Below are 144,179 nucleotides of genomic sequence, written 5' to 3' on the forward strand. Positions count from 1 at the left end.
AATAAATTAATAACAACCAAACAATGTGTCGCGGAGAGGCGGATTCGATTACTAAGTTTATTTACAGGGAAAATCTCATGAAGGCCATTGACCACCGTTAAACAGCGCGGGATGAAACGATGACAAGAGCCCCGATAAGAATTTAATTCCATCTCATTTCAGACGATTTTATGAATCAAATTCTTGAACACTGGCAAGAGATTTAATGATCGCATCTTAGCGAAATCTTATTTCAGAAGCGGTCGATGGCATTTCTCTGCGTTAATGTCGACTTAGAGGTTGGAGTAATTTAGTAATTGATTCCTTGCCTGGCTCTCGCTCGTGCCAAGGCCGCGTTAGAGGGTAATATGTTTCCTAATCTTATCCCCCGGAATAAGATTTTTATGTTAATCCGCTGGCTGGTCTCTTGGTCACTCGGGAAGCGCAGATAAAGGCTCGGAGGGGCCGATGAGGCCAGGAGAGACGAGCCGGGCTCTCCAGGAACTGGCTGCAACATCTGGAAGACAGTGGCACGCATTACTGCAGAATAAAAGAACATTATTACACACGATAGACATCTAAAGGCAGGGCAACTTCAATTGACAAGCAAGTGTTTTTCAGGGGAAAAGGAACAGATGCACAGACTTGCACATAGAGACAATAAATAAATAAAGTAAATGTGATGTTTAGGAATCAGATAAAAAGACAGAGACAGTGAAAACAAAACTAAAACATATAGCCTACATATATAATTCACTAAGATTAAAAATTATTTTAATCAACCAATAAATTTGTTTTTGATCGGAAATGAAACAGGTATTTTTCAAAGGACAGCGAAGTGACGTATTTGCTGACATTACATCAGTCATCTAAGCAGTATTTTACATGTTTTCATTGATATTTAATTATTTAACTTTGGTGATGAGCTTCAAGCCTTGGAGGTTGGGAGGCCTAATCTTTAGCTTCCTCCACAGAGTTTCTGTTTGATTCAACTCAGAAATCTGGATGAGCTGCTCCAGAAAAATTGTATATTACCGAAGAAACATGATTGTCAAATTAAAAGATTACTTTAAATCTAAATCCACCATGCATATTATTAATTCTAGTTATAACTGGAGCTAAAACATGATAAATATGAATGAGCAAAAAATAAAATTTGGCCCTAATGGAAAAAAAAAACTATGAATGACCAAGGATATGATTTTAAATCTGGCGGAATAGGATCTAAAGTCCTGGTGTTGGTCAGAACTCTTTCAGGAGAACTGCAGCTGCCTGATTCATTTCATTTAAAGAGAACAAAAAACACCTTTACTGTAATCTGTGAAACATTACCAAAATAAATTGCATTCTAACTATGACAGATAAATACATTATGGTAGTTTTTAATATGGAGTAGGGTGATTTAGAAATAGGCTTTTTGTGAATATTGGTTTGAGTCCAAAGTTTCTGTTATCTTAAATGTAGATCCTCAAACTTGCATCTTTGGGGCTAAAAACAATTATGTTTGTCTTTTTTGCTTTAGGTTTGATAACATTCTGATAAATCTGCTGACTGTGTGAACATCACTTAATGACTTCATGGGATTTGTGTAAATCTGTGTGTCATCAGCATGTAAGGTAGAAAACGCAGTCCTCCATGAGCTGAACTAGAATTGCAACTTTTGCTCAGGATTATCAACATTCCTGTAAAGGTAATATCTTGATGGGATCGGGTGAACTCCCTTAGATATATGAAGTTTATATTAATTTGTTTTATAAACTTAATTTGACTGTATCGTTGTAACACTGGAAATTTCAATCATTGCATTGAGTGGTGCTGATTTTAAAATATAATATGTCTGTCTGGAAAAATGACTTGATATAACATTTGCTATATATATATATATATATATATATATATATATATATACATGTTTAATTTAAATATATAAAGAGAATTCAAATGAATTGAAAAAGAGTGATCTGGGAATGGAGCCTTGAGGAACCTCGCACTTGATTGCCATTTACTCAAAATTATAACTGCAGAATGACACAGTCTGAATAGTTTAAGCACAGTAACAGTCAAGCCCACCCATCTTTCCAGTCTGACAACCAGCATGTTATGATCTTTGTCAAGCGCATGGAGATTCAATAATATCGACATCGAAGATTTTCATCCATCCCTGCTGAGACGCGTCATTAAAACACTTAAAATTAAACTGTGATTTGAAACCACAAATTTAAATGTTCTCAGAGAGAAGAGAAAAACATTTCTTTGCAGAACAGGTGAATATTATCTCTGCGTTTCTATTTGACGCAATCAGAGCAACAATTTAAGTCAGAAAGAATATGCAACAGATAAAAATGCGCGAAAAATACAGAACAAATGTGACAGAGGCTGCACCATGCAAAGCAAACCCCTCTCTTTCTTTGTGCTGCACATTTTCTTTTTTCCTCTCCAGACACTGGTGGAAGACACCAGTTCCTAATTTAATTTCGTCTCTTCTCCAGATGTCACTTTCCATCTGTGCGGTTGGAAACGCGAAGCGCCTTTTACGCACCAGCCTGGAACACGCTAGTGTCTTCTATTCATATCAGAAAATGCGTCAATCGACAAAAATTTAATCCGAAAAATATATAACTGCGGTGAAGGAATGCTTTAACTTTTCCGGATGGAACTTATTGAAATGGAATAATCTGCGAGGATCTTATGGCACCTCTGATTTTTCTTTTATGCCGGATACTTTTTCTGCTCCGTCGAATTGAGACATCAGACTAAATCGCCATGAGAGTGTCCCCAAAATGATTTTTTTATTTGCCCCAGAGCCCCTCCCCTGCAACACGCGGCCTTATTAATAACTGCTTTGATAAGCCCGGCATTTCCTCGGGCGACGGAGTGAGACGTTGTAGGTGAAATGTGACAGCAGGACCCTCCCATCTTTCTCCCTCTCTTTATCCTCTTCTGTTCCTTTGCCTTTTCAGGGGAGTGGATCCATCCAATCCATCCGCAGACAATGGCATTTTGTTCCTCTTTTTGTTCCTCCTGTCGACCCGCATTCCTATATTGCTGAGCAACGATAGTGCGCACTAAATGGAGAGGAGTTCCTCCTGCATCCCGGCTATTGTTCGGCACTTGCCAAGGGAACTTAGGGTCTTGCACACATCCCATTTTCTTGATTTATTTAGGTAAAGCTATATAGTTAAATCCAGATAATTACACTTTAATTACCGCTTTACTTGACTTAAAGTGCTATTATGTTACTGTAAATCACTACAAGCAACGCTCCAATGCGCATCTGGATAAAGCCACCTATGGCATTTTGCAAAACGACTTGAAATCATGTAAAGAAACTCAGACTCCAGCGTGCCAGATTTCGAATTCAATATTCCGACATAAGAATGGAGTCTGCGGCCTTTCGTCTCACCAGAACTAGTTGATAGAATTAAAAGATGTTGAAACTATAAAAGAAGGGGCGTTTCAATAGCGGGTGGACTCTGGTGGAGGGGACCGGGCTATAGAGCGCAGGAATAAAGAGCGGCCTCAGTGAAAGAAACCGATGGCTAAAAGCTATAATTGTATTTGCCTCGGCGAAATATCAGAAAAGACTTCTCGTTTCTTTGAGCGTTATTAGATTAATTCCCAGAGATGGTTTCTTTTCTCGCTGCCAGACGCGTGGAGGGAGGACGGTGAACCATTTGGCTCTTTGGTTTCAATAATCAAATTAACCATTTGGTACAACTTTTGGGTCCCAGCTCGTGTGCAGAGCGAATAAAGAAGATAAAAAAGGCATTTACATAATAGGGACGGGGTTGTGTCAGTAAAGAATAAATAGGAGACAGAAACACACTGCAAGGTGTCAGCAGTTGGAGAGACACAAATAACTGATGGAAAAGGCATGCATTATGGAAGCAAAATAAGTGTTTATATGGAAGCAAGTCCGATCTAATTATATTCTAATAAAAGTTTAACATTCCAGGAAACTAAAATTCTAAAATTTGTAATGTGTGTGTCATTTTTTAGATGCTAAAATGTAGAATTTAACCACAGACTCGTTCAAATTTAAATTTTACCTGCAAACCACCAACGTTTTTAATAACAGCAACACATTTCTTTTGGTGACAAAACACAATCAATACTGCGATAAAGTCGGGTAAAATAAAGACTGAGGCGCTTCAGAAAGAAAAATAATCTATAATAATCCTGTAAAACTGAACAGGCAGTGAGACAAACGCGTTTAATATCCACTGTCCAGACTGACACCAAACTCACCTGCTGTAAAATGCATGCTCTCAATCCCCCTAGGATTATTATAACAATATTATAGTCATATTCCAATCAACACACACCAACAGATGAACGCGTTTAGGCACCAAATAACCATTTGCAAAATTAGATTGATGTGCCATAATTACTGTTGCGCCTTTTTTTTGTGTGTACAGATGATTTGGAGGGAAAACATGGAGCCTCGACAAGAAGGACTTGAACTCGATCCAATGAATAAAAATAGGAGGAAAAAGAAGAAGAAGAAACACAGTGTGTGTAAGCGCCATACAAAGCGGTTCACCTTATTACACAAACCGAATTAACCACTCAGCCAATATTGGGAGCCTGAGAGGTCCGATGACTGCCGCGCCAGTTCGTTACTTTCATTACAAAGATGTTATTTGCCAAATAAACGGAATAATGAAAGTAATAAAGAGCATTATAAAGTCATTTGAAACATAGAAAACACACCCGGCACGATTTGATGCTGCAGCAGAGACGGGAGGAGGCCTACGTTAGCAAAAATGGCAAGTTATTAAATATAATGTAAATGTGTTCATTTTTCATGTTTTATGCCTTTAAATTTACTTCATGAAATTTACGCGATTTAAACAGATAAAAATGGGTTGGAAATCTTTTGTTTTTTATTTTCGTCATAAAATATTTTTTTTATTTGAAGAATTTGACAAGGTACGAGTCACTTAACTGCACCTTCAGAGTTAAAGCCAGATTCTCAAGCAGAGCAAAATAAAAGAAAAATGTCAATATGAAAAAAAATCACTAGTGCATATTTGCTTGTTACATCCTCTTCTTTTGCGCAATGATTGCATTATTATCAAGTGCACTTGAAACGGATCCTTGTGCGTAAAAATAGGTCATTTTACTGGATAAAAATTGACATGTTTTACCGCTTCAGTGCAGAAGATCAGAGGCAGAAACAGCAGGGAAAAAAATGTCGGAGCATACGGACAGAAAGAAGAGGCAGAGTGGGAATACTCTGTGAAATCCTGCCCAAGGTATACGGTCGCTTAAAAGGCTTAAAAGCTTGGAGAAAATTGGATCAGGGAGAATCGTCACCCAACTTTCATTATTTCCAAGTGGTGTGATTGAATTAAAGGGCAAGATGTTGGTTGGAGAGGAGTGGGGTGGATGGGTGGAGGAGGTGGGCGGCGGCGGCGGCGGTGGTGGAGGGCTGCGTAATGGCGTGGTATTAAATTCTAATTAGAGATGCAGGGGATCAATGATAGGGAGGTTGGACAGCCCGGGCCCCCAGTGCCAGCCCAATAGACTGATGAGTTATTGTCATGTAAAAAAGCGCTAGCAATAAGACCAAACGCTTTGCTATTGTCCAAGCGGAAAGAGCCAAGTTTATTATGAGGACTATATGCTCTAGAGACCTCGGGCTAGGCGGCTCTTAGGGGGCTTTTCATAAAACAGGGCTAGGTTCGTATAAAGGAGGCCAGTTTTGGAGCAGGCGCTGAGCAGTGAACATCTACTCACCGTCCAGCCTTCTTCTAAGCAGTCCAAACCAAACAAGTCATCAAACTCAGACCGCGCGTCTTCCTCATTTTGATTTTTTTTATTTGTTTTTTTCATTTCAGACCCATTTTTGGGTGCTTCTGTTTGACTTTTTTTTCCCAGGGAAGTGCAGCTTTCAATCTCAACCGAGCCTTCTCAAATGTATAAAATGGAGTATTCTTACCTAAATTCCTCTGCCTACGAGTCATGTATGGCCGGGATGGACACGTCGAGCTTGGCATCGGCCTACGCGGACTTCAGTTCGTGCAGTCAGACGAGCGGCTTCCAGTACAATCCCATCAGGACCACTTTCGGGGCTACCTCCGGCTGTCCTTCCCTAACGCCGGGGTCCTGCAGTCTGGGGACCCTGCGGGATCACCAGAGCAGCCCGTATGCCGCAGGTAAGCAGCAGCGAGCTCCGCAGCCTCAACCTGGTGTATTATAGGACGCCTTGATTGCATTTGAAAATGGAAATGTGTTTAGTATTTACCAAACGAAATTTGCTTACACAAATGAAAGAATTTATCACGTTAGAAGCGATTGCAGGCAAGAGGTAATTCGGTTATGGGGTTATACTATCCCAGTCACACCCAAAACCGCCAACAGAATTATCTTAAGCTGCCAAAATGTTAGGCATAATTTATTTACTTTGCGATGAGACATAAAGCTTCGAAAATAATTAGATAACCAAAGACTAAAGCTCATTATTGACACCAAATTGGAGTTACAGTAGCAACAAGCGAGGCGGACGGCAACATTATGACAAGTTTTCAAACAGGAGCCTCAATCTGAGGAGCAACAATTAATTTTACAATTAGCCGCTTCACAGGTCAGCAGTGTTATCAATTCTGATCTAATTCAAAGGTAATCAAATACACGATTTAACTGGAAGCTCCAACTCAGCGTGCGTAACCGGATTTTACACAAAATAACCAAATTTCAATTTACTTCCATTTGACAGCATCACACTTAAACAATCACATTCCCTTTTTACTGAGCGGATAAAACACGTCAACCTTGACATTTCCTTTTGGTTTACAGTTCCCTACAAACTATTCACCGATCATGGTGGGCTGAACGAAAAGAGGAAGCAGAGGCGCATCCGGACTACGTTCACCAGCGCGCAGCTAAAGGAGCTGGAGCGGGTTTTTGCAGAGACTCACTACCCGGACATCTACACCAGAGAGGAGCTGGCACTCAAGATCGATCTGACTGAAGCCAGAGTGCAGGTACAAAACCCCCGCAGTTCAACGGGCGCCCACCGCTGGCGGCTGCCTTTACGTACGATTCATCTAATCATTTTCAAGTAAATAATTAGATAAAAAGCTCGCATCTTTTATTTTACTAATATTGACGCAAACAGCCGCAAGATTATCCAACTCAAATTTTCATATTGCTTGTATCACAACTATTGATAAATTAAATATAAATATAATTTAAATGTTGTGTATGTGGTATAAACTTTTTGAACGTTTTTCCAGGTGTGGTTCCAAAATCGTCGCGCGAAATTCCGCAAGCAGGAGCGCGCAGCTGCAGCGGCCGCAGCGGCTGCCAAGTCCAGTTCCGGGAAGAAGTCCGACTCCAGAGACGAAGACAGTAAAGACACCAAAACCACCGACCCAGACAGCACGGGAGGACCGGGGCCGAACCCGGTTCCCACTTCCAACTGCGGCGGACCGAGCCCCACCGCAGGCCAGGTCAACACCACCGGGAACGGACAGGTGGACCAAGTGAAGACCTCCGTATCCACTGGCATGGGAGTGACGGCACCGAGCCAAGGCTGGGCCGCCGCACCCGGGACCATCACATCCATCCCGGACTCGTTGGGCGGGCCCTTCGCCAGCGTACTGTCGTCTTTGCAAAGACAGAACGGAGCTAAAGCGACACTAGTAAAGACCAGCATGTTCTAATGAAGCTTAGAAAACCCGAGCAGAGTTCTCTGGAGACTGAAAAGCAATCGCCCAACACAGACTGGAGGACAATAAAAAGCAGATAGAAAAAAAACAACAAAACAAAACAGATGAATATGGTTATTTTATTTTTACCTCGCGCTTTTCCTTGTGGTCAACAATTTTCCTGTAAAATATCCATCTTGACAAGTCACACTTTCACATTGAGACTAAAGCAAGTTTGGTGAACTGCTACCACCTTCTAGTCAAGTCTCAGAGCTATTTACATACGAAACAGCGAAATGGGCAATTTACTCTCACTTAAAATATAGAACGGCGTCATACCTCACTTTAATTTAGTTTTAGAAAAAAAAGATGTTGGAGTAAATGACTTGATCAGATGTTTATTTTTGTTCTCACTGTGGGGAAAAAACGAAAGTTGGCACACTGGAAACGCGCAGTGCCATCAGAAAGCAAAGGAGCCTCGTTAAATCCCATTCAGTCAGAGTTCAAAAGCTGCTTTTGTTGGGTACAGAGGCGCCTGATAGCCATGACTGAGGACACAACCATCCACCGACGCGCTTTTTTCCTTCCCTCTATACACAGCCAGCTGTGTGGAAACTGCGGTATTTTTTTTTCTTAGGGCTGCAGAGAGTTTAGTTTCTTTAAATTGTCGCTACAAACACACTTATTTCCTCGATATTAAAAAAGGCACAAACTACTGCAATGTTCACCTCAGACAGGAAATCTGTATGTTTTGTGTGTCTTTCTACGGCAGTGTTTTGTGGCTCAAACTGTATAGTGTTATTACGTATTCTTGTCTCTTATAGTTGAACCATAGGCCATATTCCCTCGTAGATCGACCATACAAGTCTTTTTGATGTTTTACTAAAATTCCCTCGGAAGAATTTATTTTGGGTATTAAAAAGGGGGGATGGATGCAGACATTGTATTTATTTCTATATAATTTGCATGTTGTCTTTTTGTCTGGTTTCAAATGATTTTTCTCCCATTTTGTGAGCATTATGTAACATGTTTTTGTCCAGGATCTGAAAGTTATTTATATGTAGGTAATGAATGCTTATATTTAAGAAGGAAATATTTCTACATGTGCACATAGTTTTCAAGGTGTACCATTGAAATGATTGTTGATGATAAAAAAAATAATAGTTCAAACTTGCTTTTGTCATTTCTTAAAGAAGTTCAAGAAGCAACCATTATTCTTCACGTCCATACAGATTAACTGGGATTGTAAATCTCATCGCGGTGGTTTAAAAAGGCCGCCGATTTCAGCACCACGGACAGTTCCGGCGCGGTTTATAACTCATTTAGGCCCCATAGATTCTTTAATAATAACCAAACAACCACATCTTTACTCCCCCAAAACAAACTAAACAAAATATGGTTTTCACTTGACAAAACATTGCAGCGGTTCTGTTTCATCAGCTTTGAAGTTTTAACACATCAAAGAGTAGGTCAATTTAAAAAACATAAATAAAACAAAGCATACTGGCAATGTTCTTTTTTAGACGAATTATTATTAGTAATTGTTAAGAAAAATAACAGAAGCAAGACAAAGACAAAGAAAACATAAAACAAATAGTTTATGAAAATCAAAATACGACCAAATAACCAGATAAATAAAAATAGGCAAAATAAAATAATGTAACCTTAAAAAAAAAAAACAAGATTTATTTAGTTGGATAAAAATGATATTGTTTACCAAAATCTTTTAACACAGTAAATAATAAGTGAATAAATTACCAAAAGCCACACGCTCCCCATCATTTTTTTCTAGATAGAATTTTTAAGGGAATTGATACAAAGTAATAAAAATTGTCATTTTAAAATCATCTATATTAAATTGAGAACAAATATTATTGTTGAATCATCCCCAAGCATTAACCACATTTTCTGCAGAATCATTCTACATTTACCTCATAACTAACTGCATGCATTTTGTTTAGATGGTCATTAGGTTTTTGCACAATTTATAATAACGCCATATATATATGGAAAGAGGTGATGTGGAAGGATTTGTAGTTTCAACACTGATGCTGCAAAAAGCAAAAAAAAAAAAAAAAGAAAAATATCAGACTTTAATTTTCCAGCAAATATGAGGAACGACATTCTTACATTTCCAGGACTTTCCAAATGTATATCAGCCACTTGTTTTGCAATAAAAAAGAAAGAAAAATATATTTGATTTATAATATTTATTTATAAACATACAGTAATGTAATAATAAATGCCATTGCATTTAAACATCAAATGAAACTATATTCTGAATAGTGTTCAAGGTGAATATTATACAATAAATACAGTACAGATGCAAAAAGGTTTCCATTCCCCTACTGTTCTGTTAAAACCCTCTGGGAGAGGAGCTCCGACTCAGAGATCCTGCTATAAAAGACTCGTCTTTGATTTACTCATCAGCTAAATGAGGATTAAAAAATAAAAATACAACAGTTGGAAAATAATCCTAAAATACTGCAGATCAGAAAAAGTGAGAGATGACCCCGGAGGTGAAGCCTGTTCAGCACAAGGAAGTTTAGGCTGCTTTACTTTCATACAGCAAATCATTTGGTTTTACGCTTAAACATGCATTTTTTTCCAACACACCCACAACATATAACCAAGCTCTTAGCAAGAGTCCTAAATGTGCAGCTGGCAGGACAGGTCTTTAGTTTTAAACCAACCAAACATTGCACAGGTGCAGCTGCTGCTGGTATGTCTTCATATTACCTCTGCTGATGATGGATGTTTCAGATACAACAGATGTTTATGTTTATGCTTTTTCAGGCGCAAAAATGAACTATACAGCTGAGAAATGACCAAAATAAGCCTGATTCTTACACATCAAATATCACAAACATTCAAAATGAAACCCATATTTGCCCTGCGGTACGGAGAACACACAGCATATTGTGTAACAAAGGTTTTTTCCTTTGTCATTCGCCATTACAGCTTAAAGGGCAATCAGAGGGAGATGATGAAATTGAATATGTTTGTATGAAAATAAACAGCAGTGATTAAGCGGCTAACGGAGGGATGGAGTTTGCTTTTCTGCACTTTCCCACTTTAAATTTGACCAAATCACTTGTCACGAAATGAAAATAGTGCAGAAATAAGACACCATACATCTGGTGCTTTGCTTCCTGCATCATTTCCCGTTCCTAAGGCACATTAAACTGTTGGCTTTACAACCAGACAGACTGCATAAGGAACAATCTGCTGCAACCAAATAGCTCACAACTCGCACTATTGCCTTTAAAATGAGCCCAAATTGCTCTACAGCTTTATATTAGAACTTAATCACATTCTTTACGGAAACAACAGCTCTCATATGACAGTCAAGGGTGAAAAAATATTTACTTTTGTATATTTTATGTGTTTCTAAAGGTTTGTTCATAGCTTCATTGTAATTTTGAAATTTACCATGTAAATTCAAATATTATTTACCTGAAGGGAAAAATAGTGTTTATACCTTCAGAAAATTCAGAATGAACCTGATCTCATTTTCTGCCCTCCGACTTAGATTATTATCCCTTGGAACAACATCAATCTTTAATCTGAAACAGATTGCATCATATTTTTGTGATTTTTTTCCAGTATGAAAAGCGGTCACATTTTTCTCAGTGTGTTCAATGTGGGTTCTTTCCAATATGGCTGCCGCCTTAAAACAAACTCGCTGCATGATGAAGCATGTTTTACGGAAAGACGAGGACAAATTGAATCCAGAATTCACTCATGTAGCAGATGACATGAACACAGAGAATATATGTTCTTGTTTTAAACATTCAACAGTTGCCAGATGTCTATTTGGCCCATATGATGCATCTTCGGTGGTCACAGAGCTGCAGAGGAAGCATACATCCCAACAGGCCGCGCAGGACGTGATTGGAGGATAATCAGGTTAAAATGAGAATGAGGCTTTCTTCTGTAAACCTTGTGCTTTTCACCCGAGCGTCACAACGTGGTCGGCTGTCCGGCCGCTTCAGAGAAAAGACAAAGGAAAAGAAACCAACAATTTTAACGAGCAGAAGTTTTTATAAAAGGAATAAAAATGTTAATTTTCCAACAAAAGGTTTTGATTTAATTTTGTCATCTCCTTTCAGGCTTTCTTCTGATGCTTCACCGAGTCTGACTTGCGTTTATTAAAGGGATAGAGGAGATTTTTTTAATAAAACACTCGTGTCTCACCAGGTTCACAGCATTTAAGTTTTAGAGAATGTCCTGATTTAAAAGTTTTAGAGAGAAACAGAATCAGTTTCCTTTAAAATACTAAATTTATGAACCAGAATTAACATATACACACCAGTTCACAGTGTGTATCCTTTTGTTAAAGTTTAACAGAACCTTTACTTTGGGAACCCATATAAGGGCCATAGGCCATGAAGACGGTTAATTTGAATAATATTTTAGGTGGATAAGTAGAAACTGCAGAGTTAAAGGAAAAAAAAAAAAAACAAGAGAAGGAGATAGAAAGAATGTTTGGAAACTTACAGCGGGAACGAATGTAACATTGGTTGCAGTTGAGGAGTCCGTTTCTGATCCGGACGTCTGTCCCCGTGGTTGTGTCACCGAGCTGTCCTTTACACACCCCACACTAACAAAGAGACAGGCGAGGAGAAGACAACAAATATAGTTTATTCATTTATTAATACATTACGATAAAAAACTCCATCTCAGTTCTGGAAAACATTAAACTTTTATCCACTGTAGCTCTGGCTGCACCTTGTCCTGCTGGAAGGTGAACCTCCAACACAGTTTCAAGTCTTTTCCAGCTTCTGACAGGTTTTCCTAAAACAACTCTTTACCGTTCAACCCAGATATTTACATTTCTTCACAAAATGGCTGCACTTATACTGAGATTCAAGTCAAATCTGTTTACTACTTAAATGACTCAATTCCATTGACTGCAAAAGCTCGCCACACTATTAGGAAGGTACTGGTTGTCTCATTAAAAGTACACTAATGTTTGAAGTAGAAATGTGACAAAATGTGAAAAAGTTTAGAGTATATGAATAATTTTGTAAGACACTGCGCAGAAACCGTATCTAAATCAACTTCTTTAACTCTATTCATTTGATATTCAGGCTTTTGCTAGTAGAAAACAGAGGTCTGAATCTGTTACAGTGAATAAACCTTGTGGAGATGAAGAGCAGCTTGTGGACCAACCAACCTTAAAGCAGTGGATGTGGAAGTAGAGGCTGAGAGTCTCTATGATCATGGCTGCTCCCTTCCCCAGAGGCTGACTACAGCTGGAGCACAGCTTCTTCCCACTGACAGACCTACAAAAGGCAGAAGAGACGCAGTTAAGATTTTCTTCAAACCAGCATCCAGAAAAAGAGTCAGTTTGTTCTATTCACTGCCCAAATCCTTTACCTGTGATTAAATTACCACCATTATCCTTCCTTTTCCTAATCTGTGTGCATTTTTTCAATTGAAACCTCATTAAAGCCTAGAAATTCAAACAGATTTGAAAGCTAGAATTTCTCCTGCTATGTTTACGAATCTCCTCAAAATAAACAAAATATTACAGTCATTTTCTTGACATTATTGTTTCAAGTGGGGGAAGAAAAAAAAAAAAAAAACTTCTCCTGGACTCAACTGTTCACTGTCTATTTAAAATTCCAGGCAGACTGCAGGGTTGCTGCTGCAGTGCTACATGGCATGAGATGGGTGGAGGAAAGTAAAGGTGGGGTGGGGAGGAAAGCAGAAAATGACAATGCAGAATCGAGCCCATCCTCCTGGTCTTGGTGGGCTTTCTGTGCTGCAGTACCTGTTGGGCGGTGGGGGAAATGTGTCTGGTGCTGATGAACATGCTGCCAGGGGCTTTGATGAGCTTCTTACATTATTATCAGTGGGGCTGCACCTGGAAATGGACAGCAACATGCAACATGATGATGGCTCCCAGAAACAGCAACATGATTGGACGACACAGACGGACCACAACCAATCCAAACCACAGAAACAAGAAACAGCTTTGGAAGATTCAACGGCACATTTTCGTTTAAATACAACATTTTTTATGTTTTTATAAAACTTGACTTGTCTAAAAATGTTTTCTAAACACTTTCATGACATGCAATGAGTTATTTGTGTGAAGGAGATTCATGGAGTGAAATACAGGCAACAGATGCCACCTGCTGGCCGTTTTTGGTTGCCTCCTTTAAATCAAAAAGGAGGCAATTTAAAACGGAAACAATGTTTATGAAAAATGGAAATGAATGATTAATAAAACTGAATCAAGCTCTTTATTTCTTCTCTCTCTCAAACATTTACACACCTTCGTTCTCCTGGAGGCCGGCTGGTTCTGGTGCTGTCAGGTCCTGTTTGCTTCTTGGGTGGAGTTGAACATTTGGGGGATGTAGGAGGAAGCTTTTGGCCGTTGTGAACACTGTGAGCAAGTCTCTCTGCCTGACTGCTGTTCTGGCTCACCAAGCTGACAGAGGAAGAAAAAAAACAGAAACTTTGATCAAAGAGCCTCATCTCTATTTATGTTCAAAGCCCAAAATAATGTCAAAATCTGGACTTTATGACACAAATAGAATGAATTGGCTCCTAATATTTAGGAAAAAATCTTGAATGTTTTGACTTAAACATGTTTTGAATACAAAGAAAATTCAGATTAAAACGCATTAATCTTCTTGCTAATAAAAATAAAAGCATCTCCATATAAATAAATTCATGGAAAACCTTTAAGACTTAGGAATGCATGAGTGAAGTAAATAACGACAAATTAACATCAAAGGTCAATTGGAGCAACTCGCTGAGCAAAACCATCAAATTATGACCAGACAGCCGTCTGAGCCACACTGTTGGCTACTTTGAGTCTCGGCTCACCAACCTTCTGCCAGTCTTCATGCTGTCGTCAGCAGTGCTGATGTCACTGGTTCTGTCATTTTCTTTCCTTTTCCACTCTGCACTCTCTGTGCTTCCTCTCTGAATCATAAAACAGCGGATATTTGACCAGGTAAAGTAACTTCTGAGAGTTTATTTCCATACATTTCAATCACTAAACTAGAATAGTTTTAATAGTTTTAGCTCTGGTGCTTAATGTACCATTTTAACTATCTGCAGCATAATCTTGCATTCTTTATCACAAACCAAGACAAAGAAATACATAATTATATAATAGAAGGAAAATGATACATGGTTCTCAAATCTCAAAAGTGTGGCATGCATTTTTATTCAGCGCCTTTGAGTCAATCTGTTGTAGAACCACTTTGTCCTACAATGACATCTGCAAGTCCACTGAGGTAAATCACCTCTTCCTTTTATTTCAGTCATGTGCTACTTTGTGTTAAGTCTGTAACAAATTCATAATAAAATACTTTAAGTTTTGCAGTTTTAACTGAAAGAAATAAAAAGTATGTGTACAGATCACATCACAACATGGGACAAACAAAACAGAAAATCCATAAAACATAATGAATAAGTCCCTCACAGACTGCCTCTCCAGTAGCTCCTGTTTTCGTTCCCAATCTGCCAGCGAACGCACAATCGTGTCCTGTGGCTCGGAGGTGGAGGAGAGCCCCCCTCGGCTGGGGGAGGGCAGGGCTGAGGAGCGGGGCGTCAGAGGCATCACAGTCTCCTCCAGTATCCGACGCTCCTGTTGGGAAGGAGAAAATCCCAAACCAAACATTGACATAAACAGAGTAGGTTGGTTTATAGATCTGAAATGGCCACAGAAACATACAGTTTGCATGCTGTAACATGTGTAACAGCTAATGCATGTGTAAGCACACAAACACACATGTATGCACACACACCTCCTCATGATACTTCCTCTCCTCCTCTGCCACCTCCCTCTGTGCTTTTTCCCACTCCTCCTTCAGTTTCTCCTGCTCACGCTGGTACTTCTCCTGTCACCATGGCAACAGACACATGACATACAGCAGAGAGCCAAGGTATAGTGAAAAACTGAACTTTGCGCAGGTGGATGTTTGGGCCGAAAAACAGAAAAGATGTGCACAGCTGGCTGGCACAGCCTTCACTTTTAAAAATGTTTCATTTTTAGTTTTCTAAAACTACTGATTGTCTAACCATAAAATAAGGAAATGAATACGACAAAAAAAAAAGCTTTAAGCCTGCATTTTTATTTTCTTCACGTAGACATGTGGCTGTTAAGCATCAAATGAAAGATCAGAAAGCAGCAAAAGCCCAGCAGAAAACAGACAATACCAAAGCATGCAGAAGCTGATAAGAACAGAGTTCCTTCACAATTGTCTTTTGAAAACTTGCTTTCTATTTTTCATAATTTTAGACAAAATTGCCAGAAAAGACAAATCATTTTCCTGTTATGCAAATGTGTGCAGGAACCCCAGAGAGTTAGAGGAATTATCGACATTTATAATGGAGTAAGACTGGAGCACAAAGACGAAACAGTGAGGAGGTGGGGAGCAAACTGATGTGTCCTCACAAACAACCAGAAAGGAGTGTAATCTGTTTTTAAGACACAGGTGAACACTGTCAGTAACAGACCTCACTCCTTTAAATGTCTAAACATGTGCAGACTACAGATGCCCATTGGCTGAGGAGGGAGAGAGGGACCGGGGCAGCAACAACAGCAGCCACGTTGGACAAACACTCCGCCTTTGTGTTTGCATGAGATGGAGACGGTGATGGAAGACGACCAAAGCACTTCTTCCACTGTGCAAGCTCGCCATCTAGTGGTTCAAGTGAGCATAGGAGCATTGAGATTTGCTTAATAACAAAAATATGTCAGGGAGGAAAAAGCAATGAAGTGCAGTTAGTCCTTCTGTGACTGTGCATTAGATGAGTACTGTGATAAATAAACCATCCCAGACAAAAAGATGCTCTAAACAACTGGTTAAATGACTTCTGAGTGGATTCTGTGGGTTTGCCCAAACAAAGTCTGATGAAACTTTGTTTCATCAGACTTTGTTGGTCTGATTCCAGTTATCTAAATTTAATAACTGGGAGAGTTAGATCTAATATTCTCTCATTTACTTTGTATTTGCTTATTTTTCTGCTTTTCTTACTCAAACTGTAAGATACTGAAACTCTACACGTTTCCAGACGGGACAGAAAACCTGAGATAAACACTTCCTGCACCTCAGACTCACTGTTGGTGCTATGCTCTGTCTACCAAACTCCATGACAAACAAAGTCTGGCCTTGCACACTCATGCGCCATGCTTTTCCCTGCGTGTTTGCCATGTACCTGCAGCATGCGCTCCTGCTCTTGCTGCCACCTTTCCTGACGCTTTCGCTCCTCATCCGGGTCCCAAGACCAGCGGTCTCCCCGCCTGGCCTTGGCCAACACCGGGACTGACACCTGATAGGCCCACACACGTATACACACAGGTCAACATGCACAGACACACGACAGATACATGCACACATCGATGTCACACATAACCCATTCACAGACCCCGATGTACACACACATCCACCACAGAAAAAAAGAAAGGAGAAGGGAGGAGACAGAAATATTTGGTCTACCACAACAGCACTACTCCATTGCTAGCCAAAGGACGCCTACTAAGGAGAGAGAAGACAGAGAAAGAGAGCTGGAGGTGAATAAAAAAGGAAAAAGCAGACTCAGCCATCAACTGCAGCATCCTCATCTGGCATGCTACATCAACAGCTCTGAGTGAGCTTCAGTAATTAGCTCAGTACCATTCAGTGCGACAACAACCAAAGGCTAAGCTAAAAATGAGCAAAAACGGGCATGATCTAAAAAAAAGAAAAGAAAAAAAAGAAAATGTTGACTTTTGCATCACTATATAGTATGATGGGGCTGCTTTGTTTATGGAAAATTAAGTAAAAGTTTTACGTAGGTTTAGATTTTTGGAGAAGGTTTATCATCTGCTTGACTGTTTATAACTGTTTGTAGTTTGAATCAAAGGTAGAACCAAAATGTTTGATGAAACCACACAAGTTCAACACAGAGGCTGCAGAAACAAACAGCGCAAACATGGGAATAAAAATACCTGATAACATTTATGCATTAACTTCATATATACATGAAGTATTTATAGACAACTTTATTACCAAAAAAATGTGACGCAGCCAATTTCAAATGTTAAAGATGGTCTTTTCTACATAAAAAAGCCTAATCAAAAGACTAATAATCTTCCAAATCTCTGCACTAGTGTAGCTGCATTAGTCAAATCACTGCTTCTACTAAAACTGCAGCGTTCGGATCTCTAGCACAAAGTATCAGGCCTGAAGAGAAGCAATGTGAGAGCTCAGCAAACCAGTTACTCACATTTCCATGTCGATCTTTCTCTGCAGCTTCTGGAAACAAAAGGAACAAATAAAGAAAGTCAATATTCTCGATACAAAGTGATGAGACAGATGTTTACAAAACATCATATTGGGGTGAAAAACAAAAAGATTATGAAAGCAATACATGACTTTTATTAGACTATACATTATGTAATATTGCTTATGTTATGCTTGTTCGTAACCCCAAAATATTTGGATCAGAGCCTAAAAATAAATTCATTTTTAAACCAAAGGAATGCGCCTACACAAAATATAGTTATTATTATTATTCAAAACATCAGATGCCATCCAGGAATTTTATGGGACATGGCTATGGAAAGCAAGAGGGTTATGGAAGATGGCAGATATTTTTTTCTTGCTGAATGACCCAGTAATTACCACTTAATCTAATTATTCTATGAAAATGAAAGACGTTTCTAAATTTTGCAGTTTGAGAATATTCTTCTGCAATTAAAAATTACATTAATTCAATGTTTTCTTGTCAGGATGAGGTTTGCACGAATTCAGCACTCAGACTTGAACCTGTATGTAGTTCAATGTAGGTGTGATCATACTGTTAAAGCTTATTTAATACAAGTCAGATGCTGCTGGTTTTTGTGGAGAACCCAGTAATAAACACTGGTTTATTACTGTTTTGCTGTCAAAAGCTGGTTATCAGCTGATCAGTCTGATCAACTAGAAGGACACTCAGTAATATGCAAAAGCAGTTCAAACAGAAAGCTTCAAAATGCCTCACTAAGTAAAAGGATGAGGGAAAAGTGTACAGCAGAACGTCAGCGCGGTAAGGAGACCTCCACCAACACAGAGGTTTACCTGGCGGGGCGAAGAACTCCCAGCGTGACTTAGGGTTGCTGGAGGACTGCGGGGACCTGACACTGATTTCAAACTCTACAGCAAAATGATAAAAATACGTGGATGGAAGAAAAACAGGGGATGTGGGAGAGAAGGAAAACAGGGAAGGAAATAATGAGGGATAGGATGTGAAAATCAGGAGCTGAAGCAGACAACCTGAGACTTTAAGTCAAACCGGGGAAAAGATCTGTATTTTTACTTATATGGTAGATTTAGTAGAACTTTAGTTAGTAATAAATATACTCTTGGTATTAGGATGTATGCTTTATTTTTTTTATATATATTTTAGTTGGCTAAAAACAGTTATCTGAATGTTTTGTTTTTAAAAGCTTTAAAGTGTCCTATTGCTATGGATTAAAATCTGTATACAACTAAGAAGTGACTACAATAGCTTGTGATCAGTCATTTTATCTCATGTAAGCAGAAAAAGGGAAGTGGTGAAAAGCTAAAAGAAAAGCAGCGAACAAAACTGACATGATAATCAAACTTAGAATATAAGGAGGGATGGAAAAGAAGCTGCTGACTATGTTTGGACTTCAGGACATGAATTCACCTGATGACGTTTCCCTCAGAGGGTTATGTCCGAGCGATCCGGGTGCAGCCGGACTCGGTGCCGTCTCCACTCCCTGAAAAGACTCCTGACAAGAGGAAACTCTTACCTACAAGCTGGTTTACAATGATTGGATGACTTCTGGTATAATGGCTGCTGAATTTCTCTTACCGTTGATGTCGGGTCGTTTGGTGTGTTTACCTCACTTGGGAGAATCTGCAGTACGTTCCCTGTGAACTGTTCAGTCTTCTCCAATTTAGCTTCTGGAGGACAATACAAACTAAATTCTAGAAATCATAGTTTTACACACAAAGAAAAATAGCCTATAAACAGGAAGCATGCTAATTATGGCCTCAGTATTTCAGTGTGTTGCTAAGACCTGCAGGTGGCGCTTTCTGAGCTGCAGTAGTTGACTTTTCTTCCTGTTGAGCAGCAGCTTTCTGGACTCCCGTCTCCACAAAGCTGTCCGCTGGCTGCTTTAGCTCCTGTAATGGTCACAGATGGTTTACTGTCTGGATGAAAGACTGAGTCAGCAGACTGACATTCCTGTAGTGAAGAAGGAAATTGTTGCTTTCTAGAGTTCCTACCAAAACAGTCAGACGCCAGGAATTATTGGGCAAAGTTCCAGGGATGGAACAAGAAAATTAAAGAAATGTAATAGTTATAATAATAACCTCTGGTCTCAAATTAAAAGCATGTCTTTGCAGGAATGTTGTGAGATTTAAAGTGTTTTGTACCAACAGGGCCTGTTTCCATAGAAACTGAACTGATGCAGCACATTTGAGGTTACAAAGGCTCACTGGATTCAACAAGTCAATCTTTCCACCACAGCAAGTTGTTTGACATAACTTAGCTGCCTGCCAATGCTTTCAAAGTAACCTTATTATTTGGTGTATAAATCATAAACATCCTGAATCTGACCTCCGGAAGAGAAGTGGGCCGAGTGGGAGTGGGTGAACCCTCAGAGACTGAGGCTGCCTCCATGCTGCTCTGTCTGCCGCTGGTTTTTGTTGACACAGGTCTTCCTCTTTCAGGGGAGGCGGGTGGACTGCGAGCGGGTGAGGCGTCTGATGGGGGGGCATCTGGAGATGCCTGGAACAGAGGAGGGGAGTCCCTTTCTTTGCTCTCCGACTTCATGGAACTGGGATCGTTTCTGATGTCGCCGTTTACTCGTAGCAAACTGTCCGCCTGCATTGCAACAGCACAGAGTTAGCAATAATTCCTACTTATTATGACCATAAACTGTATTGGCTGTGAGGCATCAGATTTGATTTTACTTACTAGTACCTTGCAAATATTTTCCTACTCTTTGGTCTTTTTGTTAGATTTTGTCACATGACAACCACAAACAACCATGTATTTTATTGGGATTTTATGCACCAAAATTAAGTGGAAGGAAAATCATACATCGTTTTAAAAATTGTTTACAAATAAAAATCTGAAAAGTGAGATGTTTTTATTTCAGTCACTACTTCACACAGTCATCCTTTGCAGGATGAAGACATGAATAAACTTTGATGTTAACTGTTTTTACAGCCTCTAAATGTTTTTCTTCCATGATTGGCCTTTATTTACCTCCATCAGTTACCATGGGGCTCCTGGCTGCTTCTCAGGTAGAGAACCATGTCTCTGAGGAATTCATATATTGCATCTACTAAGATTAAATCACACGCAGGTGGAATCCATTTACAAATAGCCATCTTCTCATCATAGTGGGTCAAACTGGATTTGAATTGGAGTCGACAGAGTAAAGTGGGTTTTACTCACTTTTAAGATTTCTACTTGTGAAAAGTTTTTACAGCTTTCCTTCTATTTCACAATTAACAGTCACAGAATGTTTTTAAGTCACATAAAATCCCAATTAAACAGGTTTAAGTTTGTGATTTTAAAAAAGGCAGAATCTGAAAAAGTTAAAGGACTGATGCATTTTTAGCACTGTATTTTTCTGTTGGCTGAATTTTCACAGCTAAAAATCATCAATTTATGACAAATAAAAAATGTAAATAATTAAAGTCTAAAATCCCCCATTCCTTCTCATTATGAACCTCGCTTCTGGTAGTCATTAGCTGTTCATCTGCTGAAAACACCCTGCTGGCCTCTGCTACAAAGAAGCACTAATATATGTGTGAGGAGCTCCCAGTGAGCGGTAACTTAAGACACGGTGCCGGAGCCGGCTGAATGCAGCCTCTCAGTTGGCCCCCTCTTCCTCCACCTCCTCATCCCTGTCCTTACAGCCTGTGTGGGCACTCATTGTCCGCCGGGAGCCCACTTCACATTGAGAGGGGTCCTACTTGTCAACTTCTTAAGTCAACAGGGAACAGAGGGCTCCATTCAAGATGGGACTCCCGACAAGAAATTCCAGAAAAAGTGCCCTGCTGCATTTGGATCTGGTAATACCTTGCATCTCCCTTTACACCACTCCACAATGCAAGAGCTCATTTTAAATATTCCTTTTGCTCATGTTTTGCCAGAAGAAAGGGAAATGGATCCCTTTAAGGGTGAAATTGGAACATTACATGCTTCTAAACTCAGGGGAGGTTTTTGGTTTTCATACACACCAGTCACTCATCACAATGGCAGTTCTGTGACATTATGATGTAAATGTTAAGAGATCTCCAAAGGGAAGAAGAGCAACAACACTTCCAGAATACAGTGGATCATCTAAAGTTTACCCACTAATGAGAAAATGGCAGATTTTTTTTATGATGCAAAATAATCAACTAATATAGCAGTTGATTAAACGTTAACAAAAAGGCTTAAACAACAACACACTCAGGAGTAATTTAGCCAAGACTTTACAAAAAATACACACATTTTGCATTTATGATAAAAACAAAAACACCTTTCTGTGTAAAGATGCTCTGCCCAGAACTCCACAAGTGGTAGTTTGAGCTTCACCTGGTTCAAATTTAGCAAAACATCAAATTAACTAAGCTATCCAATTATTAATCAGTTATTCCAAACAATAATCACCAGATCAGCCTTACACTGTGTTGATGCTTGAACACTGGATCACATGTTGAATAAATATGTATTTATTCACATATTTATTCAACATGTGAATAAATACTTCATATGTTGTAGAAGTATTTATTTATTTTTGCTGCAGATGCATCTTCTGCTACACATAATCAGCCTTTCATTAAAGGAAGGTTGTTATTGCATTTTTGCCATAAAGTAATTCTAATATACAGAAAAGACTAATCGGATAAAAAAAAGTTGGCACATTCTGCAGCCTTAACATTTAACCACTTAATTTTCAGAATAATTGATAGAATAGTCAATTATCATTCATTGCAGTCTTATTATGAAACATTTGTTCTGTACAATTCAGCTGGAATACAAACAAACCTGTTAACACTTTCAGGACTTTTTTTTCATTCCAAAAAATATTTAGCTGAACTGAACAGGAGCTATTACACATTAGTTGTGAACAAAAATTTGAAATTATAAATCATAGCCTCAGTTTTTACCTCACAAACACCTATTAATATAGTGTGTAGACTTTTAAAGCCAAATTCACCCTGATCATAGTTCTCCTAATTGAATATTTTTTCAGAGCTTTATCATCATTATGAAAATAATTTAGACAAGTTTAAGAGAGGTCAAGATGAATAGTCTGAAAGCAGTAGTTAATTTTTTTTAAAGGTTCATTTAAATGTAACCTTAAACATGTATGTAATTCACACATCCTGTCTCACCTTGCTATTCCATTTTTCATCAGCCGACAGTCGGGGCTGGAAGTAAGGCTTTGGTGTCAGCAAAGGCACCGGTTTGGGAGACAGGGCCCGGGTGGAGGGTGGTTCAGAAGAGCGGGAGCGGATCTGAGGCCGCTGGTGTGAGCTCGAGTCTTTGGGAAACTCTTCAATCTGCGCCTCCAGCGTGGATGTAAACCGTGGCGCCGGTGCAGATTGCTGCCGCAGGTACCTCAGTGGCCCCTCGGACGGCTCGTCGAAAGGGTCCGGAGTCGTGGGGGAGGAGGAGAGCGAGAGGGAGAAGGGCGAGGTGGGAAAGGAGGGGTCGGCCGACACGCTGCGGTCCAGAAGCTTGGGAAGCTGCAGGCGCTCCAGGATGGCCTCGCTGATGGAGAAACGCTGGGCGTAGCGCTGGAGGATGGCCGACGCCTCCTCTGAAGTTCTGGCTTTCCGGTACGCCTCCCGCAGCTCCTCCTCACGCCGCTCCCTGACAACAGGCAGACATTTTCAAGCTGATTGAAATAAATTTGTCATTCAGAGTCAAAAACAAACGTCTTTCATTTTACTATCTTCATTTTCTTTACTTGCTATGGCCAGCATTAAAGCTGCAGTATGTAACTTTTAAACAAATATATTTTTTTACATGATCGATCTAAAAAAAAAGTTCATCTGCCTTCTCCCAGTGCCAACTAGAAAGAAACAGGAGACGGGTCTTAGCGCTGTCAATCACCCTCCGTGTAATGGAGGCTTCAGTTTCTTCCTGATAGCAGAACCTGTCGTGAATGCTAAGGCAAGTCAGCATGGTCACTGATGATGGCGGTTTTCCTATAAAGGTAGGCTGTTCCTCAGTCATTAGCACACTGAGCAGTGAGTACATGAGAATGATTGACAATGCTAAGACCCTCCTCTTAGCTCTGATTGGTTGTTTTGTTCGGGAGCAGTGCATTTCTTCAGACAACAATTCAGGGAGGAGGTGATACATTTTTTTCACAGATTATCTGTCTCATATTATACTTTAACTACATAGTGATGGTTTTAACAAATATGTGACTTTTTGTAAGTAAAGTTATAAACTGCAGCTTTAAGCCCTTTGACAGTTAATATCTTCATTTATGTTGGTTGTTAGGTGATGGCCTTAAGTCAGATTCACCTGAATGTGTGAAGCCCATATTTCAGTACATGGAAGGTTTTTTGCATATGGATGTGTTGATCACTTTGGTAACTGATTTTGCCAGATAAAGTGTTCAATGTGTTGTGGACGTCACCTACTTGTCCTCCACAATTTCTCTGTAGGTTTTGATGCTTTTTCTTCTTTGAGAGATGCAGCTGTCTCCTGACATCAGTTGCTCCATCATTTTCCTCTCCTCCTCTTTTTTGATCAGATCCTGAGAGACACTCCTCCTCCTACTTTTCCATCGGGCCAGGTCCTGACAGGCACAAAAATAAAAAAGAAATACAGATCAGATGCAACATGCCCAGCAGCTTGAAGGAACACATATTTCTGCAAACTTGCAGACAAAATAGTGAATAGAGAGGAGACTAATGCATTTACTTCCTGCCAGTGATTCTCGTCTTCTTTTATTCTGTTGTACTGGTTGTGCATCAGCTCATGACGAATGTGACTGTGTGGCTGCAGGATGGCCTCGTTTTCACCACGCATGTCGATCATACTCAAACTCCTAAGTGAGAAGGTGAAACATAGATGATGCATAATGGAGGAACATGGCTTCAGTATTGTGTAATGATATGGTTTTATTCAGAAACCAATGAACAGTTGCAGAATTCAGTTTTTTTTAGCTTCATCTGGAAATTTTGAAGTGTTTTTTCACATTATTTTCTATTCAGATCTACAATGTTAGCTCATATTTGCCTTTGCGGCCCCCAAAACAGGAGCAGCCAAAGTAAAGCAAAGCCAGCCTTCTTTTATAGAACCAAACATTTGTGATCATTCTTTAACTCATAGCAAAAAGTTGTAGTTTTATAAACTTTCATCTTAAAATAACTTTTCTGAAACCAGCAGCAGAAGGCAAGACATGCAACTGGCTGAAGCACAAGGGATGAGCCAAGTCTGTTCCAAAGCAAAACATGGATCCCAGGCCACAACAGAATGCATATGGTCATTTTTAATCACAGCAAAGCATTTTTACTCTCCAGACTGATTTAGTCCAAAGAGTAAACTTACAGTTTGAAGTTACGATTTGTGATTGAAGTGAAACAATCTGAAGGAACCTAAACTTTACTGACTCTACAAGTTTAGTTCTACTTCAGTCAAACAAGCTAAATTATTGTCACCATAATGGTACATGTTTTTGTCTTTTTGTCTCCATTTTTAAACAGTTAAACTCTGTTTAACAGTAACTCTTTTCTCAGACACAATGTTGCATTTTAACTAGTTTATACAACCCCTTAACCCTCACCCCCGGAAAATGCAATGGAAAAACGGCACATAGGCGTCCTGCTGCATGTTAAGGGGATAATAAACATTAAAAGCTGTTGATTATAGGAAAACAATTTTTGTAATGCTGCATCACAATTCTGCTTAATATACCTCTAAATATCATGATTAATTTTTTCAGTCCAGGTAAGGGTACAAACTTTTGCACAGTCTAGTAATCTAGACCTTTTTATGATAGAATGACAGTCAGGAAAATTTAATTACAATGAATAAATATGTACAAAAATAAGAATCTGTGTTTGATGAGGGATCCAGAGTTATTTTCCCAATAACATCTGGAAGAATGTGTGGAAAGAGTTAAAGTACAATCTGTAAGACTCCAAATGCATGAAGAAAAGGAAGAAAAAAGAAAAAAACACCTCACACAAAACAAAAATCCAATTCTGGCAATAAATGAGAAATGGAATGAGCCACAAACTGGAAACTTTCGAATGTTGAAAATGCAACTTACTGTGGATCATCTGACAAATTATCAGAGTGGCTGAAAACACAGTGAGCATGAAAAGACAACACAATGACCAATGAACACAACACTGAAGAAATAAATATTTTCTCATGCAAATATACGGAAAATTAAATGTCTGAGTGTTAAATGACAAGTAACAGATGGTAATATTTCAGTTTAAGAAAAAGGAGGATTATATAATGGTTTGTTTGATAAATTATCTTATATTAAAAATATAAACCAAACACAAGAGGGCAGTGTTATTCAACATACAAATAGAATTGCAGCACTGCAAAGCAAAACAAAAAGAGCAAGAAGAAAAGGTGCATTTCGCAAAGAGAAGCTAACTAAGGAAAGCTCATGCGTCTTTAATCATCACGAGCAGCTGAAAAGTTCCTCTCAGTGACCACTTATGAACTCGAGTATAACCATAAAGTTTCTCTCTTCTCTTTCTTCAATGCAGCTGCTGCTGATATGTTGGAGTGGTGTGAAAGAAAGCGTGGCTTGTGGTCAGGGGAAACTAAATTTAGAGCGTAATCTCAAAACCAAACCCAGATTGTTTTCTGCAGCGTCTGTTTACCACATGGTGCAATCCAGAAAAACATCAATCTACCAAAAGATTTTGGTAGGATATCTACCTGGAATATGTCTCAAAATAGTTCCATGCTTATCAATGTGCAAGAAATAAATCAAACAATTTCTTCCCCAATTGGATGCCCTCAAAAAAATAAAAAGGCAGCATCTTTGTTCGCTCCTTTAAGCAAAAAAAATCAAGAAAATTTAAATTTATTTTCATGCATTGCTCGAACATTTAATCATTTAGAACAGCATTTCTAATCCTGGTTTATGTAGATAATATCATGCACTATTTAGGTCATCATCCAGTCAAAGCAGTGCACACCGAGGTCAACATCATGCTGATAGAGATTGCACTCCAGGATCATCGTTCTGACAGATCCCTCAGGTAAAAGGCAAATCAAGGAGTTGGAGCCAAAAGCATCAAAGTTTGATAAAATGACTCGGCTCACGTTGCTGGAAGACTACGGCCCAAACAAGATTTCTCTTCCTTTGCTTCTTCCCCGTCACTCTTTCCCTTCAATCCGCCTGCATCGGTTGCTCCTGCAGCAGCTAAAGTGGTTGCCATGGCAGTGGGCACAGGAAGGAACTCAGAGGAAGCATATTTGGGTGAGGTCAGCATTCGACAGGCCCGTTTATCATCTCCATCTGCACCTGCACATCCCGCATCCTCCTGGTCTGTTGCGGTCGGATGTTTCCCAGCACGGCTGGTAGCGCTGGGTGACAGGGCCGCCAAGTACTGGAAGAGTTCCTCTGAGCACGAGCGAGCTGAAATACTGCAGAAAGCAAAGCAAACTGAACCGCTTGGCTGCCTTGTATCTCCCTATATAATCAGACAACATTCCTCTGGAGCAGCCTGAATGTGGAACGGTTGTGAGGTCATAAATCAGAGGAGACGCGGCATGCTAACAGATCTGTTTAGAGCAGCTGGGTGCAAAAACAGCCAAACCCAAAAACGCTTCAAGTCTTTTTATTGTTTTGCCACCGCTTCGTGATCAGCTGCTTTGCTGGTAGATTTTACTGGACTGTAAACTACAGCGTGCAGAGAGAAAGTGGCCAGCTGCTGACAGGGAGAAGAATGGCCTTCAGTCCCAATATGCTCGGGGTCAGGGACGGAAGAGGACCTCATTTCCTCACATCCTGAGGCCAGGTCCACATGTGCAGACTGTTTTTGAGTATGTTTTGATATGTGTACACATGCAGGACAGTTTTGCATGTATGGCCCGTTGTTTAAAACGTGCACACGCGTTTCTTTGATGGTAGTTTTAATGAAGTGATTAAAATTAATCTCCTGGAATGTGCACGGAAAATATTTTCTCTTGATTCTTGAAAATGTTATTATCAACACTTGCCCTAAAAACACATTTACATCCACTCCAAACCTTTTCACACTTTGCAACATTGCAGCCCCTCCTGAGCCAATACAGTAAGAACACTGTTGGCTACCGTTACATATATTTTGGGATTTGTCTCTACCACCTTATAGGATATCTACAACCTGAAATTTCAGCTCAGTCTTCCTCTTAAAATAACTCTAGCACCAAAAGATTGGATGGAGAACATCCGTGAACTTCAATTTTCAAGTCTTGCTACTGATTCTGAACGGGATAAATGTATAGACTTTGACTAGGCCATTCCAATGTAGATCTGGCTACATGTTTTAAGTGGAAGGAAATCCCGTGCCTTGAATGTCCTGTGTTTAACTCTATTTGTCTTCCCAATGATCGTGAACAGCTGAATTGTTACTGATAAAGATTTCTTACAGGATGATGCTGCCACCATGTGTCCGCTGCATTTGTACTGAAATTAAATTACAATTCCTAAAGCAATATTGCTATGGATGATATTTATGGATGTCAGAGTTCATATAAATAGCTCACTTTTCTGATTTGTGTTTTTTTAAAAGAAAAAATAATAAATTATGCAAAATTATCCTTACTTTTGACAATTATGCACTACTTTGTGTTGGTCAAATATGTAAAATACCTAAAAAATGCATTAAAAATTGTGATTGTAAAAAGGCAAAGTGTGAAAAAGTTCAAGTAATATGAAACCATTTTCAATTCATCTACTTTTGGCAAAACTATGAGTGACAAGAAAAGAAAGCAACAAAAATTAAATGAAGGCTTTAAATCTGCTGTGAAACTAAACATGTGATGTTCAAATGTAAATATCTATGCTAAGAGCCTCATGTAGGAGCTTTGTATAAAATCCTTAACACCTGCAGGGCCTTTGGAAAACACACATTCTTAAAATATTGAGAATCAACCAAAGCCATAACATCTGTGCCAAATTGACGAAAACAAAAGGGAAAATGGGGGATGTGACTCGCAATAACAAACCAACAGGACTGAATGAAATGTTGAACTTTCTAGAAAAAAAATACAAAAACACAGGATAAGGCTGGATTATAATATAACCTAAGCCTTAAAATTTAATTTTCAAGAAATAAATACTGCCAATCCTAGAACAAGCAAGAAATAATGAGAACTGAAATAAAAACCACATTGAGCCTTGAATTGATAAGGCTCCTCTTGTTCCTTAAAACTTGAAGTATAATTTACGGCCTCTGGGTGGCCAGCTAGGTGCACATTTAATCTGGTTCAATAAAGGAAAGGCAGTTCAGGACGGTGTGTCCTAACCAGCTTTAAATGTGCTCAGAGCCTTGTTAGCTTACAGTTAAGCTGTAGAAAAGGAGCGATGGTGTAAAATCTGATCTGATAATTACAGTGCCAAAGTGTAAAAAGGTCGGATTAAAGCACCAGCTGTAAAGTTGGAAGTGTTTTCTAAGGATGAGAACCACTCATTGTTATGTTTATGAATAATGTTGAACATCATTTCAGAAAATATGGCATCTGCTGACGATTAAAATGAATGGAGGAGAGATATTCAGATGGAAAGAAACAGAAATTCTCCGAACAGAACCAAATTTTCTGAGAGAACTGAGAGACTGTATTACTATTTAATTCTCAGAAGATATTAGAAACAACAACTCAATAAGAGATTTATAGGGAACACTTATTTGAATCCTGTTTAGTAAAGGGAAGTTGGACATGGAATTTGACCTTTGCTCAGAGTTGACCTTCGGCTGAGTTATGGTGTCTCTGGGAGGCTCGCTGCTTCTCCTTATTCCCACAGCATGGATATTAAAGCAAGGTGAGAAGACCTTCAGCTTTTCCTCCTTCTCCTCCTCTTCACCTTTACTCTCGCTCTTCTGAATCTGTGACTCGATGATTGGGGAGGGAGAAGGGCTGAGGGACTCTCCAAGTGGGAGTACTAAAACAGGGACTCCATTTGTACTGTTACATCATTTACCCCACACAGAGGAAAAACCAGGAGCACATAATCAGGTTGGAGGAAAATTGGTGACATGGGGAGGATTATGGTATGATGATCACAACATGTGAAAGCACACATGAAAAATTAAAGGCAGGAAAAGACAAGAGGAGGTAAAACATGAAAAGAAAAATTATTTAATGCAGTTTTGAGACCACACAATTTGATTAAAAAGAACAACAAAAAAACATTTTAGCAGCAAACAATGAGTGATGATGGAAACCAGAACAACGTGGAAGACTAATTATAAAATAGAGAGGCTTTGAATTAATTATCTGTAATTCACATCTTAATAAAACTAAAGTGATAGATGTAAGTTCAGTCAACCTCTGAAGTGGTAGCACATACAGACACTATAGTTAGTAAAGAGAAAAATGTGAAAGAATTTAGTGAGCAAGCAGAAATGTAAAACTTGTGATGAAAAGTATGAACATTGCTCTCGCTGGCGTTAACATGCCATACCAATATATATCCAATAAGCCCTTCAGAGCTGAGCAGCATGGTTCAATGAGGGCCAATGAAAACACACATCTGGCCTCCATCAGCCACTCCCGTCAGAACAATATGAGACGGAGAAAAATAATCAGCGGCTAAAAGGTTTCAAACCAGAAATGTGCACATTGACACACGGTGTCCGATCCAAATCTGACACCAAAGTTTTACTCCTGTTTATTTTAGCTCCATCTACTCCAACTCATATTTTGATGATTTATATTTATAAGTGCACCACATTAAATTAAAATAATTAAACTAAACAAACAAGAGTATCAATGAAAGTGATATTTTTCATCTGTTTATTTTAACCTTTTCTTTTCATCATTTTGTGACTCACCTGCAGGGCCTGCCTCCCCCTACAGGTGATGTAGCGGTACTCCAGCTCTTGTGACCCCCCTCCTCCTTTTCGTTCTTCTTCTTGCGAAGTGGTGCCGGCACGTATCCGCTCTGGTTGCTCCTGTTGGGGAGGTACTGGTTGAAAGGCATGGCGGTGCGCAGCTCAGTGACTGATGTCCGCCGCGCCAACATGTCGTCCTTGTGGAGGTCCGGCATCTTCCTGTTAGGGGTGCCGTCGGACTCTGAGTCACTGCCGCGGCCTAAGGTGAGCCAAAGAGGTGCAAAAATATTTTTATTAGTGTTATATAATGATAATCTCTCTTATTGTGGAAAATACTGGTCATTCTACTTCATTTATCTTCACTCAGAAAGTAGCTGTTCTCTGCTGAATCAGGATTTAATCTAATTTTCGGAGACTAGCAAATGAAAAGATTTTTATTTTCACGGAACGGAAGAGATGTAAAGGTGAGGGACATATTTCCTCCAGTTTGGAGAACTTTTTTCATGCCTCAGCAGACATCAGACTGAAAGGCTGATGATTCAGCAGAGTTACAAAACGCCTGAAGGCTGATTCCCATTATCCTTATGCAATGAAGAGCTGGAAACTATAATTACAAGGAAATTAATGGAAAAAATGTATTACTGAATCAGATATTTAAATTAATAACAGATAGCCTTCATCATCATTGTTATTTTGCAGTATAATTTTAACAGTTAACCTGTTTAAAGCACCTTGTAAAAGACTTCATATCCTGTGAACTTGTTCACATTCTGTCGTGTTACATTAAAACATTTACTAGTCAGCTTGTCAGAACTAATGTTAATAAAAATCTTTGAAGGGTGGAAGGTCACGTCCCAGCAGACCAAACTTTACAGCCAGAGCTGCGATGAAACGGTTCAAATGAAATAATATGTGTTGGAATGGACCAGTCCAAGTCCATACCCAAATTCAGATGAGAATCTAAAGCAAGACTTGATTTTTTTCTGACCTAATCTTTTTAGCCTGGTAAAAAAGGCAAGTATTTCTAACCATTTCTATTCTGTAGATAAGAGTAGATACTAGACCCCCAAAATCATCTTAGCTATAGATTCCAAGGGGTTTTTAATTAGTGCAACTAAATAAAATAATTCATTTTTTTTCCTGTTTTTTTTTTTTTTTACAAAACCAAACAAAAAATAATCAACCAATGCTACTTTATGTTAGTCTATCACAAAAAATAGACTAACTGTAATATGATTAAAACATCATATTCAGACTTTTCTTGATACATACTTTTTATCTATATAATTTAATTCAGATAGAGTAATGCATTTCTAGGTCTTGTTTAATTTAGGTATCTTGTAAACGGTCATTGATGAGGATAACTGGGAGCAGAGCGAAGGGGGGAAAAACAAAGGTATGAAATTATTTTAAGACACTTGTAATTGATGAGCCTCATGGCAGATGTCTGGAAACCATTTCTTTAAATCTACAGATTATAGTCTTCAGTTCCTAAACGTCATGAGCCTTACAGCAATCTTACCGTGTTATAAAATACAATGCATTCCATCCACTGAGCATCAATCAAACCCAAACAGGCTGATAGGTTGCGTTTATGAAACAAAGACAGTAACATAAATCATTACTAAATTAACATTGTACAGCTTACGACATTTTAGCCTAGAGTATGCAAGATTTTACTCTGGATGCCAATTTGTCTCCATTTCACAGTTTAAACCCACTTCAGGGTCTTTAATGTTGTTCTCAACACCTGGCTCTGCAGAAGTGCACTGCTCACGGACTTTCCCTAATGTGTGGGGTAAATTCCTCCACAATATGTCCTAATTCAATCCTCTAATAATACACAGAGGAGAGGAATGAAAATCACGCTCTTTGAAACAGTCACATGTCTAATTCCAGTAATTTACTCCTGGCATACCAGTAGGTTCCTCTTTGATTTGTTCATTTATTTTGAAAACCTCTCCAGTAAATTAGTAGTGTAAAATGGATACCGGTGGATCAGCTGAGACAAACTTGTGCCACTGTCTCTTCACTTGTAGCGCTCCTGTGCTCAGACTGTGAGCTGTGACTCGGTGTAAACATTTCCTAACTATAAACACAAAACTTTCAACCAGATTTGAACCATAAAACAGTCCTTCATTTCTGATCAGAAACATATGGAAGCAGCCATGTCTGTTAGCGGAAATAAACGTCACATTACAGTTGTGAAAAGTTCTGGTCTGAAACAGATGAAGCTCCAACCAAAAAGCCCTGGAGATATCCACACTTCCAACTGTGAAGGATTTGGTTATGACTTTTAACCCATCAATAGGAAACATGAGTGTCCCTTTCATCCATGTAAATCCATCTTTACGGAGCAACATATGTTTTCATGGGATGATGTGCTCTCTGCAGATGTGGTAACACTGAGGCTTGAGGGAAAATGTTTCATGTGTCAGTGCTATACTGTACCAGATTACAAACATCATCTACAAACTCCCACAAAAGAGTAGAGGGGTGCAGTCAGTGTGTTAAATACAGCAACTGAAATGATGGAAAGTCCACAAGTAAAGAGTTATAGAACTTTCCACAGCTAAGACCGATGATGTGGAATGAAATGATTCCAGTTATTCACTTTGAGCTGCTATTATATGGGTTATAATGGCAGCCGAAAATTGGTACTATCCGTTTCCTGTTATGCAACACGTAATAAACTGACCATTTTAGTAAGAGTGAAAAACTCTGTATTCAGAAATATGCACAAATATAAAATACAATGTAACCAGGGATCAAATCTTTTCTGAAATACCCGTTTTTCAGATTTTAAATATTTGTTCAGAGGATAAGGTTTAATTGCTTAACTGAATCGATTTTCTATGATCAATATGAGGGAATTAGCTAAAATTGTATACATGAGGCAGCCTCATGTATCAGAGTTGTATCAACATCCAAAGTTGGCAGAGACAAAACCATGCTGCCAATATTGAATTTCATTCAAAGGATGAATTAAACTCTTCCATCTGTCCCCTGGTTACTCAGGGTGAAGTCAATTTTCATTGATGAAAAAAGCAAGGACTTTGTCTGAAGGTCATGGCAGGAAAACCTGACACGCTTGTATGGATGTTGGTAAATGGATGCATTTGTTCACAGTGTGAGTCAAGGTTTCATGCATTTGGGTGATCACAGATATAAGCTTCTCTTTGTTGTTTTTTTTGTATTCAATCACATCTACATTTTTGAAGATTTGTGTTTTAATGAACATACATTTTTTGATAAAATACACCCAGCAATACCTATTACACAGCTCTAACTAGGTAAAGTAATTCCATACAGTTTTTCAGGGATAAATTCTGCTTCCCTGTACTTCATCACCTATTACAAAGTTTTTAAACTCTGGTGTTAAAGAATATGAATACAAGATGCTTGACAGAATAACAAATCACCTTGAGCTTCATGCTCAGAGAAATTGATTAGAAGAAACTGTTGCAGTAAGATCTGTTAGATAAATCTTCAGGGCAGTTTGGGTTTACTGCAGCAACCTAACAGGATGAAAACATGATCTCTCAGACTGACTAAGGATTTCTGTTTGTCATTTTTTTGCCTTTAAATTTGTGAGACTACAAACCTCCTATTTTTTTTTTTTATTTGATGGAGACCGTGTGTATTTTTATTTATTTTTTTAGTTAAACTTATCAACAAGTAAGGCAGATTTAGAGAACTACAGTCTGATAGCTCTTCCCAGAAGGAGAAACAAACAGGACGCTAAGTGTTGCTCTGAATTGTCTCTCATGCAATTTGGCAATAGAAATAACATCATGACGACTACTGCAGGCTTTTATAAGCTGCTGTTAAACTTTAAAAGGCACTACTTAAACAGTGTAGCAGTGAACAGCAGTTAGCTGCAGCAGTTAAGTTTGGCATCATAAAAACCTGAAGAACTTTCCAACACATTTTGTAATTTCAGCAAAAACAATAAAAACTGCTTTGACGTTTGGGTTGCTACGTGCTACATATACAAGTATTTGCCCCCTTATATATTTTTGCTTTTTGCCCCAGAAGAAGAGATGAGGAAGACTTGGCTCCTGCGGTAGTGCCCAGACAGATTCCACTATGAATATTAAAACATTTTAGGGTATATTTTGAGTCTAAAAATGCTTAGAGAGATGCATTTTTATATCTCAAATACTGATATATTTTACCTTTTCACTACAATAGCTAGTAGCTAGTGGGGTTACGCTGTGGTCCATGGCCCGCCAGAGTACCAGTGGTTCACTGTATGCAAACATTCTAAACAAAGAGAGATGGATGATATCCTACCATCACTGCTGCCGCGTGGGACCAGGACATCCGGCGACGGAGTCTGTTGCGAGCGCGAGCCAAAGGAGTCCAGGCTGTCGAATGAATCTTCGCGTCCGTGGCGTGGCGGGGAGAGCGAGTCACTGCGTTCAGAGTCCCAGCAGTCGATGTAGCCACTGTCCCGAATGCTGCGTTGAGGACTTTCTGCCGCCTCTGCCTCCTACATTATGAGGAAATAGGAAAAACACAATCAGACTTTTTGGTTTCTAAAATGTGAACTAAATAAAAGGGTGAAACAAATATAATTTAATCCAATTTATTAAAAGAAATCCAGTGTCTAAATGTTACACTTTAGACTTTGAAACCTCTCAGATAGCTCCACAGTCCTCCCACATCTGTTTAGTCAACAACCTTTTCAAAATATCCTCATTATCTTCTGCCTGCATCCTTTCTCATTACTCTCTCTTCGCCTTAGTGACCTTCCCCTTTTTCTGCTGACAGCTGAAATGTGTCTTTGGTACTAATGGAAGGTGGAGAAAGACCTTTCCTGTCAACCAAATGACTTCCTTTTCCTGACCCCATAACACTTTGCTATAGCTTCTCCAGCCTTGCATAAATCTCTGTATTGAACGTTCCACAGTGGGTGGGAATTGTGTTTGACAGTGACATATTCGTTATTTGTTTTGGTCATATAAGAATGACCAGGGATATAAAGGCTTCCTTCCTTCTGGTGCAGTCAGATTCACCTGGTTCAGGCTTTTCACTCAGCTTTAATAAATAAAGGAAGCATTGAGTATAATGTGTTGCCAATCAGAAGTGAATAAATTTTGCAGTTTTATGGAACTCCCCTGTTATTCCAGTATTTTATTTATTGGAAAAAAGGTTTTGTTTTGTCCATATGCAACATATGAACATCTGGTAAACTAATTCTCCTGACTTGGCAGTAATTCATCTGTTTAATAGACAGAGAAATGATGTGACAATGTGGAAGAAATTTCAGGCAGGGTGACATCATGGGTATGAATGATTGTCACAGGAAGATTTGCAAAACCAATTCTAATATCACTCCGTCCTTCTGGACAGCAACAGCAGGATTTCCAGAGGAATCTAGTTTATGAAGGTCATGACTGGACCTCAGGTGGTTGACGCCGTCATCTCTCTGAGATCACTTCTCAAATATTTCCTGACATCAAGACATCCAAAAACATTCCTTTACTGAATCCTGAATCAAGTGACACAGCAGAGACTGTTTGTGTCTCATTTCTGGCTATACTGGTTAGAAGTAAACTTCCTCATACTGAGATTATCAACATATTAATGTAATAAAATACTGAAAACATTATGGTTCATTAAAATACGACTTTAAAGACCTTTCGCATTTGTGACAACAAGCCCTCAAACTCTTTTAGGTCCAGCGTGGGCCCGTTGTAGGAGGTGCAGCTGTTGGCAGCGCGACCGAGCCAGTAGATGGTGATTAAAACCTGCAGGGGAGAAATGGATCAAATTATCACAAAACTCAAGTGACATCTGGTTTGTTGGGATAATGGTAAACATGGAACAAACAGATTTATATGCCTGATCAAACCAACAAAGCTTTCAATGCTCTCCTCTTAGCAGATATCATATGAATCGGATATATTTACTTCCAGTATACTATAAATGATTAAAAAAGTATTATTTTGGTGTGCCAAAATAATACCTATGCCACCAACATAAGTAGTAGTTTATGCTTAATTCATACAAAGCATGTTATGAATTTCTCAAGAGTTTATAGTGAGTGCTATTTTAATTAATCAAAAATATTATTTTTATGATTTAACTTATTTTGTGCTTAAATTATCAAACTTATGGTCTTAGTTCTTGACCATAAGGAAATTCTAATTTCATTGGGAACATGGAGCATCATAGCTGAATCCAACATGTTTCAGGGTGGGTGGATAGAGCTTCTTGTCTCACAATTTGCTGCCAGTGAGTCTTTTCTGGCTTTTCAAACTTAAAGAATACCCTGTGGAAAAATATCATCACTCTCTCAAAGTTAGAAAAGTCTAAAATTATAAAAAAAAAAAAGATTAACAATCACTAAGCAGTGCAGGAAATTTGGGTGTAGGCGTGCCTTGAAAGACAATCCTTTATGATATGATTTTCATAGTGGGTGGGAGGTTTGCTGCCTACACAAGGAAGTGCAGAATGGTTTACAATCATCAACATTATATAACATGCAAGTTACATTTCAAAAATTTTAAGTGCAGCTTTTACAAATAAATAATTTAAAAGTACAGTACTTTGTAAAAAAAAAAAAAAAAACATGTTTTAGATGTGGTCTCAAGTATACTAGATGAAAGATTTCTGTTTGTAGTCTTGGTCCCTAGCGCCAGCAAACAGGGATTCACTGTAGATTTGGTAAAATGACCAACAAACGCACTGTTTCAGCAGTTCAGGTAAGTCACACACAGCTCTATGACTCATATACTGACCATTGAATTGGCCACTGTGATTTATTCAATAAATTATTGGGTCAGTTTTGCCTCTCTTTGACTACAGAAACATTACAGAACAAGTATCTGGACTACTCTGCTGTTTAGTTGGACCATTTGCAACCCAATGATCCAGGGATCCACTGAGTGTGAAAGAGGAAACAAAGCAGAAGTCATTGGAAGTTTCTTTGCAGTCAGCTTAATGTGTAAAATGCAGAATGTACAGACTGAGGCTGACATCACACAGGGCTGCACCTTTAGCACTGTTGGCGGGGTGATTCCAGCTATATTTACAGTGTCCATGTCAACCTGCACTCCACAGGGACAGCTTTGATAAGAAGGCTCAGCCAGGCTTAATGTGGTAATTGCAGTGGCACCGTCAATGTAAACAGCTTCTGCCATTCAAATACACAGAGAGGACAAGCAAAGGGTTGGGCCTGCTGATCAGAGGGAAGCATGACGCCAAACGAGTCGCTTGCTGTGATCCTGAGTGAACTTTAAATGCAATGAGTTCTTTATTTTGAGTAACAGGTCAGAAGTACTTAGTGGAGAACATACCATTTGTAAATTAACTAATTAAAAGCTTAAGAAGTGATATTTTTTTAAATCTTATTTTTTGTGATCATCTCCATGAAGTTCAATATTTCTCTAGACTAATGACAGAACTTTTAAGTCTCTCCGTAGAGTGCCAGTCTGAAAGGTCTCAAATCTTCTGATTTAGGAACTCAAATTGGGGCAGGAGTCAATAATACCACTGAGTTCTATGGTGGATGTGTTTTGCACCAGTTCAACAGATTGGTTTCCCAAAACGTCTTTGATGACTTTTGGCTGCTGTTCTGATTTATTTTCATTCACTTTATAGATTTATTAATTTTGGTAGTGAATTTCATCATCTACCCCAGAGGTTCCCAAACTGTGGGGCGCGCCCCCTTGGGGAGGTGCGGTGCCATTGCACGGGGGGCGCAGAAAGCCGTCTGGATGAAAGAAAAACAAAACAAAAAAACAAAACATGAACGCTGTATATGCTGGATTTTTACCTTAGAATGGCCAACTCTGTTATTCCTATGTTAATTTGATACAGTAGCGGCTTCCACACTTCCCATATTTGTGTCCTCTGTCACTTTTATTAGCAGTTAAAACTGTTTAATCCGTTGTTAACATGTTGTAACCTGTTTTTCCGAGCCACATTTAACACAACATGAGCGCTACGACACTCGCGCTGGGTTTACACCTGTGAAGGAGACCTGCTGCTGCTGTGCGGAGCTACGTAGGTGTGTTAGAATCACGGCAGCAAACCAGCAAAACGCAAAGAGCTTTTCACAGTTTTTCCCCCAAACTAACAGCCTGAGTTCAGTGATGCTGTTGGATGCAGGTGAAGTTAGCTAAAAGATGAATAGCTAATATCAATACATCACCTTAAGCTTAACAAGTAGCCTGTAGGCTACCGATGTTGGTGTCTATGTCCAGCTATGTACATTTATTTTGCCCCCCAAAAAAGTTAGACAGGGAGTCTCTAACTTTTTAAGTCTCTAAGAATCCCCCCCCGCCCCACCCCACCCCACACACACACACACACACGCCGTTCAACCAGACAGCATAGGGCACGGGGGGGAGGGGCAGAAAATGTTTGGAAACCGCTGGGGGGGCCCAGGAGAAAAAGTTTGGGAACCACTGATCTACCCATCTACCATAAGCTAAAAGCCTGAAACCAACAGAAAAAGAAAACTTGTGAGAAGCGATGACCTTTAAACCTTATCACAAGCATCATGTAGCTCAGCAAAGTGCAGCACTCCAGTGTCACCAGCATAATGGGCAAATCTCCAGTGAATGTAGGTCGCAACCAAATGTGTTCCACATGTTCACTATTGAGCTCTAAATAGATCCACATTGATCCCAAATACAAAACCATAGTGACAAGCATCATATGTCTGTTCTAGCACCATTTACACAAGAAACACCAAACCAACGAGCTGACAACTGTGTCAAACCAAAACTTCAACATCAGCGCTGAGAAGCACCAGGTGAAAGGAAACATTTGTTTAAAACGAGTCAGTGGAGTTTTGAGTGGCAGCAAAATCAACAAGAGGCCTCAGAGAGAGAAGTGTGTCACACTTACTTTACCTCATCAGTTTCAGCAGCTGTCTGCTGTGACATATGGCCTGTCAACGAGGATCTAGTGGAAAGATACGGTCGCCAAGCACCAAAAAACAAAAATAAAATTAACTGGGATGTGAACAACTATTCACATGAGTACTTATGTTTTAACCCACACTAAGTGTGGTTTCCAATACAAAGAAACAAAAAACGCTCCACTGGCTGTTCACATCTTCTCCTGCTTAACAAGCACATAACCAATGCAGTGATATTCCACTCCTCCAGGCAGACTCTTTTCAACACAACATCAAATCTGTTTGCTAAACAGCTTTATGACCACATCAGCAGATTCTTCTCACAGCAGATTCTTCACCTCTTAATATTTGATGCGCTGCAGAGACAGCCCCTGTCCAATCCTAGTCCTCAGTCTTCAGTGTGCAAGGCAAATCCACAGTGGACGTCACACAAGCAGATCCGAGCTAAAGCATCATCGACTGGCAATTTGAGAATCATTTCCTCTGCAGCTGTAAATGCTGGCTAACACAGCAGAGACTCAATGTGTTTAGTCAGCTAAATGAGCCAGCAGGAGAGGTGAGCTCTGCAATGGCACACATATGAACTTGCTCAGTGCACACCAGCATCACAGAGAGTGTGAAGGGACGGAGAACGAGTGGAACTGCTCCGACTGCAGAGTGGGCAGGGCTAGCACAGCACCTTCTGCTTCTTAAAGAGCCATTTAAAAAAAAGAAGAGCGAGAGCTATGTTGGAGCAGATAATAAAGAAAGTAAGGTTAATAAAATCCCATTTCTGCAGGAGAGAAATGTTTTCTGACAACACAGATAGTAACTCCATGAAATTTAACAAACCTAATTAAACTCAACAGAAAAGGAAGATGGAAACAAAGTCACAGCAGTCCAAACAGACAGTGTGTCAAAATACTGGTTTCAAAACCAATCATGCATTTAGCTCACAAACAAATTACAACAATCTAATCTAATGGCAACACTTACATTCTTGAGCCTTTGGCTGCAGTCGCTTCCCCTGGAGAAAAAGACAGAGATGTGTGAGGAATTGGAATACAGGTTGCACAGATTTCAGGGAAGACTAATGTACTAGTACTGTTACTTCACCTTTTACTTAGCAGTTTCAGAGTATTTGTTTTTCAGTTTTAATCAGCAAGTGTGAAATAATAGACATACACTCAGATAAATTGCTAATGATCAGAATCAGATTATTTTCAGCTTGATCAGCCCTGTAGTGAACAAGAATGCCTCACATTAGTAATTTACCTCCAGGAAATACTTTTCTCTAAGTCAGCCAAATGTCCTTGTTAGACTTTAGGTTAAGTGAAGAAAAAAAAAACTTCAAATGTGCAGAAAATCTGTTCTTTGTTGAATGTACAAAAATTTTCTACCTGTAAAAAGGTCAAACATTAATCTAGGTTGATTTTAATAGCTTGGTATACTGGCTGATTTTTAATTAATTAATGAACCTTACTTTAACTCCACTGAATGGCTGAAAAATCTTTTTTGATCAGTGAATTTATCGTACATAAGCTCTATGACGTGATACTGACAAATCTTTTCAGTTGGGACACCAGTGCTGAGGGAAGAAAACAACATTTACTTATTTCATTATTATGAGCAAGACATTCAGCAGATGACAGGAAAAAGAAATGCAACATTCAGCATCCTGAATGACACTGGTGTTGCACTGATTAATTCAACTACATGTTAAAGCTTCCAACTTGCTTCCAAGTTTAAAATAATTTTTATGTATTATTTAATAAAAACTTTAACAAAGTATTGAACTGGAACTTGGTATCGGCTCATGTCTTAAATGAGTTTGATCAGTATTAGAGTTAAATATCATCTGTATCAGGGCAGCCCTACTAAAAATACTAAAGACATTTTTCATATTTTACCAAACATTTCAGTTATCTTTATATCATGCCAAATGAAATGGATGCAATAAAAAAGAAACTATTGAAAATGATAAATTTTAAGGTTTTATTGTAATTTCTCCACAATTAACATTTTTCAAAATTTATGTTTTTGTTTGTTGTTGCAACACATGAATAACTGCAACACATAAAATAATAAATGTGCACAAGTTACAAAAGGTTAAGAAATTGCAGAAGACAGATTCATTTCATGCTTGAGGTTTAAAAAAAAAGCAAACTATAACTAAGGATGAATACTGGGTTGCAGTAATATAACCAAATTCCTACATTATGAGTATGTTTCTAAGGAGGCTCCAGGTCAAACTCACTCAGCAGGTAACTGACACCTAAATAGCAGGTATTTGAGTTTCCCAGAGACCAGAGAAACAAACAGTGAGATTGAAGGTGAGGAAGAAGAAGTAGCTGCAGGGGATGATCCATAAACACTTCTTCTTTTGTTCATCCTGGTTCTCTGTCAGTCTAACAGATGAAGACAAGCTGCTTTTTCTCTGCCATCACTCAGATGATGCACAAATAATTCACATTCCACAAGACATTAGCTCACATAGAGGCTACAGTTAAAGAATACATCCGTTACATTACGTCCCTTTTAACCCGTCAGTCAGGGATTTTATGGAGAAGTGTCAAAGTTGAACAAGGTTTCAGAGATGTGGAGTTTTTAATTTCCCTTTGTTTGTTTTTTTTTTATTAAAAAGGCAAACAAATCTTTATGTACATAATTTTTATCTTTAAGCACATTTTTACCATGCATCCAAATGTGTTTAAAAGACATTTAAAATACATTTGGTGAATTACTTTTTTCAGTTAGGTGTTTGTAAATTAATAAGATGTGATCTATAAGAGAATTAATAAAAATATTCACACATAAGGGTCGCATATTTTGTACATTTTACACATTTCATGTTCTGAGATGAGTTTGGAGAACCAGTTCTTTGATCAAACGTCTTTTTACAGAAGAGTAAATTCCTCCTCAGTGAAGCAGTGCGTCTCCTGTCACTGAAGGACAAGAAGACAGCATCCTGAACACCACAGGGTTACATAACCACTGGAAAAAGCACAGGGTCACTGGAACAATGACACCTCAGTTTCCTCTCAGATCCAACTTAATGCTGCAGACTTCCATTGTCTTTTTGTTTTTTTTTAAAGTTTTACAGAATTGATAAATCAGCCAGGCACAAGGATCCTTATTCCCAGAAATAGTCGCCCAGTGAAGATGGTGTTCTTGAAGTTTCCTAAGGAACAAATCTTACTTGGATTTTACTAGCTTTGCATACCCAGGTTGAGTGCCTTTCAGCTGCAGCTAACAAGAGGTACTTTACTCACAAATATGCAGACAACTCTCAAAAAGATAAATCTATCAATTCTAAACAAGACCCTATAAAAGTAAAAGAATGAGGTCTGATTTCAAATCAGAATTTACTATATATAATTCTATATGAAATAAGTTTGTTTAGAAAATGTGCAAAGTAATGTGTAAAGTAAAAATAAAGAGTTAATTTTTATGCTATTGGTAAAATACAAACTGACAAATAATGGATTGTTACATCCATGTGGATGTAAATATCTCCAAATAATGAAAAAACAGACATTTACAAACATGTTTCATTATAAAACCTATGTAAACATTAGTTTCTACACATACAGAGATCCCCTCGTCCTGACAGAATCCCTAAAGCAGCTGCTCCCGACTACAGCTAAGATTAGCACTTATCCTCTCATCTGATCTGCAGAAGCAGCTTCCTAAGTCCTTCTGTGAATGAAACCCTGTTAAACACATTTAGCATCAGAACAGAGCATGCCAAGCACACCGAGAGACAACTGCACATTCACACAAACACTTACACTGCATGTATAAACCATAACATGCACTTGGTTTTGTTACCAAGCAACAAAGCAGGAGTCATGGCTGAGTGAGTGATGCAAAGCCTTTTGTTGTACGTTGACAGAGACCAGTTGTGTCAAACAGACATGCCATTGTTTCTGCATCGACAGGCTTGTCCAAACTTCCTTTCACTGTCATTTACTAATTTATGTTGCTGTGAACTGCATGATTGTCTAATGGGGGCTGACTGACAGCACGAGACGGGGAAAGAAAAGCACAATCAGTGTTTAACAAAAGCTTTCTGTTGACATACAGCTGAAGTGCTCCGTGGCCTTCAGTCTGTATAAAGCTGAATAAAATAGATAACTCATACCACATTTAATAGCCACAACAGAAACTATTCCTGTATCTATGACGCATTGATTTCTCAGCTTGTGACCTAAACTGGCTCATTTTCAATTTGACCAGCTGCGACTGCTTACCGCCATACTGGAAAATCAGATTTTGCTGCAATCAAGTGAGTGTGAGCACAAAATGCAGTCAGCAGAGATCCAAAGTCAGAAAGTTCTAGTTGCTTTAAAAAAAAATTCAAGATAAAACTGAATTATTGAATTTTTCCTCATAAATAATTCCACAGTTTGTGGTTATAAAGTTTGCCTCTGTGAGAAGCAACCCTGTCTGATAAATTCCAGTTTGTGTGAGTTTTACAACACACAAACTTTTAAAATGACACAAAGAAGAAAATATAAATTACTGGTTTGGAGAGAATCAACCAGGCTCCGCAAAGCATAATTTCATTAGATGCTGACCGTAAGTTTGGCTGTAACAAACAATATGGAGAGGTTGCAAACAAGCATGGATGCCACATCTCACAAATCTGAGAGAGGCCACCCTTCCCAGCTGCAGGTTTAGACTTTCAGCAATTTCTGAGTTTTGTGCCTCAGTAGACTCACACAGATTCACCAATGGATGAAAAAGTATGATAGAGAGCTTCCATCTTACCTTCAGCGCATTAACTCTTCTACGGAGAGCCAAAAAACTACTATATGCAAGCGTACTAATATTTTTTGCAACACTGAGGAACAATGGAAGTCTGTAGCTTTAAGTCACACATGAGAAGAAACTGAGGTGCCATTTCCACTGGTTTATAGTAAGACATAGAATTTCCAGGTGGAAATTTTATTTACACTTGTACAAAAGTAACTACTGTGCACATGCATCATCGTTTTTTTTTTTGCTAGATTAGAGACAGAAGTTTAAAATTGCAGTCAATATTTGACCCCAGAGTTCATACAGTCCTCTGGAGATTCTGTAAAAATTTTCAAACATAACCTGAAAGCATCTCAGTAACCACACATCTCAGAATCAGAGGACATTTGAGGTAAAGATCAAAGGTTTGGCCAATTAGGACATATCCAAACATTTATTCTATGATCTCAACTCATTTCCTGTTAAAGAAACAGACACATTTGTTGGCATCCCAGGTAAAGACGTGTGAAAATTTAAGATGAAATTGTTTTGTTGCATTTAAAAGTCGAAAGTTTAAAAGCATTTAAAACAGATTAATTATTATACAAAAAATAATTATGTTATGAAAATCACTGGTGGAAGAATTATTTGTATCTCTGCAGTTTAAGCTTTGCACAACACGTATTGTTGAACTGGCCATCTGTTTTGATCCTTATGCTGCTGGAAGATCCAGTGATGCCTCATTTGGAGTTTCCTGGCAGAGGCCACCAGATGTTTATTTAAAATCTTCCAGTATTGCAGAGATCCATGACGCCTTGCATTTTACCATTGCTCCCAGGCCTTTGAAAGACAAACGCCCTCGCAGCATCACAGATTTTTTTTCATATATTTATCCATTGTTGCACATATGATTTGATGTGAAACAAATATTGTTGCTGAAAAGCTCAATCATAGTCTAATTCAGAGGTTCCCAAACTGTGGGGCGCGCCCCCTATGGGGGCACCGTGCCATTGCAGGGGGGGCGCGGAAAGCCGACTGGATGAAAAAAACAAACAAAAACAAAACATGAACACTGTATGCGCTGGGTTTTTACTTTAGAATGGCCAACTCTCTGTTATTCCTATGTCAATTTGATACAGTAGAGGCTTCCACACTTCCCATATCTGTGTCCTCTGTCACTTTTATCAGCAGTTAAAACTGTTTAATCCATTGTTAACGTGTCGTAACCTGTTTTTCCAAGCCTCCTTTAAACGCAACATGAGCGCTACAATGCTTGCGCTGGGTTTACACCGTGCGGCAGCGAAGGAGACCTGCTGCTGCTGTACAGAGCTACGCAGGTGTGTTAGAATCATGGCAGCAAACCTGCAAAACGCAAAGAACTTTTCACAGTTTTCCCCCAAGCTAACCGACTGAGTGGAGTAAAGCTGTTGGATGCAGGTAAAGTTAGCTAAAGGATGACTAGCTAATATCAATACAGCACCTCAAGCTTAACAAGTAGCCTGTAGGCTACCAATGTTGTTGTCTATGTCCAGCTTCATAAATTCATTTTGCCCCCCCAAAAAGTTAGAGACAGGGATTCTCTAAGAATCCTCTTCTTTGAGTCTTACCTGGCAGCAGGACGTGTGGATGTGTCCTGCAGGTCTCCTGGGTCAAACAGCTGTGAGCCTTTAAGTCCCAACTCCTCACAGCCTCGAAGAAAAACACTCAGGTTGTCCTGTGCAGAAAGGAAACAAACGGCAGGTCAAAAATAAAAGGATGCAATTAACCAGTCTGTCTTAGTAATAACAATAAACTGCAATATTCAAGAGTAGCTCATGACTGTGATCGAGTCATTATTAGTATTTCCTGTACATAAATACATGAAAAAGCTTTTTGAGCTTTCAGGCCAGCCAGACAAGTTTAACATCAAAGTTATGTTAAAAATCTGAAGTTTTCTGCATCTTTAAGCCAAACAAGCCACCCGTCTCTGGTTAGAATGAAAATATGAATACCTGTTGAATGAAAGGTTATATGCCCAAGTTGTGAACATCTTTTTTTAGATTCCACCAACTTTCACTCTTCAGCTTCTGATCCGAGAAAAATATTTTCATCCTTATAACCCGTCATCATGCCCCCCTTTCTCATTGGTCATTCCTTTCCTCCATTGCTTAGATTTCACTCTGCCCCGATCGCTGCAGTCCTTCGCTCTTCTCCTGTGTATGCTCTGACAATGTCTTTGTTGGATGCAACCTGAGTCAAGTTCTCTCATGTTCCCAGGTTCTCCCCCCCTCTCTTGCCAGCTCTCTTTGTGCTTCTTTCAGAGGGCTACAACTGAAGCCCTTCCCTCTCTTTCCCTCTAAGGGTGTCACCATTTCCTCTTCACCTCGGTTGTCCTAAGCCCCATTTCCCTCTTATATGATCATATTTATATCCAACATGAGGTTATTCATGTTATATATGAAAAAGTGCACCCTTTGGGATTTGCAGCAAAACTTTGAGCAAAAGGATATTTGTTTTAGTTTTCTACACTTGCATGGCTGCAAACATAAGCACAGCACGGAAAACACTTGTTCTCACGGTCCTTTTGCACTTGGAGCAAAACATTGCCTCCAAACCCACCCTGCAGCTTCCTGTGTTTTTGGGACGGGGCCATCTGTGCTCTCCTGGTGGGGGGACCCCACCCACAGATTGATACACACACATATCTCTCCACAAAAAGGCTCAGCAGTTTCTTCAACCAGTTTAACTTCAGAAAGGGAACACCAACGCTGGGATCAACTGCACCGCATACAAAATTATTTTTTTAGAGTATCAGCACATCCATCATCCTTCTCTGTTGGTTTCAAGTCCTTTTAATCAGATGCCACAGAAATGTTGGAGTAACCAGTTTTCTCCTGCTGCATGTAGAGTTGTGCATGTGCCCTTCCCCCACCTGTTGCCACACACTGTCAATCAGCTGGTTGAATAAGGCTGTTAAACTTTTCCTTACCTTGCACGACAGACGAATGTAACCAAAATAAATAAATTCATTAAGTCATTATGAAAATATCCCTTTGCAAGTTTTTTTAACATATTGACATAAATCTTCAGTTTATTCCACTTTCAATAAGGAGTTTGGAGTTTTTAACATGAACAAATTCTCTGCCAGAAAGTAAGATCAACAATGACCTCTGATCTACATACCAGGGGTCACTGGGTGTAGAAATAACAAAATCAGACAGTATCAAGTGACAAAGCACCAAACTGCAAAAAATGATGGGCCCCTATGTGAGCTGGGTGTTCTGTAATACAGGAGGCAGGAAACTGGGCGTTTACCCACACAGATGAGTGACAGCTGAATATGTTTGTAGAAAGACTGTAATGTCAAAGGTCAACAAAAAGTTTTGGTTACTTCAGTCAAAAAAAAATAATTAACCTTAAAAAAATCAGCAGAACTCAAACAATATGGTAACATAATGGAAACCAAGTCAGACTTCCTGTATAGCAAAATGACACACCACATAATTTAAGATTATTATTTATAGGCCTGGCAGAAAGCAAAATAATTTCAGATGAACCAAGAAGTTTGTTTCTGGCAGGCAATGAGATGGGCTTCTCTCAAAAGATAACAAACCAACGTAATTAAAGCATCAAATATAATTTATAAAGCAAACAAAGGAAATTGTTCCAAAACAAAAGATAAAATAAAGCAAGGCATCCAATGCTCAATTCCAATAGTGCTTGTCAGGAAAAAAAAAAAGCATTGTTTCAAACACGTTAAACATTTTAAAACCAAGTGAGAGAAAACTTCATCTTCACGCAGCAAACTCTGAAAAACAGATAATCTCAAGATACTAAAGAAGTGCACATTTTTTATAGGTATTTTTGGCCTTATTGACCTTTATTTCACAGTAGATTGATAGGAGGCCTGTGAACATGGGTCTCGCGCTCTACCCACTGCGCCCCAAGAAGCACACGTTTTTAATAAAAATCAAATTAGCTGGAATTTAAAACTGATCTTGCCATTTGTATCATTATTGTTAAAATGCCAGCTTTAAATGATCTGCATAACTGGCAAGGAATGCTTTTTGAAAATGAGAATTACTGCTCATTATCTTGGAAGGGGATCCTCGCTGAAATGTCTATTTACACTGAAAAACACAAGAGAATTCATAGTAGGCTGGAAACAGCCACTGCAGTCACAGAGGTCAAACTGCCAAAGCCATGAGGTGGTTGTTCTAATTACAAAACTGTCTAAACCCCACAGAGACTCATTTTCCCATTAGTCTCCAAACAGGAAGAGGAAGGGGGGAGGGCTGTGTTTTATTATGATGGGGCAGATAACAGCAAACTCCTTGTTTATGCGTTTCTCACCTCTATAATCACAGCCAAGACAAAGGAGAAAAGTGTGCAAAAGCAACAGAATTATGAAACTCGGAGAGAATAAAGGGACCCATTGTTCAGACATAAAAAGCCCCTGAAGGTGTAGGGTTCTTATAACATTACTTTTTATGTCAAATTACTTATGTAAACATGTCTTTCCAGTAGATTGTTTATTGTCCCTTTGGGCCAATTAGTAATGGTTAATTCCTGTTTTTCTGGTCTTGTAATTGTGTAGTCAACTACTGTAAATGATTGGATGTTTTCTTTGTAATGTTGTTTTATGCTTCAGTGATTTGTGCTTCAGATACATTATATTTAAAAAAGATGCATTTAACAAAATACAATGATCAGAATAACTTTAAATGTTATTTAAGAGTTAATTCAAACTGTGTTGCACTTCCTTGGGTAGGCAGAAAATCTCCCACCCACTATGAAAATAATATAAAGGACTGTCTTGCAAAGCACACCTACACCCAAATTTCCTGCACTGATAAGTGATTGTTCTTTTTTTCTAATTTTAGTCATTTCTGACTAGAGTGCATCATAAAGTACTGCATGTGAAAATCCAGAAAAGACTCGCTGGCAGCAACTTAGACAAGAAGCTCCATCCACCCACCCTGGACATGTTGGATTCAGCCATGATTCTCCACGTTCTAAAATAAATTAAGGTTTAGCATAGAACTAATAGTTTCTAATTACGATACCTCACTTTAAATCCTGACAAATTCAACAACCCTTATATGTGAGTTGCAAAGGTTTTGATCAAACTTCATTGACAATATTTCATTTCTTACTCCATAATATTGAAAATCACATTGGAAATTAGTGTTTGGAAGAATTAAAACAATATTGCAATATATTGCTACAGTTCATTGATCTGCATTTGCCTAGAAAATTGAGCTTGATATCAAACTGGGAACCCTCCATATCACGTACCTACATGGCAAACTCTAAAGGCCAGAGTTAGCATGCTAACTGTAAAATTTTATGACAGGATAATAAGAAAAAAACACTGAACAAGTATGGCCTGACTGAAAGGAGAAGCCTCATTTTCCTAAAAGAAAAGAATAGAACTAAAAAATAAAAATGCTTTATAGTAACAGCTAGAAGCATACTTGAGGTTTGCAGCCAAAGGACAAGGCCTCCCTTGCAGTCATTGAGTCGAAAGAAAACTCCTCCATATACACGTGTCTTATAGGATAAAGACATATGTAAGATCCATCTGACTGCTGCATCTTGGAACAATTGCACCATCTGTATGACAATGATCTTAAACACTCTAGCAAATTGAAAGTGAAGGGCTGAAAAAAGAAAGGACCAAAAGGTTCAATCAAACTCCAGGCCTCAGCCTGACTAAAATACTGAGGCAAAACCTGAAGAAATCTGTTTATACTAATGCAATAATGTAAAGAGTTGTGGTCCAAATTTGATCCATGTTGATTTGAAAGAGTAAAAATGTTACATGGAAAATAAATAATTTATTTTTCTCTTGATTCTGAAGACAATCATGATTACCATGGTTTAAAATCATGTTTTGGAGTCTTTTGATTCAGTGAAAGAAATTAAGGCTAGATATGAGATCCTCCATTCTGAACTGTGGTTAGAGGTCAGATTAGTAAAAACTAACTCTTACAATTTACTTGAAAGCAACCCTTGGTATCTCTTTAAAAGTAAAGGCAGGAATTTAAAAGTGAATAAAGTGTGAGTTGAGCTCCCATGCTATCAACTTTCTTAGTCTCGGTTTATTTGTGAGCGCCGGTCTTGAATGGCTGCTTCATTCAAATCAAGGTCATAGGTCGTAATGAAAGAACTCCACTGTATTTGACTAGACTCAGCTGAAAACTATCAGGGCTGAGATGTTCTTCAAGTCACAAGCTCTCATTCAAAGACTCAAACTGAGAATTCCTCAGAGAAACCAGAGCAACCACAGACAACATCATGTAATATTCATATTTCTGAAAAAGAAACTTCTCTCAGATCTAGAATGAAAAAGGTATTCCGGTTACATAAAGACAGTGTAAAACTGGGAGACAGAGCTTGTTACAAACTGATGTATTGATCCAGGTTGTTAGCAGACAGGATGTTTATTGATAATCTGATTTAGTGAAGGACTTTCTGAATGAGGATTTGCTGTCACGCATGACTGGATGTATTTTCTGTCATCAGACGGAGCCTGACATCATTCACCTGCAGGTATTTGTAATTTGAAGCTTACTGCACTCCTGGTAGCTTAAGATGCAACTCCTTTTGAAGCCAGTGATTCACTTTGCAATGCTTCAAAAGTAGACAAACATGCATCATTTTTCAATCTCAGCCCTTCAACAACACAGCATGAAACGACACAGAGAGCTTAAACTATGTTTGCATGTTACCTAGAGGTTTGAATTAGTTTCTCTTGAAAAATACTGATGTCTATTTGTATACTGTGAATACAGAGATATGTCCATCAGGTAACATCATTAACATCATTGTTTACAGAAAAATTGTTTTCAATTTGTGACATACTGTGCAGCTCTTGCATGTCTAATGCTGAGAATTTTCGTACGTTTTCAAATTTAATGAAAATACGTAAATAACGGATTTACATAAAAGGTTGAAAATTAAAACAATTTTATTTATGATTAATCAGATTATGCATAACTTTTGGCAGGTACAGCATGTTCTGAAAAAAACTGGAAGCTGAAAATAAACGAAATTTGTTTCAAAAAAGTATTAAAGGGTTTTCACGCATTTACAGTGTAAATGCACACATGCATTTACAGTTGAATAATGCAAAATATATGTGACACTGAAGTAGAAAGCACATTTTGAAATTATTCATTTTGGTTTCAGTTTTGTACACTACAAAAACCTCACATTTTGGCAGGGGTTTGTTGACTTTTATTCAATCCATTGTACCAAACAGCCATACAAATCCTAAAATCTCACCATTGTACCCAGTCACAAAATATATTTTGCACGTTCTTGACATGATATAATATGATGACAGGTTACAGAAAATCTTACCTTTAGACAACCAACTACTGGAGATTATATTAAAGAAACGGAAGCAGAAAAGGAGGGCTTACATTAAAAAGATGACAAATAGCTACCAGAAGTATGGGAAACATGCAGGCATGCCCAGAGGTTGTTCTAAGTTCATGCTGACAGGCTGTAAATTTGAATATAAAAGAGAAGAACTTACCAGGCCAGCTATTGGTGTTGGCAGTCGGTTAATTTTCTTTACCAAGCCAGGTCTAATGGAGCTCAGTAACCTCATGAAAAGAACAAAAATACAAAGTAATCAATAAGGATCTTCAAGTGAGTTTAGAGAAAAGCAGAATCCCAACTTGAAACAGGAGCTGATAGCAAGTTGTGATTAAATGCTCAAATGTTGAGAACAAAGAGTCTGTGCAAACAACCTCAAGGCCTCATAGTGCCTTCTTGAAGATTGATGAAGATAAAGGCCCTAAATCAGAGAACTGGGTCTGCGCTTCTCCCTTTAACCTTTGAACTGAGTGGATTAAGAAGGTCAAACTCATAAAACTGTTGTAAAATTTGAACTCTTACTGCCATACGTTTTAAAAAGGTACAGATGTTCCTAAGTGGGAACATATCGTTAATCCCCTTTGGTTACCACGCCACAAAATAATTTCAAACTCCAACATGTTCACAATCAGACATAACTTAGACAAAAGTGTTTTGAGGAAATACAGTTATTTTCTTCCATAAAGGAGCTCAGACTGCAGATAGTTACCAAATAAAAAAGGAATACTAGACATTACAATTTGTTAATTAAATCTATTCAAGGGTGTTTGATAATTACAAATACTGGCATACATCAAGATAGAGAATGTTGTTTTAAACCCAATGTGTCCAATGTTGCATTATAACAAGACTGTTGGGTTTTCTTGAGCTTTTCTAACAGAACAAATGTCAGACAGCAGAACAAAATGTACATGTACAGTTATAATGCTTTGCAAAAATATTCACTCTGCTTGAACTTTTTCCTGTAAATTTTAGCAGAATTTTATGTAAAAGGCCAACATACAGTGAAGAATAGTTATGAAGCAGAAGGGAAAGTATATATAGATTATGAGAATGTTTTACAAACACAAATCTGAAAGGTGACTTTGTGAACCAACTTTCACTCCAGTCACAGTTACAGTCTTTCAGGTACATCTGACAGGTTTAGGTTTGAACATCTCTGAAATTAACATTTTCACCAAATCTTTGTCAAATAGCTCACTTCTCAAGTGTGAGATTTTAGGGTTAACTTTGACTGGGCCATTCTAACACAAGCATGCATTCATCTGAAGTATTCCATAGCAACTTTGGCTCCATGTTTAAATCATAGCTAGGCAGTTCTGTCTAAGTAGGTTTGCATTTGTGATAATGTAAAAATCCAGTTTCATTTCCTTTTCAAGCTGCAATTACACACCAACTTGTTTATGTCCATCATCCATCCCTCCATGGTGTATACCTGCTAATCCTTACAGCGTTCCTGATCTATATCCAGCTGTGATCGGGCGAGAGACGGGCTACACCCTGGACAGGTCACCAGTCCATCACAGGGCAACACAAACACACACGGGACAAACAGCCATGCACACACAGATTCATATCTAAGTGGGGATTTAGACCTAACAGTCATGCTTTTGCACTGTGGTAGGAAGTGCAATGGTGGATAGCATATATTTTGTACCACAGAGACGTAAATGCAGAAGGTAATATTTTTTTTTTTTGCAATCTCTCATCACACGAGAAGCAATCTTTTCTCTGGGGCAAACTACAGTACATTCCTAGTATCCATGAAGAAGCAGCTGTACAGTTCCGGCTCTCCCTCCCTGTCTTATATTTCAACTTTTGTGTCTGTTTTCATCAGAGGAAGCACTGTAATGACCCTTCCTTGTGAAGGGAAAACCCCTCTCCTGGTTACACAGTATTAGGTATCAGCGGACCTGAGATGCCGACGGCATTCCAGCAGTCAATATGAGAAACAGTACCATACAGTGCCTGTATAGCATCCTCTGGATGTTTTCCCCTTTTAATTTCTTTTACAAATCAATCATAAGCAATGAAATACAGGGGGGAAGGAGAGAGGTGGCTTAACCTAAAAATAAAATAAAATAAAAAAATTTTAATATCAAAATAAGTAAAAGTACTAAACATAAAACCTGGGCCATTCCAGATTCTGGTGTCTTTATGCTATAATCACTGCACTCAGCTGACCTCCATTCCACTCATTCTGAGACTATAAGCACCAATTGCCTGAACTTCTATTGAATTATGTCAGTGACTTTAAAAGGGCATTAATATGCAACCATTTATTAATATTTTCATTTAATTGTAGCTACTTTCTTGAAATCAGTTTTACTTTGACATTAAAGGGGTATTTTAGTACAGAAAACTTGATCAAGTAGGTAAAATCTCGTTACAGATATATTTGAAAAGCAATAAAAGTGTAAAACATCTATGGGTGAATACTTCTTATAGGAACTGTAATTTACTTCTCATTCTCTTAGCCTAAAACGTGTTCTTACTCCAGTTACAGATTTCCTGCTGGTTTGTTCATTTCTAAAAATAATTTTGAAGTAACAGTAGACGTAGGATGTTTCTGTACTCTATGAATGCTGTGTAGGTGTGTAGATAAGAAAACTGGCTGATAATAATTACAACAATATCTCTACTCCAAAAAAGACTGTTTGGGATAAAAATGTGCGTCATAAAAAAACCATTTAAAAAATGCATTTAAAAAAATACACAAATAAACCAATGCTGGCAGATTCCGTATTACATAAAGTATTGGAATCTACAAAAAGCATTTGGAAATCGTAGCAGTGTTTATTCACCTCAACATAAAATTACATCATCAATAAACACAGATAACAACACTTCAAACATTCAAAACTGTCACCCAAACAATACATCGAGCAAATGTGGAGTACAACATTATTGCACTGTTCAACATTTTTAAAAACAATATGGAAAATTGTGCATTTTTGCAACATTTATAAAACAACATCATAGCTTAATTAATTAGTTTTCAAAGACAAACATCAGATTAACTTTATGCAAAAAAGCAACTGTAATGTTTAATGTCCTTTTCATGGTGAACCAGTGTTGCTGACAGATGTGTAGTTGGGAGCTATTGTAAAAAGAACTGAAATGAGTTCAGTCATAACTTTCAAACTTAGCTGTTTTGGTAAATCTCCAGGAGGAAGTGAAACTTGAGGGTCCTTGAGCTGCAGCATCCAGATAACTGTGTACCAGTGTCTTAAACTCTAAAGCCTCAGGTTACTTCTCTGTGAACTAGTGAGAAAAAAAAAAAACAGGAGGCTGGGGCCGACCTCTAGCACCACAAAAACAGAGATGTTTGCCATTGAAGAGCAAACATTTTCATGTGACTGGTTTTCAATATCTGTACTCCGATGCGACCAACCAAGTCAATTCAGAAACAACCTACACCTTCTTTTAGAACCCTACAACCATTTCTGTATATGTTGTAAGAACATGAATAATTGGAACCACAATAAAAAACAAACAAACAAAACCCATTATAAGCTCAATAATCAATGAGTCATATAAAAAAAAAGTTGTGTGAAGGTAGCTGCAGTGACCTGATGTCAATGGGCAGTGAAGAGTCATGCATTAGTGTTATTGTTTTCCCCATTGTCAGTTATCTTTGAAAGTTAATTAAGCTCCTCCTGCAATTCTGCAAAGTAATTCATAGTAACTAAACTAACAGTCATGTTTTTGAACTGTGGGGGGAAGCCGGAGTACCCAGAGTGGGCTCAGGCATGTACAGGGAGAAGACCCCAGCCTGTGATTCAAACTCAGGACTTTCTTGCTGGAAGGAAACAGTGGCAACAACTGTGACACTGTACAGCTCCACTCAAAGTCAATTTAGCCTCATTTTTTGAAAACTGGATGCACATTTTTATAAAATGAGGAGAAAACAAAATATAGCAGAGATTTAAAAAATATATTGATAAGGTGGGGTCCACAAATGGCTAACAATTAAACTAGACGTTTCTCACTGACATATGTTGAAGACAGAAAAAGGACAAAAAGAAATAGTCATAATTAGCATATTTAGATACAGAGCTAAACAAATGCAGGAAAAACTTACTCGCACAGCAGAATCCCGTTCTCCAAACCTCCTCGGAAATCCTTGTCACCAAAGCACCGTCCAGTCGCAGCCTACAGATTGAACAACAGTGGTGAGTCACTCAATTATAACACCAAAAGGGCTGCAGATCATTCCAGGTTCACAGTGTGAACACTAGACACATGGCCTGTCAGAAAAAAACAAAACAAGAGCTGCAACTTTTCTCCTCACATCTTCATCCCTACCAGAAAACCTGAGAATGGCTTGGACATGAGCACAAACACAACAGTTGTATGTCACGTCCCCCTCCAGTGTAACAGCTCTAAACAGTAACAAGCTTGACATAAGCTGCATCATCCTGACCAAATGGCTGCGGCGGGCTAATGTTGTGTGACAGAGGATTTGTCGGTTAATAGAGGCTCAGACCATCCGAGACGAAGTCGGTCTATGAGCGTTTTCTGACAACTGATCATGAGGCATGACTATGTGCAAAACACATGTTTATTTGTTAAAGAAAGTATTTTAGCAAACTGCTTTTATTCAGTATCCAATTTAAACTGTTGGAGTCTTCCCCTTCTCCCCCCAGAACATAAAACGTTTCTCTGGTGTGATTGAACGTTTCATGAATGGTTCTTGCGTCTAACATGAACTCAAGCATCTTTAGAGGAAAAGTAAACAACATAATGAAAAGATGGGGCATGCGCCAAAAAATGTGCTGTCGAATGACTTCCATGGTCAGTCTCATTTAAGATCCATTTATTCTGCATGAAAAGAAGAGACCCCTTTGCTGCTAAGGAAGCCAAAACAATTACAAGATTAAATTTCCTGAGTGCTTCTTTTACATTTATTTACACAGCTGTGGGAAGAGTGCAGACTTGTAGAGTATGGTCGAGTGCTTTTATCAGGTTTTTGGGTCTCCGTGGATTCAGGAGGGGCCACAAACGAAACAGACGGCTGTGTGACACAGAGTAGGGCCAAAGGTAGGCCCTAAATCTATAACAGACGCCATATTTGGTGTTTATTTGTCCTTGTGTTAAACCACTCCTGAAACAGAGAAAATGTCTGAAGTATCTTATTTGGGTTAAGAAGAAAAATAATTAGACTGTAGCTCATTTGTTCCAGTTTGGGATACGAGTGTATCCAATATCTAAAAAATAGTGTGATAATGACTGCAGACTTATTCTAAATGAACACCAATGTACCCAAACATAAAATATGACTTAAATTTTAATACAAAAAATTATGTTATTAGATCCTGACAGGATAATACGAGACAATCTGAAAGAAATGAGCTCCTCCATGCGGTCCTACTGCCATCTGCAGAGATACACCGCTCCCAGTAAGGTTATACATTGTACTGTCAGGACATAATGACAGTTTTAATAGATATGTAAAATAATTTGTATAAAAATGAGCTATTGCAGCTTTAAATCAAAATTAGCCTCAGGACTACTTCCTAAAAGAGGTGATAAAGAACTGACAGGTGGAATATTGGTCTGATTCTAAAATAAAATCAAACATAAAGAAAGCAACACAATGGTACCAGCAACAATTAAAAAATTTTTTTTATACATCAGATTCCTGAACGGAGGGACGAATCCAGAGCTGGAAAAGTCTGGATCTGAACGTGAAGCCGGGTCATACGAGGCTATTTAATTAAAAAGAGGAATGTGTTGCTTTTGTCGTTTTCAGTGGAATGTCGCTCACATTGTTTCACAAACAATCACATAACTCTCCCTGGCTTTGTTTTCCACCTATTCACTTCCTTCCCTTAGGGAAACCTTCATGTCTAGACCAAAGTCCTTCTTATAAAGCAGTGATTCCTTCCACTCTGGCATTCGCAAGGAAATGAAAGCTCTGCTGATTTAGGAAAACACAAACAATCTTTGCAGAACTTAGCTTTTGGCAAATCCAGTTTCCCTAGGAGGGTTTCTGATTCGGAACATCTTTTATAAAATATAAATCACAAAACAGACACTTGAAAGGAATTTTTATGTGGAGAGGCTCCTCTACAGTTGGTTCGTATCTGTCAGAGATTCCCAATTGTCTTTGCTGGAAGGATGTCAAGAAAAAATAAAATGCAACACAACTCATTCAATCAATATAACAATATCAAAGAGTTTTCTGTTGAATAACCACAGAGTTCATGGCTGTCTCAGTGCTCGCTCCCAGTCTGAAACAGATTACTACATTCCTTTGATTATGATGACCATTCAATGAAAACAGACAGAAGTAACCTGAGAAACCCAGAACTTTACAGCTACATAAACCAAATTAGACACCTCTCAGAATGGCCGGGATTCCTTGACATGGGGAATGAAAACACTAGTTACGTCAAGGCCCCTGAGGCCAGGCCTTTTGCAGATCTGACGTTGTAAGCCTAAAGGTTGTTGGACATAAACAGAAACATGCTCTCAACCCCACAAGCCTGGTTTCCAGCACCATGCCTGCTCTGAATCTGTATGCCTGCTTTGCAGTCAAAAGCATTCTGCATTAAAGCGCAACAAGTTAAGTGTATTGCATAATCCAACAAAGCACGCACAAGTCACAGAACGCACGTAAACACATCCTCTGGCCAGCAGCCAATAATCTTGTTAATTCATCTTGGCAAGAGCTGGAACTGTGAAAGCTTCTGGTTCTAAGAAACAAAACAAAGACAAGGGAGTCCAGCCTGCTAACAGAGGACACAAAGCTGATAAAATGAGCAGCAGGGTGAGACGCAAACAGCTCTCTGGCTTTATGATAAGAGACATCCAGTGTTTTATTCCAGAAACAAACTTTCTATTGCTTTCATTACCAGAAACCGAAACATTTTGTGGCACAGAACTAAATATAAATAGGTTACATTTTCAGAAGCATCACCGAGTCAGATCAGAGGGTTTGGATGAGTGGTCCCTGTGACGGAGCATTAGAGGGGATCCAGTCAACACTTAGACCTCCAACGAGGTCAGCCACAGGCCAGGAGTGGTATCTGCCTACAATCAGTCATCTGGACCTTTTCTCAAGCTGTCACCACTGCCACCCCTGTGGGGGTCCTTCATGGAAGCATTGGAGTCCTCAGATTTCTACCATCTGAAAAGGGAATGGCAGCGAGAAATTGGCGAGTCGAGGTCCTGGACTGAGCCGTCTACAGATTTAACCAGTAACATCTTCACAAAGGTGATCTTGCTTAAAATGGTTTGAGATTTGATTTTTGGTTTAGTTTTAAGGTTAGCATGACTAAATTTAACTAAATCACAGCAGCAAACTGAAAGTATGCCACTAATTATTGGTTTTAATAAATGGTTATCTGGTTGAATCAGACTTTTTTGTCCATACAACTACCACTCACTGCATACTTTCTCTTTTTTGGGTCATACAGTTAATCTAATAGATGACTGGATGGATTCTTGTTGGGTTCTCCCTGAGAAAACAGTCTCCTACCAACTTTTACAACCACTACACAAAACATAAAATGTGTGTCTGTAAGGCAAAATTACTTGTAATTTTTTTTTTCTCGAGTTAAAAGAGATTTTCTGATTATGCCTGCTGAATTATTTTGGTACTAAAATCACCAGCTTCTTCTGCACACAGATTGTTGAAGATGACCGTTCACACACACAGACCGTCTTGCAAAAAATTAATAGACCCCCAACGGACCACACAAAAAGCAAGTGCTTAATCATTCAATACAGCCATTTTTGTCAGCATGTTTTCTTTTAGTCAGGATACAAGATGGATGACTTTAAAGGCAGCATGTGAACTTCTGAAACCGTGAGACACGCTGAGTCCAAATAAAGGCTCACTGCTCAGGCCAGAGAAAGTGAACAAAAGTGAACTGGGACACAGGGATCATCACATGTAAGAGAGGTTTATCTAATGTAATCACCATAGTATTATATAGTGGAATTATCACTGGGCTGTGACAGACTAATCCCAGAGGAAGACAATGAATTCTGATGCATCTAAACCTACTTGATGACAGAAGAGAATTTAGGCCTAACCTGCCTTAACGAGCTCCTGTTTTAATGGATTATATCAGCTGTCATCTTGAAAGACCACCACGAAGTGCAAGAAAAACAGTCATCATCAAAAGAAAAGATCTAAATTAACCATTCAGTATCCAGCTACAAAGTATTATATAATTTTTAACATAAAACATCATAAGAAAATATGCGTGGGACAGTTATAAAAGACTTTTGTAAAGGATTGATGGACAAGTTAGCATGTGCCAATCACGCCAAGCAAGCAGCAGCCATTATTGTTATGTGCAGAACAACAAATAATTATCTAATTATTAGTAAAATAATGATATACAGTAACTTCTAGCTGTAAGCCTACTTCTGGGTGTTTTGCATTCTTTATGATTTATGTAGCCAAATTGTCTTACTGAAGTTTTTGCAGATACCTTCTCCTGCTGCAACCACTGCTCACGTTCTTGGAGTGGTGTGGGGATAGATGACAGCAATAACAAAAATATATAATTAGTAATGAGTCACATTATTGATCAGATTTGAATCAGCATGTTTAAATACAATGAAAGCAAGAATGTTAACTTGGACCATATTCTGTCAATTTAGTGATATTTCCACAGATATAGTTTTGATTGGTCTCCAAAATAACGCTGAGTACAAATCTGTCCGAAATTTGACCATCAAAAGGAGGCGAGACTAAGGCTGGTGTACTACTGTAGCACTACTGAACGCTGACAGGCATCACAAAACATCGCATTTTAATAGGAGTGTGTACACTTTGAAAGCTTCTGTAAATGAAATATATTCTTAGGGTTATTAAAAACAGAAAGGCTCAATAAAAGTTTTGTTATCTAGGAGTTTACACCCCATAAAAAAAGTTTACAGCAACACTGGAATCTGTTCTGTATTTTGGAGAATAAAAAGTAAATTTATTTCTGCTTCAAAAAACATCAACTTGCTTTCATGTATTAAGAAACACAAACACATTCATCTTTCTGCTGTCACTGTCTCATTTTTACCAGAAAAGCACAAATGTTCCCAGGCACACAGTGGATCCTGTGAGAGTCAGCTGGCGTGGGAAACCTTACACAAGCCCCGATTAGTCATGAATTTCTCCTACTCAGCAAGACACACTGATTTCATCGCAGTATTTACGGTTCAGTTGTCAGCAGACGTTTGCAGTAAAAATACATATTCAAACACAGTTATAATCAGCAATAAAATTATCATCACATAATAATAATAAAGTAATGGTCAGGCATATTCTGGCCTCCAGAGTTCTGTGACCACTGGTCTGTGATCAGCAACAAGAGGAAAATGTTTTCTTATGGTGTTTTTGGTGTCACACATCTGTCTCTGGAGATCAGTCCATCTCTCAAAAGGAACATATTGATTAGATTTCCAATATATGGAGAAAATATAGAGACCCCATGGAAGCTCAACTCAGTTTTACTCTCTGATGTTTAAAGGAACATCACTTGGAGCCAGGAAGACGTTTCCAAAAGTAGGTTCTGAACTTAACTTCATGTCTTTTTAATAAAACTACAGATAATTTGCAGTTTCTGCATGTAGATCCAAACGATGTTATAACACTGTTCTCTATGAGCATAAAAAGCAGGCTCATGTTTTATTGCTTGTGATTTTTATCACATGTAGTCCTTGAAGACTTAACATGTCTACCACACACTCCTACATCACCCACATGCTAGACTGTGCCATTTGTCCTCCGCCTCACTCACTGGTGTTATGTAGCTATTAGGCCGTGGGTAAGAACAGCTTGGGCATTCAGAAACAACAGCCCAGCAGTAAATTCAAATTAAAATGGAGTTTCTAACTTTGTGAAACAAGAACTGGTTTTTACTTAAAGACCTATAACATACATCCATAGCAAACACCTGGCATCTCATCAGAAGAGGCTGCTCCCTCTTACAAATCTGTTTTCCTTGGAGTCTAAAATGCCTGAATTCCAAAACCCAGCTCCTTTTTTTATCCCTTCCCTTCTCTTTTACTTCTGATAAGCTCTGGTGATTGAACAAAACAAATTTCCTGTGACTGACATGGACTTGCCCTCAGCTAAATGTCAGTTTTCCAGCCAGTCCGTCCCGTTTACATCCTGATTAGAAGGTGGAACAATGTTTTTGTTGTGGATTAACTCTAAGTCTCCATTGGTGCCGTTTTCTGCCACCACCTTTCCTTCCAACATTTTACCCCCGTGGATTGACATCTTGGGGCATGAAGGACAAAGGAGGGGCTTCCCGGTTTTAGATTAGGCAGGAAGCTGCAGAGTACCAACCTTGTTTTCCGCTTGTGAATCAAAACTCATTTTTAAGGGTGCTGTGGTGGCGCAGGGGAAAAGCGCAACCCACGTATTGAGGCCTTGGTCCTCGTGGTGGTGGTCGCAGGTTCGATTCCCGGCCTGGTGACATTTGCTGCATGTCTTCCCCCTCTCTCATTACCTTATTTCCTGTCAAACTACTTTCAAATAAAGGCCATTAGAGCCAACAAAACCTTTAAAAAAAAAACAACTCATGTTTAATACCCACCAATTTTTTAGCTATTCGTAAAAATTCTGAAAGCTATCTGTTGTGCCAAACGTGGTGATTTATCGCATACAATTCAAAAATGGTAGATGGTCGGGGTCTACCAGCTATTTTTGTATTCATACCAAAAATAGCTGTCAGTCTGGTATGCAAATGATTACAGACTTGTTTTCTACCTGAAAAGAAGTGTAAAATGCAATATTTTGTAGTCCCACTTTAGAAAGTGAGAACAAAAACAAAGCAGGGAGGACGCCCAGCTATCACTAAACTCTATTTGGGAACATTAAGATTCTCATACTGCTACACTAAGGGAAAAAAGTGATCTGAATTATTTTTCCCAAAGCAATAAGCTTGCTCTGAACTGAATTACTCACTAGAAACAAGTTCAGGTGGAAAGTAAAGGTCACTGGTACTGGAGAAAAATAAGTTTATGACCAAAAGACTTCCTGTAATATCCAATAAGCCAAAACTCTGTACATCTTATAAAATGCAAGTGGGAGGAATCCCCTTGATCAGGGGTGCCCAAGTTCAGTCCTCCAGAGCTACCATCCTGCAAGTTTCAGATGCATCCCTGCTTCAACACACCTGAATCAAATGAATGGCTCGTTATCAGGCCTCTGTAGAGCTGATCCCGGTCTGTTGGAGTAAGAATACTTCTAAAACTTGCAGGATGGTAGCTCTCGAGGACTGGACTTGGGCACCCCTGCCCTTGATGAACGGGGATTTTCCCAACAGCTGCTGTGCAGAGTACAGGTACAATTGGTACTTTAGGTTGTCAAAATACCAACGCAACTCCAAATAGATTTAAACAAGGTTCATTCTCAAATATGGGCACAGTTTGATTTAAAACATTTGTTTTCAAGTTGTTGTATTATTGTATAATCTATTTAGCTATCTATCCAGGCAGTGGGTACACCTGCTCATACTACTATATTCATTGGGGGAAAAAAAAAACTCCAGTGAAATCTCCAGTCAGTTCTATACTTTTCACATTTTTAAGTTTTAGATCAGTTTTTCAATTCCAGTCATCAGGGGTTTCTGCCTTGCATATTTTAGTTGTGTCTGTGTTCCAGAACATCTGATTCAAGTGATTGCATGACCTCCTCTGCATGTCATCAAGTGCTGCAGAAGCCTCTTAATCACCCACTTATTCAGGTCAGGTGTGTGGGAGAAAGTAAACGCCTAAAACATGTACAGGTCCCTGAAGACTGGAACACTGTTTATACCATAATAAAATCTAATTTTAAAAAATGACAAGAATTCTTTGTTTACTGCTGTGACTTTAGAACCCGGATACCAACTGAGCCGTGGTTTTAATGTACACCTCTAGAAGATGGATGGAGGTAAATAAAGGACAATCCTCCAGGAAAACCCGCTAGAACCTGTTCCACTGTAATTTTAGTTGACAAAATGTGAAAAACCAGTGAAGCTGTCAGTCAGCCGTTTATTCTGACTAAACTTGGGAAGTCTACCTTCTCCTTGCTAAAGAAAGTGTACAAACCTATTTGGGAATTTTTCTGGTAATGAAAAAGCACATTAATGTATCAAAGAAAGAAATAGAGAACTATAGTCAGATTGTAAATGTTACTTCACAAAGCAGAGTGGCAGACAAACAAATGTGCATATTAGGGATTTTAAGTAGTGGTATAAAAAGCTTCATTTTGCTCATTTTGTTGATTTTTGTTTTAAAAATATCTCAGCTTTATTTATCATGATTTTATAACAGTTGGGAGTCTCACTTGGGTTCTTTAATTGTCATTCCTGTGCATGCAGTGATTCTAGTAAAGGTGCTAATTAGCACCTTTACTAGAATCACTGCAATAGTTATACTTTTATTAATATTTTAACAAGAACCAGATATTCACCTTGCTCCTTAACCCTTGTGCGTCCGAGGACTGAGGCAAACGTGGAGGACAGAGGCAAATGATACAAGTTTTACGTGTGTGGGGTCAGTTGGACCCCATTTGTAAACACAAGGGTTAAAACGACAGTAAGCAGATGCAACAATGTAAGAAATACACACTGACCAACTCATGGAGTCCACAGAAAAGCACAACTTCACCATTTCTCTCATACCTGATGGGATTTTAGAGACGAGCTCTCCAAGAACCCGGATAGGAAACAAAGATCCTCGATGTCGACACTGGTTCTCTGAGCTAAGCTACTTAAGCAGCTGGGCTTTTCCATGCGTTTCCCCTAGTCTCCAATATCCTGCCAGCTACAGCTTTCCTCACGCACAAAACAACATCTACCCAGTGGTCACACAAGGAATGAAGTCAAACTCTGACAGACAAGCGGGCGCCCTCATGTTGACCTGGTCCATACACAGCTCATTGGCAGTATTAACCTGTTTAATGAAGGCCCAGTCCTGGGTTGGCCTAATACAAATATATGGCTGAGCTGGGTTTTAAGATCAACCTCTGATACTGTGCTGCTTAGAAACATCTCCAGTTTGATCTGTCATGTTAATATCAGAGGCCATCATGACCTTTTTTTTTTTTCCTTTAAGCCTTATATTGCAGACAAGATCTTAAAGTAACTGGACACAGTCAGCATCAGTAAGAGTCTTCTTTGGGCTCAGGATCAGCCTGAGTCTTCACAGACAGACTGTTGGATTTATGAAGTGCATGTGAATGTTTTCAGGATCACTTGACTTTTCTGCCAATTCAAGATCTTTAAGAACTTTAAAATGGCTGTCTTAGTATGACCAATCTCTACAGCGACGGAGCGTTGCAACAGGCCTCATTTTTGTCCCTCTGCCACATTCAGATGTGTAAAAAAAAACAAAAACACTTTGCTTTTGCCACCATGCGGTCATCAGAGTGTGGAAGCAATTTGCTGACAGAACATGACAAGAAACTCATATTTAAACCCATATTTGGTTTTAAACTTTGATGAAGTGATGAAAATGCAATTTCAAAGAACTTGCCTACTCTGTTGTTTTGTCTCTTGCTCTCACTTCTTTGTCTTGTATTTTTAAGCTATACTAGGAACCTGGGAATGATCCAGGTTCAGAATAGAGTAATTGTAGTAAAAATATGTTGACTTGAAATTTCTTCCTGGGTATTAAAAGTTGGATTTGGAGTTTATTCACAAGTGGCACAATGCTCAGAACAGTATCCTGGCAACAGACCCTGGATGTTTATTAAAAACAGCAATGACAGAAATTAGATTCCTTTCTATGCTGTCAATTTCAGAGAGCCAGGCAAGAACACAAGCCAAAACAAACCAAACCCCCCAATCTGTCAGCGTGAAAAAATTCTTTTCTTCCCTGTCTGCATGTTCTTACATGCTCTTTCTTCGTATCCTCACAAAGCTTTGTCCTCAGGTCTTATCAGGAGTTTCACTGACATTCTCTGTCAACAGCAACATCAAAGCAGGGCATTATTCAGGTTATTACAACAGATTTTAATCTAATTTGGACATTTAAGGCAATTCTGTCCAATAGAAAACAGTAAAAAGTCTACAACTTGGTCTCAACACAATGAATTTAACAGGACTGAGCATTCCTAAAAACACATTCAAGCTCTGGAACGTACATATTTCAGACAAACAACAGTTTACATGGACTGAATAGTCTGTTTTGAGTTGAATGCAAAAAATGGCTGTTAGCAAAGACATGACACAAGGATGCTGAGAGGTTTCTAATAAACTTCAAAACACATTTTCCTAACTTGTCTAGATTTGATACTTATTTATAACTTGGGCCTTTCTTCCTTGAATGAGTGACAGGTTTGTGTTATATGGCCTCAAACATTACTGCTACCAAAGGCCTACTCTTTTAATATTAATATTCTTCTTAACTGCTGTGATTAAATACTAGTTTATGCAGATAATATCAAGGAAAAACCATAGAAAGAATAAAATAGAGCACCCTTAGCATTTAGTCCATCAATGTGAAATGTTAAATGGCCTACCAAAGTTAAACTGCTTCCAGTATTCAACAAACAAGCTTCCTAAATTGCAGAGCTGGCAGTGAACCAGCTCTGAAGGAGCCTGAGGAGACCTCTGCCTGCTGCTGCTACACACAGCCTGACCTTCTGCAGCTCCAGAGAACAGGACTTCTACTGTCCAAGTCAGACTTCTGCCTTTTAAAAGAAGCTTTTATCCTCTTCACTTTAATGTAGCTTACGCAAACCTGAGTGCCGAAAAACCTTTCAAGCAGCAAATCTGAATGCAATGCTCTACGAAGCAGCTTTAAAGATCAGAAAAGAAGATCTTATCAGAGCATTAATAGCTTCATAGATTTTAAAACGGAAATGTAGATCCACTTCTGTTACAACAACCCGATACTATCTGACCACTTCTCTAAGCCTATGGAAAGCCACAGACACATATTAAACATTAAAGTAAGAACTACTTAAATGTGGAAAATAAGTCAAATGTAGGAAAAATTCCTGCATTAAAATGCATGTCCAGCGAGATAGAAAAGAAAAATAGTATTTCCAATAAAGAATGGACATATTGATTGTGAAACATGAATATTGGCAAAAATCTAAATTGAACAATTTTCACTGCGTAAAATTCTAGATTTGTTTACATTTCTTCAATATAGTCAAATTGGTCAGCAAAGACAGTAAAAATGATGCATTTTGTAAACCAGTCATTTTCTTACCAAAACAAAACATGAAAGCAGGAAGTGCATAAGGGGGAAATATTATAGTAAAGTTTTTACCTCTTTCCCCTCCTTTTCATTCATGACACAGATGCATGGATGTTTTTATTTTGGTATAATTTTATTCATGCCATTTCAAGATAAAGTGAAAAGGATCAGATAAAACTTTCTTTTATCTGATCCTTTTATAAAAGATGCCATCTGCCTGCATTAATAAAAAAACAAGTATATGTATATTTTGTCATCATGCAAGTGTTGGTCATCTGAGGCACGGTTGTGTCACTTCCCAGGGTCTGATGGCTGCACACATTGTTAATGAGGTGAAGCCAGTATTCGTGTGAGAGAGAGTGCATGTGTGTGTGCTGGTGTCTGAATGGGATGAGGACTAGGGGGTTTTAGGAATGTTGGACCCAGTGGGCAAAGAGTAATGTGTATGACACACTGTGTGAGGAACAATGAAAGCAATCCCACTCAGTTCAAAAAGCTCCCATTCATAGCAAACCTGAGTCATCTAAACCTCTCTGATTCAAAAAGACGACCTGCTACTTTAGCTTTTTGTTTCAGCAACAAACAACCAGAAAAGACTTATCTGGATGAAAACCATTGTCCCTAAAATTCCCATTATTTATGTTGTTCCTACAAGATTTCTCTGAACATACAATCTGTAAAAGAAATGACTTCTACATGAAGACAATGAAAACAAACATAAGTGCTGTTGTAACTATTCCAGGCCTGCAAGTGGTGCTATAACTCTGTCATGAAAAAGTACTAAAAACAGAGAAGGAGGCATGGAGTGTCTGCATAAAGCTTTCAAGTCGGGCAAAGACAGGGGTCCTCAAATCCAGGCCTCAAAGGCTGGTTTCTGCAGCATTAAGGTGTATCAATGATCCAATAGACCTGAAGCTAATAGCTGAATTATCTCCTCAGCATGCAGTCAAGTTCTCCAGAGTCCTGTAAATGACCTGATTATTTAACTCAAAATAAAACATCAAAGTACTTAATATAAACCATTTATATAACAACTCCAAATGTTCCGTTTTTAAGATCTCTAGGTTTTAAGTAACTCCTGTGTCACTTTCAACTTTTGCCAACATTGTGTGTTGTGTAAGAACAACAATCTGAAATGTATTCAGGGAATGGGTGGGAAGGATAGATTTTCAAGATCTGTAACCACTAGAGACATGTTATGTTTCTGTTTTTTTCAGTCAGTTGTAATACAGCCAATATTCTGATAAAAGCTGGTGTGTTTCTTAAACAATTCTCACGTTACAGCTTTATGACTGTCAGTCAAGTTTCACTTACTCCCTCGGCAGTCAGAAAGAGTCCAGCTCCCCAGAGTGCCGGCTTAGAAAACTAGGAAACCAGCTCATCCTGCATGACCTAATTAGAAACATCCCCTGGATGGTGATGAAACATCAGTCACTGCTTTTTCCCTCAGAAGGTCCCATTTAGCTGCTGTTAAAAGCTTCATACACCTCAGGATAGAGGGAGGTTTCAGAATAACACCTACTGCAATGGCTTTAAGTTTATAGCAAGGGTACAGCTGCATAAGATTATTTCATAACAACAGAAGAGTTGTTGCACATTTGCAAAGGTCTAATTATGGTTTCTAAACTGACCTGTATACAAAATGTAGGAGTCCATACAGGAATGCATAAATCATGAATTAAATCAGAGGCAGGCATGTGACCACCCAGCTTGTAAATGAGGACAATCAATAGTTTTGGCAGATTACAAGACGAGTGACGTAGAGCAACAAGGCTTGCATAACCTGCACATATTCCTGGCTCACTGTTGATTTGCGGCTCCTGTTTAATTAAATAGAAGCGGGGCGTTCAACTAGAACGTAAACACTTCTCCTCTGTAGTGTGTTCAAAGGAACAACTCAAAACAGCTCCAGAGGCTCTACTTTTCCTGTCAAAAGTAAGAAGGCCAGTAAATAACAAGAAGAAAACATGAATAGCTTTGCTATAAAAATGTTTTTAATCAGCTTTGTTTTGATTCTCCAACTCTGCTTACAAAGACAGATAAATAAGGTTTTTCTTGCTCCTTAGCTTTTGTGTTCCCATTAAAGCCTAAAAAAATGACTGTTCTGTAACTCAAGCAGGTCGAATTTCAACCAACTTTTGGCACTGGTGAAAACAAAGAAGCAAGCAGATTTAGGTTTCAGGTAAAAAAAAAATGCATGTTTACATAATTCTAACTATACTTAAAACCTGTGAAAGTCATTGATAAAGAGTTGGTTCTGTATTTTTGAAGTGAGGTTTTGGAGTAAAGGTATGAGGAGTTAACGTCTTAACTGCACTATGTAGCTTTTGGGGTGCTCAGCTAGTGTTAGTCTGCTAATTCTATTTTATGAACGCTTAAACATGTTCTTGTACTACATGCATTTACATAATAGCACACATTAGCAATTAACTTAATTGAGCCACCAAGTTGTCAACCACACCTTTTGACAGAGATGTGTATATTCTTCTGTTTAAAGTTACATTTGACTTGTTAACCAGGAATGTTACAGAACTGAAGTTAATTAAGGATGTATAACAATAACCACAAACTGAAATCAGCATTAAATTAATGTGGATCATTTCAAAACTCAACTTGCTTCTTTATTCTATCTCTGTTTAGATGGCTTCATTGCAAAGCACTTTGGGTTCTTCAAAATAAAAGCACTTCCTGCTTAATTCATCAAGAATTTTGACATTGCCATGTGGTAACCCATTTAATAAATAAAGTAATAAAAAGCCAAAAATGTCCCTCTTGTATTAATAACTATTTCTGGAAGTTTTTTTTTTTTTTCAATGTCTTTAGGCTTAAAAGATCAAAGCCTAACACTAGACACTTTATGTGTTGTCACCTATCAGTTTATTCTCAGGGTGACCCTTTTATTAGATTTACCTCTAAGCGTGCTAAGTAACAACCCTACCTAACAGCTTCCCTGCAGAGAATGACTGTGCAGCCTGGCACACGGCCGGCTGCCTCTCTTTTAGATGGCACTGTGTGTACATGTGTGAGTGCTGCAACACAGTTTGAATGCTAGCCTGCTTTAATCTCTCTTGTTGAAAGCTTTCTCTTTCAGAGCATGAACACACACACACACACACACACACACACACACACACACACACAGAGCAGTTGAACAAGATGACTCTGTTCACCTTGTCACAGGCAGACTTCAGACATCAGGCAGGAGACACACACTCTCAGGCGTACCCACAGACACAAAGAGAAACAGTGAGCAGATGACATGCTGGGTGGGTTGTGTTCTTCACAGGCATTTCAAAATTTAATTTATCTTCTTTCTTTTTTACTTTTTTAATTTGGTCATGCCTTGGTGGCATCAAGGAAAGAATTAGGAGGAAAATCAATCTGCCATAATAGAAACCTGATATAAGTACGCAAAGATTTATAAACTTTTAACTTCAGACATCTGGTGTGTACAGAGAGAAAGATCCTACACCATTTCTAAATTTCTGCAGAGCATCAAGAATAGTCTCTCTGGCATTCTTCTCTTCAACCAATAGCCTTCATATGATGTATGTTTTGGAACTGGGGAAGTCTGACAAACATAAAAAGGAAGGTATAAATAAAACAAAAATGTTTAGTTTTATTTATTTAGTAGATATTTTAAGAGGAATTGTGACACTTGATTTATTAAAGACAAATTTTCTTAACCTTCTATTTTTTTGTCACTTTGATCCAAGTTGGATATGTGTACTCATTAGTAGGATAATGCTACTGCAATCAATAAAATAGTTTAAAGCTTTTTAAACATCCTTACAAAATGTGACATCTAATGTGGCCAGAACAAATCATTTGAAATATAAAAAACAACCTTTTCCAAAAATACATTGTCCAAGTTGTGATGAGAATAACTGAATAGTGCTGCTGTCACCAAGTGCAGCAACCACCTCATTTAAATATATTTGGTTGTGAAATGAAGAACCTGTAGATGTCACCAGATAAGGTCAACCTTCCTGATTCACATGATCATCCTCCTCCCGTCAGACAGACAGAGCTTTAAAACATCCACATTGCTTCTACTGAACATGAACAGCAACCATTCAACTCTCTGCTTTATCTGGAGGCTCCTCGAGAACACGTCACTAAACAAATCAGCTTCAGGTAGAACAAACATCATCCTTACCAATTTCTAAAATGAGGCAATGCTTCACTGGTTCACCAATTACTGGCATCAAAATGTCACTGAATCAATAGGAGCTAGATAAGCATTATTAAAAATGCATTCAAAGTAACATTTTCACACAAATCTAAAATCATACTGCACAACTATTTTCAGTTTTGCACTTTATTTAGAAGCATTTAATCCACTGAAATATACTGAGATACATGAAAAGCATTACTTTTTTTGCATCCAATACGATAAGGCCAAGAGATCTTTACATTTGATTTAAATTGTTAAATTATTAAATTACTTACAGAAAGAAATTTAAATCTGCTGTTTTGATTATTTTAAGAAGTGATAAAATAATCACTTCTTAATCAAATAATAATCAAATGAGGACATCTATTTGTGTCCTCATTTTTCAAACATTAGCTGAACAAGGACTAGAAAGAGCCTTTTTACTGGTTCCCATAAACTACCAAAAAGAAGTCGAATGAAAGGGGTGAAAAGGTCAAACATTGATTTGCATTTGATTTGTGAGCTGAGTGAGAATATTTGCAAATGTTGATTTCAAACTTGCACTCAGACGCTTCACAGGAGCAAAAAGCCACAAAACAAAAGCAGACAATTAAAGAAAGCAATTCTCATTACAGACAAGGAAAAACCGAAGCCCTCAACAACATAAGGCTATGAAACAAACCATTCGATGTACATGACTTATGTTGAAATCTACAATCAAAAATATATATCACACCCAGAAAAATATATGACGGGATATAGTTGCCAGAAAAATAATCACTATCTGTGAGTGATCATAATGGTATGTCTAACCAGTAAATCTCCCTGCACTGTGTTCCTGTACACAAATTCAGAAGGAAATTGTTTCTAAAGAAGAAATAATGCTACACCAACGTAGCTCTCTGCCAGTGGTTCTTAACTGTGTCTTTTACAACCAGTGCAAAATGAGCTCTAACACAAGATCTGGTTTAGTACTTGCAGTTAAAAGTTGATCTTTCAAACACGTTTCCTCAGTGTTGCCATTTTCACTAATTCAACTGTGTCCAGACAGCAGGTATTTGCAACACAACTTGAAAAGATTGACAGGTTCTTACTGAGCAGAGGGCAGGAATTTGAATATGTGAGTCGGTGATTGCCACAGAACTAACTTTCATCTGTCACTTTCACAGGTCTATTTGAGCTGCACGACACTTAACAAGACAAAAAAAATAAAAATAAATCACATTTCTCAAATGACCAGCCCTTCAGCTCACACTACATCATTATTAGTCATAGCTCAGCTGTGCAGAATAAACATTATGCATTAGAAAAAAAAATTTAACAATTCTTGAGTTACTTTTCTCCAATTCCATGACTCATAATAGTTGCTTAAAGAACCACATTTTAGGAAATGACAACAACTAACTGCTAGCTCAGATCTTCAACAGAGTTCATATCTGGTTTGTGTTAATGTGTACTCGAAGATGCAAAGTCCTGCCCTCTGCTCTCTGTTATCATTGAAAAAAAAATGACACTACTGACAGGCAAACCTTTGGAATTTTGTTCTTAAATTTTATGTTTCAAATGTTGGCCTTCAACACTGTTTTTCTTTAATCTGATTTTAAATCAAATATTGCGGTTCTGAAAACAAGAAAGAAAATGCTACCTTAAGCAACATGAAAAACACTAAAAAATGGATGATTAAATTAGCGAGCACAAAAACTATGCACATCCTGATTTCATAAATCATGGTAGTAAAGATAGGGATGTCTTTGTACATCATGGGTCTAAACCTCATAAGAGCACTAAGTGATGAATGGAACATCTTTCAAGTGGCCTAAATCCTTCTCAGACTGACACTTCCTTCTAAAATTACATTCTTCAACAACTTGTAGTCATAGCAATGCAGCCCAAACTGCCAAGAAAGCTCAACCCTTAGCATTACGGTCCATTCTGTAGGATGAAATTACAAAGAACCTAAACTGCAAATGATATCATGCAGCAGGTCGTAACTAAACACAGACAGAGTAATTGCAGATGTTTGTTGAGCTCAAATAAATCATTTAACCAACTGCAACAATGAGGGCAAATTGGTGGAAATCTTATGTTAAAGTAGATTGCAAGATTTTTGCTTACATAAGTTCATAAACAAACCAAGTAGATATGCTCAAGATTTTATGCTTTTCGAGACCGACCTCTGCTCAAAGAAACAACGTCCTGAACAACAAAGAACTCTAATTACAGCTTAAGAGCCGGTCAATTATAATGAATTAAAAATGTTACTGAAGTGTACACTTGAACATAAAAGATACCTTATCAAGCTGACCAGTAAAAATATTCTTTTACATCTCACAGGAAACAGTTTGTGTGAGTCAACAACGAAGACTAAACACGGTGTGGACGGCAGCCTTGGTAAACAACCATGCATCATGGTCCGCCTTCTCTGACATCCCTCCATCTGGGCTCCTCTTCGTTTCCATAGAAAAAAAGTAATGGTGAATTCCTTTAATTTATTCCACTAGAGGAAAATGTTTAACTTAAAAAAAACAAGACCTTAAATGGTGTCTTTCACAAAGCCCTCAGAGAATTTCAGTGAAATAAAACCCAGTTATTAAAGATGAATGATTGAAATTTTAATTTCCGATTTGTGTAAAGCTTTGAGTTGCAACCTGGTAGTTTTTAGAGTAGTACATTCACTGACTGAAGAAAGGTCAATGAGTTTTTGATGGTTTGATGAGTGCATATAAAACTTATAAGAATTCTTTAAAATTGGTTAAGAATTTTAAAGAGTGTTTTAGAGGTGTGCAGAAAATATACTGTTCAAAAAAGTAAAGGGAACATTTCACTTTAATTTTGTGTGTGGCTCCAAATCCAGGCCTCCATTGGTTAATAAATTTGATTTCCATTGATGATTTTTGTGTGATTTTGTTGTCAGCACATTCAACTTTGTACAGAACAAAGTATTCAATGAGAATATTTCATTCATTCAGATCTAGGATGTGTTATTTGAGTGTTCCCTTTATTTTTTTGAGCAGTGTATAAATGCTTCTAAAAGCAATTCGGACAAAAGTATCTGTATCCAAGTATACTTTTGAATAGTTTTTAAAAGAAGAATATGTTTAGAAATCTTTAGTGCATATGAATTGCCTGAAAGCATGCAAATGCCAAGTAGAGAGTTCACCTAATCCACTTTAGATTATGGTGTTAGCAGAAGTTGATTATTTCTATACACATCCATCATCATGCCGAGTTATTCAGGTTTCCCCTTTGCTCCAGAAGGGTGTGCTCTTTTTGCCAGCACTCATCCTGTTTTGCACAGACTGTGCCAGAGCTGTTGCCAGATCCTGTGACAGAAAAAAGCAACCTAATACAAAACAAAAGACTGAATCAAAATCCATTATCAAAGAGCAACAATTATTTAGCCAAAGGCATGGATCAGGAAGCAGCAAATTGGAGTTTCAACAGGTGACATGAAATCCTTTGTAGGATTTCACAAGGCAATAAAAATGCATAGAAGTATAATCCAAGACTAGAAAAATGTACACATCTTATTTTCATATTCAACCTTTTTCCCCCCCATCAGTGTATGTCATAATTGGGTTTATGATAGCAGAAAGTCTAACTATACATGGTAATATAAACACTGACCTGTCTGCTGAGATCAGAGACATTGACATGTCAAGAATATCACTTTTCTGTTCAGGTATCTTTATATTATTCCAAAATTTCCAAAAGTGTTTTAACTTGGTAAGAAGAGGGAGACCCAACACGCTCACACATGCTCAGGAGAAGAAACGTGCCAAGAAACCTTGTTTAGACTAGAATGTGTTGGAGAACAGAGCCAACAAATAAACCAATCCAGACAGTTTTCACCTTGCTGATCCTGCATTAAGACTAAAATCATTTCACTTTGTAATCACGCAAACTCATGTTTGAAAGCTATCTGAACAAACAAAATTAACAGACTGAATAATCCCATTTTGGGCAAGATTTTTCAGCTTAAAGCTAATTGAACAGACACTTTTAACCCCCAACAGTAATCAAGCTGCCAGGAAAAAAATGGCTTAATTTCTGGGGCTTCAGTTCAGTTTAGATTTTGGATTAGATAAGGTTACATAATTTCCATTTTTTTCTTATTCTAATTTGTTTCTAATAATCCTAGTTGCCCGTTTTGCAATAAATTTGTCTTCAGCTCAGGGAAAACTGTACAACTGTTGAAATCATGCAACACGTCATTTGTTATAATTTCACATGATTCTGTTACAGGCAGAATTGTCCTAAACTCCCAATTAGAGAAAAGCCAATTCATCAAACTACTGAGACACTTCAGAGAAAAGAAGACACAATAAGGCGGTTTCATCAGGTTTCTGTTCAAGCAAAACGCCCCATGGCTGTACGACACAAATCATTCAACCTAACCAACTGGGGGCTTCTGCTCTCATCAAAGGGCCAGTCAGTCTCCTCTGAAGTTCAGAGGAACTTAAGCACCATCATTAGAGAGGGTTGTGAGTGTGAAGAAGCACCCATCAAAGACGTAATAATTGCAGGTGTCAATGCTTCACTGCAGTTCTGGATTGTTCCAAAGAATGCTGCTGGATGCCTTTTGTCTGGTAGTTGTAGCTAAGGAATATTTTACACGACTAGTTTGTCATTTCAATACGATAATTATTTTCAAACATAACATTTTCATTGAATTATGGCCTTCTGTCTAATAATGTGTTAGCTACCCTTTTGCTACCTTTGACGCAAGGCCTCCACCAGGCCCCAGAAGCTGTGCTGTAGTTTCAGCACCAACATGTTAGCAGAACTTTCATGTCATGTAAGTTGCAAGGCTCAGGAACTTCAACTCCACGTTAACGCCTCATATTTATTGTTGTGCTGCTTAAACTATTCCTGAACTATTCTTGCTTTGTAGCAGGGAGCATTATTGTGCTGAAAGAGGTCACAGCCATCAGGGAATACTGTTTCCCAGGGTGTACACAGTATGCAACAATACTGATGGTGGGACGTGTCAAAATAACACCCACATGGATGGCAGATGTCCAGGATTTCCCAGCCCAAGATTGGCCGATTGGCCATCACAGTGTCTCTACTTTCTTGTCATCTTCCCATGGTGTATCCTTCATGGTCCCATTTGTTCCCAAGTAAACAAGGTATCTAGCCATCAAACAAGTTTAAAAGAAAATGTATTTAGTCAGACCAAGCCGTTCCTCCACTGCTTCCTAGTGCAGTTTTGATGTCTGCGCGTCCATTATTAGGGTTTTCAGAGGTGGACAGGAGTCAGCATCGGCACTCTGACTGGCCTTTAGCTATGCAGGCCCAAATGTAATGCACTGTAACACCTCAGTAAATTCAGCCATAGTAGTTCATCTATTGGACTGGACCACAGGCCAGTCTTCACTCCTTCATTAGTAAAGCTCAGTCACCGGATGGCCTGTTGCCTGTTCACTGCTCCTGCTTTGGACCATGTTTGATAGCTACTGACCACAACAGATCAAGAACAAACATCTGTGCAAAATTACTTTCACGTCTCATCCTTGCAAGATACATCCCGGTAGATCATGGCAAGCCCTTTGACTGCCACAGCTTTACTTCAATTGACACACAACCCACAGCTGAAGCAAGAATCAGTTCAAGATTCAACCATGGTGAGACCACCAGGACATCATCTAACCACACAGGGGTCTCTGTGTGGTTAGATGATGAATGGCAGGTTTTAAATTATTCTCACCTGCCAAAACAAAATAAGTAAAAGCTGATCCATGTAAGGGGAAAAAAGAAGTCAGTCTAATTAGGTTTGGCATGAACCAGCTCCAAAATGGCTTTAGGAAGTAATCGTGCATGTCTCCCTCAGTCAAGTCTGCACCATGTGAGCAAAAATTCAAATTGTGATAAAATGAAAGTTAGCTTCAACCTCAACAAACTGCTGAGAAGATACACATGCCAGACTCAACTGTTTTTTATTGTTTCATTTGTCTTTGACAATAAATGTCAAACTGGGGAAACTGCTGGCATAACCTCTTGCATCAGGTGCTGACATTATACCTAGCGCAGCAGTTGAATATAACTGGATGTTGACTGAAGCTTTGTGTTTAGGTTCAGTCAGGAGCGAGTGACTGTCAACTGGTGTGTGGGGATAATGAAGTCAGATCCCAAGGGGGAAAGCTGAGAGGAGAACAACAAAAAAGCACTGCCACTGCTCTGCTCTCAGCCTCGTGAATTCTAGGTCAGTGGTGGCTTTTTAAAGATGTGACATGGTCCTCTGAGGAGTTTGGAGCTGCTAAATAGGCCTGCAAAGGCGCCTGACACTTTTATCTGTCTTTTTAATATAGATAACATGGTGTGTTGTGAGCGTATTAAAATATCAAAATAAGAAATATGGAACAGAGATGCACCAGTCAGCCAGCAGTGAATGGCACATATGCTTTGTTGCATTTGGGGATAAGTTTGTAATTATTTTTTTTCTGTTGGATTCAGAACTATTACATCTTTTAAGAAACTTGGAGAATATTTGTCACAAACAAATATATGTTGTTTGTGACAACATACATTGTTGTCACAAACAACAAACAAAAATTCCTTAAACAATTTTTTTAAGGAATTGTTTTATTCCTTATAAAAACTGGAATCTGTTAAAATCAGAATTAGCTAATCAAACCTCTAAGAAAGCCAGAAATGATGAAAAAAAAAAAGTGCATTCTGGCATAGAAAAAGCTATATATTTTCCCTTGGCAGGTGGCTCAGGTATGTCTCCTTCAAAGACATACTCCAACCTCACTAAGTTGGACAGCAGCTAACAGGTTCTGCTGGGCAACCCTGAAGACCACATGAACAGAGAACATCAGGTACGGTCCAAGACGGTCAAAAGTTTTATGCCACAGGGTAAGGAGATCTCCACTATTCCAAATCAAAATGTTTCCATTTTAATAATACAAAAAATAAGTGAAGTGAAAATCATGAAGCAGTTATCAATCACCTGTGATTCAACAAGATGACAGCTGAAAGCAGGATAGCAAACTAAAATGCAATGGAGGCTGACAAGTGTCATGATTGAAATTCTCCCTGAACAAAACCTCACTTGTGTGTGATTATTGTTGACTGGGCTTGCAATGGGGCAAAAATCCATTCCACATGATGCATTCATTGTTTTCAGCCAAACACGCACCAGGTCACTTTAAACAGCCACTGTACAACAGCAAGCCTGTCCTGCAAATTTGAGGAGGGCCTGGACAAAAATAACTGAAACTGTTCCTTTATGATTGGTGTTATTCAGGTTTTGTTTAAAGAGTAAAAGTTAGGATTTAGATCATGCATTCAGCTACAATGAACCTGCATAAGAATTTTTTGGAAACGTATTTCTTATTTCAACAGGTGAAGAAACAATAAAATAAAGTGCACTTTAAACAGGAGGCTACATAGAACCAACTAAAGGCCACGCTACATCAACAAACACCTGCGCTTATAGGAAGCAGGATCTGATGAGGTGATTCAGCATTCGGGTTTTTGAACTCACCTCTATCCATTTCTGAGCCTCCAGAAACGCAGAGTCGGCGGCCGACTCCGACCCAGGGTGATGCTGATGAGACTGTCCAAGGTCTGCAACCGGACTGGCCATGGACGAAGGACTTGGCTCTTCTCTTTAAGTATGAACGCCCTACAGAAAATTGTGCAAAAGCCGCGATATTCCTCCGAAATGAGTGGAGAGCCGCGTCAGTGTTCCAGTTCCCCTCCGTTGTAGCTGTAGATGTTCCAGCAGCAGCAGCACCGGCGGCCAGGCAAACGAACCAGTTTGTGCACTCCACAGAGTCGCTCTTGCTAGAGTGTTTGCAGCATTAAGTTAGACGTAGTTATCTACAGAACCGAGGCTTGAAGCCTTCACAATAAAGCTACCTTGCAGACAGACTCTGTGAAAATATATTGGATCAGCAGAAGGATGAAAAACAGAGATAAAATTGTCCATACTTAACAACATTTTCGTTCACTTTTGTAGCATTTGGAGACATTTTCAAACGGTTAGCGAAGTTGGGAGGGGAAGTTTTCGCTTAGCTTGTTCGTGAGAGGCTTTAATGCGTGCTCTTATTTTTGTAGAAACCTACTTCCGGTTTTAATCTAGCTGTTTTCCGTTCACTTGACGGTAGTTTAAAACTCGCACACCGCAGTATTGCTCCAACGGTCCAAAATACACACAGCAGCGCCGCTCCACCGGCAGCCAATGAGGGCAGCAGCACGCTGGGGATCACACACCCACTTTCACATGTGGGGCAAAAAGCACAAGAGGGATCTCACTGATTTAGAGCAAAGGTTTCAAACCTGAAATGTATAATCAACTAATGGAATTGACACAATGATCCACATTTATTGCCTAAATAGTTTAAAAATAAAGATTTATGTATAAAAAAAATCTAACTCTTCCAATTACATACAAACCGCAACTGCAATACACATAAGTATTTATTACTAAACAATCATAAAAATCCACAAAAAGGAGGCAGATAAAGTACATTAACAATATATATATATATATATATATATATATATATATATATATATATATATATATATATATATATGCCTTCAGTGTAGATTTACACTGAAGGCATCAAAACTATGAATTAACACATGTGAAAATATGTACTAAACAAAAAAGTGTGAAACAACTGAAAATATGCCTTATATTCTAGTTTCTTCAAAGTAGCAACCTTTTGTTGTGATTATTGCTTCGCACACACTTTGCATTCTTTTGATGAGTTTCAAGAGGTAGTCACCTGAAATAGTTTTCACTTCACAGGTGTGCCCTGTCAGGTTAATAGATTTCTTGCCTTATAAATGGGGTTGGGACCATCAGTTGTGTTGTGCAGAAGTCAGGTGGACACACAGCTGATAGTCCTACTGAATAGAGAGTTAGAATTTGTATTATGGCAAGATAAAAGCAGCTAAGTAAAGAAAAACGAGTGGCCATCATTACATTAAGAAATGAAGGTCAGTCAGTCCGAAAAATTGGAAAAACTTTGAAAGTGTCCCTAAGTACAGTCGCAAAAACCATCAAGCGCTACAAAAAAACTGGCTCACACGAGGACCGCCCCAGAAAAGGAAGAGTCAGCGAACCCATCATTTGGTTCGCTGCGGAGGATAAGTTCATCCGAGTCACCAGCCTCAGAAATCGCAGGTTATCAGCAGCTCAGATCAGAGACCAGGTCAATGCCACACAGAGTTCTAGCAGCAGACACATCTCTGCAACAACTAAGAGGTGTGAATCAGGCCTTCATGGTAGAATCACTGCTAGGAAACCACTGCTAAGGACAGGAAACAAGCAGAAGAGACTTGTTTGGGCTAAATAACACAAGGAATGGACATTAGACCAGTGGAAATATGTGCTTTGGTCTGATGAGTACAAATTTGTGATCTTTGGTTCCAACCACCGTGTCTGTGTGCGACGCAGAAAAGGTGAACGGATGGACTCTACATGCCTGGTTCCCACCGTGAAGCATGGAGGAGGAGGTGTGATGGTGTGGGGGTCCTTTGCTGGTGACACTGTTGGGGATTTATTCAAAATTGAAGGCATACTGAACCAGCATGGCTACCACAGCATCTTGCAGCGGCATGCTATTCCATCCGGTTTGTGTTTAGTTGGACCATCATTTATTTTTCAACAGGACAATGACCCCAAACACACCTCCAGGCTGTGGAAGGGCTATTTGACCAAGAAGGAGAGTGATGGGGTGCTGTGCCAGATGACCTGGCCTCCACAGTCACCAGGCCTGAACCCAATCGAGATGGTTTGGGGTGAGCTGGACCGCAGAATGAAGGCAAAAGGGCCAACAAGTGCTAAGCATCTCTGGGAACTCCTTCAAGACTATTGGAAGACCATTTCAGGTGACTACCTCTTGAAGCTCATCAAGAGAATGACAAGAGTGTGTGAAGCAGTAATCAAAGCAAAAGGTGGCTACTTTGAAGAACCTAGAATATAAGACTTATTTTCAGTTGTTTCACACATTCTATTTTTTTTAAGTGATCAAGTTCTTATATGAAATGATCGTTTGTCTTTGCTCTGAATTACAGAAGTACAGCAGGATCTAGTCACAGTTGAGGCTTAATTAGGCCACATCAAATAATCCAGTTTTAGTTTGTGACATATTGCGGATCTTTACTGACATCTTGTGGAAATATGCAGCAGTACAGAAAACGAGTCAGCAGGAAGTATTCCTCCTTCTCTTCCGTTTCTATGGATTCTGCATCCTGGATACCATAAACAATGACGGTTTCTCTTCCTTTCTCATGTGAATGCGGAGAAAAACTGAAGTTTGACCAACAGAATGCGGCTTATTTCGCCATTTTGCTTAATTTTGGTCTTTTTACAAACTATTTTTCCATAAATAAGATAAAAGAAAAAAAAAACGATCTTGATTAATTTTAAATTTAAATTCAAAAATCTTTATTTATCCAATAGGAAAATTAGTTTTATAACCAACATGAACTACATATTGACAAATCTGAGGCACATTTTTTATTCTAACAATTTTTTATTCTAATAATTTTTTATTATTAGAGGTAAACCAGGAGATAATTTTTTAGATGTTAATTATGTTGATATTTAAAACTAATACATTGTTGTTCATTTACCACAAAGCATGGTTCACCCACTTGTATTCAAAAGTTGTGCATTTTGTCTACAAAATTGTTTTTTATTCCCAATAAAATGTTTCAAGTTCAACCAATAACTCCTAGGGAGAAAACCATAGGAAAATATGTTCTAATATTAAAATGTGGGTGTGATGTTACTTTTTCAATGTACTGTATGATTGTAATGAATAGGACAGCTCTGAAATAAATACTGATGATTAGGTGAATGCAAGATATATTATTGATACTCATATGAATGAAAAATAATAATATATAATGGTACACTAGATGGCACTCTTTGCATTCATTATTTTCATTCCCTTTTAGATATTTAAAACACATCCATGTTGTTTTCCCACAGAGGAGATTCTAAATTAGGCTTATGTTGGTGTTTACTGTTAAGATGTTTTAAATAAAAGCACACAACTAGAGAGAAATTTCTCACATTGCAATGGTCTTTCAGAGATTTTCAATTAAGACTGGGAAGAGCCCTTGTTAAAAAACAAAAAACGAAACAAAACAAAAAAAAAACTTGCATTTTGATATGCTCAAACATTTTATTTCATGGTTTATGAAATAAAATGTAGAAATTGTACAAATTTACCCTGTTTATTCCATTTAATCTGAAAGATCTGATAGAAAGAACAGAAAAAAACACAGCATTAAGAATGCAAACATATCTATACACAGAAAACTGGAAAATATCTCATAAAATCAGACACCAATTACTGTGGATGCCTCAGTAAAACAAGTCTTTGATGCATCATTACTAGTAGTCTCTTCATGAACCACCAGCTGCTTATTTAAACTTGCTAAGTTAAAAAAAAAAATCCAGAAAATACAGGCTTACATTTAGGATATTTCTGGCTTCTGGTATGGTTTATGCTAAAGCTACAGTTATGCATGTTCTGACATGTCTTATTCAAATTAAAGACAATTAAGACAAAAAGGTAAACCCAGACAGAACAGATTATCTCCATTTACGTGACAATGGATGGATGTCTACACCCACTTGTTCTTGTAGGATTATGGGGAGGCTGGTGCGTATCTCCAGTGGTAGTTGGGCGAAAGCAGAAAGCAAAGTATCTTACAGTCATGTTTTGGACAGTGGGAGAAAGCCAGATAACCCACGCATGCGCAGGGCAGGGAGAACGCGGGAGAACATACTCGTTGCCATAGACATAATATAAGGATAGACGCCTCATGCCCCGCTGTCGCCTATTGTCGCTGACGAGATTTAGGGCGGCCATCTTGGAGCGGTATACCACTCCACTCGGTCCTATGTGTTTAACAGGCACAGTGACGGATCAGCGCATTTAATCGATCATAACACGCTTTTTTGTTGCTTATAACAAAAACAAAGCTTATCGCCCTTATATTATGTCTATGCTCGTTGCCGAAAACCAGCGGTTGTTTGAAAGCAATGTGCCGGGAGACGGTCATTCTCTCTTGGCTTAACGAGCCGCTCCGCCCGGTCACCTGACGAGCGGATAAGTCCGATCACGTTTGTAATTAAGCCATATTTTTAATAAACCGAGCACATAATTCAGGTTTACACAACTAATTTATCGCCTAATAACATTGTAAAAGTTATTTTATTTTCCAAAAAGCATATTATACCCACTTTATTAATAGCTCTGCTCACTCTCCTCCGCCATTACTGCTGGTGTTCGAACACGTAGACATAATATAAGACATAATATATTATGTCTATGTTCGAACACGTCGCCTCAGACCGCTGAGGATGCGCGCGCATATTTCACCAAGCTAGTGAAGTAAGCCCGCGAAAATCAGGAGACAAACCGTCAACTATCTTTTCTTTTTAAACTAAATCGATATTTAAAATTTTGACTATGTTAAGCTACAAACAAATATGATTGAGGTTATATTAAACAATTGAATTTAATTTACTTGACAATGTGTGCCCTACTCCTTCCCCTTCGTCTTTTTTAAAAACAGCCAGGTTGTAGCAACACCAAAGCTCTTTGTCAGAGCAGCCTACCGTAATAAACATTTTAAATAACCATTAAAAATAAATATCAAACATGTTCTAAATACATTCCATTTATTAACAAAATCCTATTCACATTGAAACTTTATCTTCTTTTACTTACCAAGTGTTATTTCAAAGTAGAGGAGAAGTCCGATATGCAACGTTCACAGTCTTGTTGAAAATGGAGGCTTGTGAAGAGCAATGTGGCTTCTTCCAAGTTTCGTCTTTTACCCAACCAATTGGGTAAATCTATCCAACCCCTGACCTAGCAGAAGTATTCAAGCTGTTTTTGGACAGTGGGAGGAAGCCAGAGTACCCAGAGATAACCCATGCATGTGCACTGCAGTGAGAACGCTGGAGAACATGCTATGTCACATCATACACTCTCCAACATGCAGCCCCTAATTTTAGCGATACCTTCCATTTTGGAGATGTTCTCATTAAGCATTTGCATGTCTGTTAATGTTATGTTTTTGATGCAATCACAAAGATGTGGTGTTAGTAGCAATTTTGATGCATTTAAGCTCTATTTGACTTTGTAAATAACATATTATTAATGAAGTAGCTAATTTCTGCTTGCATTTACCTTGTATACCAACAGAAAAGGTGCATTGACTTTCATTTGGTTGACTGTGTTCTTGTTTATTCTATTTAGCTGTGACAAATTGGTGAACAAATACATAATGGTTTGTTTTTACAAGCAGGCATTTAAAAACACTCACAGCACAATAATCATGTCTGCACCAAGTGATTACTCATTAGCCTGCAGCCTCTCAGCAAAGAGAGTCTGAACTTCTTACAGCAGTCTCAGAGCAGAGATGGGAGGAATTTCTCAGCTGTCAGAAGTGATTTAACATTTCCTTACCCTTCTGTGAGGGTATTACTGTACACACCGCTGTACAGCCAGATGTAAACACCATGCTCTGTGACCATGCCAACCTTTGGCCCTTCCTCCACCTTCACTCAGCATAAAAAGATAAATTTTTAATGGTTTCAATTTTCTGGCTTCTCTTTTAGCAGGTTGTGAACTGCAGTGTTTGCTGTAGAGACTGCAGAACGGATGTAAACACAGCTTTCAATTGCAATTATAAATCAAACTTGTAAAAGAGTTATGCTCTCCTGTCCTTGAGCTCTCTGCACAAAGGCTCAGCCTCCTCACCCAAAACACCCCGTGCTGTGCCAGGAAGTTTTGGCTGAGGGATAAATTCTGTATAAGACAGAAACTTTTGTGGCAACTTTGAAAGTTGGGCAGAGGTTGTTGTGCTCACTTGTACTGTGCTTGTTTCCTTGGTTGATCCCCCTAAGATCCCTTCAAAAAAATACAGGAAATGAGAAGATCTGCACTTCTATATATTTAGAATTATACAAAGAATATTGGAAAGATGAGGGCAGGAGATGTGCAGGATCTTTTTGATGTGAATATTTTAATAGCTTCATGTATAGCAGCATGCACTCCACAGTAAACAGCTATGAAACAGCTTGTTGATATGTGTGGGTGTTACTTCCATGTAACCCACTTCATTGGACTCTTCATTGGAACTATCATGCCATACACTACTTAGACCTTAAAAATCATTAAGCTCCAGCTCATATCAGAAATCTGATTGTTTCATATGTCCCTGACAGAGCACTTTGTACCGGTCCGAGGACCAATTGGTACCGGGCCGCGCAAGAAATAATTAAATATTCCCGTTTTATGTATTATTTGAGTCTGGAGGATCTTTTATTTTGAAAATCCTTTAACCGGATTCTCTCAGTTACTTGCGCGCCAACACTGAGCCCACAATCAGCAAAATGAGTAAGAAACGGATCAGATGTCTTTGGAAAGTTTCTTTGCAAAGGGGAAAAGGCCCAGAGAAGAGACAGGAGGATGGATTTATCCCGGACCGGTAGGTGAGTCCCACATTACAAGCCGCTCTGTGTAACATGCGGCGACCGGCTGCTAATGAGGCAATGAAGCTTCAAACTGCTTCGCCACGTAGAGACCAAGCAAGCTGTGGATATAAGCAACACTTCGGGTGTCATTGTCTCCCATCACTCCCAGATGGGACCATCTCGTTGCAGAGAAACAAGCTCAGGGCTCCCGTTAGTCATTATCGTGAGTTAAAATTTTCACGAAAGTAAAATGCTCGTTTTTGTGGCGCATCTGTATCTTATTTTGAAGGGATATGTAAACGTTACCATAGCGACCCGCGTCAGAGAGCGTTTGGGCAGTGGTCGAGAGGAGATGAGTAGAGTTTGTGAGTCTTAAGTCTGGTTTAGACGGCAAGATTTAAGGACTGTCGGCCGATTCTCCAAACCTCTGTGACCACAGAGCTGATAAAAGTACAACAGGTTCGATCGGTTCGTGTCTCCAGCCACAAGGCAGGATACACAGGCTTAGGCTGCTGGCGACAAACTGACAATTTTTCCTCATAAAGTAACTCTGGCTGGATATTTCAACACTACTCTTGAGAGAATGGGGAGAACTCATATCTGTCTGTTACTGCTATGCTTTTGAAAACAATCTGCAAATATCGTTATTGGTGGGGAATATTGTAGAGGCTATTCCAGAACCTTGTCTTCTCCTTTTCAAGACTAGTTTTGATGTATGTTTGGGATGACTTTCTTTCTGGAGAATCTAGTTGCATCTAAGTTTCATTTAATTCAAACTATTATCAACAACTGGAAATAAAAAAACAACATACAAATCAAAAGTTGTTTAAGGATAAATAAAGACTATCATTGAGCTTCTGGAATTGAACCCAAATAAAATAATATTTGGACGCTGTTTAAAAGCCGGATCAGTGCCAGAATATCAACTAGTTTAAATGGCATCAATCATCACTGCCAAGAGTGGTTAGAGTCAGAATTATGTCATTTGCATGTTGTTAGCATAGTTGTAGATGCAATGCTGAGTAAATAAAACCAATCTAGTAGTAAGAATACCATCTCCAGACATTATTTTTTTCAGCAAAGTTAGATAAAAAAAAAAATAAAACCATTCCTAAGGGATATCTAAATCAAACATAAGTTGAAATGTATGCATGTATAACTTTGAAAATATTCTACTGGTCAGACAGTTATTGTTTCTGTTTTCATGAAAGTTGTTAAGCCCTGAAAAAAGGACAAATTGAATTTATCCTCAGAGACCCAAAGCTGATTACATTCATGATGAGTAAACTTTCTACTGCCACTGCATGTATAGTAGCTGCTTGAACACTTGATTACTCTAAAGTTATTTGTATATTAAAACCACGTTTAGTTTCAGTCAGAGGAAAAATTAACCCTCATGCTAATAGTTCATCAGGCTGTTGTTGATCCATCAATCTTCTATATTTGATAGCTGTGATATACTGTGGTATTTTAGTCCTGCTCATCACATCAGCCCAGATATAAACCATGCTTCACTCTTTTCAAGGTGCTGCAACAGTTCTGTGATCACCTATAACCTCTCTTTTTCACAATATTTTATTTTTTTTGCATACACGTGACTGCTGCTCTCCGAAAAGTCCCTGTAATTTTTAATTAAGAGTTTATTGTTCGGTGTAGTTTTCTTGCATTAGGGAGCACCATGACTACTCAGTTACACCTTAATGAACCTTTCATTTCCTATAACAATTCAAGGTATTTAATTGCTGAGAGTCTCCCACCTGCATTCACAAACCCTGTTTTCAATTTGAAATAGTTAAAAGTAAAATCCCACTGGTCACTAAGTGTCAAATGTTCTAAAAAATTCTCTGCAGGCTGGAAAACATTTATTCAAGCAATGTTTGTTTTTTTGTTGCTGTGGAACACAACTTGGAGAACTTTCTTAGACAAAAGTAAAATGAGTTTCATTTAATCCAAAGTAAGATTCAAGAGATCAGTGACCTCTTTCTGTTGAAAAATTAAATCACTGAGGTTCTTTCTTAATCCTTGTAAGGATCTAAGAGAGTGAAGAGACACTACCAGCCTCCTCTAACCCAGACTTCAACCTACACACAAACAGCACACAGATATGCATCCGTACACACTCCTCCTACCCTGTGGAGAGAGAGAAGATTGAGAGAAACCTCCCACCATGGGGCGTCTTAAGAGTGCTAAAGCCTCTCAGAATGTACTCTCCCTGCATCAGGTTTAAAAGACCTCCCATACTTGAGATTTTTGTTCTCAAAGAAATATCTGCTTCCATTCCACATCTCAGCATCATTTCAGACTACAAAAGCAACAATTATGTTTTTCAGCATTCAGACATATTCACTAAAATTGTCTCTATTTAATATTATTTAACATGGACGTTTTTCAATTAAAACACATTACACATTAAAAACTGTATATTATCCCTAAATCCATGCTGAATAAACACTAATGGGCTCTTTGCACCTCAGCTTCCGCGTTCGGGGTAAAGCGGCTCGATTGTTTCCGATCCAATACAAATATCATTTACATTAGGTGCTTGCAGTGCTTGGCCAAGGTTTGTACATCGATCCGAAGCCCCAACAAGTCAGCTGGAGAAAGGTTTTACGATGTTCGCCTCGTTATACATTCACTGATACAAAGGTGAGTTTTACTTAAACTTTGTGGCTAACATTAACGTTAGCTTATGCTAGTAGGCAATATTCTCGGACATTGTTCTTGTAAAATGTACTATTTAAGTATCTAAACATTCTAACGGACAATGTATTTATCTTATTTTCAAGTATATTATGTGTGTTTATTGTCGTTAGTGTCACAGACTAACGGGGAGGTTACGGTTCGGGCTTTTTTACTTCCGAAGCCTGACGGAGCTCAACAAGCCTCATAGCTTAACAGTAGCGCAGCTCTGGTGTCAGAGATCTGGTTCAGCTGTTCAGGTTCAAAGTTGCTGCTTTTAGAAAAATATGACCGTGTTGCTTCATGTCTCCGTGTTATTTCGTTTTATTACCTTTGCATGTTTCTTGTGAAGAGCTCAGATAGGACGGTGTTTACAGCAGTATGTACAGGCGGATCAGTTGCTCGGCTGTCTGGCTCTGGTCTGCTCTCTCGTTCCCATAAACTCTTTCAGGCTGAATATAGAAGTGATTCCATGGAAATAACTCAGGGAGGCTCCTTTATTTACCATCCGTATCCCCGGTAGTTTTAGGCTGATCCGGAGTGAAGTGAAGGCTGCAAACTTTGCTGTGGGCGTTAGCTGGTAGCAACAGATATTTACAAGCCATCTTCTTAATTCAGGATCGCTTGGAAATTAACGAAAACTTAAAAGCCCATTATATTAGGAAGACAACAATGTTAATAGTATTGTTTTTTTGCATCTGAAATACGACTTAGTCTTTTCTACCAGTCATGGTAACTCAAAGCGGAAAAAAGTGAGCCGCATTAGCTCCTGGAGATGTGACGTCAACGCCTTAGGTGCAAAGAGCCCATTACTAATTGTTAAATGTCTAAATGCAAAAGTATTTAATTAACTATCATGAGGACATCACTGTCCTCATGGACCCTTTGACTGACAAGTAAGCATTTGGGGGGTGACAGTTAAGGGATTAAAACAAGACAAAGATAGTAATTAAATTAGAAAAGCTTGCTTTAGCTCCTCACTTTTCCAGTGGAGAACCACTGATGTTTAGGGGATTTCAGTCTTGCTGCTGCTTACTGCTTAATTCTCCAGATGTTCAGCTGGAGGCATTTTCTCCACATATCATGACACCAGGCTCTTTGCCTAATCCATGCATTCTATTTTATTATGGCTTGTGTCCAGCATCACTTAACAATAATGTTAGAACCATGAGTGGCCACAAAGTTGAAGATGTACACAGAGAGTACAGAAGTGCACCAAACACTCATCCTTGAGGTGTTGTCATGTGTTGTCATGAGCATAAATGCTCTTCATGTGTTTTTTGACAACTGCTTTTCTACATTTATTTTAAACTGGGTGATATTTGGACATTGGCGTGACAGCATATTGACACAACATTCAAGCAATTTGGAATAAAGCCATTGTTTATTCTATGATTGAAAAACAAAGTGAAAATATTTTGGTGTTAGAAAAAACAATTAATTCAAAAATAAGGTTAATGAAAAAATGGAAAAATAATTAAATAAAAAGATGGGACAAGTTCAATTGGTCCAATAAAATCTTTTTTGACCAAACATCTTATTATTATTGACCTTTGTTGTATTATTCAAGCAGAGGCAGATTGGGTGCTTGTACTCAGTGTGTGAACTTGTAGGCCAATCAATGCATGTGCCTGAGTGTTCATTCTTCTGTTTACTATAGACTGAACCTGAATGTTTTATTAATGGATCAATTGTGTTTCAGCATCATCAACCTTTTTAAGTCGAGTGAAGGCATATCGATTTGAACACATAATGCACCCCAAAAGGTGAGATAGTTGGAGAAATGTGAGTTCAGTGATCAATAAGTTAGCCAAGAAAAAAGATGAATGGCCACTGAAAAGTTTAAGCTGATTGTGAAAAGTGTGGGGAAATGCAGCCATTTTTAAAACGACAAAATCAGCAATTATTACCACACCATAAAAAGAGCTGAAGAATTTAAGCTACAATACTGAAGTAGTCCTTATTGAAAATGTGAAGCTTAACATTAAGCTTTTGAACTGCTGTTAATGAGAGTTAAAATGATGTATTCAAAACCAGTTTCTGTGGCTCCTGTGAAATCTATTTGTGTTCAGACATTAATAAGATAATAATAATGAGATGTAATGCACAGAACATGTCAAATTTGACCTTTCACCTACAATAACTGCATTCCTCCAAATAATTTCAATTTGTTCTTTCTCAACATGTTAATGTGAACCAAATCCATTCATTTCCTCCAGAGGTGTTTTCTATGTAAGCGATGCCATAAATGCAGCATCTGACTGTAGTTCAACAATGATATTAATTTAGCAACCAGCACAGGGCAACGTTATTGCTAACAAATTCAAATCTTGTTAACCAGAACAATGCAAAGTATTTATTTTCTCATAACTACAGTTTTTGCTTTCTCTTTAACTATGACCACATCTATGTAGTAAATTTTATTAAAAAGCAGATCTTGGTGCACCCAAGAATGCTTTTAAATTACTTATTAAAATACAGCAAGTGTTTTAAGGAAAAAGTAACCCAAATACTACTCTTATTGCTAATAATGAAAACATCTTTTATTATCTAAAAAAACACACACACACAGATTCTTTTGTCCAAAAGTATTTATGTCTTAGCAGTTTTGGCCAACATTACACTACTGCTCTGATTATTCAGCCACAATGGCTGTTGATTACTGAAGGTTGTTCATGAAATAATTGTCTGAAAATACTTGAAAAAGTCAAATTGAGGTTTGGTTTTAAGTGTTTGAATTCCAGTTTTCTCCTTCATTTCCCTCCCTCATGTTAGTACTAATCTCTTAATTTAAACTCTTGAAGAATCTAAGATTTGGGTCGATTTTGCTCAGATTCTTAATGAAGCAGCTTTGGTTAGGTTTGCTTGTGTAGTTGTCTTTTTCATTAAATTATTAGTAAGTTTAGTTTGATTAAGAGGAGTATTTAGTTTTTTTCAATTACATGTTTTCCTCTTGATTTGTTTATGAGGCACTTTTCCATATTACACTTTAAGTAAATCCCTTTGAATTTTTCAGTTTCACAGAAATGTAAATATCAGCAGCCTTTGATGTTCTGGTCACTGCAAATGTTGGAGTCAGCTCTAATTTCTAAACTGCAGCAGATGTAGCTCATGAACACATTTTAAATTGGCTTCCATTTAAGTCACAGGGTGCAGATGGAAATTATGCAGTATGAGGCTACGATTGGCTGATTGATCAAAACAAAGTAACTGAAATTGTTTCAAAGGACATTACTAAAAAGTTCTTTGTGAGTTTGTTTACTGGCAGGTTCCAGCAATGTTGAGGTTTACAACAGAGCAGTGAAGTCAACAGTGTGCAGTTACCATATAATGGGAGTTCTGATTTCTCTAAATGTGGCACATGGCAAAGAAAATACCCAGAAAATAAAACCACAGATGTTCCAGCATTCCCCCAAAAGAGCAGGCCATAATGACCTTCTTTCAAAATTGAGAGTAATTCCAACAAACTGCCATCGGTGAAGCAGAAACAGCGATGGAGTCACAGAGTTTATTTCCCATGAGTCTATTACTGTTGAAGCAGCCATATATATATTAGGCCTTGAAGCAGAAAAAAGTAGCATGTGATCAAGGAGGTTTTCACCAGAGCTGTAGCACTATGGCACAGTATGAAATTTAAATTGTATTATTATTATTTTTTTTATTTCTGATCAGCACACTGGAATGGAGGCAATTTCTATGAATCCCTGCTGGCACGAACTCACTTCCAGACCTCTGGAGATTTCCTCTGTCCAGCCTTTTTACTGGGGTCTAATTTCAGCTGAGACTCCCTTCAACCTGCCTGCTAATGGTTGCTGTGAATATCTAATTTGATGCATTGCCGTGGTCGTTTTCATTTTATCTGAGAACAAGTATTCCTTTAGTCCCTTGTGCAGAGTGCTAGCTTAGAGGCTAACATGGGACAGGGAGGCAGAATTCCTCCCTGTCCAAATGCACTTTTCATTAGGAAACAAAATGGTTCGGGTCACAGAAGCAGCACAGATGATCAAATCTCACACAATGGAGCTGCTGGCTCTCTTCCAGGTTTTTGTTTACTGATGTGAGTTCAGGGTTGTTGAATTGTGTGATTGTGTATTTGTGGCTCAAATTTTCAATGGAGGGGTGATCTGAAGCATTAAGCATATTACTGAGAAAAGTAACCCTCTGCAGGGCAACAACAAATGCAAATTTCTGAAGATCACATTCAAATTCACCTCTTTTCTTGTCCTACCAGCATATTGGAAGTAGATTGCCTCTAGAGGTTTTTATGTTGTTCATTAGCATAGAAAATTACAACTTGTTTCAATACTTTTGGTGTATAATAGGGTTTTTCTGCTTTGTGTCTTTTGGTAGCTTTATTTCCATTCCAGAGCGATTGTTGCTACTAGGAAATACCTCTGCACATTTTCAGAACCTGAGTTCACAAAATGCAAGACACAAATCTGACTTCTTAAACACCATAAACACATAGAGGAAGCAGAAAAGTAGCGGATTTGCATGGTGGCCGTTGGGGTTCGGTTGGTATGAAGATGGTTTTGTAATAGGCACTGTTGACACTCTGATCTCCCGGTTGTAAGGGGGGAGGGGAATTGAGAACCAGAGGGGCAGGGACTGGGAAGATAAATTGTCAATTGATTACCAATATAAATGAACTACAGAAAAACAGACAAAAAATAAAATGTTAGCAAAAGAAAAATCTAAAATATCTAGTATTATTAAACTCTGAGCAGGTCTTATGGGGAAATGTTCTGGTGTTTTTCACTCTAAGAAGAGTTGAAAGGCCAATTCCAAACAATTTACTAATCATTCTTCCACAGTCAAAAATATTTTTCATATTCATGACAGTTGCAAATGTTTCTAGGACTGGGTGCCCCAGCATGGCACAATCTGGTCAGACCATCTTTGGACAAATTGCAGCAGATTCAAGACCCTGAGTTTTACATTAAAAGCCAGAATCTGTGACAGCTCAGTTGGAAAAAGGGGCAGTAGTGCTTAAATTAACAAAATGAGATCTGAACAAACTAGAGATTTATGGAACAATGTACAACAGAAATAGACCTTCCATTTAAGTCACAGGGTGCAGACGGAAATTATGCAGTATGAGGCTACGATTGGCTGATTGATCAAAACAAAGTAACTGAAATTGTTTCAAAGGACATTACTAAAAAAAGGACATTACTGCTACCAACACACAATGTTCACACACAACAATTCACCTTTATGTTTGTATAAAATCATGACCTTGTTGAAAAGCTAGAACAAAATAATGCATGACTCAAAGGTCCTAATATGAGAAGTGAAAGTAAGTTAAATAATTTGTCTGCCTGAGTAGGGAATGTATATGTAAGAGTAATTTGCAAGCAAAATGAATAACAAAACAGAAAATGTCAGCAGGTCTGTGCAAGAGAGCAGAGAGGTTAGTTTGTAGCGAAGCTTTTAATAACTGAGGAGCTCCCCAAGTTCCCAGGTGTTCCATATAACAATAATCAAAGTGTTTACTGAACCCACACAGATTTATTTATGTTCTTTGATGGAATAACACAGAAGCACATGATGCAAATGTAGCAGTAGGTTATAAAGCATAGTGAATAAATCTGGGGTGAAGCTGCCCATTTGTCCTCAGTACAAAACACAGCAGAGGAAATTCCAGAAGAGTTAGGTTTAAACACAAACCCAGAAGGTACACCAGATATATTTCCATCTATCATAAATCATTAAAGCATTTGTTGTGACTGGGAAGAGTCATCCTTTGAACTTATTTTGCCGAACTTCTAAATGTGAGAGGATGTAAATGTGACAATAGACTGCTATTTACATACAGTGTCAACACACAACAATTCACCATGGACTTTATGCATGTATGAGCTTGGAACAAATATTAATTGCATTCAAATTGTGAATTATGTGTTATATGTATATAGATTCATTTCTATATTTGTTAATGGCCCATTTTTGCTTTGCATTACATCTAATGAAAAATAATTTATTTATTCAAGACACCATCTAGACTCTAGGTTGAATTGTAAATATGGATAAATGTTAAATTAGAGCAGCAATGTATTCAAAGTCACCATGAATCTGCTCTCTCTTCCTACTCCTGCCTTGTTGCATAACCAAATTTTCTTTAAAAGACTGAAGTAGAACCTGCTCCTTCTATTGTTTAATGACTTTTAGTACTCGTTGCCATGGTAAATAAATATAAATCAGTATTGTGCTAATGATTAGTTAGGCCTCTGAACACACTCTAAAATTAGCTTCTGAATTTAATGACACAAGCCTTTCTGAAACTTTAAACTCAGCTTCTTCAACTCAAAGCTCAGAGTTTGTTCTCAACCTATGCGATTATATTTCCATTTCTTATCTGGAACCAGTTTAGCTTTCCATGACCTACATCACATCCAATTAAATTTTAACTCCCTCTGTTTCTTTCTTTTTTTTTTTTTTTTTTTGCAAAAATCATATTATTTATTGCATTATCCCTGCAAATATTTGGCCAAATCACCTGCAGTACCAGCAGCGTAGAAAACAGGACAAATTAAAAACAGTAATTTTCACTAATATGATTAGAAATAAAAAATGTTTAAGAACTGAATCTACATGGCGTTCATGGATTCAGTAGTAAATATTGGCTTTGAACACAACTGTGGGTTCATCTATTCAAACCCTGTCAAAACAAATAGTGGGAAGAAACTGTAGTTCACGTTATTCAGATGCTATTTTTTTCCTAATAGTTGAGACTGCTCTTTTACAGTTACAGCTAACTTCAGAGTTTCAGACACATTTGAGTCATAACTTTTTGACTGGCTGTTCTCCTCCATAGGAGCCGCCTCTAGCTCCAGGTGAAAGCAGTTTGTCTCTCCAGCACAGAACAGACGCCAGAAAAAAAAGACTGTTTATTTTTACAAGAATTGGTTTCTAATGGTAGAAACACAAATAACTACAGCTAAGCAAGTTCTAGTTAAGCCTCCTTTCTGGAACACACCCTAATTTATTAAGATTTTAATCATTTGTCCAGTTTTTTGTTTTTGTGATTTAAAAAAATTCCCCTCCTGATGCAATTCATCAAGAAAATGCTTTGTCTTCTTTTTAAAAAGTCAGACCTGCCAACAGCAGTTAAAAACAGAATAGATTTTCTACATTTTTTGTGTCCCACAAAGTAAAAGGTTATTATACTGCCATTTTCAGTCTCGTCTTTAATCAAGTAGATATGGACATACAAAAAGAAATCTTTTACTGAACTGTTAGAGGCTTTACAATCTCAAATTTGTTATTAGTAAATGCCAAACAAAGTCCGATCTGTAGTAATAGGATATAAAACACAGCATTTAGTAATACTATGGGTAATTATTTATGTGTAATTACTTTTTCTGTAAGTGTTTTATAGCTAAAAGTGAGAGAAAAAGTGTAGCTACAAAAAATAATTTTGCAATTGAGTTACTGTGGTTTTGTGTCATAGTTCAGCCTTTCTGTGTTTAATAAAACAGCCCTGACTGATGCTCACACCGACCTTTTTAGCAGAGGTTGCTGCTATAACTGGGCGTCTCCATGCACCCGCATCAAATATGAGTGTATTCCAAGGTAGCTATGAGCCTCTAGTTGCTCCTCGTTGTGTAGTGGATTGTTTATTAGTTGCTCTGTATTGAGAATCACACGGTACTCTACCTTCATGAGTAAAATGTAGGGCATGACCTTGTTTTTCATACTGGTCTCATCGTCACACATTATCATATGTTATGAAGCTATTTCTGACAAGTGCAGGCACCGTTAAAATATGCGGACGCTCAGGAGGACAGGATACACTCTAATTAGACCAATCTGCATGCACGCTGTGTGTTTTGTGCAGTTACAGTTGTTAGATTTAAGATGCAAATTGAATCCCACAAAGAGTCACCTCACGAACCCTCCTAATGCAAGCTTTGATTGCGCTTCAGTTGTCCTAAAAAGTGATTTGAAAGCTCCTCTGTCTGCATTAAATCTCCATAATGAAGCAAGACAAAAATGCCACGGCCATTAGCATATGAGTTATCATTTGTAATTTTTTAAAGGCAGAAGCTCATTATGCTGAAGCCTGTGAGGAGGAGGGGATTGCTCATAAGATAAAGTATCATATTCCTTCAAACACTGAAAACAATACTGGTTGTTTACTCAAATTGGTGCATTGGACAGTAGATTAAGTTAACTAACTCATGAAAAATGGCAGATTATGACCTGGAAACAAACCAGGCCTATATTTATTATTGTCATAACACCATGTTTCTTATAGTAGACTGACACATAAATAATAAGGAAGGTCCTCTATTCATGGGATGTATATTTGTAACTGTAAGAGTCAAGGAAGAAACAACCAAAAATATGAGACTAAAGAATGAAAAAGAGACAAAATGACCAGCACCCTATCAAGAGAACATATTTCAAGCTCAGCACGTTTAAATGAGTGAAAACAAGTTGGCTTTCCGGCTAAATAAAGAAACCTAACAATCAGACAAGCAGACACTCTCAGCTGAACATTCCCTCTACTTACTTTTTCAAGTTTTCTTTTTCTCTTCTTCTCTTCGTCCCTGTGCTCTGGCTACAAACATCAGGCAGTAGCAACAGCTGACCTTGAGGGTCTTGCCTCTTGACAATGCACTGTTTGTCTCTGTGTTATTCCATAAATACGAGATAAGGGCCGTGCCTGATCCCATATGTGGTTGTGTGTGTTAATTGAGACCCCAGCACCGGTGACCCGCTGTATGCCCATGCTCCCTGGACTGCCGCCCATCACTCATGTGGGGTAATTGGTACCAGTGTAGCAGCAGAAAAATAACATCTGAAAGAACAGAATAACTCCGACTGACAGTACTGTTAAGAAAGCTTTTTGTAAAAGAAGAAAAAAAATAAAATGTTACTTTCAGATTGACATGGGTTGTTTATTTTAAGCTTTCTGTCATGTTAACTATATTATTATGTAAATACATTAATCTCCTCTGACTTTTCAGTTTGTCACTATAATGGACAGTCCAAATACTGATGTAACTTAACTGAATAAATGTGTAAATCACAAAGGTCAAGTTAAACTGAAATTGTCATATTGTTGATGTATATATTTTAAATCTAAAATTAAAACTGAATTACAGTCATTCAGTGTCTGAAGTGCAACAATGTTGTCAACTGCTAATATTATTGGTGAATATTACTTTTGGCATAAAAGGTGCTATGCTGGGTCCTAAACTTTTCATATTATGTGTCATTTTTACTAAACATTATGTTTGAAACCATTACCATTAAAGTAATGGTTTCATCTAAACAGAGACTCAACCCCTGATTGAGTGCGCAATAACTGATGGATGACACTAAAGTACAGAAAAATAAAATATCTACTAAACAGTGCATTAAATGTCAGTCTTATGATGAAACTGAAATTGTGCATGAAACCAGATTTTTGGCAGAGATAATTGATGGTAATTATCACCATAAAAAGTCAAAACATGGAATGGTTTTGAAAAGTTCATTTGTTTCAGTAATTTTATCCTCTAAGTGAAACATGTGTTATAGATAATTTTACACAGACAGTTAATACAAGCACAACATTCAAGATTATAATACTACATCTGAGCAGTAAAAAATACATTTTCCTGCTCAAACTATTGTATTTGTGCAGTACATTTCTTTAGCAACAATGCAGGTGGTTATTTTCAAAATGTCTTTGTAATCTGACAAATGAACCTGAACAGAAAACATATTCTGATTCACTGAATATGTCTGTATGTTGATGGGCAGAACATAAAACAGGTCAATATGATAGTAACACTGACTGAAATTACTTTCTCTTCTGACTCAAATCATTTATTTTAACCACTGTTAACGGTTATAAATATACTTTTTTCATAAAATTGTATGTGAACCAGAGCTGTACACATATATAAACAAGAAACTAGAATTAGACTGTGCACATTATCAGCATTTGCAGGATCTAAATGTACACAGCGACAATAAAAGAGACTGCAGCTTTTGTTTTATAGACAGTATTCAAATAAGACATTAAAATAATAATCAACTCTAACAAAGCCCTGAAGGTACATTTGTGTATAAAAACGTGATCCTTTCTGGCACCAAGCAGATAATGGATGTCAGCATGGGATTAAAACTTCTTTGTACAGTGCATTTAAAAAAACACAATAGACCAAAGGACTTTGGATTTTTCCAACCCCCCCAAAAAATAAATTTAAATAAATTCATCCACCATCCATTCTCTTGTTTACTTCAAATATTAATTAATCTGTTCTAAATATTTTAGTGTAGACCTCCAACTGCCTTTGACTGAGAATTACCTTTTTCAAAAGCTGTGGGTGAATTCAGTTTCATTCTTCCAGAATGCCATTTCCTCCCATGGAAGAGGTGACACAATAAGCAGCCCCATTTTTTCACCCTTTTAAATGGGTTGGGGGATGAAGAGGTGGAGGGTGTCAGTGCATGTGCGTGCAGAGAGAGATGGGGGTGTATTACCCCCAGGGGAGGGCAGCACAGATCCGAGGGAACAAAAATGCATCCATATTTGGCAAGGTTTTTGTCTCCTCTGACAGCTGAGTGTGGTGAGGGCTCGTAAAGTAATGAATTGGATTAAAATGTGAGTGTAAGAAAGCACAGGAGGCAGGGGAAATTTCTCTGTAAGAGGGGTTGTTGAGGTTATTGGTGGTGTGCTTGTAAATGCCCCAGTTCAACACCAGGGTGAATCAAAATAAACACCCAAGGAGACACATAAAAAAACAGTCTCTCCATATCCTCATTAAATGGTCTTGGAAAATAATTGGCTCTTAAATGCTGTCAGCGCTTCCCTTGTTGTTTCCTATTGAGGAACATGCGAGAAGGAAATAAATTCCCTCCCTAATGAGTAAAAATTAGGCTGGTTCTACACTAAATCAAGTTAAACATGAGCAAACCCCCATCACATTCAGCCTGCTGAGCTGATTAAAACACCTGATATCAAACTGTACGGCGCACAGACATAATTTAATGTTGCCTATTTCATATTCCATTACTGTACGCTCTTTCAACATAACCTTCTATCTCAGTGAATCCCATTGATTGATGCACTTTAAGGTATAAATCTTCTGATGTGAAAACAGCCGTAATTTTGATTTGCATTTTATTGAGCTTTAGATTGCTCTGGGATAATGACGAGCCGTGGAGGCAGCATTAATGGCGTTAACGTTGACCAGCACTGGGCACGCTCTTTGTTTTTGCAGCTCTATCTGCTGGTTGCTTTTCATAAATTTCCTACCCACGAGTTTAGTGAAAGATAAGAAAGTGTGCAGCTGACAGAAATAACAAAAAGACTTAACATACATTTCTGTTTGAATCTATCATGACTTTATTGCTGGTGATTCTGACATCATAAATATGTATTTAATCTTCATTTAATCAGGTTAGTCTCACTGAGATCAGAAATCCCTTTTACAAGTGAGACCTGGCAAAGACAGCAGCACTAATTACAATTTGCTCAGAGGAAAAATATGCACATTGTAAAAATTATATTGCTATATTTTTAACCCCATGAAATGTAGCGCAGGTGTGAAATCGAAGCCTAGATTGCAAGTTTTTCCAGATACGAGGTGCTGAAAATGTAAAAGATTTCTTGCAGTTGAGTTCATACTTTGGAGTCAACAAATTGCAGAACATCCATAGATCTAAGATTGTAATTTCCACTTTCCTAGTTAAGACAGGATGCATAAGAAGGAGAGATACCCAGGTTAGTTTTATAAATAATATCATACCAATGACTGAGTTGTACTCTATGTAAAGATGTCCAGAGTGCACAGTGATGCAGAGATGAAGGAGACCACAGGAGGTACTAAATCTCACTGTACCATGCTCATATTCTAAAATCTGCATAGTTCAATATAAAAAGAAGAAAAAAAGCTTTTATTCATGTCTACGCAGGTTTAAATGTTAGCAAACTCATAAATTATTGAGCTTCAAAAGCACAAAATTATTTGAAATGTTCACAGATTGCAATTTCAACAACTTTGTTTCTGAAAGGAAAGGCTCAAGAGACAGTAAGACAATATCAAAAGAGAAACAAATGTGGAAAAAAAATATTTTAGATCTTATTTGACAATAGCATGTTAGAAATTATTAATACTCTTTACAAAAATCAATTGAAAAAGCTTTGTTGGCATTTCAGCTTTTTACATTTTTTTCCACAAGCATTTTAACAATTTATCTTTGTTTATCTGTTCCAAGTCTTTGAGATTGGATGTTCTATTCACCATAACCCTAATCATTTGCTCCCCCCACAGATTCTGTCAGATTGATGACTGAATCAATCTGACAGAATCTATTTCTCCTGGATAAGCACTTGATGGATTAAACCTTCTGCAAAATGACAAATGTGTTCTTTTCCATGACTATTGAATATTTATTTCTTTTATTTTGTGAAAATACTTTTAATTTCATCTGTTTTCCCTTGCCTTAAAGGTCACTAGTTTATCATCTCTTTTTGTATCTTCAAATACCCTTTTTTGCTCTTTTCTTTTTCAAGGTACCGTTTGTAGCATCAAAAAATGAAACGAATTTTACATTACAGTGACAAAGCCAAGTTCACCCTTAGAGTGTTTATAGGATTCTAGGAGAGTAACAGCTCAACACAACTAATCAATTGTTCCTGATTGATTGATCAAACTCTTATATAGCTATTTCCACTAGCTTGAATTTTGGAAGTTTATAAGTCTAGCGCATATACACTCCGTGTGTTAACATAATGTCAATGTCAGTAGTGATCCTTGAGAAGTTATAATCAATGGTTATCAATCAGGAAAAGGTTGTAGATTTACGTTCAAACAACCTGAAGTCTATCACTCTGCCCTGAGAAAGTCTCGTTTTAAGACCTCCGCCTATTTCAAAGCAACATAAGTCCCATTAAGTTCATCCCAAGCTAAAATGATCAATCTGTATAATACCCACAAGCTCCATCTTATGTTAAATGTTTAAGTTTGTGAGTGGAGAAATGGAAAAAGACTGAAGAAGTATGTTCTGTATAAGCCTTTATACAGAACCTATGGCACGATGACTGTCTGTAAAGTTGCATTTGTGTAAACTACAAAACGTCTCATTCAAAATCCTACAGACAGATGAGAACAAAGAGCATAATGAAGTAATCAAACAAAGCATATCAGCATAAACACCTGATAAAAAATAAGGTGACACAGGCATAATGATATGAGCTGGTTTTGCAGTTATAGGGCCAGACAACTATCAAGTTACAAAGTTCCACAAGAATTAACAAATATGGAGTCAAACCAAAGTGAGCCATTAGTAGGACAATGATCTCTAACAAACCAGTAGATCTTCTGCCAAATGGCTGTAAAAGACAAGAATAAACACGATGCAATGGCTCATCCAAAGTCCAGACGTCATATTGATTGTGTGGTAAATTTTATCCATGACTGCAAAAGAAACAAATCCCCCATTAATTACTGCCTGATACAAGCAACTAATGTGAGACTGGAGAATGTGAGAGTCTTTTCTGCCAAGCAAATCTAAAATGTAAGTGTCTGTCTTAGGTTTTAGAATATAGGCACTGATGACCAAGATGAAACTCTGAATATTTAAAGCAGTATACAGTGCATCCGTAATCCACAATGCTGCACTTCTTCCATATTTTGTTCCGTTTCAGCCTTTTTCCAAATTGTATTAAATTTATCTTTTTCTTTAAAAGTCTACACACAAATGCTCCTTAATAATAATGTGAATACTTATGTAAATGTGATTTTTTTTTTTTTTATAATTCTGCAAAAGACCACCATATGAGGAAATTGCAATTTGGGATAAAGCTGAAAGGTAACGAAATGTGGAAAAAGTGAAGTGCTGTGAATACTTTCCTCATGCTCTGTATATTTGACAGGCCAGGAAACTTTCTAAGCCATTATACAGAACCTTGAAAAATAGAAGTCCTTGTTGTCTTCATCTGTTAAATAAAATATTACCTTCAGTCATAATTTAGGAGAAGTATTGAATACAACATTGTAAGCAGCAATGAATTATGTGGAAGCTGTTTTCATAATATACAGGAATGAATGGCAGCTAACAGCCTCTTGCTCAGGCAGGAAACAGTTCAGGGTTACAACATAAATTACAATGCGGAAGAAAAATATTTATATTCCCCTTTAGAGTAATCCATAACTACCATAAATCAAATCCCATATGCTTCACCAGAATGTAGGAACACTATTTTAAAATCAAATTCAAAAATACTTTATCAATTCCAAAGTGAAATTAGATGTTATTGTAACTCATATTATCCAAAGTGACAGGCCAGAGTTTCTACTATACCATAAATTTACACACAGTTTAAGTCTCTTAGGATGAAAGTCTGTCTGTGCTCTGATTACCTTTATGCAAGTCCTGCAAAGACAAATCAAAAATCAATATTAATTTGACACCAGGGGCTGTAAACAGTTGGATAGAGCACACTGAGGTCTGAGTCTACGATGCATTTTACAAGATCTGATCATTTCTACTGACAAGCAGCCTTCTTCAACTTTTAATTTTTCAGCTTGTCAGCTCACATGTTATCATTTCTCACTGTGTTGAAGTGTAAGACGTTATCTACTCTATTTATCACATCTTTTTATTTTTTTTTTCATTTTTTACATTTTTTAACAGATGATCTGCTCCTGAACTACTCAAACCATGAAGCAGGATGTGTTACTATGACAACTGGAATTAGCTGCAGGAAAACTGAATATTAAACAGAGCAAGCCATCTCTCCCATAGTCTGTTATTTATAAAACTAGCATTTTTGTTGGAACATAAAAAGCTTACCTCCAGGATGGACCTTATCACAGGGGTCGCATTTCATTGGCTAATGCCCATTTCACGTCACTGTGCAGCTACCACTTGCGCGACCGCCTCACAAACACAAGCTACAGTAGTTAACACATGCTAATGTACATTGTGGACTAGCAGACCGGCAGAAAGTTTTTGCGTCAGGACTCGAAAAAGAATGGTTCTCCACTGTCAGTGGGGAATCTGTACAGGCGATGTCAGGTATCCAGATCGTATTTTGGAACTAAAATTCACAGATTTCCAAAATCTGAAACGGGATGCCTTGCTTGGATCAAAGCTTGTGCATGACCGGATTTGCAGCTCAACCGTCGTAGGATCAATAAGAACAAAGGAGTGTGTGCTGGTGTAAGTATTATTGCTTTGCTTTCTTTGTGTTTTGTGAATATTTTGAGTGATTGTTTATCCATTTGAGATTCTGCTTTACAGCTTCAGAAATAAACACATCCATTATGAAAACCTTTTAGCTAAGTACAGCATAATGGCAGTACCGATACAACTTCTGCACCTTGAAGCCTGTCTGTTACACAGTCTTACGTTAGCTGAACAGATCAATATGCAATGTGTACCGTATCTGACACACATTAAAGATTTCATTTTACCTGAAAAGGCTTTTTATTAAACTGTAATCGTGTTAGCCACCCTAGCACCGAGTACAGTGTATCAGGCCTAGGCACACTCAAACATTTGCCAACAACAGAAATCACCGATTTCAAAAGTAACCCTCAAAACCATGAATGCCCGACTTACCCAGCCTTGCAAGAACAATAGGCATCAGTGATCTTGTCCACAGCTATATTTATGCTGAGGGTGTGAGGATCTGCTGTTTTCTACGCTAATCGACTCAGAAATACTCTGCAGAGAGTCGGTCGAAATGAAACGCTATGTTTACATAGAAACCAAGCTCCGCGAGGCTTTGTTTGTGAGACATGCAGCCACGTGGGATTTTTGGGGGCGTTTCTGGGCGGAGCTTGGTAAGGTCCATTAGCCTTCCAGTCTACGGATCTCTACAAAGTTCTATGATAAAGTTTAAAGACATTTTTGTATGTTCCACTTCCAAAGAATCAGACTGTTTTTTATTCTATGAATGTAGCTTTGATCCAGTGTTTCAAACTTTAAACATTATTATAATATACTATTTTTTGCATTTTTCTTTAGTTTGGACATACATTTCTAAAGTGGAGTAATGCTTGAAAAGTCAGACATACATATAGAGCATCTTGCAAAAATTTCAATCCTCCTCAAGATTTTCTACATTTTGTCAAGCTTCAAATACAAACTTCTACTTTGTACTGGTATTTCAACATAAATTGGTGCAAGGGCAAAGGTACCTGAACAGTGGAGCAAATGTAGCATCTAGGTGAAGGAGCATACAGGCTTTTGCTCTCCCATTTTTCCAATTCAAAAAATGTGGTCACCCCATGCATGTAGTATGACAAATTTATATAAGTTTTATTATTTCCTAATACAAAGTTTTTCTTTACTTGCAAACTTATATTATATTAGCAATAATTCAAATGTTTGTCCCTCTGTTTTCTCACCCAGTCCATCCAGTCCCAGACCAAACCAACAGCCTGGCTGATTATATTATTCAGGTCAGAATATAATCAAATTTGTAAATGTTCAAATGGCATGAATATATTTGGAAATAGATCTATATCCACTTTTACCCTTTTTTAAAACTTTTGTTCCCTCTAAATAAAGTATCAATAACTAAAGAGAATACCCGCTGAAGGTGTACCGAAACAACACTGGAACTGTGTGGTCTGGTTCTGAAAGTGTAACACTCTCCTGTTCAGGGCTCATATGAAAGTTTGAGTCTGTGGGGAGTTTTAAAGGTCATGGCAATTTCAGTGTCCCACTGTTTCTTTTCTTGTGTCTCTCTCCTGTGACTGAGAAAAGAACATAAGCTGAAGGCCTATGGAGAATATTGTGCACCATCTCTGGGCTCCTCCAGCACATTTCAGAAGCTGCCCTTGGAAATGTGTTAAAAGCCAGCTCACAGCATGCTAAAACACACAACACGGTCCTGTTGATGCCCTTGGTGCGTCTCAATATTCAAACCATAGATAATGGCATTCACTGCACAGCCGGTTCTGACTTCTTTTCATGTCTTTTGAGCGTGCACATGGCCTCATGCTGTGCTTTTGTACTTGCTTGGTAAACAATGAGAGCAACAGTGACAATAAAGCGACCATGAATCGTATCTGGACACCAGAAAACCCCAGGGAAGATGAGTCTGTGTCTTTCTGATAATGTATTCCTAAAAGATCATTGGGATATTGACATGCAGGACTCCATTCTAACATACAGAAGATGTATTTGCACAGAAAACAACCTCCTATGACCCCTCACTGCATCACACCAGATGATATCATCCAAGTCTGTCCAACTATCAGGTGGAGAAATTATTTACAGCAAGGGAGATGGTGTCATGTCCGGGAACCAGTGTTGCTCCATGCTTAGATTGGCTTCCTGGTTTTGTCCCTTTGAAATGAAATAAGCAGTAAGCAAACCAAGCAAGAAGTGAGAATAAGATTGACTGGGTGAATCACTTGGAGCATGTTGCCTGTATGATCCTTGTCTATTTGAAGCTGTAGATGCCTTAATTTCAGCCCAACCTCAGTTAATCTCAGCATAAAACTGAAACTTTTTCCAAGTATACCTCCACCCCCTCAGCAGTCAGACTGTCTGGCATCATTTTCTCTCTACTAAGATCATTTTTGAAGTATTACACTCTTGCATGGTTGTGTTTTTTTAAACCAATCATAATAACCTCAAGCCGTACAAAGTCATGCACAAAACTAAAAAACAGAGCTTATTCTGCAGAACCTGTGGGCAAACAAACTTTTCAGTTACATCACAAGGGTTGTAAATATTTTATTTAAAGAGTTTTGCGATTTTTCTCTTATGGAAGTCAGGGAGATTGCTACTGCATGATCAAATTATTGATGTCTGGCAGTTTTCAGTGCACAGGTTGCAGTTTATTGTAAGTATTCTCTTGTAAAGGGAAGTGCGAAATCTATAGAAGACAAACATCTCAAAATTTAACATAAAAATTAAAAAGAGTAGACACATGTTATCATTTTAACCACTTTTACTGCTAAAATGTGGTTATTATATTGGCTTGACCGAAAAAAGAGAAGAGAGCACTTTTTGGCATTTTAAAGGTGCCAAAAAATTGCCGATATTATGTATGGAACACTAAACTGTCCTTTCAATAAATGAAACCATAACCAATAAAAAGGAAAGTAGTAAAACCAAAAGCTCCACATTCAATTTGATAAAGTGAACACTCATTATAATTTATCCAGTAAATAGGAGAGAGTCAGAAGAACTGAGTCTGAATGTGTTAACATGGAGACCTAACAAACTGGAACCCTACTAAATGATTCAGAAGCACTCAGTCTGCCAGTGGTTGTGCACAAGAATGTTAACTGCAAATGATAAAGTTGTGGCAGCAAAGATATCACCCACGTCAAAGATGCAATGCTGCAGTTCTGAACAGCACCGTTATTCAGATGCCCTCCTACTTCTCCAAACAAATATCACACAAATACTTTAAATTAGCTAGTGAAGCAGTTATTGCAAAACTCTCATTTTTCCTTACATATTCAGTTCATGTTTTACAAACTCCTTTTTTAGACAGGCGTGTTTTGATGGTTAGTTCTTGCACTTTATTTTATTTACAGGTACTAGAAAAAATGGAGTTCAGCTGCACTAAACTAATGTAGCTGACAAAATGTTATTCAAAGGATTCTGCTTGTTATTCAGGTTTTCTAAGTCTCCCTGCAGTTCCTCCACAACAACCCAAACAAGTAACTTCAAGCTTATGCTTCATGTGTTGGTTGGAAGGGAAGTTAAAAGAAGGCATCTGCAGTCAAATGCTCTCTCTGTTTAGCTCATTTGGTTTAGACACAAAGGAAAAACTTCTAGAATAAACAAAAAACAAGATAATGTCTATTTTATTATTGGATGTCATTTTATAATGCAGCCTGAGGTAAGATAAATATAGAACATCATACAGTTTATTCCATATTTGGGTATTGAAAGCCTAACTCAGTGTGTTTGTTCAAATGAACCTGTTGTGTCAAATCAATCCAGAGAAAGACTCATACATTTTTTAAGTAAAACTCTGTAAGCAAAATATTTGTATTCTTTAAGTATTTTTAAAGTACATAATTTAAGACGGTAAAATTTAGGTCAGGCAATAGTGAGAAAGAATATTGATGAGGAATGTTGTGAACTGTGCTTTTCAAAGATTCAGATTGCAGCCGTTCATTCAAGCAGGCTGAGCTAACTAAAAATACAAGGTTATTTGCTGCAGCAGCCTGGAGGACAAGCTCCACTGGGACAGAATGATAAACACACATGCATACACACAACTGCCTCAATGCACTGATGGGATTCTTTGGTGGACCAGGTAGCTAGATTATTTTGTACAGTCAGGCAATATTTAATTCTCATATTTGAAGTTATAAATAAAACAATATTATCCTTGTGTATTATTTTAGCCTAATTAAGTTTAACTATTGTAATGAAAAAAGTAAATATGTCACCATAACCTCAAATGCACATGTGCAGATAAAGGATGTTCATGAATATTGTGGATCTGAAAGTGTGTGAAAAGGATTTGCTATGCCATGTTGCAGATCAATAAAGTCATTCTGACTCGCTCATGTCAATTTTGCAATTCAAATAACTAATAAAGATGAAATTAATTTTTTTCTTTAGGTATTAGTATTACAAATGTCCATTGACCTCTGTTTACCAGTCTGGATGCTGTTGCAGTGCAAGAACATCCATCCAAAGATTTACCAAAATGTTTTAGCATGTTTTTGAACTTTGAACTGCTTTGATGCTAAAATGTGCTTCAAATAAGCTTGACTGATGATTGATTCTGTTAAGAGAAAGAGTTAGCAGCGGAGACAAGAACATTAACAATATGTCTCCATTGAGAAGCAGCTCATATGAAGGGCTCAGCAGATACTAGTTCCACCAGGTGTTTGCTGATTGCTGCTGACTAGTCTGAAGGAGTTGAGTGGGGGTAAAGGGGGGAGGGGTGCGCTGTAAGGCAGAAGCTTGGAAACTTTAACCTCTGAAGAGGAACTTTATTGTCAAAGGTGCTCAGCCCCTCCAAGAATTTTGCGCAGGTGAATGGTTGCCATGGGAGATCCAAGGATTTCTCAACTATGCATGAAAGAATCAAAGCAACTTTATGTTTATGTTTTTGATGAGGGGATAACATCATAACATGATGTAAAGATAATACTGTGCCTTAAAATATTGTTTTTGCTTGTATTTTGTGTTTTTGTAGTGATTTTCTGTGTGACTCTTCCTTTATTTTGCTGCAAAGCCCTTTAAATGACAGTGTATGAACAGTGCTACACAAATAAGTCGTCTTGCCTTCACTGAGCACACATTGTGCTCGGGTATGCTGAAGCACATCTACACATTTTATGATCCCTGCTTAGTTTGGAGGGAGTAAGCAGGTTCACATTTAAAAGATTCATGGTGAGTGACATGGGCTAAATAGCTCCTGCTTAAATCTGCCTCTCCCAAGCTGATTGTTGACTGCAGGATTTAAATATGTATCATCTACATATTGAACCCCCAAGGGCAGCATCTGAGATTACAGTGCGTTAATTGCAAAAAACATCACACAAGCTTTGTGATCTAGACATTATATTTTATCAGTAATGAGCCAGAGAGAAAAGTAACTTTTATGTTGTGTCTGCAGATATAAACTAGAGGCTACACATTAAATTTTGATTATTTGAATTAAAAGTTGATTTCTTTTATTGAAATGAAAGCTTTTAATTTTTTATGACTAAATGCTCCATATTTAATTAGAAATATACAAATTATTCAGGTGATGTTCTGTTTTTTTCCACAGAACAGGTTATATAGATTTCATTCTTAAAGAAAAAAAACAACAAAATGAAACCTTTAAATGAAAGAAACCTAAATAATCCTCCTAGGAGTACTAAACACAGTCAGGACAAATAGGTTCATCCATTCAACGGAGATGTAAAATTCTTCTTTTTTTCTGCCTACATTCAAATCAAATAGAAAATCATTACTAAAATAAATTCCTTCTTTGGATTAAAATCCCCTCAGCGACAATCAGCAACTCAACACAAGTTAAACATTAATGTGATGAGAGAAAATGGAAACGGACCCATAAGCATGAACGAATGAATGAATGGATGAATGAATGGATGGATGAATGAATGAATTAATGAACAGGTTCTCAGTGGTGACTCTGAAAGCAGCTTACATCAGATCTGAAGCTCTTGAATATCACCAAGCCATATTTGCGTCACTGGATAAGAATGTATTCCCCAATTTAAAATCTGCTTTCTTTCACGAAACAGAAAACATTCACTATTATTTTGTACTTTTTAAAATTGTGATTGTATCATAAAAGTCCTGTTACTAAGGTTGGTGATCATACATCAGAATGTGCTAAACAGCATAACATAACAGCATAAGAGCATCATTACAGCATCATACGCATAACACATCCACCAAATACAAAATGTTGAGCTTTGTTTAAAATTGTACACCTTTGCCAAATGGTGAATACATATTTCTCTCATTCAGATCTTCCCATGGTTCTCATCTAGGATACTAAGAAATGGAACAGACTTATTGATTATCTAAAAAGACACTAGAATCTTTAAATTTCTTTCAACAATGTCAAAAAGTCAAACTGATATGTCACCAGGGCTGTTAATGTGTATTATTTTCATTAAAATTGTTCTTGAGCCAGTGGAATGATGTCAAGAGGTGTTGGTATCTATAGTTGTTTGGTTAAAATCATTGTAACTATTATATATGCACTTGTGGTAACTTTATCAAGCACATACTTTACATTTCTTGTTGTCATAAACAACCAATAAGCCAATCACATGGCAGCAACTTGGATCATTTAGGTATCTAGATGTTGTGTGGATAACTTGCTGAAGCTCAAACTGACCAAGAGAAAGACAAAGAACTGTGTAAACTGATGGTGCCTGATTGGCGGGTGTAAGTATTTTAGAAACTCCTGATCGACTGAGATTTTCACACACAATCACATCTCAGGTTTACAGAAGATGATCTGCCAGGAGAAAATACCCAGCAAATAGCAGGTATGTGGAGGGAAATGCCTTCCTGATGTCAGAGTTCAGAGAATAATGGGCAGACTGCTCCTTCCTACATTAGCTCTTGTTTTAACCAAGGTATGCAGGAAGCTATTTCTAAAACAAAATGTCAAACCTTGAAGCAGATGGGCTACATCAGCAGAGGACCACACTGGCTGCCGCTGCAGCAGAAGACCTTCAAATGGACATTATTACGATGTAAAATCTCATAAAAAGCATTGGTTCTTTTATGATATTGTGCATAATTACAACAAAATGAACATAAATATAAAAGTAAGTTGATGTCAAAGGGATGTGCTCACAAAATTTGACACTCGTTGGAAAGGGAAAAACATGTTCAGTGTTTTTCTAAGCATCAACATGTTGTTTGCGTGTAGACACAAACATTTCCTTCAACCTTTACTGTGCTCCAAGTACCACTAATGACCTAAAAACACATTACAGACGCAGTTTCAAGGAAACCCTGTTTATTTTTTCCCGTCAGACCACTTTTCTGAGTTCGCCTCTACATCTGCAGGCTCAGACCACAGTAAACATCCTAATCCATTCAGATTTGGATTCTATTTTCTAGTTCTAAAGTACTTGTATAACATATAGACAAATCAAGTTTAAAAGCCCTCTAATGGGGTTTCCTTATGCTGTTAGCTTCCACCACCTGAATTCCATCAAACCAGCTGAACAGAAAGAAGACATCCCCTTCTATAAACAGCTGCCATTAAAATTTATGCTGCAGAAGGCAGTATTAAAGCTTCCCAGGGATCCTGACAAGATAACGCGTAAAGTCCTGGCTCAGGGTCAAAGGTAGCAGTTTTGGGAGGAGGCGCTTTCCCCCACTTCTGTAAAGACACATAAATCACCTGGTGAGCTTCTGCTGCACTTTTATGTTCATTTCTCTCACAGGATTTTGTTCAACTTTAATTTTGCAAGCCCGAAAATTTCACACAAATAAATCCTTCACTGTATTTCCCAGAATTTTGCAGCTTGTTGAAGGGTGAAAATAAGGACAGGAGAGCAGCTGACATGGTGACACTGATGAAGTGCTACACAGAGACCTTACACCACTACAGTTTAGTAGAGATTGATTATCCAATTATCATCTGGCACGGTGGGGAGCTTCACATGTTTGGAGTAACATTAACAAGACAAAGCTGTCTGTACATGCCTTTCTGAGCACATTATTTCTTTCTTGATTAAGTTTAAATTCTCCATTACTTTTAATTGTGATACATTAAATCTGAATTAGCTTTTTCTTTGTATGGGGTTCCTGCCCATAAATTGAAAGCTAAGTATGCTTTATTTCCATAAATTAAAATTCTTACACATAATATGCAAATACTTTCTTAACACCAGCAGATACTGACCTGCTTAAGATGAAAAACATGTGTTTCCAGTCCATTTCCATAACAAAACCAAGATGTTATGTCACAATTTTCTGAATTCAATCTTTAATCTCTAATTTATTCTTCCATTTAGCTTGCATCAAAAACTGGAGAGAGAAAGCAGAAAACTGCTCACTTTTTAGCATCCTTTTTAAAGATGTGGAGAAAGTCTTACATACGAAGCAGCATAATCTGTCTTTTAAGTTACACAAAAATGTAAACCTTTAATCTGAGTCCATTTATTAACTTAGAAACAAAAATCAAATTTTAATAGATAGTAGAATTAATGGTGCTGCACTCTTATCAGTTTTGACAAAAGCATTTTTGAATTTATAGATAATAATATTTAGGACTTTTAATTAGTAATCATTGACATCATGTTTTGCTGGAGCATAAATAATATTTGTCAAAAACTTAAGACCAGGAAATAAATTACAAGTATTTATATTTTGTGCTGCTGAATTACAAGAATAAGCTTTAAAATGCAAAAAGACTAAACAGAAACAAGAGAATAAAAAAACAGGAATGGTCAGTTTTGAGATACGACAAAAAGGTCCAACAGCAAAAACTGTACTTTTAAGGGAAATTGTAGTATCTAATATCTCATCTTAAAATAATATTATCTTCAATAAAAGTGTTGTTAAATCTGTTTCAAGAAGCAACTAATGAGAGTTCAGGATGACTAAGGTCCAGCTTGTGGACTTTTAGAACAGGAAGGTGCTAAGGACCAAACTCTCACATGATCTTTAGTGTATGACTCATTAGTTTTTAATTGTGGTGCCTAATGTGTGGATATACTGCAAATCAATTTCACATTAGGGACAAAAATTACTTCAATGGTGACAGTCGGTTCCAGAAGAGCTTTCATAGTCTGAAAGTGAAGTCCATTTTTGAAGAGGAGAATGCTCTTTTGTCCTCACATCACTGATATAAATGTATGGAGTGAAGAAGACCAAGACGGAGCAGTTCAGCAGCAAACACTCAGGGTTTGTCTGGCATGAAATAAAGGATGAATATGAGAATAAAGCTTTCTCATTAGAAAGGATGCAATCATGAACTCTACAATACCAGGACATAAATAAAAACTTTGGAAGGCCTCTGCCAGAAGAACTGCAAATGGCTCATTATTGGGTCTTTGAGCAGGATAACAAGCCAACATAACAAAGAAATTGTCAGAAGCAAAATCAACCTTCATTTCAATAATCATTTCATTAACCAGACCTAAATCATATGGAAAACCTAGAAGACAACATAAGACAGAACTCAGGACTCTGGATGAATTGGACAGTGTGCGAAGAGGAATCTTCAAAGAAATCTCCCTCTGTGTTCCAACTTTGTGGATTCCTATAGGAGCAAAATAAAGGGCAACACACAAAGGTGATATATGATTGGCTTCACACCTACAGCATGCAGCAATACCTTTTGAAAATGTTCTGATAAAATCTATCTTGGACTGAAGTTCAGTGATTTGTGCTCTTACTGGAAAAATAGGGCAGTGAAAAATGATTTACAGCAAATACAGAACAAAATTTGTGGCTCCCAGGATTTTTAAAAAAATAATTTCATAACATATATGTATTCTAATTATCTGCTTCCCAAGATTATATTAAAAAGAGAATGACTAGCAAATTTAAGTAGGTGTTCTGCTGATTGAAACAAGTAGAATCAATGCAGATTCTATGCAGCAACACTTCCAGCATCAAATCTATCGGTGTTCTTGCTTTTGCATGTCTGAAAAATGAGATTAAGAGCGTTAGTCGTCATCACTATTCATGTCCGTAATTCCGTGTTACACAGGTCATTAAGCCAGCAGGATAACAGGTGATTAGGAGGTGACTGCATTTGATCTTTTCTCCGTGGCTCTCGTTGAAATAAATTTGTGTCAACACAATGGCAATAAGCCACGCCACATCAAGTCAGTGAATGAACAGCAGGATTTAAAGTCTATTGTTCTTCGGCACGCTTGATGTATGTGAGGGAATTTTGTTCAGATGGTCCTAATGGCTCCCTGCAGGGAATGCATGTGTGCACTTTTTGATTTCATGCCTGGCAGTTTGTAGGTATTTCCAAACAAACGCGTAACTGAGGAATTTTACCATTTCTAAGGCTGAAATGGATTTGTTCAGTTTTGGTTAATTACGTAACTTTTACTCTTTTTTTCTCATTAAAAAGTGCAGTGGAAAAGTATTTGTTCCTTTTAATTTCATTATAAGACATTTACAGTAATGATTCAAAGTACAAAAATCAACTTGGCCCTATGTTGAATAGTAGTTAACCCCTTTGTTAAATAACCAATCAGCTGTGATTAACTCCATCTTTTGAGCAGTTGAGTTCAATGTCAATGTTCAATGTTGGCTAATCTGTCTCAAAAGAATAGTTATGTTCAGATCTCTATGGAATTCATGAAGCGGAGAGAAACTAGCATCTGTCAGCCTGGAGATGGTTACAAAGGGCTCTGACACTCCACCAACCCGCAATGAGAGGTACTATCCACAAATAAAGGGAATATGGAAAAGTGGTGCTCAAGCTCAACTTGATAATACAGCCAGACAATGATTCCAAACACACCAGCAAGCTCACCTTGGATGATTTAACAAAACAGCATCAACAAATGAAGATTTATGAATGTTTCTGAAGCAAGTAGTTGGCAAAAGACTCATTGCAAATTGTCTCAAATCTTTGATCTCAGCTGTTCAGGGGCCACTGGCTTTTTCTTTAGTTTTGTTTTTTTTTTTACATAGGGCAATGTTGGTTTGGATAGTTTTCATTCAAAAACCATGAAAGCATAATTTGAAAAAACATTGTTTTGTATTTAGTCATGTCTGTTTAATATTAAAATTTAATTTCATGAGTAAAAATTGTAGACATAACATTACTTGTGCAATCAGGCAAATGAACCCCAAAGCAGATGTGATAATCCAACGGCTCAACTGGAGTCAATTAAGTTCTTTACAATCCCTATCACAGTACTGTTGCTAATATTTTGTATTTAGATTGCTATAATCACCTTTACACAGAATCTGGTACTCTTTAACCATTAACCTCTTTCTCTGGGAGCAATTAAACTAAGCAGTTAGAGCTTTGGTCCAACAGGAAGTATTGGCAGCTTTATGGCCTCGAGGACTGCAGTCCACATTTACCCCAGTGAGATGTGATGTGTGTCTGTTTTTCCTCTTTCACAAAAGTCTTTTCTACAGTTCACATTTGGGGAAAATTAAAAAAGTCTTAAGATAAATGAATCCCAAACTTACCAGTCTAGATGCTTATTTACTGGTAAGTAAGTGCTGCTTGAACAGCTTTGTAAACATTTTGGACAGACTGGCTTTAACTCTTTTCATAAAGGAACAGAGAAAAGCTGATTTTATTTGAAGAGGAGGAATTTGGAAGCACTGCTGGGTCTTTATTGTATTCACACATACTGCAGAGGCTCTGTTAATATTTCAGGTGTCTAGGCTTGTCTAGGTTAGGAATCACCAAAAAAAAAAACATGAAAACCAAATGACCATAAAAATGATCAAGGACAAACTACGACTCATATACAATATGAATCAGTGAACAAGCTTCATCTTTATTACAGTCCAGATCTGGCAGAAACTCTCCTTCTGTGTTACCTTGACAAGTTGATAGAACAAACAACCTTGATGTTCAGCCCGTTCCAGCATGATAAAAAACTCAGAATCTTTTAACGTGATTAAAATACTGATCAACATTCAACTTACTTCATACATATAATCTCTGCTTCTTGTTATTTCTCTACAAATGCAATTTCAAAGCATTTTACATGCCAATCAGTTGTTTTTGTCATTGGTACCTTAATGGGTTTCAGTTTGAACATTTTTTTTCACATCATTCAAGCTAAGCAACAAATAGATACATGGGTCAGAACATGGGAAGAGGTCCTTTTTGTCATTATGTCTAGCACCTCGAACTGCCCTGTTGCTGAAATGTGCTATACAAATAAACTTACCTTGCCTTGATGGAGTGGAAGAAAAGCAGACTTTAAGAGCCGGTATGTTCTCTGTCAAATTCATTTTTGTTTTATACTTCCAATTATCTGTGTAAAGGGATGCTAAGGTATAAATTAACCAGCATATTTTAAAATGTTGCTGTGAAAAAGTCTTTTACTACTTGTTCACATGTGATAAACTAATAGATATCATTTACTTTTCCTCCTTTAATTGACAATGGGAGCCTGACACATTTGTAGTAAAGAGAAAAAAAATGCACTTCCTACTCTAAAAGGTTTTGGTAGCTACAAAAAACAATTATGGTACGTTCTCACCCATTTTGTTTTGCCTTCTTCGGCCATAAAACAATGCTCTCACAGATCAGCCACACTGACTACTGCTCATCCCCCAACTTCTCCTATTTTCTCTCAAAAATCCTCTTGTGCCTGGACCATCAGTCTGTTTGAACCCCAAAGGCACTACATGCTACAGCATCTCAACTCAGAAGCGATTTTACTCTGAGTTATGTTTCAGTTGGACACTTATCCCCTCACTTCTCACATTGTTCACTTTGCAAGCTAGTCCACACTGATGTAAAAGGTTTAAATCAACAAGATGAGCTGAGGGATTTCTCAGAGAAGAGGTGGAGGGTTGCTGAAAGGCCTGTAAACAAATAGAACGAGGTTCACTTGTTGGGTAGACAAGTGCCAAAGTTTCTTCTGTTTATCGCTTTGGTAATTCAAACATAAAACTAGAACCTGCTCCTAAGGCAATTATGGATGCACAGTGGAGGGAGCCTGGAGTACAAAGTGAGACATGTGCAATCATATTTTAACAAGTCACCTTGCTACTAAACTTTCTTGGGAAAACTATTTATTTTAGGAAAAAAAACGTTCCACTTTTATCCTGAACCATAAAAACAGTTCTGCAGAGTAAAACTTGCAGCACCTGATTATTTTGCTGCAGGATAAAAGCAGAAGCATTTTTACTAGTGATAGAAGCTTCTATCCATTTAATCAAAGCATCTTTTGTCGTGTTTTAGGCGGTCAGTAGGGACACATGGAAATGAGTCATAGTTTGCTTGGTGTAAAGTAAGCAAAGGCACATTTTTTTCTGAACTAAATAACTGTAGACTCTTCTCCTTAAAAAAACCCTCCAATACAAAGTGGAAAAAAACAATCAAACCCAGCTAGTTTTGCTGAGATATCCACCCCCAGCAAATTTTTGTTGAATAGACAGAAACAATGGCATTGCCTTCTGTCAAAACAACATAAAAGTGCTGTTAAAAGGTGAAAAGAAGTCTGTAAGAAAATGTTTATATTTTTCTAAATGTGCTTCAAAGGTGGTTAAAAAGTCAGTTTTCTTCTGTTCTCCGACTGTAAAGTTAGGTTCAACTTCCTCTTCTATCAATGTCTGTTTAAAGGGGGCATTCCAATAATAGCTAATTCCATTCTGCATACTGAACCTTAGTTTATGTGTGTAGAAGTATGGGTTGACTGGATTAAAGCTTTCATGTTGCTTAAACCTACGTCTGACACCACTCTGAACATTGGAGCTGAAATCAATACTCCTGGGACCAGGCAACATCAGAAAATCTGCCAATTTTGGAGAGCCTGTGTGAAATGGCATCTCAGTTTCCTGTTTTCTTTACTGACAGGAGTAGCATCCTGTTTAGTTCTGCAGCTGTAGTCCATTTTGGCACAACGTTTGACATGTTGCCGTTCAAAGGTGCTATCCTAACTTGGTTACAAGAAGTGGTTATTCTAGCTAGTATTGCTGTTCCATCATTTAAAACCAGACTATCCAGTTTTGTATAGAATGTATCTTCATAAGGAAACAAGTAAAAAAAAAAATCACTTATAAAAGGAATATTAGGAATTGCTTTATAAAAAAGACAATTTGTTAACTGGTTTTAACAATGGTCTACATGTATCTTTGAGAACTTCCATAACTCATACCCCTGATTGGTTTGCAACTATGATCACTATAATGGACTACCACCACTTTGCTAATTACTTATGCCATTAATAGACAATAGTGAGCTCTTTTAATCAGAAGCAAGAGGCAGACAGAATCTACTAATTGGATTTGTGAAATCCATCAGTGTTGTTTTGAATCTGCAGAAGCACAGAAGATTGGATTCATCTCATTAAGGCAGACACATAACTCCCAACACAAACAAGATGAGGTAACGTGGGGGATTAATGCTGTCATGCCATGCAGCTAAATCTGCACCAGAACAACATATCAAAGAACAAATGGAAATGTGAGCATACAGTGAAAGTGGTAATGCATAGTTTTAGGTTCACTGAGCTGTGCTGTACTCCTCGTCTTGAACATGGGTGCCTAAAACATGATGAATGGTGCAGAAGTCCATAAGTGAAATTATTTCACTACTTCCATATAGGCAGAGAGTAAGCTAAACCAAATACTCTGAATTTAACTACAGTAACACCACAGCACTTTAAATGATACATACTGTACATGCTCTAACATGTGAAAAGGAAAGATTACCTGTTCTGATGAGTTCAAAGGTTGCCTGGTCAAAAGGTGTTTATTTCATGGGCGTCTGCCCCACTGACAGGCTTTTCATATCTGGACATGATATAGAGCCCTGACCTGGGGATGTTTCCCTTGTGGGGAGGTAAGATAGCTCTTCCTTTTGAAATCCAGCAGACCAGCAAATGCATGAGCCGTGAAGCGACTAAACCCTCTGTCTTGAGTTTCAGGCTAAAAAAAGGAACCTATAGGTAAAGTGTCATCAAAAGCAGAGGAGAAAAGTAGGAGAAAAGTCAGAGATTACTGTGGTCCAAAGAGGTCAAGCTTGTCTGGCAGAAGAGGGAGTGTTAGGAATCCACATCACAGCCTACAAGGTGATTTATTTGACACTGGATATGGTCAGCAGTGCAAGAAGAGAGTTGAGTGGTGGGAAAGCAACTCAACAAGCATTCGATGGATCATTATGAAATGTGGTAATTGCACCAAGCACTCAAAGGTATCTGACTTCAGTTATGCAATAAGAATTTGACAAATGCACCACATCCCAGTTACAAAAAGCTGATTATAAATACAACACCTAAACCTTTTAACACTGCTTAGACTGTACACAAAAGTTTACAATGTGTTTGTCATTGTAAACGCATTGTTTTCAATGACAGTCTTTACCTTTGTACAGTAAAGACTATTTTGCTACTCTTACTCAGTGCAACTGGGCAGTAAGGACCTTGGGTTAAGGACTGATTTCATCCCATGTGTCCAATAAGAAGAATAACACTTCTGACACTCTGGATATTATGGGCAATCTAAATAATCTGTGTCATTTCAAGGCTTTTTAGGGAGTCATTAAGGTTGACTCAAAACACATAATCCTAAAAGGTCATTCTCAATAATCTTCCAAACAAACAATCAGGCTATTTTGCAATAATCTTTTTAAACATGTAAATCTAAGTCTTAAATTTATTTATTTGCATGAAGTTTAATAAAATTGTATTTGAACTTATATTCACATACAATAAATCTAGGCTATAAAGTAAGTAAGTAAGTAAAGTAAAGAAAGGCTATAAAATTCTTAATTTTATCAAAAAGGAACATCAGAGAACAAACCTCAGGCTAAGAGATCAAAACCAGGCATTTTTAAATCTGAACTGTCATTGGAGCATATACATTTTACAAGCAACTGCAGTACATTGTGGTTACCACAAATCAGAGGTAATGCACCATTAGACAGTCATGCTACAGGGCATACCACACAAATAAGTCTGCATGCTTTTTGAACTCTGAAACAAACAGTTCAAGAAAATCTGAAACATTAAAAAGTTCTGTGAGGAACAACTTTCTGAACATTAAAGAAACCAAGAGGCCTGCAAACAATAACAGATAAGGTTAACATGTGATTACGTCACTTACTATGAGTTCAAGAAAAAGACGATCCACAAGGCCAGAGAAAGTGTGGTGGTTTCCCAACCACCTCCACTTTTTCTCCTAGACAGACATGAAGAGGTATACTCTTTGAGTGTGTTTTTGTACTTAAAGCCACTCTTTACAGGTGCCATTACAGGATCTTTGGGCTGCAGTCAGCATCAGTGCAAGCCTTTATTCAAATTGATAATCACATAATGAATATATTCATAACATATCAGGTATTTTTTGGATGATGTTCATAAGAATGAAAACATGCTTTCTATTGCAGGGCTTCACAGAAGAATGGCAGCTGTAGAAGCTCCAAACCACACCATGCCTTACATTACAGTAAATGTCAAAGCATAAAAAGCTTCAGCTTCCATCATTGTAATCCAATTTTAATTCCAGTATTAAAATGAAAAATAACAAGATTAGGGAACAATTTATATGAATTGTCTCATGTTCGCTCAGTGTTTAGTCTCCCCTGGGAGAGAAGGGAGACCGTGGTCTCCATGGAAACTGTGTCTGGCCAAGGCAGAGTGTTTACTGTCTGACCATATGATGTGCTGCCTTTTAGATGGGTTTTTAAGTTGGCAGCAGGAGTGCATACTCACAAATTTTATTAGAACAAAACAACAATAAGCAGCAGTAAAAGTGCATCAAAGAGATATTGTTTTTGCTGCTCTTGCAAAGGCTGAAACTCTTTTCATGTTATGAGGTTTTTTTTAAACACAAAACCTCGCCAGAGTTAGATTTAACACTAACTGCTGTCACTTTCATTAATAACAGGAACAGCTCTTAGCTGAAATGACTTTTGAATAGTTCAGTTTTATGATTTAAAAAGTAATATGCCAGTGCTATAAAATTGGATCTGCATCATTATATCCAAAGAAACTGCATGCACCTGTGCTTTTATTGAATACCTCTCTGGATTTATTGTTTGTAAAGCACTTTGCTGCAATGTTTTTGTGAATACTAGAAAAATAAAGTTTATTACATAATTTAAAAGGCAGATACAGCTGAGCCCTCAGGAAAATGTGCTTCTCCCTGTTCTGGGCAATATGAGCAGAGGCCTTGAAACTACCTGTCCACATTGATCAGTCATGCGGCGGGCGGGTTTCTCAGAGATGGGACTTGCAGTTATTAGAGCGAGAGGCTGTTAGATGGAGAAGACTGTCGTCTGCTGCCTCCGACAGCTCAGGTAAGCCCAGAGGAAAACTGCCCTCCAGAGCACATCAGCGCTTGCCATCACTCCAATTTCAGGTGCCGGCGTGATGCATCGACTCTTACTGGTGGGGTCTCTTAAAAAATTGCAGGCCATTCAGGAGCACAGCTGTTAAATTAGGCCATCAAACTAAACTCTTGGTGCAGCTTTTTTTTGTTGGAGGCCTGTAAGTAAGCTCTTTACCACAGCATGATAAAATGTGTGTGATAGGATTGCTGACGGTTAAAAATGACTTTCCGCAGAGCAGATTTTATCAGGCTTCACAAGAAAAACCTGTCCTGTGCTAAAAAAATAAAATTATTACTTTGCTTCTCACATTTACAGCAACTTAGGGTAAGAGCTTTTCCTAAATGGCAAAGCTTTTAGCTGCAAAAGGTACAAAACCCAGCAGAAATAATACTATTTCTCAATTTTTCATGGTGCCATATCACCTTTTCACCAGACACCCATATTGGCTCCAAGACTGTAATCAGTTTATCCGTCTCTGGTGATTCCACACTCCACATCAATTACACACCAAAACGGCTCGAGGGCATTGAAGAAGTAGTTATAAAAAAAGATACTGCTGTTAGCATTCCGTACATCTTATGAAAACAATAGATTATAAAATGCACTTAAAGTGTAATGAGTTTTGGAGAGTCCTCAATTTCACAGTTACCTTGTCAATTTGATTTGTGTGCCTGTTTGAAAGTGAAGCATTTAGATTGCTTTTGTGGGTTAATATTATCTGTGATATGTAATGCAATATTTCTTTGATATTACTTTTGGACTTCGATTATATTTTAGATGTCACAGGTCTTTAAATTAAACACAACAAGCACACAGATGCCTTGATATTAAGTTTCTACACGACTGATGTTTGATAACCTTTTCATGAGAACAATTCTGCAGTAAAAATTACTTTTCTTTGCTAAAACAGTAAAGTTTTTATCAGCCTTCTGATGTGAACTTCACTAAAGGAGCAGAATTACCTTAAGCAAAAATTATGATAACTAAATAAGAACATTTGGAGGATCTTTGCTGGACCTCTGCTAATTCCTTCCAGTCTAACCTAAATTTGCAAAACAGAACTGACTTGTTCTTCAAGGTAATTATATTTCTCAACCATTTTTCTCCCAGGGTTGACTGAAAACCTTGTCTTGTCCAATTCCTGTGAAATATTGTTTCAGGGACAAATGGAGTCAAGTTTAATTGTATAACACTTCAGCAGCAACGCAGTTCCAACTGCTTTACATGATAAAAACATCATGTCATCAATTTTGAAATAACCAATAAGCAAATACCATCATCAAAATGATCAAGCAAATATTTACAAATTCTCATTTTAAGCAAAGCTGTATTTCAAGGTTATTAAGCAAATACACATCAATCACTATGAAGGTACTCACATTTGCTAGGAATGGATAGACCAATCAGAAGACAACATGAAGATTCATGATGACCATAAAACTGGTGACACTAACCACACAGTGGTGAGCTCTAGTAGTTAGAATCCAAATGCTGACTTGCATTTTTTATTTGTACTTTTTACTGTAGCATGAAATGATTAAACCACAGGTCTGGTTTCAACTGATTGGAAAATGACAAAGCCTTTGCTAAACTTTTTGACTTTCCAGTGAGGTAATTCAGCCTTTTGATTCAGGTGTGTTGGTGCAGGGATGCATCCAAAGGCTGGAGTTGCAGACTAAAGAATGACATACCTGCTTGAAAGGTTGTTCTTTGCCTAAGAAAATATATGGCAGGATTATGTTTCCTGAAGCTGTATGCCACAGTTCCTTTCTGAAAGAAAATTAATATTTGTGATAATTTCAAAGAAATAACTAAGTCTCTGTAAAATCTTTAAATGAGATATTTTTGTAAACATGAATATATTCAACTGTAAATGATTTTTGCAGTAGCTGCTGATGAAACACCTTTATGTTGTTTTACCTTTGTGCAGAACCTTGTTTGCAGAACAGTACACTTAGAATGCAATGTTTGCATTCTTCTTTGTTCTCATTGAGTGGATAATGGGCCTGTGCACTTTCCTCCACCTTTTTACTTTTTATGTCTATACCTTTTCTAGGTATTCGAAAAATTTCTTAATGGCTTTATAGAAAGCGGCATTCAGCAGTGCCTCCATGCACACGCTTGCGAGTTGTCAGTATTTCTGTAAGCCCCTTTTTGTACTACCCATCCGTCTCCAGAAATCCCCTCCTGTCCTATAGACCCACACAGCAGGTAATTTCTCCCGGGCTGCCAGTACCAATGTCTTTCATACCGACATCCCATCAAACAACATTAGTAAGCCGCGCAGGGTGTGTTCGCCCATTTGTCAGCTCCTTCCTCTGTGGTCCTGCTTCATGAAGAGGCGGGTACCAGCTTGGGAACCCATTTAATCAACTGGAGAGATGACAGTAAATTGGCGCCTGCTTCACTCAGATCTCTCTGGTCTCCTCGTAGGGGTCTGTTAGTGCCCTACCTACTCTGAAGCCTCTTAAATCTGAGGGCCCAAAGACCTCCAGCAGGTTGCAGTCAAACACTGTGCCTTCTGATTGGCAGCACCGTTGTATCACATCTCATTGAACAAAGGTCACACAATAGATTCTAACAGAGCTGTCTTGCAGGGGATTGTGGGAGAAATGTTATGAGCCTCTATATCAAATTCAGATAAAGCAAGTTCAAATTTGTTTCCAGCTCCAAATGTTGCTCTGTTTGTGCCAAGTTTGTGTATGCCAACTATTAGTCTGACATGCTTTACCACAAAAAGCTTTTCCACATACTAAATTTGTGATTTGATGCTACTTTCACTTGTGCTGGTTTGAGATTTTGTCTTGCCGGCTCCCTGCAGTCTGGCTTTACATATTTCCCAGCACAGAGTAAAGCAACTTTCTGAAAGAGACATCTGTGTGTGTTAGATTTCAGCAGCAGCAATTCTTAAAATATTCACAGTCGTATTGGGTAAACCAAGTGCAGCATGGTTGCCAATGAAGTGTTTATGGAATTTGTTTTCTGCAGCAGCTGCTCCTCTGAACTCAGAGCGCTGAACAACATCACTGTTGGCCTCCGTTTCTGGAGCTACTGTGAATTGTGGATTTTTTTTCCAAATGCTCATTCAGATAAAATTCTGCCAATTCATTTTTAATGAGTTCTATTGATTTCAAATGGAGTTATTTGGAGAAAGAAAATAAACTTATGTTTGTACTTTAAGTTGAATAAGCTGTTTTATGAGAAGAATTAATTCATTCTTTTTCTGATGACTCAGTATAAAGACTTAGAATATATATTTTTTATTATCAACTGTAGTACTACTGATCTGACTCTTGTACATGACAAGTTTTTGTTATACTTGGTGTTGTTGAAGGGCATAAACACTGGATTTTTACAAATTTTCTCTTAGTCATTTTCTTCTGCCTTATTTAAAAAGTAATTTATCATATATTTCTAGTAGAGAAATAAAAGCTTGACAAAATGGCCATGAAATGGCAATGATTATATCATAGAATCTCTTTTGATTTTGTTTAGAGCGTATATAGACAGTCTCCGTTTTGTAGTTGAGGAGCCAAATTTGAACATTCTAAATCATAAACAGCTACAGACTTTTCCTGTTTCTCCTGTAAATGTCCTTGCACTAGTGATGTAACAAACTCTCCAGAGGGAGTTTTCGTGTCAAAGAAAGCAGTGGCATGAAAGAGCACCTTGTCTGAGTCAACATCTCTCAGCTTTTCACTTTCATGAATGTATATGCTATATCCTCTGCCAGATGAACTAACAATCCACTGGCTGTTTCCGACTGGGTTTTTTATTTACCCTCACCTTGTAGAGGACCAGTTAATTCAAAGGAATCATACAGAGCTTATTGGTCACTACTAATCCTTCATCTTGCTGCTTCACCACCAAAGTATGACAGAGCACCTGGTCAGTTTGAGTTTAAGGTGGACTTATTTTCTCTGGCAGAAAAACAAAGAGTACACACAGGTAAAAATGTTCAGCTAAAACTGTTTGACTTGATCAATGAGACTTGACAGAATATTTGAAAACTGAATGATTTTTGAGGTTTAGTAGATACACTGACTTTCACCCTCTGTATTTTTTTTTACCTGTTGTGCCTTTATAGATGAAGATTGATGGCTGCACATTACATGGTTGGGTGTCTTTAGCAACTGAACTGATCATGTTTGATTGCATATTCTTATATGTATCTACCATTATCACCTTACTGAGAAATGGATTGAATATACACAGTACCTTTCCAGTCATAATGACCTCTCACAAACACTCATTTAATTGGTAGGTGATTTGGGGTCAAGGGCCTCTCCAGGGGCTGACATGTAACAGAAAGAAGCTGGAATTAAACCTGCAGCCTTCTAATTACAAGACGGCTACTCTAACACTGAGCCACAGTCGTCTCCTAATGCAAAGTCAACAACATAAAAACAACAAATGCAGAATATTTTTGTCACAAAAATATCGACTGAATTACAATAGACTTTGGTTAAAGAGACATTCTGCTTTTTACATGACAAACTTCAGGTTATCCAGACATTATGTAATGGTGCTTTATTCAGGAGTGAAAGATTTAGTAGAGAGAAGAAGAATAGAGTTTAAATGTGTTCAAGTTCTCTAAGGGCCTCTTGAATTTATGCATTTAGTTTACATGGCTGTGCAGTTAAAATAAATGCACAATAAGTGAATTCTTCTGCCATATTAATTTTCAGTATCTGGCATTTCTTCACCGATAGTGTGTTTTTGACTGTGCAATGCAGTTTAAAGGGCAAAACGATGACATTAGACCAAATCCCTGTGCAGGTATGATGGTAATTAGAGGTTGTTAACGAGAATATGTGAATAAGAGTGACTGTTTTGGGAATTCAGAGATTATAAAGTACAGTATATTGGAGTAAAGACAACAGAGAAGATATGCTAGGGATTGCAATAATCAATAAGCCAATTTGTGAATTAGTTTTTGCATATTTCTAACAAAGTGGTACTAACAGTCATAATCGTGTTATCAGTATTGTAACATACCTACATGGGACGTTTACCTGACCAGCACCTTTATAACCTGCAGGTCACTGGGCCTTGATGATTAGAGTTGGACAATCTTATCTTAGATACAACCAATAGACAGCCAACTTTAACTGAGAAACACTGAGCTCAGATTTAAGTTAACAACAAAAGTCCAGCCAGTTGTTATTCTTTCCAGGTGCTTGAATGGTGGATTTCTGCAGCCTGACTGTTTATCAGTCCCCAACCTGCCTAAATTCTTGTTTTCTCAGCTCTGTTTTTATTCTACATGCTCATTGTATTTCCACTGATTGTCTCATTAAGTTTACCTACGTATGTTTTATTATGCACACCTGTTAGTGATTACTCCTGGTATACATTAAAGATGAACGCAGAGACAGAGTGTAGTTTGTTCAGCGTCTATGGTTTTATTCATACTGTTTTGACACTGTCTGTTAAATGGCTACACCTTGGTTCACTGAGCCACTTGAAACCTTTGAACTACCCTTACAGTGAAAATCAAGAATTTTTTTCTAATGCTGCCTCTCCACTGTTTAATGGGTTTGTCTTCTGGCCTCCCAGCAGCTGTCAGACAGTATGTGGCTGATTGGACTTTGTTTGTTCTCATCCGTTTTGTTCTGTTGTGTGAGGAAACCTCTGAGACCAACATAAGGAAGAGCGATGTTATTACATCTGCTATACATGACCCTGTATATGGGTTATGAAAATCAAAATATGATTTTTATAACCAACTTCCCCTAAAAGTGAGTTGTTAGCGAGGTCAAAATCAGGACTGTTTCAATCATCAAAGGAAAACACTGCTTGCTTTATTCTGGCATGATGAAATCTTTTCTCCACACCATCTCCTAAATTTATTTTCTCACTAATTTTCTCACTGCATCAGCAACAGTTCTAATTTATATCAAAGAATGTCTTTCTTTGATATAAACATTTTATATTTCTAAGTCAGACCGAGACTTTGACCAGTTTCAGATTTGTGCTCCTGCCTGAAGACATGAGTGGAGCAAAAATGTATTTTATTGCAGCATTTGTCAGCAGATCTGAGCAGTGTGCCATCGGTAGGTGGAGTTTGGACTCCATTTTCTGCAGTCTACAAGCCGACCGTGTTTTGTCCGTGTTGGTCATTGGATTCAGCTGCGACCTTGTTGCTATTATTCCTTTTACCAAGTACATGACTTTTATCAGTAATAAAACCAAAATAATTTCCACCCTGTCTGCTTCTGTGTTCCAGTGTAGATCCTGTTAGAGTACAAAACGGATGAACAGCCTCTTCCAGTTTAATGGGTGTTTGCAATAAAATGCTTTCTCAGATTTTTTTTTTTTATTTGTCTCACTCCCATTTCTTGTTTTTGCATTTTAAAGCTCTACTTAGAATCTTCTTAAGATCCAATGTAAATTCTTTCCATATGTCAACTAATCTTAAAATTTTGATCAGGAGTGCATTACTGTCAAAACTGGTAAAATTGCAGGTTTATACATGTCTCAACTCTACTTCACATTTTAAATATTAAAGCACATAGAAGAGTGAACAACAAGAATAGACAAGAAAGCATACTATAGACTCTGTAAAGTATTACACATCCAGAGAAATTATTTATCCAGGTGTGCATCCAGTGTAAACACTTGAAAAACTAACCACACTGTTGTGGTCTCTTGCTGTAATGCCACAAAACAATAATTAAAAAAAAAGCCACAGGCTCAGACATTATTGACGCAACAGACCAAAAACTAATCTAATACACTTTATATAAGAAAGCAGTGAGGAATAAAGCAATGTTTTATTTGATGAGATTCAAAGATCCTGTCTCTAAGCAGACCATTGAACAACATTAACCGTGCTGGAAACTGAGCTTTAATGGTGGACTTGAGACAGACGGTTTGATGCAGCTCAGATTGAGACAAACAGTGGTGTTGGTTTTATAGGCGATATCTCCCTGCAGCAAATGGTGCTGGTCTCAATAACTGCCCTGTACATTATTTACACCCAGGTTTTTTTAGGGCAGTCTTGACATATGTGCCCATGATCGATGGCTGTGCTTTCTTATAACTTTTTCTTTTTTGTTAACCAAAGTGGGCCATAGCCAGTGCCCTGGAAAATTCTGTTTTTTACTCGGGTTGAATTTTTGAGCCGAAAGGACAGCTGAAATCTTTTGTCTGTTTGTAAATCTAAGATCAAATTTGAATGTAATTCTGTTGAGACTGAATCGTGTTGCTGATCTAATTCATTTCTGAAAATGATTTGGACCCATTTGTCTTTAGTGCTTCAATATTGAACAATTTTTATTTAGTTAAGAATATAATTTCAGTATGTTTACAGCAGCTTACAAAACTCTTAATCCAACCTTTTAGAAAAAAAATGAAAACGTAAACTTAATATGCAACACTCATGTTTTTAATAATCAGATCAACTCGTCCACATAATACAGCCAGGAATTACATTATCCAAATGTCTGCACATTTATTTATGGTGCTCCGCTCATCCTCCATAGATCTCTGTCATTGGTTTGGCAAAGATAGAACTTGGAGAATCTGTGGCAAGGTGTGAGAAATGATTTCTAACAACTCCCAGGCTTCTGACAAAATCTCAAATGGTGCTACATTTACTAAATTCAATGGTGTTAGATATGATATGTTTGCTGTTTTTCTCCCGTTATTGGTAACTGCCCCTTCACTGTGGCACCATGCACATAAAATGGTGCTATTTTTTAAATCCTTTCTTGTGACTGATATCTTGTGATTATTTGTAGCCACTCTGCTAATGATGTCTTTAGCTAAAGAAAGCAAATTCCTAAATTGCAGGAAAATCGACCAGAACAGCAGGGCTTTATTTCTAATTGGAGGTTTGGATTTTTGGAGACTGAATCCTGAAACCAAATGAAAGAGCTTGAATAAAACATTACTTCAGGGGTCTTTACAATCAGGTTACATTAGATTCATATGGCTATACCGATTTTTTTTAAAGGGGTGTGTATACTTTTGACACCGTGTGGTTCTAAGTGTGTGTGTGTTGGTATGAATGAAAACGGCAAACTTATACCATTAAACACATATAAAGCAAATCATTGACAAATAAAAAAAATTAGATCCGAGAAGCATGCTGCTCACCTTAAGAGGAGATATATGACACTTATTATGCAGACAGAGCGTATTACTGGCTCTCTGCTGCTGTCATGACTGACATCCATACAGTAAAAGGAAAGAGTGGAATTCTGAAAAGCTCACCTCAATAATACATATTTATATTAGTTATCGTAGAAATGCTATTGAAATAGATCTGACCTTCCCTCAGCTTGGGAACAAAAATGAATTATATATAACCCACACAGACTTCAGACTTCGCAAATAAGGGGGAATAATACATACTATGAAGCGCTGAAGATGCACTTTTCAAGCTGTTAAGCCAGGGGGACATTCTCATTGGTGAAATGTCAAAGCCAGGAATCCACAGGAGATGCATTCCTGGATTTGTAAAGGGGTTTTCTTTGAAGCAGATGCTGGTGAATATTAATGTCCAGTGGTACTGTGGATGTCTGGCTTTGTGAGGCTCAAAATGTTCACGACAGCATGCAGGGACACTGCACAGGTTGGATGCTTCAAATCAGAGGAAACAACATGTTTTATATCTAAATCCAAACCTACATTTGCTCTCAAAATGTAGCTTAACTAGTTTAAAATGGATCCAAACAATGTTTAATGCTTCTGAAACCTTATGAGAAAACTCATGCAGTGAAAACTAAAATTTAAAAGCTGTTGGTGGTTTAAACCTTATTAGACTTGACCCTGTCGGTAATGCCTTTCTATTGGCTCTGTTGGATTAAACAATTTTATTTCACTAAACATTTACTTTTTTTTATAGAGACATAAACTTTATTTTCTATGTGTACTAATGTTACAGGCATTGCATTCATTTAGACATTTGTCTCAGTAACTCTGCTTCAAACCAATTAATTTTCTGGGATCTTGACCTTTAAAAGGGCCAGATTCTCAAGTTTACAACGAGGGCATATGGCAATATGCCAATTTATACCAAAATCTGTTGAATTATATCAACATTAAACATGTGATGTTACAGATAAGTGCATTATGCTACAGTCTAGCAGCCAAAATAAATACCTGCTGTCTGAGAGACCCATCGTGCTTCAGTGCTCTGTGCATTACTCTTCTCAGAAGGAGGTCTTGAATGTTTTCCTTTGCTTGTTGCTCAGTGTGTGTCCCCTTTCATTACAATACCTCTCTCTGTTTTTTTTCTTCATACTCACATGACTATATTTGTCTTCATTTTTCTGTTCTTGTTTTTTTACCATCTTGATATCTATCTATTGTTGTTCTTTCAAAACTCCAAGTGTTAATGCATTTCATTCTGATTTTGTTTGCTAGACCAACACAAGGCACCTCACAACTGTGAGGTGGAAGGAAAATGCTTTCCAAATCTACTGCTTTATTCTGACACACCTAAAGAAAATCCAGTGTGTTCAATTAGTAACAGAAGTACTAATTATTTCAATTCAGTTTGGTTTATTTGTATATCTCAATTTACATCATATGTTATCTCAAGACCAAGAAAAATGTCTCCAATTCTTATCCAGGCAGAAATACACTACAGGTCAAACGTTAAGAACCAAATGCATGATTTTGCTAACAATGTCTTTCTTAAAAACTACAATTTTGGGATGTATTTTCTGAATTATCAACATTTATATTATTTTTCTCAGTTTAACTTCAAATATTTGACCAGACCATTGTTGAATAAATGTGAAAAGAAAAAAAGGATTTAGATTCAGGGTTGAGAAAAATTGTGAGATTTATAGCTAATGCACTCACAAATGGTAGCCAGAATAATTTAGCATGATTCATTATTATATATATAACTACAGCAATTATGTTGAACTCAAGAGCAGCAGGCTTACTTTCCTTAAGGACATAATAGAGCCCCAAAACAAACTAACAGAATATGTGAGCAGAGCAGATATACTCTATTACACACAGTGATATGCTACTAATTCATTTATTCATCTATTGAAATTTATGTGAAAAAAAGCTCCAGGAAGGTTTATTACTTTGTAAAAAAAAAAATACATAGATTTCAGTACTTTCCTGGATGTATTACAGCATCTCCATCTTCACATGCACTATGAGCAGCATGGTGAAAGTGCAGACTCATTGGTGGACAGCTAAATGTAGCTCCCACTCTTCTCTGAGTTCAATCCCATGTTTTATGTTCTCTTTTTATCTATTTTGAAGAAAGTCACAAAGTCACAGTGCTGCAAGGATGAAGTCATGACCCCATTTTATTTTCAATCACTCTTTTGATGCAGTATTTTTCACTGATGGTGATAGCTCAGCTGCAGCACTTTCAAATCAGAGCACATATTTTAGAATCAGGCATGAATCTTTCAGGCTTATTTACCTACTCAGATAAATAAGCCTGAAATCTTATTTATTTGAATTTTTCAGGCTCATTTATCTACTCAGAGTTTTATACAATAAATATACAAGTATAAAACACATCACTAAGAAAGCCAAAAGCCAGAAGCTAATACTAAATATAAAAGACAAAATAAGTAACAGGTACGTGATCATACGGAAAAGCATTTGATTTCCTGGTAATCAATACCGCCACAAAAATATAATATTTCAGTTTTGAAGATCAGAACAAAACAATCAGTGTGTTTGGTAAAAACAAACAAACAAAAAAAACAAAAACAAAACAAAAACAAACAAAAAAACATAATTCTTCTAAATCTTTGTTCAGAAAAGCTAAAATGAAAATAATAGTCAACTAATTTTCTGCTATCAGAATTTTAGGTATTAAAGCCTGCAGCAAAAGAAATAAAAAGAGCCTGAATATGTTAAATGATTTAGTGGTAAAACCCTTAGGTGAATCAGACACATTGTCTTTTTAATGAAATGCAGATCTGGCTGCTGAATGCTCCTGAGTTTTAAAAACAGACAAAAAATGAATAGATCTGGCTGCTTTCCTGGTTCTTTGGCGGTTGACTGGAATATTTTAGCACTCAAGACTTTATTAAATAATTGGGTGAAAAATTGAAGTAACTGCATACTTAACTGGATAATGTATCTGTTCATCTGAACATTTTTTCTTGAACATCAATATGATTTAAACGCAGACGAGTGCCTCATGCTGAGCTGGAACAAGCAGAAGTTCTTCAACTCATGATTTCTTTATAGGAACATGCCAGTATCATTAAAACTGAATTTAATTTCCACTCAGACATCTTGAACTGTTCAATCTGTAGAGGCTGTTACAGATTCTCATTTGACATTTTTAACTCATGTTTGTGCATGAAGACTTAAAATGATCCAACCACTTTTTGTTCTAATAATACCGACTGTGTCCACAAATTAAGCCTTTTCCAAAATCAGACTTGCCTCCAACCCAAATCTATTTGCAGTATTCACAATGATCAATTCTCTTTTGTTTGATGCATCCCAAACTTCTGTGATTTTACATCTCTTCTCAGATTGTCTTGTGTTTGTTTCTGTCTCCCTTCCTTTCACTTAACGTAATCAAAAGCATATTGTGGAGCCTCAATGACGGTTCTTAGGGACATGACTGCTGAATAGTCTGCACTTATTTAAAATAGGGAACCAAACATTTTGCCCCGGTGCTTTTGTAATCAAATCATATGAATCTTTCAAAAATTACTTAATGTGCTTTATGTATGAACTGACTTTTTCCATGTCAACAGTGACTCTTATTCCAGCCATATCACTAAAACCTGCACCGTTCACCACCTGTTTCAAAGAGCCAGCTGTTGGTTTATCTCTGTTCCTTCCTTTTGATGAATATTGACCACTGCAGACTGGGAACACCAAAAGAAAAGTCGTTTTTAAGAGATCTGTCTGAATAGATGTGTTACATTCTGGTTGCCCATCTACTTCAACACAAACAAAATATTTACTTGCTTCCAAATTTATTTTATTAATTGAATAATCAACAGATTATGGGCATTATTCATTTCTCCTGTCAGGGGTCATAATTTTATGCCTCATCTCATCCATGTATTTCCACAGAGGAAATCCTCCCCTTTTGCAAAAGAGCTGAAGAGAGTTTCTCTTGCTGATGGTTTCTAATGAAATGCACCTTCTGAAAACGGTGGATCTGTTGTATGATATTTTCATGACATTTTTAGTGAATGTCTGTTTCAAAGTTCAGTGCAGGAAGGTTAGTAGTACAGTCTATAACCACCAGCAGGCCACTTCAATGGCTGGTTACCATGGAGACTGAATGCAGGTCAGAAAAGAGACATTGCTGTAAAAGTAGTTACACTGAGTTCTAAGTGCAACTAGAACTCAGTGGCTGAACTTTCAAAATATCAGAGGTGCTGCTCTCTTCCAAAGAGCTGTTTCATACCCTGAATCTAAAATATAATACTTCATCAAGTTCCTTATAAGAAACACACATTTTCTTCATTTGTCAACAGTTTTAACATTTTTTCCACAGCATATCTATATCACGCTTTAGGTTTGTGCAGCTTTTTTCATTTTTCTTTCCAACTATCCAACCAGTCCTTACATGTTGTCCCTTCTTGCAAAATGAACACACGTCTTAAAGCCAGATATGAATGCTGTACTCTTAATAAATAAAAGAAGAATTCAAAAAAGTTCAGAAACATTGAAAGGTGTTTGAAAGTCAAAACCTGGCAGATACTGTACGCAGCACCATGGGGGTATTTTTCCTCTTGAATTTTGAAGTAGGACCCAGAGAGTGTCTAATCATGAGCTGAGCACTGCTGCGGAGAAAGAAATAATGATGAAGACGAGGCTCCACAGACATGAAGAGTGCTGCATGCCTGGATTAATGGTAGGAGAAGAGATGAAGGAGAAGGGCTGGGATTAGAATACCAGTGATTTCTTTTTGATTGCTGGAATTACTGAAGAACAGTGTTTGATATAATTGTCAGCATATGCAGAAGGAGCTCTTGAAATAGCTCTGGTTCTGGGTTCTTCTTTGTCTTCCATCAGATGCGAGTGTCTAAAAAAAGTCATTTCTTCCAAGATTTAGAACCTCATGCCTGTCTCTGTCTTAAACATCTCCTGCTGCTGTGGACAATAGTGCTACCATTAGAAGCTGCTCTGGAAAAATACTTCCATATGTCGTGTCTGCATGCTTTCCTTTCAAGATTTATGAATGAATGAACTTCAGTTGCTCAGGAAAAGAAAAAACTGTTGACATGCCTATGTTTGAAAAAGCATTTGCTTTTACAGGCTTATTTGGACTGCATTATAGCAAAAGTGTTTTCTATTATTAGTTGCGTTGTTGGAAAAGTGTGACTGATTCTCTTCCTTTTCCACAATTACAAAAAATGTGGCCTTAATTGTTTACAGCAGTGAATGTAAAAACATGTGCACAAGGAAGGTTCTTCTTAAACCAGTTCTATAAAAAGTCTTGTGGGTTAGCTGTTTTTGTACCCTTTTTTAGAATTTACAATAATCACATCTTTTACTTTAATGTTTGCAGTGGGCCACATTTTACAAGGAGGTGTTCAGCTGTTGTAATCAGGTTTTTGTTAAATGAACTCCTAATGCATTTCAGCCTTTTTGTTACTGGCAGATGTGTCAAGCAAGCAGCAGCCAGTTGGTCTGGTAGGTTTGGGGATTTAGTGGGATAAAGACTTTCGTGTGGATGAGGCAAAATGTGGATGTCAGAAAATACAGGAACTATATGGTAAAATTTGCCATTAATGTTGGTCATTTCTTTGAATAACATGAAAATATAAATTATACTGTGCACCCCGGGTATTCACAGTGGTTAGGGAGCACAGTCGCTCACAAATATTTAAATTGCCTGAAAACTTGAGTAAAAATATTTAGACTGCCTATTTTAATAATTCAAATACTAAATATACCATCTTAGCCCTACCAGAGAAGCTAACATCCGGAGTCTTCTTTATCTCCATTCTGGGAGGAACGGCCAATCAGCACAAAGGGCCATATATGCATCCATCTTCTGTATTGGACAATATGACCTTACCTGCACTGAAAGCCTGGATCTACATTCTAAACAATAAAAGAGAATACTCAAATTGAGAAATTATTATGCGTGCCACTTTTTAAATGAGATACAAGAACATTTAAAAACATTTACCAGATCCTATGGCTAAATGCCTCACTACCCCTTGTTGCTTCTTAGACTTATTATTTTAGTTGACTTTCCATTGGAAACGGTACAAACAAATGCTCCATTCTCTTACAATGAGAATTCAAATTAAAATTCCTTTTTATCTCATGTTTTGTTCCAGTGAATCTAAAGCTACAAATTCTTTGTGTTTCACCATAACACAGTATCTTCTGCTTTGCTCTCCTTGGCTAACAGGAATGTTTCCTCTGATTGGTCAATGGAGACTGGAGTCCTTTGGTTGAGCTGCAAGACAGGTTCTACCTTCTGCTCCACAGCTGGGCAAGATTTAATACAACTGGCTTTTATTAGCAACTTCAATGTAAAACATCTGTTTTTACTTGTAAAACATTAACAACAGCAAAAAACACAACTGCTATAAATGTTCAACAAATGAATCTTCAAAAGAAACAAAGAAGGCATAATTTTAGTCACCTGTCTAGCATTACGATATCCATTTTTATCCATATATGCATCCTGCAAAACAATTCATCAGCATCTCTCACTCTTTGCTTTGCAGAGTTACTCAGACCCTCATGGGGGCAGTCTAAACAGCAAACTTTGCAGATAGCAATGGCCTCAGTCACTTCAGGTAGACTCTAATTTGCCCAAACTGACATTTCCCATCATGCCCACACAGTCCGCATCAGTATTCACAACCTGAGTGGAGGAGGCCACTGGGGAGAGGAGGAAAGGGAGAGTGAAAAAGATACAACACAGTGCAGGGATACAGTGGGGCATTGAGCCTAGCTGGATCATTTCACTCCCCATCTGTGCTTTCTTACTGCAGTCCCTGCTGATATCTCTTTGCTTAGGGTTTCACCTCAGAAAAATATCAAACTGAGACTACTCATTGTGTTACCAAAAGAAAAAAAAATGAAGTCAAGGCTTCAAAACAACAAGACAAAACAAAAAAACAGGAAGCCTCATAAAGGCAAATACAAACAGATTGCGATAAAGAGAGAAATGTGGTTGGCTTTGGGGCTGCACCACAGTACAAGGTCTCAGGAAGTGATTAACCCTTGTCAAAAGCAAGTGGATGAAAACTACAAGCATATCTGTCTAACAGCATGTTTTTGAGTGTGTGTGTGTGTGTGTGTGTGTGTCCGTGCATCTGGAGGAAAGCTGGTGGGAGTCGGGTGTGGGCAGCCAATCTCAAAAGCTCTTCTCCTGAGGCTCTCCCTAAAAGTGGGGTCATCACCTCCTGATCTTGAAATTGAATTCCGATGATTCTGGTTTCCTCTGTGCAAATCCTCCTTCCTCAGGGCTTCCCACCATGCTGTGTTCCACAACACCTCTATTACTGCGCCTCCATCATAAAAATGCTAAAATTTCTATTGAATTTTGGCATACTATAGAATGTGTTCAAATGTAGTACATTTTAAAGCAGTTGATGCCTCCTGTCGCAGAGTCTGAAAAATATGAAAATTCTCTTTCATACTTTAGTCATTCTTTGGACTCTGTAATCCTCACCAGATGAAAGAGCTAATCCAGCAGCCAATCAAATTACTTATCTGCAAGATGATGTTTCTGGTGAAATTGTTTTGTTTTTGAACAAAAGTCCCAGCAGCAATTTGAATTATGATCAAATAACATTCTAATTTAAGCAGGAATTTTGGCTTCATGGAGAATCTCAAGGCGCTCTGCAGACAAAGCAGCACATTTGGTTGCCGTCTTCTGCATTAACGAAGGGTGGTGCAGATGTTTGTTGGGTAAATCAGCCAGACGAGGGAACACAGCCAGCGAGGCGGGTGAAAAAATGTGAACAGCAGTTAGGTGCACACCACAGCCCCAGGACCGCATGCCAGAGTGAACACAACAAAGCAGATGCAGCAGACGGGTTCACTCCAAGCAGCCCTCCTAGGCATACTTTGACCTACACCAAAAAAACCTCAATAGGCAAATAAAGAAAAAGACCATTGCACAATAATAACCCCAACCTGTATGAGGCTGATCTATATTTCCAGGGCTTATAATGTTACCTGGAAGTTTTGGGTAAAAACATAATTTTACATGATTTTGGAAGCCTTTCACAACAATGACAAACAACTACACTGACTATCTGCTTACTCTGTGCATATTTAATTTGATTTTCTGTCATTTACAAATGATGAGCATAACCAAGTAAACAACAAAATCAAATCAGAGTTAGAAGTAGAGACTCAGAGAAATCATTCACCTCATTAGTTCTAACCAGTGAGAGTGGAAACTCAGAAATCCCACCTTTTTCTGATCAGTGAATGCATTGTGTCTAAGCATTAACAGGTCATGCCAATGCCAACGTTCTATATATGGTGTGTTCAGTACTGAAAAAGCCTGGAAAGGTTGGTGACACTGTTTTTGTTATAAAGTTATGGTGAGGTTGCCAACCCGTTCCAAACCCTTTTTATTAAAGTTTTCAGGAACTAGACATGTTTTATACATAACATTTATAATAATGAGTTGGACTCAAGTATGAGTTGGACTCAAGTATGACTTGAGTTGGACTTCTTCAAAGAAAGGAGATCAGATGACCCACATAAAGCACCATTTCTAAAATTTGGGTTTTTAATCACAAGGAACATTAAGCTTGTGTGTAGTCTTTTATGCAGCAGCTTGAAATCAAAACAGAAATGTTCTTGAATTACATTTTTGTCATTTAGTGAACAGGATCAGTAACAATGAGCTGGAAGACTAAACCATTACAATCAAAAGGGGAGCTTAACGAGTCGGAGCATATCTGAATCTTTTACTGCATTTCATGATGTGGTTTTACAGACAACCTATAGCTCAGACGTTTTCAGTTTGAACTTCAACGCTGTGTGTGTTATCTATTTGATTCTGCATTCCTTTTGCCACTCGATGGTCCCTTGTGGATTTATTCAAGCCACTTCAGAGAGAACAGTAGCGGTGAGATTTGATGCAAGCCATTGTTTAAAAGGCAGGCCATAGACTTAATAGATTTTTACTTCACCTTTGACATTTAACATGTCAATGCAATGCTGAGCAACTCTCCTCTCTCTGCAGCTCCTCTCCTTATTACCTTCTTTGGCAGAAGATTGTGCGCCAAAGCTTTCTCTTATTCAACCTCATAATCTTTTCCCCTTTCACTCCCTCCAGCATTCCCTGCTGCTTTCACTTACCAGCAACAACCATTTCAGTCTGCAAAGCACTGCACCCAAAGTCAAGTACAAAGCAGAAGTTCTGCACACATACTCGGACCACTACGGTTCTGTCTGCAAATCAGAAGAGTTTCACTTTTCCCCTCCTGCATGGTCAGTATTCTAGGGCCTATAAGGATCAGACCCATTCTATTGCAACCTGCTTAAATATGCTCACTGTCAGCACTTTCTCCAGCAGCCTGGCACTCTGTTTATTTTTGCCGGACACAGGGTTGAATAGACTTTAATAAATACTCTGGCCTAGAGAGTCAGGGAGCCAGCTAAGCTTGTCACAACTTGTAACCTAGCTGGTGCACCAGTTCAGACCTGCTATTGGATGTTCACTTAACGGATGAGTGAGTGTAAAACACTCTCACCCAAGCTCTTTCGAAATTGCACCGGTCAGGAATCTGCAGGAGAATCTCTGCACACATCGACTGAGCTTCACACGAGCGAAAAGAGACACAAACGCCTGCAGAGTTAAGATTTTGGAAAACTGCATCGTATAGAAAAATGGAGAAAAACAATAACTTACTAAAACACTGGGACAGCAACTGAGGAGTTATTTGTTAAGGTGATGCAAAAGTATTAATATTTTGCTGAATCATTTTAAGTCATGAGCATTAGGCAAGGGGAGCATTTCTGCTTCATACTGGATGGACACATCACTTCACGTCAAGCTTTGTTGCTTCGACTGACCTTCCTTCAGGTTTCAGGATTTAACTGGGAGTTACTGAAAATTCCTCAGTGGTTTCATCCGGTGTTAGTCTCCAGAGATTTGCATTAGTGTCCAGAAACACCTTTGATCATTCTAAAGACTTTGATTGGATGTGCGAACAAGGGGGCCACTTTCCCATCATGGATCCACTGGATTGAAGGAGAGGGGCTATTTATAATTTTGGGACTTGTTTTCAGGTCAGTGCAGGCTTTCAGTAGCAATCACACAAACACATTTCAGTGGCAGTGGTGCAGAGCAGAGGAAGGAGGCGGGCACCTGGGTACGGTTTCAAACTCAGTGAACCTATTACGACAGCACTCTCTGTTTTCAGTGGCTAGTTCCAGCTAACTGTGCTTGCATGAATAAAGAGTCCAAGCAAAAGGATAACACTGGAAGGAAAAGGGGGGAAAACCCAGAGACTGTGCTGTATGAAAAGCCTGAGTAACTGAGCGGGTACAGGTGAAATCTCCTACAAATAGGCCATTCAGAGAAAAATGACCCTCATGGATTATATTTATGACTGCAGATTACATGTTGCACCCATGGATTTTCCAATTCAGAGCTTTGAAACTCATCCTTGGCAGCAATCATTAGGAGCAGAGCTTCTTTGCTGAGTCAGATCCATCAGGCTTCACTAACAGCTGGTCTGCGCTCCCCCTTCGTCCATGCGTCACCTTTCAGAAGCCATCAGAGCTCGTAAACATGGCCTCAGTGATGCCTGAAACAAGTTTCCATGGTACATTAATGTGTGCAGCAGTGACAGAGAGTCTCTAGTTGAACAGCTGCCACCCCTGCCTGCCTGGCAGCAGCATCACTTTGCCATTAATTTGTCGCACCTGACAGCCGACTCTGTTGGGCACCCTCTGTCTACACCTCTTTGCTGCTTTGTGCCTTGGAGGGACATCTTTTGCCCGAATGAGAATAAGCCTGAAATATGGTTAGGGAAGAGAATGGTATGGAACAGAGGCCCAAGGCTGTTACATTTTATGGGTATCTAGGCCAGGCCACATAATTTGGTGTAAAGTTAGAAATGTAGGACTGAAATCCATGTTCTTAACTGTGCTATGCCATGTTTGACACACCTGGGACTAAATCCAAGTCCAAATCAGCCAAGCCACAACTTATTTGAGGTAACTGAAATCTTAAATCAGATTAAAGACAATCTCAAGTTTGTGTTTCACTACTGACATCCAAACATTCCCATTTGTGTCTCAATGTCTGTGGTAAATCTTAAATTAAAATCAAATTATGTGCATTAATCAAAATAGGACCGGTTTACAACAAAAGCGATCTCAGGCTACTTAACTAAAACACTGAAGTTAATTTAGGTAAAATTAAACACACTCAATAGAAGCATGAATAAAGCAGAAATGTTTCTATGTATGGAACTCAAAGGGTGACGTTTTAGTGGATGTCAGGAGGCTTTAATTAGAGAAATATGTCTGATGTATTTCTAAGGCACCTTAAACATTAGAATATTATATTATGTTAAACCACCTTTGTTGGGCATGGGTCTATATTTTTTTTATTTAATTTAATAAAACTTCAGACTTGTACTAAATGTCATAGAAAAAATATTGGTTACACCAAATGTTTGACAGGAAAACTAAGCAGACAAAACAATGGCCTACATGCTGAATTCACATTATAATACAGGTTTGCACAGCGGAAAACCAATAAGTGAAATTTTATATTACAAGTGTTATTATTTATTTTTTGGCTTTAGCCTTAGATCATAAACTGACAAATGATTTTTCTAGAACCACTGAGCCATCTCATCCTTCCATTAGCAAAAAAATCACATACGTCATTAGGGAGCAATAGTAAAGGAAGTAGTTATGGGTTCATTAAAGACTTGTGGGATTTGTCCCGTCGGAGAGTTTGATCAAATCTATAATGTAGGAGGTAAATAGTGATTAAAAAAAAAAAAACATTAAAAATGCTTGTCTCTTTGGGAGAAGATCAAGAAAAAAGGTGAAGTTTCAGGAAAATGTTTGTTGCCCGATACTTTTTTGTTTATTAAGAATAGATTAATGTAATTTGACCCTGAGGCATCAGGTACATTCAAACTAATCTGTCATTTTAGCAAAGACAGGGATGTACCATGCCATATACATTACCATTATCTGAGATGATATTAATCATCTTCGCAGCTCACTGACATTAAGACCCGTTTCAGGTCACTGCAAACAGACAGACGGTCAAAGGCGTGGAAATCTAAAAGTTGAAGACGTTACTGAGAGAAAATATGCTGCTGTCATTTTAACTCATTAGGGATCCACACTGTTATTGATGGTGCTGACATTCACCTCAGTAATGGAACTTGTTGCAAGTTTGCCAAAGTTTAAAGCAGAATTTGCATCTCAGAGGGTTGAAAACTAAAAAATCGATGCAGATGTAGCCTCAAGCAAAGCACTCTCTCTCTGAAGTATGGTCCTGCTGTAACACTGTTCCCATCATTAACATGCAGGAAAACTGCAAGCACACATTACTGCACACATCAGCAGGCAAGCAAGCGCACATGGTGGCCTTGGCTTGCAAATGGGCAACGTTTAACAAAAAGCTCCAATAAATGAGGTGTGAAGGCTGGGCCTCTCACCTGTCAACATGTGACACTTAAAACCGTAATTTGTTTCCCTGAGGAGATGTGCTTTTAAACGGATTGAATTTCCCTCAAGACCCAAGTTTACCCAGCTATTATCTAGATAAAAACCTTTCCTTTTAAAGATATTTTAAGTCCAAGGCCATTGCTGAATGTTGAAGCTTAAACAGGCAAAAGCAAATTTACTAAATCAAATGTCCACAAGGTCCTTATACGACATGATTTGTCAGTGTAATAAAGCTGTAGCTGAAGATAACATTTCATAGCTGTCATCATTACATGGCTAATAATGCTTTTCTCTTTTACGCATATCCCCTCAAAAAAACATGATGTTCACAAACAGGCTCTCCTTTGTCACTGTTGAATGTCAACATCCCCGTTACCCTATCAGCTCCCTCTGCCTGAAACCTGAGGCCACCAAACACCTGTTCTTTTGTGTGGGCTGGCATTTTACTGCAGGATTTCTCAGACGCGCAGTGGACCCTCTCTTTTGGTTCATTTCACCTTCTACTCTCCTTGTACAGCTTGTCAGCCCTTTTTCTCTCACTCTCTTATGCTTTTCCGTTCTTTGTTTTTAACCATTATCATTTCTCACTCACCTAGCCCATTTATCACAGCATCCCTGTCCTCTTCTTATTTCTTTCTAAACCATCATTGTTCCTTTTTTCTGTCTCTGCTGGCTTTCTTTGATTGTTTTCCTTTCTTAGCAATCAGACATTACTAAACTCTCAAGTCCTCCCTCACTTTGACTTTTGTCTCTGTCAGTGCATGAACTTTCTTCATGCTGCCTTGTTGCTTCAGTTTTCCTCATCTTTTTTATATTTTGGAAAAGTAACAATTTGTCATCTATTTTAAAGTCTTCATTGAAATGGCAAAACTAACAGTACTCAGTCAATGTCAAAAGTATAGCACTAACTGTAAGACTGAACAGTATGGGGCTTTTTGCATTGCTTAGCTTCCAGCAGACACTTGAAAAGAAATTCACAAAAGCCTTTTTGAAGTTCATGCTAAGGTTCTGCTTGGAATAAAGCTGAGAATTATTTTCTGCTAATCAATTTCTGAACCACAATTTGTTTTTCCAATCTGAAGTGAGAATCTACAATTTGATTCTATTGAGTTGATCATACATGTATATTGCTAAAAAAACCAAAACAAACAAAAAAAACTTTCTAAGCTTGCAGTGCTTTCTGTCCTCCCTCCATGTTGACCATTCTGCCTCTTGGTTAAACTGAATATTATTGGTGAACAGTGCTCTGAGTCATTAAAACAAGGAAAATACTGTTAATTTACCATTTACAAACATTCCAAAATGAGGTAAACACAATAATCGTTTGCTGTGCTGCAAAGGTTTGGCCCCAGAAGGGCCTGTGTAACACTAACAGTTTACATTTTTTCTAAACAGTTTTAGCATAAATGCACATGCAGATTTTGTGCATTTACTTGAAATTGCCTTACCCAATTGCACTGTAAGCGTGTTTGTAATGACTGTAGAGTACCATTTTGCTAAGTAATTCTTTTGTTTCCCCTTTCTCTCTTTTAGTCAAATGAACTGCATCCATTAGGAAACCAAAAGAAGTAATCCGTCCAGGAAGTTTTGTTCAACAGATACAGCAGCAGGAAAGGTCAGAAGGAAAAAACTGTAAAATATTAATGAAGAACATCAAGTTCTGTCGGTGCAAAGGCATCACGGAGAAATACTGTTTAACTCTCAGTGCAGTGATAAAAAATGAACTGCAGCTCTTTATTGGTTATAGTAACTCACAGCTCACTTTAATGTGGGAAATGACCAATAATGTATCTCTGTTTCTCTCACCTAATATAAACTATTTTCTCTAATTCAAACATCAACATTCATACCATCCTGTCTTTTTCTTTCCAGCTATATACCAATCTGTCTTTGCTGCCTTTTTTACAACAGATCATCCCAGTACTCTCATTCTCTTTTTTTCCGAACTAGCCTTCATTCTGCTTGTATGGAAGATGAGGTAAAAGAAAGGAAAAGAAACCCTCTAACCCTTCCCTCATCTCTTTCTTTTTTTGAAAGCTAGCCTTTGTGAAGCTGCTGGGAGCAGCTCCAGTGTCTCCAACCGCAGCCAGGGCTCTTTTCATCGGGAAAGGTTTGAAATCTAACTGACCCTATTCATGGACTGCCAGGCCTCTGCCTGCACTCATGCTACATAATACGAGGCAATGCCGAGACTGGGGAATGCGAGTTATTCAGAACAGGGGGAGAAAACAGCATAAAAGCACAGAGGGGAAACTGGATCAGATCAGCAGAAAGCAATTAAAATGCAAACATTTTGATGGACCCTGAGCCTCCCTTTCCCTTTACAGGGTGTCCTCATCTGAAGGTCAGCATTTAGTTATTGTATATTCATGGATCTGTGAAGGTTTTGCTTTGACCTCACTTTCAATATGAGGTTTAAAATTGGCACTTATATTTCTTCTCAGTATGACTTATCTTGTTCATTAGTTATGCTGTGGTTGGTCTTTTTGTTCTGCACTTCCCAGTGAATCCCTGTCAGTTAAACAGTTTGTCTGCTGCTTTTTAGCTTTTCCCAGTGGGAATTTTTTCTTCTACTGACGAACAAAGAAGGCTTTTCTTGAGATGCCATTTTTCTTTACAGTCATGGAACAAAACAGAAGAACTTCCAATGACCTCTTAAAGTTTCTAACATCCTGTCAATTTCACAAACGCTCAAATCACAGGCTCTATTGTGTCTATTGAAAAAGAAACGAAAATAAAAAGGATTGTGAAAAATTTAACAGTTTTGTATAAAACATGAAAAATCCTCCAGCTTAAAAAACCGAGCTTTTTCTTCACTGTTTCGTTTGCTGTTGATATTATCAACATGTTGCATCATTAAATTGTAAAAATACTAACCAATTTATGTTTAAGCTCAATTTTAATCTTATGGGATCAATTGTTGGCAGTTTAACTGACAGATCCCAGTATGGGGGTGAGGTTTCTAGCTAGCTGCATTGGTTTGTAGTCACTCAACAATTCAGAATATATTCTGATTTTTATGAACGTTAAACTGTCAAACTGTCACTTTTTTCTTAGTATTTGTAAAGTAAAAAGAAAAAAAAAAATATA

General features: G+C 37.9%; 2 protein-coding genes across 8 annotated transcripts; one reads left to right on the forward strand and one right to left on the reverse strand.

The window, feature by feature from the left end:
* Window positions 1-5,198: 5,198 nt before the first annotated feature.
* On the forward strand, window positions 5,199-9,507 carry phox2bb (paired like homeobox 2Bb). The gene is made up of 3 exons (XM_014967093.2): window positions 5,199-6,140; window positions 6,781-6,968; window positions 7,221-9,507. Exons 1-3 carry the CDS (start codon window positions 5,900-5,902, stop codon window positions 7,647-7,649), a joined length of 858 nt encoding a protein of 285 aa, XP_014822579.1. The 5' UTR covers window positions 5,199-5,899; the 3' UTR covers window positions 7,650-9,507.
* Window positions 9,508-9,829: 322 nt separating this feature from the next.
* Window positions 9,830-79,060, reverse strand: LOC106903358 (LIM and calponin homology domains-containing protein 1). Of its 7 annotated transcripts, none has more exons than XM_088009378.1 (27): window positions 78,404-79,060; window positions 55,681-55,751; window positions 51,754-51,823; window positions 45,836-45,942; window positions 40,485-40,515; window positions 36,277-36,387; window positions 34,928-35,126; window positions 30,632-30,890; window positions 29,529-29,762; window positions 26,916-27,239; window positions 24,540-24,666; window positions 24,257-24,414; window positions 22,994-23,474; window positions 20,214-20,480; window positions 19,672-19,777; window positions 19,464-19,555; window positions 19,296-19,380; window positions 17,871-17,899; window positions 16,821-16,934; window positions 15,407-15,499; window positions 15,082-15,246; window positions 14,482-14,576; window positions 13,921-14,076; window positions 13,414-13,506; window positions 12,814-12,922; window positions 12,135-12,237; window positions 9,830-11,623 (listed from the first exon to the last, which is right to left on the reverse strand). In XM_088009378.1, exons 1-27 carry the CDS (start codon window positions 78,503-78,505, stop codon window positions 11,598-11,600), a joined length of 3,807 nt encoding a protein of 1,268 aa, XP_087865504.1. In that variant the 5' UTR covers window positions 78,506-79,060; the 3' UTR covers window positions 9,830-11,597. The 7 variants fall into 7 exon arrangements, with proteins under 7 accessions (XP_087865504.1, XP_087865505.1, XP_087865506.1 ...); XM_088009379.1 differs by lacking the exon at window positions 26,916-27,239 and adding an exon at window positions 18,704-18,778 and having other exon boundaries at window positions 78,404-79,022; XM_088009380.1 differs by lacking the exons at window positions 16,821-16,934; window positions 26,916-27,239 and adding an exon at window positions 18,704-18,778 and having other exon boundaries at window positions 78,404-79,020.
* Window positions 79,061-144,179: the final 65,119 nt, after the last annotated feature.

The sequence above is a fragment of the Poecilia mexicana genome, unplaced genomic scaffold (assembly GCF_051168715.1).
Source record: "Poecilia mexicana isolate PSO_F unplaced genomic scaffold, ASM5116871v1 scaffold_10, whole genome shotgun sequence".
Classification (NCBI taxonomy): Eukaryota; Metazoa; Chordata; class Actinopteri; order Cyprinodontiformes; family Poeciliidae; genus Poecilia; species Poecilia mexicana.

Bases quoted from the DNA above. Each gene is read 5' to 3' on its own strand.
- phox2bb (XM_014967093.2), top strand. From the start codon at position 5,900: ATGTATAAAATGGAGTATTCTTACCTAAATTCCTCTGCCTACGAGTCA. The intron at 6,141-6,780 runs GTAAGCAGCAGC...TTTGGTTTACAG, and splicing joins GAGCAGCCCGTATGCCGCAG to TTCCCTACAAACTATTCACC. The intron at 6,969-7,220 runs GTACAAAACCCC...ACGTTTTTCCAG, and splicing joins TGACTGAAGCCAGAGTGCAG to GTGTGGTTCCAAAATCGTCG.
- LOC106903358 (XM_088009378.1), bottom strand. From the start codon at position 78,505: ATGGCCAGTCCGGTTGCAGACCTTGGACAGTCTCATCAGCATCACCCT. The intron at 20,481-22,993 runs GTGAGACAGGAT...GTTGCAATGCAG, and splicing joins ATGAAAAATGGAATAGCAAG to GCGGACAGTTTGCTACGAGT. The intron at 11,624-12,134 runs GTAAGTTTCCAA...TTTTCTCTGAAG, and splicing joins ATGTTACATTCGTTCCCGCT to CGGCCGGACAGCCGACCACG.